Source organism: Loxodonta africana, chromosome 9 (genome assembly GCF_030014295.1).
Source record: "Loxodonta africana isolate mLoxAfr1 chromosome 9, mLoxAfr1.hap2, whole genome shotgun sequence".
NCBI classification, from domain to species: Eukaryota; Metazoa; Chordata; class Mammalia; order Proboscidea; family Elephantidae; genus Loxodonta; species Loxodonta africana.
Window position 1 is genome coordinate 120882375 of NC_087350.1, and position 107261 is coordinate 120989635.

The following is a 107261-nucleotide window of genomic DNA, read 5'->3' on the forward strand; positions in this document are numbered from 1 at the left end:
AGGGAGGGCTCCCTGCACACACTTCTCCTCACAGAGTGTCCAGAACTGTCTGAGGGAGGGCTCCCTGCACACACTTCTCCTCACAGTGTGTCCAGAACTGACTGAGGGAGGGCTCCCTGCACACACTTCTCCTCACGAAGTGTCCAGAACAGTCTGAGGGAGGGCTCCCCACACACACTTCTCCTCACAGTGTGTCCAGAACTGACTGAGGGCTCCCTGCACACACTTCTCCTCACAGTGTGCCCAGAACTGTCTGAGGGAGGGCTCCCTGCACACACTTCTCCTCACAGTGTGTCCAGAACTGACTGAGGGCTCCCTGCACACACTTCTCCTCACAGTGTGTCCAGAACTGTCTGAGGGAGGCCTCTCTACACATACTTCTCCTCACAGAGTGTCCAGAACTGACTGAGGGAGGGCTCCCTGCACACGCTTCTCCTCACAGTGTGTCCAGAACTGACTGAGGGAGGGCTCCCTGCACACACTTCTCCTCACAGTGTGTCCAGAACTGACTGAGGGAGGGCTCCCTGCACACACTTCTCCTCACAGTGTGTCCAGAACTGTCTGAGGGAGGCCTCCCTACACATACTTCTCCTCATAAGAGTGTCCAGAACTGTCTGAGGGAGAGCTCCCTGCACACACTTCTCCTCACAGTGTGTCCAGAACTGTCTGAGGGAGGGCTCCCTGCACACACTTCTCCTCACAGTGTGTCCAGAACTGTCTGAGGGAAGCCTCCCTACACATACTTCTCCTCATAAGAGTGTCCAGAACTGACTGAGGGAGGGCTCCCTGCACACACTTCTCACAGTGTGTCCAGAACTGTCTGAGGGAGGGCTCCCTGCACCTACTTCTCTTCACAGTGTGTCCTGAACTGAGGGAGGGCTCCCTGCACACGCTTCTCCCCACAGTGTGTCCAGAACTGACTGAGGGAGGGCTCCCTGCACACACTTCTCCTCACACAGTGTCCAGAACTGTCTGAGGGAGGCCTCCCTACACATACTTCTCCTCATAAGAGTGTCCAGAACTGTCTGAGGGAGAGCTCCCTGCACACACTTCTCCTCACAGTGTGTCCAGAACTGTCTGAGGGAGGGCTCCCTGCACACACTTCTCCTCACAGTGTGTCCAGAACTGTCTGAGGGAGGCCTCCCTACACATACTTCTCCTCATAAGAGTGTCCAGAACTGACTGAGGGAGGGCTCCCTGCACACACTTCTCACAGTGTGTCCAGAACTGTCTGAGGGAGGGCTCCCTGCACATACTTCTCCTCACAGTGTGTCCTGAACTGAGGGAGGGCTCCCTGCACACGCTTCTCCTCACAGTGTGTCCAGAACTGACTGAGGGAGGGCTCCCTGCACACACTTCTCCTCACACAGTGTCCAGAACTGACTGAGGGAGGGCTCCCTGCACACACTTCTCCTCACACAGTGTCCAGAACTGACTGAGGGAGGGCTCCCTGCACACACTTCTCCTCACACAGTGTCCAGAACTGACTGAGGGAGGGCTCCCTGCACACACTTCTCCTCACACAGTGTCCAGAACTGACTGAGGGAGGGCTCCCTGCACACACTTCTCCTCACACAGTGTCCAGAACTGACTGAGGGAGGGCTCCCTGCACACACTTCTCCTCACACAGTGTCCAGAACTGACTGAGGGAGGGCTCCCTGCACACACTTCTCCTCACACAGTGTCCAGAACTGACTGAGGGAGGGCTCCCTGCACACACTTCTCCTCACACTGTGTCCAGAACCTGACCTAAGGGCAGGTTCCTGTCCCAGAGGAGGTGTGGTTCTGATGTGTCTGATATCTGGTGGCCTTTGCTGGTTTTCCCTTTTCTTTGTACATTTTTTCTGCCTTTGAAGAGTCAGCCAGCCATCTCAGCCCAATCCAGCCCTCGGTGGTGTATTGAATAACCTCACATCCAGGTTCCACCTGGTCCTCCTGTGAGGTGATAAGATAAAATATCACACAATTGCCTGATAAGAATGAAGGGCCTCCATTCCATTTACTTTCTACAAAGAATCAGGGAGAGAAAACCACTTCCCTATCAAATCCCAAATTGAAAAATATCCTGCTTTTTGGGGAATAAATCTGAGGTGATGTGACCTCGATTTTGGTTTACCATGCACGCTGAGCCTTCCTGAATAATTGTCTCAAGAGGCTTTTTTTTTTTTTTTTTTGCATTTCCTTAAAATGTTATCTTATAAATAACCTTAGAATCAGGTTGTCCTCTTAAATTGTCAGTAATAAATTGGATAAAATGTATGTTAGCAAAACTATATAAAGCTAACACTGGAGAAATAAAACTGAATGAAGCATTAAAAGTCATTTCTGAGGTAAAAGATTTTAAAAATTGTTTTACAGAAATAGAATTTCCAAAGAATGACTCAAGTCAGTGGAAAAACTCCTTAGGCCCTGGTTAGAATGGGCTGTTGCCTCGTCTGCTAGCTTTGCCGGGCTTCTCACTACCCAGGATGAACAGCACCCAGGATGAACAGCTGCTAGCCTCCCATCTCCATGACAGGTCTCTCACCTACAGGGCTGGTGAGTATAGACAGGTCTCATTTGCATACATGAATATTCATGATTTTTATTTAAATATTATATACCAGTTAATATATGCATATATGAAAGCAACGCTCATGCTTTTAAAAATCCAAACAGTTTAACAAGAGTCAACATGAATAAGAAAATGCCCCGCTACCCCCTGCCTGCCTGCCCCCACCCGAAACCCCCCCGGGGGCGTCCACACTGCCACTGATTGCACTTCTAGGCAGGAAAACTGCGTGTACACATCCATCCAACAGGCACTTGGTCACCCTGCCACCATGTTCATCCACGTGTTAAAGTCACATCTGTAACAAGCTCTGCAGTGTTCTGTTCCTTGTTCTTTATTATACTCCCTTGACCTCTCTCCACAGTGGGGCCTGAGGGCACCTCATTCTTGCAAACAGAGGCTTAGAAGACCAGGGCACACCGTAAGGTGTTCACTTCCCCCTCTTAATAGCTCTTTAGGTTTATTGCTCTGATCAGCAAGGAGCAGTCTATCTGGCTCCATGTCTGTTAGTTACACACATCAGTATAACGTTGACAGATTCCTACTAGTAGGACCACCGGCTCAAACTCGTGTGCACAGTGCATTTAACATGGCACCCAAACAGTGCACCAATTAAAGGTCCCCATGGGGGATGGGGTGTCTGCATCCCCCACGTCCTCACGGCTATCAAACTTTTCATACCTCGGGGGATGGTGCCTTCTTTGATTTCAGTTTCTTTGATTACCAAAAAACCAAACCTGTTGCCATCAAATCGATTCCGACTCACAGCAACCGTACAGGACAGAGTAGAACTGCCCCATAGGGTTTCCAGGGCTGTAATCTTTACTGAATAAAACTGCCATATCTTTCTCCCTCGGAGTGGCTAGTGGGTTTGAACCGCTGACCCTTCAGTTAACAACCAAGCGCTTCACCATGCACCACCAGGGCTCCTCTTTAATTAGGAGACGTTAACTCTTCACAGGACCCTGGGTGGCACAGACTGTGCTTGACTACTAACCTAAAGGTTAGTGGTTCAGATACAACCAGCACTGCCTCAGAAGAAAGGCCATCTGTTTCCGTAAACATTGTTGTTGCTGTCAGGTGCCATCAAGTCGGCTCTGACTCATGGCAACCCTATGTACAATAGAAGGAAACACTGCCCAAGCCTGCACCAACCTCACGATCATTGCTATGCTTGACCCCGCTGTTGCTGCCACTATGTCAATCCATCCCGTCGAGGGTCTTCCTCTTTTTCACTGAATCCCTACCTTACCTAGCATGATGTCCTTCTCCAGGGACTGATCCCTCCTAATAACACATCCAGAGTATGTGAGAAGAAGTCTCACCATGCTCACTTCCAAGGAGCACTCTGGCTGTACTTCTTCCAGGACAGACTCGTTCGTTCTTCTGGCAGTCCGTGGGATATTCAAAGATCACAGCCAAGAAAACCCTATGGAGCTCACTTCTACTCTGTAACACATGGGGCTGCCATGGGTCAGAATCAACTTGATGGCAATGGGTTTGGTTTTTGGTTGTTAAGTCTTCACAGGAAAACAGAATCTGATAACAGGGTCCCTGGCTCCCTCACGAGGACTGACTCTGGTCTGTCCCCAGCCTTGGCTGTCTCGCTGGAGGTCTCCCTCCTCCACACACAGAGTGTTGGCAAGAGGTCCTGATGGATTCTCTGCTCTCTTTGCACAAGGGCAAACAGTGCCCCAGAGGGAGCAGTGACCCATACAGGGCCCAGGGCCTGCCCAGAGCCCCACTGCCCAATGCCCAGGCGATCACTGTAGTCCTTGCTCCCACCACCACGCAGCACCCCCAAGAGCGGAGAGCTCAGCCCTGGTCAGAGCGGAGAGATGCCAGGGGCGGAGGGAGGGGAGGATTCTTCCTTAGGTGTCACCTCCCCAGTGGCAGATGAGCCCACCAGGAGAAAAGAAGGAAAGTGGCCTTGGGGCCTGATTCAACTAGGAGCCTGATTAGAGGGAAAGCGGGAGTCCCCAATGCCAAAGCCAACACATCCTAGGACAGGGAAGCTTGGGCAAAAGCGAACACCTCTTCTCGTTTCTCAGATGAAGACCTTGCAAGGCAAAGTAGTTAAAATATATATGCACGTGTATACACACTGTTATGGATTGAACTGTGTCCCCCAAAAAATGTGTCAACTTGGTTAGGCCATGATTCCCAGTATTATGTGGTTGTCCTCCAGTTTGTGATTGTAATTTTATGTTGAGAGGATTAGGGTAGGATTGTAACACCACCCTTACTCAGGTCACATTCCTGATCCAAGGTAAAGGGAGTTTCCTTGGGGTATGGCCTGCACCACCTTTTATCTCTCAAGAGATAAAAGGGAAGCAAGCAGGGAGTGAGGGACCTCATGCCACCAACAAAGCAGCACCTGGAGCAGAGCGTGTCCTTTGGACACAGGGTCCCTGTAGCTGAGAAGCTCCTCGACCAAGGGAAGATTGAGGACAAGGGTCTTCCTCCAGAGCAGGCAGAGAGAGAAAGCTTTCCCCATGAGCCGATGCCCTGAATTTGGACTTGTAACCTACCAGACTGTGAGAAAATAAATTTCTCTTTGTTAAAGCCATCCACTTGTGGTATTTCTGTTATAGCAGTACTAGATGACCAAGACACACACACACACACACACGTATATATAAAGGGTGGTGACATCCAAGAGGACTAAAGAAACTGCTCTCCCTTTTGAGAAACTGTTCATTACCTGGAAAAAGCTCTGATTTCCATAGGAAGCCCTGGATCAGGCCTTTGTGTGTATTACATTATCCTCTTATTTTGAAATTTAGGCATTAAATTGGTGAATGTTCATGAAATCTTGGAGTAGTTAAGCTGTTCTAGGCCTTACCCCAAAGCCAGAAACCATAAGTGAAAATCTGATAGACTTAACCGCATGGAAATTTAAAAACTTGTGCACAGCAAACAAACAAAAAAATAGACCCAAAGTTGAAAGAAAAATGACACCAGGAAAAATAAATGCAATGTACGTGAGTATATAGTACAAATGTGCTAAAATCCTTAGTCTAAAAAAGCTCTTAAAATCTGTTTAAAAAAAAAAAGCAAAACAAAATTTCAAACTCATAGAGAACACATACACGCGATTTTCCAAACGGCCAATCGTAAAATGAAAAGATGTTCAGTGGCACCAGTAGTCGAAGGAATTAAAATCATAGTGATCAACGGCTCATCTTACCTACTGGACTGGCAGAGACAAGATGGGATATTCGGTGCAGGGCTGGCAAGAGAGTTGGAAGAGGGCATTTCTCACTCACCTTGTGGGTGGACAGCCAATTAGCCCGGCATTTCCAGAGGGCATTTTGGCAAAACGCATCTCGGTCTTTGGCCTAAGTCTGTATTCTAGAAACACTGTGGCCGCTTCCAAAGACATATTGTCAAAGATGTTCATCACAGCACTACTTTAAAAACTGTGAAGGAAGGTGCCAGAATATTCACAGTCCTTATCTCTGGGTGGTTAGCTGATTCCATAAATCCATTTCCCAAACCTTCTATAATGAACAAGTATTACTCTTTAAATAAAAAAAATGTTTATTAAAAAAAAAAAATGAAGGTGTTAAATCAATGTCAAGGTTTCCTGACACTTGGCCTGCAGGTCCAAAGAGGCCCCAGGCTGGTAAGGTAAAAATAGCCCCTTCTTGTCCCTTGTTGGAAAAAGTCTCTGGCTTTGATGCTACCAAACCTCTGGTACTTTCTAGACAGGAAACGATTCCAAAGCTCACAGCCCTGATTCATCGGGACTGGGGGCCAAAGAGGCCGACAGGGCCAATCTTTGTGTCTTGCTTGCCATCTGTCCTTCCCATGAGAGTAGTAGCTCCCAGACAGCAGAGACGATGGTCCCACCTGTCCCCTGCCTCCTGGCATCATGAGCAGCAGCTGGGGCACCACAGCTTTGGACAAAGATCTCTGGACTGTTGGAAAAACAAAAGAGAACTAGGAAGATGTCCAAGGTGGTGCAGTGAAGTGCAGAGGCTGTTGCTAAGAAGTGGTGCCTCCTTGGGTTCCCCAAACAGACCTGACCCAAGGATAGGTGGGACCGTCTCTTGAGCATCAGTCTCTCCAGGTTAGAAGCAGACTACAGGTCTGCATATGGGCCAATCTCCACCAGCCTCCACTCCATCCCCTGCAAAAAGGTGAGGCAGGGAGGGCCCAGGGTCCCTGCCCACATCCATAGGTGCTCAGTGACTGCATTCTGAATGGCTCCAGCGATGGCCTCTGGGGACCCTAGCTGCCCTGAAGTTCTGGGTTCCTATTAAGCGTCACTTCTCTCTAAATTTGGGGAAAGACTCAGTGAGTGCAGGTGGTCAGGCACAGCTGCAGTCAGTAAGACCAAAGCCGCTGGAGGCCTGAGCAAAGCCCTCCCGAGGAGATCCCGCCCTGTAGGAGGGAAGCGAGCAGAGGGGCCGAGCTGTCCCAGCGCTGGAGCCCCCGCTCCACCGTGAGCTCTGTGCACCGGGACCGGGACGGAGGTGCCGCGCACAGGGCCCGCATACCGCGTTCACGCGCGACGTGGAGCTTCCAGTAGCAATCCGACAGCAGTCGAGAACACACCCCAGCTAGGCGCGTCCCTGCGGCCCTGCAGCCCCTCGAGGCTCGGGACGACCCACCTGTGCGGTCGCGGAGAACGCCCGCGCGTCCTCGCTGCGCGCGCCCATGCCGTGCACAGCGCGGGCCCCGGGAAGCGGGCGGCGGACAGAGGAGGCCCGCGCGGAGCTCTGCCTGGGGGGCTGCCCCCGCCGCCAACGGCGCGGTGACTCCGCCGCGCGCACCCGGGCCTGGGGGCCTGCCCTCCGCCTCCCCGCCGAGGGACCAGCGCGCGCGGGGCGCGGGCGGCGCGCGGGGCGCGGGCGGCGCGCGGCGGCAGGTGGGCGCGCTCTCGCGGGCGGGGGTCCGGCCGGGCCGCGCACCGCCCCCGGAACTCGGCCGTGCCATTCCCATGATGCCCAGCCACCGGGCACGGCTTCCGGAGCGCGGCCGCCGCCGCCGGTAGGTAGCGGGGAGGGGGCGCCCGGGGGGGTCGCCCCGCCCCGCCGGCCCCGCCCCCGGCGCTTCCCACGGCGGCGGGTCTGGGGCGGGGCGCGGGGCGGGGCCACCAGCCGGGTCCCGGCCCCCGCCCCCACCGCCGCCCGAGGCCGCCGCCGCCCGGGGGACGCGAGCGCGGGGCGGGCGGGCGGCGAGGGCGCCGGGGCGGGCCGGCGGGCCGAGGTGAGCGGCTGCAGGGGGCGGTGGGCCGGGGCCGGGAGGGCGGGCGGCGGTGCAGGCCGCGGCGGGCGGGCCCGGCGGAGGCGCCGGGCTCCGGGGAGGGGGCCTCGGCGGCCGGACTGCGACCTACCCGGGCGGGGATCGCGGCGCCCCGCGGCGTCTCCCGCCTCCGCGCGCCCTGCGTTCCTCGAAAGCCGGCGCGGCCGGGCGGGCAGGGCGCCCGGCGGCCGCCCAGGTGAGGTGCAGGTGAGGCTCGTGGGGCGCGAGCTTCCGGCTGGGCCTGGGCTGTCGCTGCCCCGGGAAGGACTCAGGCCCTGGCCAGACCTCCGCGGTGTAGCGCGCTCTCTGCGCCTGGCAGAGCTTCCGGGAGGGTCACGGGGCTCCTTGTCCCAGGCCCCCGGTCCACGGGTCCCAGGCCCCCGGTCCACGGATCCCAGAAAATTCCCCGGTGGGTGTACCCTGCGTGGAGGCCTGCCCATCCCCGTCCCTGCGGGAGGTGTCCGCACTGGCCTGGCTGAGGACTAGGTGCTGCTTCAGGCGGCGGGACCCCCCTTCGGGCAGTGGGAGAGTCTGGGGGGAGCGCCCCCCCAAACAGAGCTGTCTGCCACGGTGGAGTGAAAGGTCAGGGCAGGGTCAGCCCGGAGGGCCCCGCCGTGCCCGGTTACACAGGAACGGGAATTTCGCTGCAGCTTTTGGCGGTGGAAACCTTGCTGTGATGTAAAACCTCAGCTTCTAGAAGGGATGGAAGACTTGGACGCAGCCCCCCCAGGTTGGCAGAGAGGGGCCCCCCTGCCACCTGGACCAGCTCCTACCGTGCATGGCTCCCCTAACCTGGAAGAAAAGCCCCCTCCCAGGAGGTTAGGCTTGGAGCTGAACCACAGAGCCCTTTGAAGCCTGCTCATGCAGGGTGCCTGATTGTTAAGATGGTAAAGTTTAAACTTGGTTTTATTGCAGCAAGGGGTCAGCGTCAGCCGAGATGACAGGTGCCTTGCATGCTGCCACCACACAGCTTTGGGGTGCACATGCTGGGTGTCCCTGATTCGGGGTGCTGGGGTACAGGTGGCAGTCTGGCAGAGCTGGACCACTTGCCATGTTTCCCAGTTTGCTCCAAGTACAGTCGAGGAGAGTTTTCCAGAATGATTCATCTGACGTAGCTGAAGGTTTTAAAGCCACAAGCTGTCCCCGGGAGACTCTCTCTGATTTTTTCTTTTTCATTCGTGAACTAGGTAACTTGACAACTTACAAGACTTCCCTAGGAGGCCATGCTGTATCTACAGACATTTAAAAGCATAGTAAACACGGTTAGTGGAGACACGAGTGTTTCCCTCCACAAAGCCCCCTCCCCAGCGTTGCTCCACCACCACTAGCCACCGTCGAGTCGATTCTGACCCATGGCAATCCCACTATGCTCCACAGGGTTTTCAGTGGCTGGTTTTCCGGAAGTAGGTCGCCAGGCCTTTCTTCCACAGTCCTTCAGGGTGGACTCCAACCTCCAACCTTTTGGTTTGCAGCTGATCGTGTTACCGTCTGCACCACCCAGGACCTCCTCCCAACTTTGCTATGTAGTAAAAGCCTCCGCAGCCCAGCACGTCTGTCCTGGGTCTCATTCCAAGGCAGTACTGGTGCTTAAGAGGCTAATATTCACAATTTAGACTCATGAGAACGTGGTTTGTAATTTCTTTAGTTCTGTGGAGGCAGTTTGAATAATGCCCACAACCAGGCAGGCAGACATGGCCCCTCGCCAGTGACAGCTCCTCTTCCACACTGTGCATCCCCCTGCTCTCCACAAAAGTGACTATGCAGCAGTCATGGGCTTTTAGTGGGGTGCCAGAATTCGCAAACAGGCGGAACACCCACCCTGCCCCCGTGTGACAGTGTCAGAGCTGGTGGCTCTTGTCAGGGATGAGTGCAAGCTGATTGTGATTGAATGTGTTTGTTCTCAGGGTAAGTTCTTCTAAAATTTCATTTTGGGCCCTTAAGTTAGTGATATTCTTTTCCCCCCCTAAAAATGTATTAACCATACTTTGAGCCTCTGGATTAGCTGTCTGTCACTTTAACTCTGTCAGTCAGAAATCTTTAAGAAAGCAGCCCCGGCGCGCCGTGTCTTGGCTGCCATGTACGATGTTAACTGCCTCGGCTGGTTTCTGGGATGCATCACACCAGTGTGCTTTTCTCTCCTCTCAGGACATGAAGCGGGCAGAAATGTAAAGGAACTGCCTATCCACGCGCCCTCCCGCCCGCTAGGATGTTCCTCATGAACGCCCCGCCTGTGGTTGCTCTCCAGTCAAAATGGGAGCCCTTCGGCCCGTCAGGGAGCTTTAGGTTTCCTGGGTGCTTCTCGGAGTCCACGGAGGGCGTGGCGAGGGCAGCAGTCAGCACCAAGGTGCAGATGGTTATCAACACGCTGCGGAGCGACGGGGCCACCTTGGGCATGAGCGATGAGCACGCCACACAGAGAAGCCACCGGGGGGAGCGATGCTGCCATGACAGGCTTGCCACCAACCTGGCCGTGCCCAAGGAGCAGCCCGTGTTCGCTGCCTGTGCGTTGGCTGCCGACTTCAACCCCGCAAAGGAGGAGGAGGCTGCGGACGTTGGCCCCCTGGTGCTGGATTCAGACAGCGATGACTCCGTGGACCGTGACATTGAGGAAGCAATCCAGGAATACCTGAAGGCCAAGAGCGGCAGCGCCCAGCCTGTGCCCAGCGGGTCCCCGCCTTCGGGGGCTGCAGATGGGGTAAGCAGAAGCAAACTAGAACCGTCCCAGAGCAGCAGCATGACCCCGCTGTGTCCTGCCAGACCTGAAGCAGGAGGTGTCCCCGGCAGCTGCACAGGGGCCAGTGACATTCGGGGCCCCACCTCCCCCGTGAGTGTCAGCAGCGATGACTCTTTTGAGCAGAGTATACGGGCCGAAATAGAACAGTTTCTGAATGAGAAAAAGCAACAGGAAATCCAAAAGTGTGACATTCCCGTGGATACAAAGCCAGACGCAGGTGAACTCTCCTCAAGGTTGTCACCTCGGTCCAGTAAAGAGCTGGCCCTGAGGGCACAACATCGCCAGGACCGGCCGGGCACTGGCAAGGAGTTTGTCTTCCGAAAACAGAAGATGACGGGTGTGCAGCCCCGAGGCCTCAAGGCAAAAGTCACTGCCAGGCCTGAGGCCTCAAGCAACGCCAGACCAGCAGCCCCCAAGCCGGCGACCGCTTGCCGCCCTCCGGATGCAACTCAGAACAAAGCGAGCATTAGAAGGAGCATGGGCGTTGGGCGGAGGGGGAAGAAGGCCAAGAGTGCGGCCCTGGTGCCCCCCACGTCAGACTCCAGTAGCGACGATGGTATTGAGGAGGCCATTCAGCTCTACCAGCTGGAGAAAACCCGGAAGGAGGCCGCCGGGGACGTGCTGCAGAGAGCCCAGCTCAGAGAGGAGAAGGGGCCTGACCTTTCTGCCAACAGCACGAGCACCTCCACAAACAGTGCCTTGCCCGAAACCCACCGGAAAACCCCCGGCAAGAAGAAGTCAGCAGCCACAAAGGCCCCAGAGGTCGGCCCGGGTACCCTTGACTCTGGCCATCCCTGCAGACCCCTGAAGGAAACCAAAGCTTCGCTGCTGCCAGGAAACGCAGCTGCCAAGAGTGAGCATGCAGACCGGGCCTCATGCCGGGCAGACACGCCCACTGAGCTGATGTGTGCCAAAGCCATCCTGGACATTTCCAAGACGATCCTGCCCGTGCCCACGGGCGCCAGTGGCCAGCCCCAGCACAGCAGCCCGCTCTTCTCCACCCCCAGCATGCCTTCCCGCTCCGATGGGGACAGCAGCTCCGTGGACAGTGATGACAGCATCGAGCAGGAAATCCGGACATTTCTGGCCCTGAAAGCACAGACAGGGAGCTTGCTGGCCCAAGCTGAGAGCAGCCCGCCGCCCGCATGGAGCCCACGGTCATCGCCCGGGCCCAACAGCCAGGCTGGTGGCCCCAAGGCTCTGCTCTCTAAGACACCGGACGTGCCGCTGAGCTGCAGAAGGAAACGTAGAGGCGGCAGCTCCGCAAAACCGTCAGCACCGAAGAAAAGTAAGGAGGCAGCCAAGGAGGGTGCCCGGGATGCTGGTCCCGGCCACGTGGGCGATCAGCCCAGCCCAGGGAAAGCCGGAGAGGCCGCAGCCAGGGAGGCCGAGGACAGGAGCCAGCCTCTCCCCTCCAAGACGGCCAGGCCTGGCGACGAGCCGGCGGCCCCAGACACAAGAGGCGGCGCATCGCACGACCACAGCCAGGTGGACGAGGCCAGAGGTGTGGCTGAGAAGAGGAGCTCCGATGACAAGAGCAGCTCACTGGACAGTGACGAAGACCTGGACGCCGCCATCAAGGACCTGCTCCGGTCCAGGCGCAAGCTGAAGAGGAGGTGCAGGGAGCCCAGAGCAGCTGTCTGCAAGAAGAGGGTCCGCTCCAGCGGCACCGAGACGCTGGGCCTGGAGACACTGGGCAGCCTCCAGGACGGCTGGAGGGACAGGACGGGCAGCCTCCAGGATGGCTGGAGGGACAGGATGGGCAGCCTCCAGGACGGCTGGAGGGACAGGGGCCCCTGTCTGCTGAAAGGCTGCCTCTCAAAGTCCCCCAGGGACGGCAGGGAGAACGCGGTACGGAAAACCGGGACCGGCTTCAGTGGCGTGGGGGAGAGAACACGGACAGACAGTGCTGGGGATGGGCATGGGCCCCTGGCTTTCCAGCTGAGGAAAAAAGCCCCAGAGGGAATTTTGTTCTCTGATGGAATGGAAATCCACAAAAACCTGTGTTCCGCTCCAAGCCCCGTCTCCCCGTCTGATGACAGCAGCTCGGTGGACAGCGATGACAGCATCGAGCTGGAGATTCGCAAGTTTCTGGCCGAGAAGGCCAAGGAGTCCGTGAACTGTGCAGCTGTTCATGGCAGCGGCCCCCTCGCTCTTGGGGCAGGTGGCCTTCCCAGGCCAGAGACACTGGGCAGGAAAGAGCCGGCACTGGCCCCTGCGCCTGGCGTGTGCACGCGGAGTCAGAGGGGCCGGGCGGCCTCCCAGCTGGCTGAGGGGCTGAAGAGCGCAGAGAGAGCCGCTGGGGTCCAGAGTGCAGCCAGGCTGTTCGGCCAGGGTGCCAAGGGCCTCCCAGCTGCCCCGGCCAAATGTGAGCTGGCCCCACCCAAGAGCATCAGTGGGACTTTCTCTGCCAAAGGGTCCCCTGCATGTAGGAGAAACGCCTACAGCAGCAAAGACCAGAATCAGAGAGGGGCTGAGCCCGCTGCTGCAGAGAGTGCCTTTGGGCAGCTGCCCAGTGGTGCCGACCCCAGCATGGAGGTGGAACGTGCCAGCACCTTCCAGGTGAGCCACCAGAGCTGTGGCTTGCTGACCCCGAGCCCCAGGACGGAGAGGGAGAGCCGCACGCTCCTCAGCGGCCGGCCCCAAGCTGACCTCGCCAGTCCATGGAGCAACTTCACCCAACAGAGCAGGCTCCAGAGCACCTGGGCGCTGCACCCAGACACAGCATGGAAGGGTGGCCTCAGGGCCGAGAGAGACAGCGGCACAGAGGGGCCAGCTAAGTGTCCCCCCAGCCTGGCGGTGGACCCCAAAAAGAGCCTTCCCTTCACGGGCTTTGCCCCGCTGCTGTCCACCCAGCTGTTCCATTTTGGGAAGAGTGTTTCCTGGGGGGGCAAGCAGGCAAGCCTCTTCAGCTCCCACCTGGGCGTGCCGCTGCAGGGGCCCTCCTTCTCGGCCTTCCGGGAGGCCCCGCTGGGCCCCAGCCCCATGTTGGGGAGCTCCCACCTGCTGATGAAGAAGGAAGGCGGGCATTGGCCAAGTAGGAAGTCCCCAGCGGGCCTCAGGCTACCCGACAGAAGGACCTTGAGGTCGGAAGAGAACATTCTAGACATGAGGTACAGACGCAGGCTTGTTGACAGAGACGACGAGGACCAGGAGGCCCTGGGCAGCGATGCCAGCGAGTTCAGTGACAGCTCCATGGAGGACGGTGGCGGGGCGGTGAAGGGCAAAGCCCTCCAGCTGTGAGTGTGCAGCCATGTTCACACATGTGTGTCTGTGTGTGTGAGTAGATCATGCCAGTGATTGCCGGGAGGACCCCGGGCCTGCTGTAAGAGCTTGTACATATGTACACTGACACAGAACAATGTTTTTATTTAACAGGTGTGTCCTGGCATACATGGGTTTTGTAGCTTTTTGTAAATTATTGGAAGTGCTGTAAAAAATATTTTTGGAAAACATCATCGTCCCGTTTTGTAGGGTGCTCCCCACTGCACAAGGCTCAGATCAGCCAGCACTGGTCCCCACCGTCACAGCCAGGTTTGCAGGCAGAGACCAGCGCTCTCTGGCCGCTGGCTGGCGGGAACGGCCGCTGGCGCCTGTGGCTCCAGCCTTTCGGATTCTCCCCTGAGAATCCCCAAAATATCCCCCCGAGGCCTCTGCTGGCTCCTTCACGGGACAGCACTTCTTACATAGAGATTCCCCGGTCCCAAGAGACCAAAGCAGGTCCTCAGATAATGGCAGCCAGACCTCGGATGGGAAAAGTATTTCAAAGCACAAAGGCTTCATGCAGACGATGGGGCTGCCCACCACCTCCAGCGCACAGAGAAACCCCTCCGTTTTCCCAGCACAGCCCCAGGTTGCTCTGCGGCTTGTGCTTCCAAAGCCTATGTGGTTTCATGTCTAATCTTGTCCAGTTCTAAATAGACTTTTTGTATGGGAGCAAAGTGTTCTTCGTTTTGATCATGGCTCTAAAAGGTAACGGAGAACATTTGTGTTTTAAATTTCCTTTTTCGACCTGTGCAACCAAATGAGCCTCGTTAGAATTGCTTCAGGAGTTCTAGCCCGGAGCACTTGAGCGCCAACGATGCTCTAAGCCCAGCACTCGGGACAACCCCCAGCACACCCCCCATGCCCTCTGTGACATGAAGTCCAGTCAGGGATGCACCCAAACAACAAAGCAAACACTGGTGGCTTTCTGGGGGTGGCCCGGCCTGCGGTGGAGCTGGACGGACCCTTCCTGTGCCGTGCCTTGGCTGCAGGCCTCGGGCTCTGGCTGGCTCCCGGGGCTTGAATCAGGCAGCCCGTGTCAAAGCAGAGCGGTGCTGCCTTGCAGAGCAGGAGAGAGTACTGGCGCCCTGTGCCTTCTGCTCTGAGGCCCCCCGGTGCCCATGGCTACCCTACAGAAAGAAGCTGTGTCACTCAGCGCTGGGCATCGTCCGTTACAGTGTTTACGTTGTGCTTGCCCCACAGACATCCACCGGTTGCCGGAGTCTGACAAGCCAGTGTTGTGGTTTCATGGGGGTGGGCTCTCTTTACCACTGAACCTGGTGGGTATATGGACGTACAATGAATTTCTGTATGTCATTCACCACGGGCTTTGGCAGTCACTCTGTGCCCGGCTGTGACTGTTTGGTGTTGTCCGTAGTTAGTGTTAGCTGTGTCGAAGCTGTGACAAGCGGGCTCTGTGGTTCATGTTACTGTCTGGTACCCGCCTGGTGTGTGTTTGGCATCTTCCTTGTCACATTTGCGTTCACTCAAGTGCTTCCAGTGAAAACAATTCCATGTAACCCATGGTTTAGATTTTATTTAATTTTTTAAAGAGTACTTTTAACACTGAAACACAAAAACCAACTTGTTTTGTATGTAGGAACTGTTTTTTTTTTATATATATATATATACTAATAAAGCAAGCACTGCTCATGGATCGGTTTGTGGAGTTTGTTCTCTCTGGGTCCACCGTGGACCTGCGGTGACCACCTGCGTGGTAGGGGAGACACAGAGGTGGCGCTTCCACGTGCACCCTGCTCCACCCCTTGTTCATTTTGCTCACAGCTCTCCTGCCCCTGCCCGGAGCCGCTGCCTGACAGGTCCCTGAATGGAAAGAGCAGTGAGGACAGGCAGGAGCACTGACAGCTGAGCGGCTTGCAGCCCCTTTCCTGACAACATGGCTGTGTGCCAGCGTGTTCCCAAGCTGTTGCAGAAGATGCGAGGTGTGCGCCCAGCTTGCAGAGGGTCAGGTGGAGTAGCCGGTGGGCTGCTACACCGAGCCCTTTGGAAGTCTGTGACATCTCTCACTCCAAGTGGGTGGGGAGTGGGTAGGGCCGCACACCTGGGCTAGGGGCTCAGGTGATTTCATGCAAAGGGGAGGGGGCAGGCCTGGCTGAAGGAGAGGTCTTGTGCTCCAAGGCAGACCGTCCTGGGCTCACGGTGTCTGTGCAGAAGGACACCTTTCCTGGAAGAATGAGTCTATTTCAGAAGTCCCAGGGGAATGGGGCTGGGTGAGGGAAGAGGAAAAAAGCCCAGTGATTGATGACGGGTGCCCCACCCTCATCCTAATAGAGCAAGGATCTTTGGACAGGCACAGGGACGGGTCCAACTTTATTGTCCATGCAGTCCTGAATTCGAACTGTCAGGTATCAGGGTTTCCTGAGATACGCTTGCATGAGAAAATCAGGCAGTAAAAATAGTAATAAATACAATTAAAATTTTATGAACAGAGAGGTACTGCCTCCTCCATCCCTCCCCGGTAGTTAAAGGGCCTCGAGAGGGAAAACAGCAGCACAAACCCCACAGGCCACACCTTCCCATCGCAACCAGGTTTCCCCAGGTGTGGCTGTTCTGGGGGCAGAGGGGGGCACATTACCTTGTAAAATCTTTTGAGGCTTCTAGCATTTTGTGTGCTGAGCACAGATTTTTTTTTTCCATGTCAATATATTTTACTATGTATTTGAAACTCTTTAATCTACTATAATTAAAAGATGAAAGGTCACAGGAATGTTAATGACAGTATACTTTTAGAGCAAGAAGTGGCTGGTTTGAGCCAGCTCAGCAGCTAACTTAAGGAATGAGTCAAGTGATAGGAAACTTTATTTTTCAAATTTCAATTTCAGAGTAGAATAAAAAGGCCCAATAAAGCAAAGACCTAGTCATGGCATGAAGAGGGAAGTTTTCAAACATTGCTGTGCCCTGTTCCTTTTATTTAGGAGCCCTGATGGCACAGTGGTTAAAGCGGTCGGCTGCTAACCAGAATGTCAGTAGTTTGAACCTACCAGGCGCTCCACAGGAGAAGGATACAGCAGTCTGCTTCTGTTAAGGTCACAGCCGTGGGAACCCTATGGGGCAGCTCTACTCTGTCCTACAGGGTCACCATGAGTCGGAATCGACTTGGCAGCAACAATTTTTTTTTTAATTCTGAAAGCTGGTTTTGTCGCCGGCTTAAGACACCTTTTCTGCAACAGTTCTGATTGAATTTGAGATTTTGAAAGAAAAGGACCATAAATGTCAAAAGAGTGACTTGATACCATTTTCAGCCTTTTTGGACTCAATAATCACAAATAGAAAATACATTCTTTTCATATTCAGTGCGATCGGTGAATCTAAACTTTTTTTTCCTCAACCCTTCAAGATTTCATTTTGGAAATAAAAAGCCAAGGTTCTTGAAATTTACAATCACTAGAGTTCCCATATGCCTTGTACAAACAAGCAGAAAGTTAGGGCCCCGCCTGCAGGGTCAGATGCTGAGGACCTGACACCCCCCGAGGACACCCCCAAGGCAGTTCAGCCTGGGAACCTCCTTTGGACCCCCATCGCCCGTAGAGGTAAGACCTGCCTCCCTCCGCTGTGAGGACCCCGTGAGGTGCCTGTACCCAAAGCCATTTGAGAACAGCCAGACAGCAGTCAAGCGGAGAGGCCCCCAGCCACCTGGGGCTCACGGCGGCCCAGGTACCAGAAGGCAGGACGTTGCTGAGTTTTCAAGATGGACGTGTATGTTATATCACAGGCATTTCTGTTTCCATCTTCTCCGACTAAACGTAGAGTCTAAATTTACATTAACTCCTTAGCAACTGTTACAGAAATAACATTTCAACGGAGATGATCAATTAAAGCATTTCTGTGCTTATGGCATCAGAATTAACTCCCTTTTTTTTGTCAAAGTCAGGTCTATTGATATTCCCAGTCAGAGTCTCAATATCACCCAGTTAGGACTGGGGGTCTGTCCAGGTTCCCGAGGGTTCTCTCAGGTGTCTGCCTAGCTTAGATACAACGCTGCAGCTGCCCAAAGTCCCAGGGTGGCAGAAAAGTTACCTTGGCTGGTAGTTTTATCATGCCCCGAGTTCTAATCCAGTTGAGGAAGGAATTTGTTCTTTTCAGTATGTTTAGAAACTTGGCTGATAAGACAGTCTTGTCTTTTTTTTTTTTTATTTCAATAGAGGCTAAAGGCAAAGGGGTTGTCAGCACGTAGTATTTTTAACGAAGGGCTCTACGAATTAGTTTTCAGTTTTCCAGCTGAGGAGAAAGACACTGTGTAAGTTCGGTCCCAGGTTCAGCTTTGTGTCGTTTTTTAATTAAATATATTGATTTTCCCTGGAAACTATTCCCATCCCATATTGGATATTAAGAATGTTGCCCAAATGTTTACTTTTGTTATTAATAATAAAAAGTTTACAAAGAAGAAATAACCATAGTGTCTAATTTCTTCATAAACTCCTAAGTGAATAGAACCCGTTTGGATGAAGATCTCTGTGAACAAGATATCGTCCGCGGTTTTTAAAAGACAATTTCTTCTCTGGAGTTCTCTGACTTGTCCAGATTTCCTATAACGAGCGTCTGCCGCTCTCTCAAAGTGAGGCAAACAATCTACGTCTGAAAGATAGATCCTGTCACAATTCTTTTTCTTACTGAGGACCCTCTAACTCAGAATTTCAGAGCGCGTATAGACAAAAAATCCAGTTAACACAGTGACCCTCGCCTCAGGAAAATACAAGTGATTCCCTGCTTTTAAAAAAAAAAACTTTTTATTGAGATTTTTAAATAAATCAAAAGTAGAGAACAGAACCTCCCCCCCGCACTCCCCCCCTCCCCCGCGCCCTGTCTGCATCAGGCCCCACCAGCATGAGGCATTTTGCAGCCTGCTTTCCTCTGTGGCCCTCCCCCATCCCATCTTTGTGTCTGGAGGGGGCTAACCTGTACGTCTACCTGCCTACACCTCTCACCGGCCAGGCTCAGTGCTGGCGCCTCCCTGCCTGCTTCAGCGTGGAGCTACCCTGGCAAGACGTCTGCCCATGGGCCCTACTCTCCTTGCCCAGCAGCGATGGGGGCAGACGCTGCTGCCCCATCTATGCCCACCCTCCCACCGTGTCCTTGCACTGTTTGTGCAGATTTCAGCCTGGGTGCTCTGTCACATGACACCTGCTCCATACCTTGTCATGCATATAAAATTGGCTCCCCAGGAAAGATGCGGTGGCATTATTCGTATGTTCCTGGTGCTCAGCCGGACTTGGACCCCAGGATGTCTACAGTCCTGCCCCTTGGTTACACATGTCAGAGGAGACCGGGAAATCTTATACGTGGCAATAGTTTTAATGGAAAGTCATACAAATAGCATCTTTTCCATGTACATCTTAGACATAAAATAAAGCAGGAAATGCAGGCCTGTTTGCCTGTTTTCACTATTGCAGAGAAGAAAGTTAGCTTCGGGACAAGCGGTGAAGGCCGAACCACTACAGCCGAGCAGGTGACCCAGGCCCAGGGGTGATGATTCTTCACCGGCCGGGTCTCTCAGTCGCAGATGGACGGCCTGTTGGTGTTGTAGCTGGGGTGGAAGTTGAGGCGGTCATAGGGGGTGATGTAGTTGTCCGGGCCGGTCACGAAGCTTCTCTCCATGAAGACGTTGAAGGTGTTGTTCTGGTACATCCCGAAGGCAGCAAGTTGTTGGGAAAATTTACTGGAATGAGGATAAAATACTTTCTGGAAGAAAAAAGGAAGACTAAGATGAATGATGCGTGATCACACACAAGCAGTCGTTTGGGAGTTTTGGAAGAAAAATAAAAACTTGTAAGAAATGTAGGTCATTCTTAGTAAAGGAAAGCCAGGTGACCAAACACCCAAGTTTGCTCTAGACCATCCGAGTCTGTGCCTGCGGTTTGGCACGGCTATTTGTGTTGTTGTCAGCTGCCGGTGAGCTGACCCTGTGGGGCCCCGTGCACCACGGAACGAACACTGCCCGGTCCTGTGTCATCCTCACGACGGGCTGCAGATCAGACCACTGCGGGGCCATAGGTTCAGAAGTAGATTGCCAGACTTTTCTTCCTGGTTCATCTCAGTCTGGATGCTCCTCTGAAAATGAAAACCCCAGCCGACACCCCCCCCCTTCCTTGTCTTGCTAACCAACCGCAAGCTTGTTTTCAGCCACATTTCTCAGGAAGTCACCGCAGGCAGTGGCTCCACCCGCTACACTGGCCCGAGCTAGACCCTGAAACACGCACAGATCGAGGAGATCACGTCCTTCACTCGACCCCAGACACGACTGTCACTGGAAAGAACAATATTTCCCAGCCCGTGATTTCACCCGATTCCATTCGAGAAGCAAGGAGTCCCACCCCACGGACATCCAATGGAAGATGATTTAACACCCAGACCTCCAAGTGGACGTGGGAAGGCTCAGGGCAGAGAGTTCCGGGTACGAAACCCAAGCCTGGAAACCACTGGACAAAAATCTCCCCAGCTTCCTCAGACCGTGAGCATAGACCCCACGTTGCTCCTTGTCTGCGCAGACAATAAACTTGCCACTATTTCCCTTGTAATCAGTGTCCGTCTTATTTCAATCGGCTAATAGGACAGGAGAAGAACCCTGGTGGCATTTGCTTACTGCGCGTGAGGTACATCAGCTGGGAATCGAACCTGGGTCTCTCACATGGAAGGCGGGGATTCTACCACTGAGCCACCGCTGCCTCACATGATTGCCTCCTCTCACTTTAAGAAGAAGAAATTCAGTGGCCACCTGGGTGTGGTTATGAGCATTATCTTGGGGGTCAGCCCTGAAGCGACCCTGGTTCTGCTTTTGCCACCTGTGTTACTCTAGGCAAGTCATTGGGCCTCTCTGAACTTGTTTTCTCTTCTGTGGAGTAGAAATAATATCTACATCGGTGTCTTTTCACCTGGCCTGAGTATTAGAATCATTTGTAAAGCTTAAAAAAAATTCCCCCTACAGCAATGTCATTATGTAAAAGAAGACAACATTGAAACAAGGAAGAGGGACTAAGAAATGTAGTCATAGATCTTTCATATGGAGAGCAAGACAAGGCAATATGAAGAAATAAAAGTTAGGTTTAAACCTAGAAAAATAGGGGTAAATATTAAGGTAACCACAAAGAAGACTAACAATCCTACTCATCAAAATAAAATACAAGAAAAAAATAGAGACTCACCAGAAACAAAATCAACAACAATGAATAAGAGGAAAAGACAATATGTAAACTACTCAGCGCAAAAAATTAAGTGGGAAAAAGTATCAACAACACACAAAAAAAGACATCAAAATGACAGCACTAAACTCATTAAAAAAAAAAATCTCATACCTATCCATTATTACACTGAATGTAAATGGACTAAATGCACCAATAAAGAGACAGAGAGTGGCAGAATGGATTAAAAAACACAATCTGTCTATATGCTGCCTATAAGAGACACACCTTAGACTTAAGAGTCACAAACAAACTAAAACTCAAACGGTGGAAAAAAATATATCAAGCAAAAAACAATCAAAAAAGAGCAGGAGTGGCAATATTAATTCCTGGCAAAACAGACTTTAAATCCACCACAAAGGATAAAGAAGGACACTATATAATGATTAAAGAGACAATATACCAGGAGGATATAACCATATTAAATATTTATGCAGCCAATGACAGGGCTGCAAGATATATAAAACAAACGCTACCAGCATTGAAAAGTGATATAGACAGCTCTACAATTACAGGAGACTTCAACACATGACTTTCAGTGAAGGACAGAACATCCAGAAAGCAGCTCAATAAAGACATGAAAGATCTAAATGCCACAATCAACCAACTTGACCTCATAGACATACGCAGAACATTCTACCCAACAGCAGCCAAGAATACTTTTTTTTCTTGTGCACCTGGAACATTCTCTAGAAGAGACCCGCATATTAGGTCATAAAGCCTTAGCAGAATCCAAAACATCGAAATATTACAGAGCATCTTCTCTGACCACAAGGCCATAAAAGTAGAAATCAATAACAGAAAAAGCAGAGAAAAGAAATCAAACACTTGGAAACTGAACAATACCCTGCTCAAAAACAACTGGGTTATGGAAGACATGAAGAAGGGAATAAAGAAATTCATAGAATTTCATAAACACTTCCTACCAGAACCTTTGAGACACAGCTAAAGCAGTGCTCAGAGGTCAATTTATATCAATAAATGCACACATCCAAAAAGAAGAAAGGGCCAAAATCAAAGAATTATCCCAAAACTTAAATAGAAAGAGAGCAACAAAAGAAACACTCAGGCACCAGAACAAAGCAAATAATGAAAACTAGAGCAGAATTAAATAGAGAACAGAAAAACTAATGAAAAAGTTAACAAGACCAAAAGCTACTTCTTTGAAAAAAACTAACAAAATTGATAAACCATTGGCCAAACTGACAAAAGAAAAAGAGGAGAGGAAGCAAATAACCCAAACAAGAAATGAGATGGGCAATACCACAACAGACCCAACTGAAATTAAAAGAATCATATCAGATTACTATAAAAATTATACTCTAACAAATTTGAAAACCTAGGAGAAATGAGTGAATTTCTAGAAAAACACTACCTACCTAAACTAACACAAACAGAGGTAGAAAAACTAAATAAACCCATAACATAAGAAGAGATGGAAAAAGTAAGTAAAAAACTCCCAACAAAAAAAAGCCCTGGCCTGGACGGCTTCACTGCAGAGTTCTACCAAACTTTCAGAGAAGAGTTAACATCGCTACTACTAAAGGTATTTCAAGAGATAGAAAAGGACGGAATACTCCCAAACTCATTCTATGAAGTCAGCATATCCCTGATACCAAAACCAGGTAAAGATGCCACAAAAAAAGAAAATTACAGCCCTATATCCCTCATGAACTTAGAGGCAAAATCCTCAACAAAATTCTAGCCAATAGAATTCAACAACATATCAAAAAAATAATTCGCCATGACCAAGTGGGATTCAAACCAGGTATGCAGGGATGGTTCAACATTAGAAAAACAATTAATGTAATCCACCACATAAAGAAAACAAAAGACAAGAATCACATGATTTGATCAATCGATACAGAAAAGGCATTTGACAAAGTTCAACACTCATTCATGATAAAAATTCCCAGCAAAATAGGAATAGAAGGAAAATTCCTCAACATAATAAAGGGCATTTATACAAAGCCAACAGCCAACATCATCCTAAATGGAGAGAGTCTGAAAGCATTCCCCTCGAGATTGGGAATCAGACAAGGATGCCCTTTAACACCACTTTTATTCAACATTGTGCTGGAGGTCTTAACCAGAGCAATTAGGCTAGACAAATAAAGCGCACCCAGATTGGTAAGGAAGAAGTTAAAGTATCTCTATTTGCAGATGACATGATCTTATACACAGAAAACCCTAAAGAATCCTCCAGAAAACTACTGAAACTAATGGCAGAGTTGGGCAGAGTTGAGCAGAGTATCTGGTTACCAGATAAACATACAAAAATCAGTTGGATTTCTCTACATCAACAAAAAGCACATTGGAGAGTAAATTACCAAATCAATACCATTTACAGTAGCCCCCAAGAAGATAAAATACTTAGGAATAAATCTTACCAGAGATGTAAAAGACCTATACAAAGAAAACGACAAGACACTACTGCAAGGAACCAAAAGAGACCTACATAAGTGGAAAAACATACCTTGACCACGGATAGGAAGACAACATTGTGAAAATGTCTATTCTATCGAAAGCGATCTATACATACAATGCAATTCCAATCCAAACTCCAATGACATTTTTTAATGAGATGGAGAAACAAATTACCAACTTCATATGGAAGGGAAAGAGACCCGGGATAAGTAAAGCATTACTGAAAAAGAAGAACAAAGTGGGAGGCCTCACACTACCTGATTTTAGAGCCTATTATACCGCAACAGTAGTCAAGACAGCCTGGTACTGGTACAACAACAGATACATGGACCAATGGAACAGAATTGAGAATCCAGACATAAAACCATCCACATATGAGCAGCTGATATTTGACAAAGGCCCAAAGCCAGTTAAATAGGGAAAAGACAATCTCTTTAACAAATGGTGCTGGCATAACTAGATATTCATCTGCAAAAAATGAAACAAGACCCATATCTCACACCATGCACAACAGTGAACTCAAAATGGATCAAAGACCTAAATATAAAATCTAAAACGATAAGGATCATGGAAGAAACAAAAGGGACAATGTTAGGTGCCCTAATACATGGCATAAACAGTATACAAAACATTACAACAATGCACAAACACCAGAAGAGAAACTAGATAACTGGGAGCTCCTAAAAATCAAACACTTATGCTCATCCAAAGACTTCACCAAACTAGTAGGAAGGTTACCTACAGACTGAGAAAAAGTTTTTGGCTACGACAAATCCGATCAGCGTCCAATCTATAAAATCTACCCGATACTGCAAAAACTCAAGAACAAAAAGACAACCCAATTAAAATATGGGCAAAGGATATGAACAGACACTTCACTAAAGAAGACGTTCAGGTAGCTAACAGACACATGAGAAAATGCTCTCGTTCATTAGCCATTAGAGAAATGAAAATCAAAACTACCATGAGATTCCATCTCACTCCAACAAGGCTGGCATTAATCCAAAAACACAAAATAATACATGTTGGAGAGGCTGTGGTGAGTCTGGAACACTTATACACTGCTGGTGGGAATGTAAAATGGTACAACCACTTTGGAAATCGATTTGGCACGTCCTTAAAAAGCAAGAAATAGAACTACCATACGATCCAACAATCCCACTCCTTGAAATATATTCTAGAGAAATAAGAGCCTTTATACGAACAGATATATGCACACCCATGTTTACTGCAGCCCTGTTTACAAGAGCAAAAACATGGAAGCAACCAAGGTGCCCATCAATGAATGAATGGATAAATAAATTATGGTATATTCACACGATGGAATACTACGCATCGATAAAGAACGGTGATTAATCTGTGAAACATTTCATAACATGGAGGAATCTGGAAGGCATTATGCTGAGTGAAATTAGTTGCAAAAGGACAAATATTGTATGAGACCACTATTGTAAGAGCTCAAGAAATACTTTAAACAGAGAAGAAAATATTCTTTGATGGTTATGAGAGTGGGGAGGGAGGGAGGGAGAGGGGTTTTCACTAATTAGACAGTAGATAAGAACTATTTTAGGTGCAGGGAAAGACAACACACAATACAGGAGAGGTCAGCACAACTGGACTAAACCAAAAGCAAAGAAGTTTCCTGAATAAACTGAACACTTCGAAGGCCAGTGTAGCAGGGGCAGGAGTTTGGAGACCATGGTTTCAGGGCACATCTAGGTCAATTGGCATAATAAAATCTATTAAGAAAACAATCTGCATCCCACTTTGGATGGTGGTGTCTGGGGTATTAAACATTAGCAAGCAGCCATCTAAGATGCATCAATTGGTCTCAACTCACCTGGAGCAAAGGAGAATGAAAAACACCAAAGACACAAGGTAATTATAAGCCCAAGACACAGGTAGGGCCACATAAACCAGAGACTACATCATCCTGAGACCAGAAGAACTAGATGGTGCCTGGCTACAACCCATGACTGCCCTGACAGGGAACACGACAGAGAATCCCCAAGGGAACAGGAGAGCAGTGGGATGCAGACCTCAAATTCTTGTGAAAAGACCAGACTTAATGGTCTGATTGAGTCTAGAAGGACCCTGGAGGTAATGGTCCCCAGACCTTCTGTTAGCCCAAGATAGGAACCATTCCCAAAGCCAACTCTTCACACAGGGATTGGACTGGACTATGGGATAGAAAATGATACTAATGAGGAGTGAGCTTCTTGGATCAAGTAGACACATGAGGCTATATGGGCAGCTCCTGTCTGGAGGGGAGATGGGAGGGCAGAGGACGTCAGAAGTTGGTCTAATGGACATGAAAATAGAGAGTGGAGAGAAGGACTGTGCTGTCTCATTAGGGCGAGAGCAACAAAGTGTATATAGCAAGGTGTATATAAACTTTTATATGAGATACTGATTTGATTTGTAAACTTTCACTTAAACCACAATAAAAATAAAAAAATAAAAAATCCCCCTATTTCAGACTTCTAGCCTCCTGAAGTGTGAGAAAATAAATTTATGATTGTTTAAACCAAAAAAAAAAAAAGTTCCTGATACCCACCCCCAGCAGAGACGTCTGGGGAGGGGCTGCCCTGTGGAGGCTGAGAAGCATCAGCATGTGCCAAGGGATATGGGGGAGCATGGCCATGGCCACTCATGTGTAAGCAGGCAGTGCTAGAAATGATGCTAGCACAATTAGGTGATTATCATGGATTGAATTGTGTCCCCAAAATATCTGTCAACTTGGCTGGCCATGATTCCCAATAGTGTCTGATTGTCCACCATTTTGTCATCTGATGTGATTTTCCTGTCTTATAAATCCTACCTCTATGATGTTACTGAGGCAGGATTAGCAGCAGCTATGTTAACGAGGCAGGGCTCAAACTACAAGATTAGGTTGTGTCTTAAACCAATCTCTTTTGAGATATAAAAGACAGAATTGAGCAGAGAGTCATGGGGACCTTATACCACCAAGAAACAACAGCCAGGAGAATAGCATGTCCTTTGGACCCAGGGTCCCTGTGCTGAAAAGCTCCTTGACTGGGAAGATTGCTGACAAGGACCTTCCCCCAGAGCCGACAGAGAAAAAGACAGCCTTTCCTTGGAGCTGGCACTCTGAATTTGGACTTCTAGCCTCCTAGACTGCGAGAGAACAAATTTTTGTTAAAGCCATCCACTTGTATTTTTGTTATAGCAGCATGTCATGAATTATGTCCCCAAAAATGTGTGTATCAATTTGGCTGGGCCATGATTCCCAGTACTGTGTGATTTTCCTATATGTTGTAAATCCTGCCTTTATGATGTTAATGAGGGAGGACAGGCGGTAGTTGTGTAGTGAGGCAGGACTCAATCTACAAGATTGGATTGTGTCTTGAGATATAAGAGACAGAAGCAAGCAGAGAGTTGGGGACCTCATACCACCAAGAAAGCAGCACCAGGAGCAGAGCTCGTCCTTTGGACCTGGGGTCCCTGCATCTGAGAAGCTCCTCAACCAGGGGAAGATTGATGACAAGGAATCTTCCTCCAGAGCTGACGGAGAGGGAAAGTCTTTGCCTAGAGCTGACAGCCTGAATTTGGACTTGTAGCCTACTAGACTGTGAGAGAATAAATTTCTCTTCGTTAAAGCCAACCACTTGTGGTATTTCTGTTACGGTAGCACTAGATCAGTGAGACAGAATTTGGTACCGAGAGTGGGGTGCTGCTCTAACAGATATCTAAAATGCACAAGCGGTTTTGAAACTGTGAATGGATAGAGTTGTGACAGCGGCAGAGGACCAGCGCAGCAGCCAGCCTGCATCGGCAGAACCAGGAGACCAGTGCAAGACGACTCACGGAGCGAGAGGAGCTAAGTGCCTGTGTGCAGGCTTCCTGATGGAGTGCGGTGCCTCCAGGCACTTACTGGCGGAGCTATATAGGCTTGCCAACCCACAGAGCCAGAGGGCTGAGTGCCTTTGTGTAGGAGGCTTCCTAGTGGAGTGGGGTGCCTCTGGGCACTTATCGGTGGAGCTACAGAGCTTTGGAACACTTGCCTCAGCAGGGCAGATGTGGGTGTGAGGGCCCAGAGCCCGGAGGCCAAGAAACCAGGAAGCAGAAGCTGAGGAGAGAAGGAACACAAGAAGCTGAGCTGCCTCTGTCTCAAAAGGTATGACCGTGACCTCAGGGGTTTCAAAGGGTGGAGCCATGGCCTGTGGTATTTCTAAGGATGGAGTCACCACTCAGAAGGACTAGGAGAATGGTGCACCTAAAGCCTAAAACCAAGGGAGCAGAGTTGCTGTCCCCGTGGGCCTGGAAGGTGGAGTTGAAGCCCAGGGCCGAGGGGGCTCCACTCAGAGTCTGGAGAGTGCGGCCAATACCTAGAGTCTGGAGGGCATGGCTATTGTGTAAATGGTCTCAGAGAAGAGAGGATTCTTTTCAAAGCTTTGAGGGCTAATGTGTTCTGCTGACTCCCTTGGTGCCTGTTATCCCTTCTTTTCCTCCAGCTTCTCCCATTTGTAATGGAAACGTCTAGCTTGTGCCTGTTCTGCCACTGTACCATTGGAAGCAAATAACTTGTATTCTAGATTTCACAGATGAAAAGATATGATGGAATGAATATGTTTTGCATGTTGCAAGAATGTGATTTTGGGGGGGCCAAAGGGTGGAATGTCATGGATTGAATTATGTCCCCCCCAAAATGTGTATATCAGTTTGGCTGGGCCATGATTCCCAGTATCCTGTGATTCAGGGAAACCCTGGTGGCACAGTGGTTAAGCACTACGGCTGCTAACCAAGAAGTCGGCAGTTCAAATCCGCCAGGCACTCCTTGGAAACTCTATGGGGCAGTTCTACTCTGTCCTATAGGGTCGCTATGAGTCCAGATTGACTCATAGCGGGTTTGGTTTGGTTTTTTGTGTGTGTGTGATTTTCCTATATGTTGTAAATCCTGCCTCTACGATTTAATGAGGGAGGATGAGCAGCAGTTGTGTTAGTGAGGCAGGACTCAGCCTGCAGGATTGGATTGTGTCTTGGGGCAATCTCTTGAGATACAAAAGCAAGCAGAGAGACAGGGGACCTCGTACCACCAAAAGAGCAGCACCCGGAGCAGAGCATGTCATTTGGACTCAGGGTTCCCGCACCTGAGAAGCTCCTTGACCAGGGGAAGATTGAGGACAAGAACCTTCCTCCAGAGCTAACAGAGAGAGAGAGACTTCCCCTGGAGCTGACTTTTAACCTATTTCACTGTGAGGAAATAAATTTCTCTTTGTTAAAGCTTTCTACTTGTGGTATATTTGTTATAGCAGCAGTAGATGACTAAGACACAGCACTAGATGACTAAGACAGTGACCTTGAGGTTTCTGATGTAAGCGGCCTGAACCTCTGTGGGATATCTGACCCCGGGGAAGTGATGTGTCCTTAGACCACAACTGCTCCAAGCAGATCATGTGATGTTTTGATTCCTTGGCAGGAAACAAGTGCAAAGAGGAATGGCAGCAGCCATTTCTTAAAAGGCAAAGCCCTTTTATTTCCCGTTTTTTTTTAGCAACCAGGACCCACACTTGCTCAAGACACAGGCCGCTGGACTCAAGACAAAGCAGGTAGCTAAGAAGCAGGATATTGCTTGACACTCAAAACAAGGCCAGGGGCCACCTGTGGAACAAACCATCAATTGTTCATATGCAAGTTCAAGGTGAAACTGAAGAAAATCACATCAAGTCCACGAGAGCCAAAATATGACCTTAAATATATTCCACCTGAATTTAGAGATCATCTGAAGAAAAGATTTGACACATTGAACACTAGTGACTGAAGACCAGACAAGCTGGGAAAGGACATCATACGTGAAGAAAGCAAGAGGTCACTGAAAAGACAAAAAAGAAAGAAAAGGCCAAGACAGGTGTCAGAGGAGACTCTGAAACTTGCTCTTGAACATTGAGCAGTTAAACCAAAAGGAAGAATTGATGAAGTAAAAGAACTGAAGATTTCAAAGGGCGGCTCAATAATACAAAGTAAAACATTATAATGACGTGTGCAAAGAGCTGGAGATGGAAAACCAAAAGGGAAGAACACGCTCAGCGTTTCTCAAACCAAAAGAACTGAAGAAAAAATTCAAGCCTCGAGTTGCAACAGTGAAGGATTCTGTGGGAAAAATATTAAATGATGTAGGACGCATCAAAAGAAGATAGAAGGAATATACAGAGTCATTATACCAAAAAGAATTAGTCAATGTTCAACCATTTCAAGAGGTGGCATATGATCAGGAACCGATGGTACTGAAGGAAGAAGTCAAAGCTGCTCTGAAGGCATTGGCGAAAAACAAGGCTCCAGGAATTGATGGAATATCAACTGAGATGTTTCAACAAACAGATGCAGTGCTGGAGGTGCTCACTCGTCTATACCAAGAAATATGGAAGACAGCTTCCTGGCCAACTGACTGGAAGAGATCCATATTTATGCCTACTCCCAAGAAAGGTGATCCAACCGAATGTGGAAATTATCACACAATATCATTAATATCACACGCAAGCAAAATTTTGCTGCAGATCATTCAAAAACGGCTGTAACAGTATATCGACAGGGAACTGCCAGAAATTCAGGCTGGTTTCAGAAGAGGACGTGGAACCAGGGATATCATTGCTGATGTCAGATGGGTCCTGGCTGAAAGCAGAGAATACCAGAAGGATGTCTACCTGTGTTTTATTGACTATGCAAAGGCATTCGACTGTGTGGACCATAACAAATTATGGATAATATTGCAAAGAATGGGAATTCCAGAACACTTAATTGTGCTCATGAGGAACCTTTACAGAGATCAAGAGGCAGTTGTTCGGTCAGGACAAGGGGATATTGATTGGTTTAAAGTCAGGCAAGGTGTGCATCAGGGTTGTATCCTTTCACCATACCTATTCAATCTGTATGCTGAGCAAATAATCCGAGAAGCCGGACTATACGAAGAAGAACCGGGCATAAGGATTGGAGGAAGACTCATTAACAACCTGTGTTATGCAGATGACACAACCCTGCTTGCTGAAAGTGAAAAGGACTTGAAGCACTTACTAGTGAAGATCAAAGACCACAGCCTTCAGTATGGATTGCACCTCAACATAAAGAAAACAAAATACCTCACAACCGGACCAATGAGCAACATCATTATAAACGGAGAAAAGATAGTTGTCAAGGATTTCATTTTAGTTGGATCCACAATCAACAGCCATGGAAGCAGAAGTCAAGAAATCAAAAGATGTATTGCATTGGGTAAATCTGCTGCAAAGGACCTCTTCAAAATGTTGAAGGGCAAAGATGTCACGTTGAAGACTAAGGTGCACCTGACCCAAGCCATGGTATTTTCAATCGCATCATATGCATGTGAAAGCTGGACAATGAACAAGGAAGACCGAAGAAAAATTGATGCCTTTGAATAGTGGTGTTGGTGAAGAATATTGAATATACCATGGGCTGCCAAAAGAATGAACAAATCTGTCTTGGAAGAAATGTGGCCAGAATGCTCCTTAGAAGCAAGGATGGTGAGACTTTTCTCACATACTTTGGACATGCTGTCAGGAGGGATCAGTCCCTGGAGAAGGACATCATGCTTGGCAGAGTACAGGGTCAGCGGAAAAGAGGAAGACCCTCAACAAGGTGGATTGACACAGTGGCTGCAACAATGAGGTCAAGCATAACAACAACTGTAAGGATGGCGCAGGACCAGGCAGTGTTTCGTTCTGTTGTGCACAGGGTCGCTATAAGTCGGAACCAACTCAAGGGCACCTAACAACAACAATAACAAGAAGCAGGGAACACCTACTCTGGACCCTGTCCCCGATCCCTGTGCCGTGGTGATGCTGTGGAAAACTCCCACAATGCTATGCTACTCAGCCAGTGAACGGAAAACTGCCACAATCCTGTGTTACTCAAGCAGCATGCAGGCCTTCTTCTCAGAAATGCCTGATCCCGAGGGAAAAGTCAGAATCACTGGATTGTGAGAGTGACTCTCGAGGACTGTAGAAATTTTTTAGACAAACAATCTCATCGTTCAGGAGCCCTGGTGGCACAACAGTTGAGCTCTTGGCTGCTGCTAACTGAAAAGCTGGCGGTCTGAACCCACCAGAGGCTCCATGGAGAACGACCTGGCGATCTGCTCCCACAAAGATCACAGCCTAGGAAACTCTATGGGGCAGTTCTACCCTGTCACACAGGGTCGCTACGAGTGGGAATCGACTCAATGACACCTAACAACAACAACATTCTCTTCACCACAAGGGCTCTGTTACCCACGCAAAGCAAATGAGCAGACAATTACCTGGAACTGTAAACGATGAGTACTTGGAAGAAAAAAAAAAACAGCATCCTCACCCCAAAAACGGGCGGCCCTACCATCCTGAGCATCCAGGGCATGGCCACAGTGATCCATCCGGCCACACACCCGGACCCAACAGGGGCATCCAGGGGGCTCTGGGGGGGCCACCCTGGTATGAGGCCAATCTCAAGGCAGCCCAGCTCTCCCAGACAGGCTCAGACCCCTGGGGCCCACCAACGTGCCCCACCCTTCTGCCCGCTGTGCTGTCTGTCAGGCTGCAGCGGAATGTGCGTCTTCAGACCCTAAGTTACTATCTCAGAGGATGGCTGGTAATTCCAGAAATAAAGTAGGTCTCCATTTCTTGGCCCCCAAGCTGACTGCCTACTTACAAGAGACGGTTTTGTGCCCATGTGCGTACATGTGAAGGGAAACAGGCCAGCCTCTCAGGGTGCTGTAGCAATACACCCCCCTTCCTCATCCGTTGAAATGATTTTATTATTACATTCACTCATTAAGTTACTTCTCCCCTGCCCTGATCCACAGGGTTTGAGGTGCCTCTTTCTGCCTTGGTGATTTGGCACCCCCGGGCCCATCCCAGGGAGCCCAGGTGGCACAGTGGTTAAAGCATTTGGCTGCTAACCAAACGGTCAGTGGTTCAAATCCACCAGCCACGGCACAGGAGAAAGATGTGACAGTCAGCTTCCGTAAAGATTACAGACTTGGAAACCCTATGGGACACTTCTATTCTGTCCTGGAGGATCACTATGAGCCAGAATTGACTGGACGGCAGTGGGCTTTGGGCCTCTGGGCCCATCCCCACCTCAGTCCTCCACCTCCCAATGTGCCACTTCTTTGAGTTCCAGGTTTCTGCCCCCCTGCCCCACACACCCTGCTGCCACCTTGCCCAGGACTCACCGGCATCTCGTGCACCGTGGGGGCTTGGCCTCCATATGCCTGATTGCTGGTCCTGTACATGGAGCCAGGCTCCTTGGTCCTGTCAGATGAGAAACACATGGATTTTCCATAGACTTTAACTCCACCCTAGTCACAGCCTTCAAGGGTTTGGTCGATGGAGCTTCATTTGATATACCCCAAGGAAAGAGTGATGTGCCCAGGCAGATGATGGCCCATGAATACGGTCCCAGTGTATGGGGTGGACTTGCCTGACAAGAGCAGGCCCCCAACTTCTGCTCCCCACTGCCCTGCTCTTTCCCATGGCAGCCAAAGCCCCAAAGGGCATTGTTATCCATTGAACTGTGTCCCCTTAAAAGATGTGCTGAAGTCCTAGCCCTGGTACCACTGAACACACCCTCTTTGGAAATAGGGTCTTTGCAGATGTGATCACTTAGGTTAACGTGAGCTCAGTGGGAGTGGTGGGTACTGATGCAACCTGAGTGATATCCTAATAAAAGAGAAGGGACACAGGGAGAAGACAATCACGTGAACACATGTCTACAAGACAAGGAACACCTGGTGCAACGCCTGGGGCTCCCAGAAGTCAGAAGAGATAGAACTATGAGACAAGAAGTGTCTGTTCATTAAAGGCACCCACAGTGTGGAATTTGTTTACAGCAGCCTCAAGGAAGGGTCCAACCCCCAGCACCAGCTGGCTGAGCCTCCACGAGCCCCCTCCTGGGGATCACGGGGCTCCGGCTGATGGGGCCTTGGCATTGCCAGCCTCCAGCCTGCCACCCGGGGGTCCTTGGGCTTGAGTCCCAGCTGGCGGAGGCCAGGCTTCCACCAGTGCAGATCAAGAAGAAGCCTGCCTGAAATGTGCAGTATCCACGGTCCCTGCCAGCAGAGCTGTTTACCTGCCAGACTCTGCATCCAGAGAGAGCGCAGCCGCATGCTAACTACAGGGTCTTGGACAAGTTAGTGCCTTTCTACATCTCAGAGACAATAGTAGACCTTGCTGTATAGGACTGTTGAGGGGATTAGGTGGTGGAGGGCAGCAAGGAGCTGAGCACAGGGCCCCACAGTAATAGATATCTGCTATCATTCATTGTCCCATTTTTCGCAATGTTATCCATAATTTGTTATGATCCACACAGTCGAATGCTTTTGCATAGTCAATAAAACACAGGTAAACATCCTTCTGGTATTCTCTGCTTTCAGCCAGGATCCAGCTGACATCAGCAACGATATCTCTGGATCCACAATCAACAGCCATGGAAGCAGCAGTCAAGAAACCAAAAGATCCGTTGCATTGGGTAAACCTGCTGCAAAGACCTCCTTAAAGTGTTGAAGAGCAAAGATGTCACGTTGAAGACTAAGGTGCGCCTGACCCAAGCCATGGTATTTTCAATCGCATCATATGCATATGAAAGCTGGACAATGAATAAGGAAGACCGAAGAAGAACTGACGCCTTTGAATTGTCATGTTGGTGAAAAATACTCAATATACCTGAACAGCCAAAAGAACGAACAAATCTGTCTTAGAAGAAGTACAACCAGAATGGTCCTTAGAAGCAAGGATGGCGAGACTGCGTCTTACATATTTTGGACATGTTGCCAGGAGGGGTCAGTCCCTGGAGAAGGACATCATGCTTGGCAGAGTACAGGGTCAGCGGAAAAGAGGAAGACCCTCAATGAGGTGGACTGATACAGTGGCTGCAACAATGAGCTGAAGCATAACAATGACTGTAAGGATGGCTCAGGACTGGGCAGTGTTTTGTTCTGTTGTGCACAGGGTCGCTATGAGTCGGAACCGACTCAACGGCACCTAACAACAACAACAACATTCGTTAGAGAGAAAAGGGCTAGCAATCTACTATAGAAAACCAGCCCATGAAAACCTATGAATCACACAGAACACGGTCCAACTCGCTGGCTTTGGACATGTCATCGGGGAGGTCAACTGCTAGAGCAGGACACTGCGTTTGCTGAAGGAGAGGGCCACCGGGGTAAGGGAGACCCTGGTGAGACAGACTGGCATAAAAGCTGCAGCAATGGGCTGCAACGTGCCAAGCTTGTGAGGATGATGCAGGACCAGGCAAGTTTTTGTTCTGTGGTACCGAGGCCGCCCTGAGTCCGGGGTGACTCCACAGCGGCCACCTATCACTCATCACGGCGTTCAGAGCACTTTAATAGCTTACGGGTGGTGGGTTCTGCCAACAGCCCCGGGATGGAGGTTTTGCAGAGGAGGCCTCGGAGGCTAGAGAGGAGGGGAGACTTGCCCCAGGGCACAGCGCGGTGGCATTGGGACCAGGCCTGGGCTTTCTGGTCTCCCCTGGGGCCCCTTCCACCCCACTGCCCTGGCCTGCACCCACCAAGCCCATGTGTAGGTTTGCAAATTTTAGGCAGCACGTTCACAGCCATTGGCAGTCCAGGACAGCACGAGCCATGCTGCTGGCCACGCTACTGCTCTTGCCTTCAGATGCCAGGAGAGGCTGGGGGGGCTGGAGGACCCCTGCATAGAGGACTATCTGAGCGCTGGGAGAAAGAGCAGCTGGTGGCGCCTTGCTCACCACCCCCCCCCATGTTGGACCCGGGGGCCTCTCCTTCCTGTGTCCGCCAGGTGGACCCTAGGGGAGATCCAGCTCCCCTCACCTCGCACCTTCTTCCTCACCTGTAGCCCCGAAACCACCCCGGGTTGTTGAACCTGGCCGGTAGGTCCTCGCTCACTCGGTAATAGTCGCTGGTTTTCTCCGGGGGAGACTTGGCCTTGTGCTCGGCGGGTTCTGCCCACTCTTTGGGGTCTTCCTGGGACATTGTCTCTGGCCACCGCAGCAACGAGAAGGGCGGAAGCACGCTCGGCAGCAAAGCCGCGACTGTCGGCGTGGCGTCCTGTTGCTTAGCGACGGCCTGGTCACCTGACCGGGGAGGGCCCGGTTCTTAAAGGCGCCGAGCCACGCAGGCCAGGGCTTCTGCTGGGACTTGGGATAAATGCGAGGTCTAGAACCTTCCTGCGAACAACAAAGGGCTTGAGCCTGTTCCTGCTGGGACTCGGGGCTGCGGAGCGTGTCACTATTAGTCATCAGGCGAAAAGGCGCGCGACCCAACCGAGGATTTTTCCAAAACGCAGTGGAAGGCGCGCAGGATATGGAGCCTTGGGGTCGGATTTGGGGGCAAATGAAACCCGAGGTCCTGGGGGCTTCATCAGCAAATTGAGGGGGTTACCGTTACCCCAAGGCCACGTGTCAATCAATGATTTGACGCTTACTGTATGCGCCGGGGTACATCTTGACCGGTAACTTCATGTGCCCAATACCCTGAGTCTAAATTTAAATTCGACATTTGGATAAATTTATGGAGTGCAGAGCGTTCAGACCTGATGGCCTAGTGGTTAAGTGCTGCGAGTGCTAATCAAAAGGTCAGCAGTTCAAATCCACCAGGCGATCCTTGGAAACTCTATGGGGCAGTTCTACCCTGTCCTATAGGGTCGCTATGAGTCGGAATTGACTCCACGGCAACGAATATATAAGTGTTCAGAAATAATAAATGGTCTCGGTGAGAAAGGTTATATTGGCCTTGGGGAAGAAATCTCCTGGCGGGAGGCTAGGAGGGTCCTCATCCCCCAGGGAGGTTCCCGCGAGTGACGGCTCTCAGTCTTCTGGGGTTTGCCTCGCACTTCTGCAGCGAGGGGGCCAGAGGCCGCTCCTGCCGCCCTTCCCGGGACAGTGGTGGGAGGACCCACTACCCCGGCGACCGGCGGCCCCATCCGGACCTTGCCTGCGCCCCCCGCCCTCTAACCCGCGCGCTCGGCCCTCCTCCCCGCGGTCCCCGCACCCCGGCCGGGGGTCCCCCCGCCCCGTCCGGGACCCTGACTCCGCCCGCCGTCCCCGCCCCCCGCCCTGTGCACCCCAACCGGCCCCGCCCGGGACCCTGACCCAAGCCCCGGGGTCCCCGCCCCGCGGTCCCGCCCCCTGACCTGTGTCCCTCCCGCCGCCCCGCCCCAGGATCTGACCCCGCCCCGCGGCCCCCGCCCCCCGACCTGTGCCCCCCGGCCCCGCCCGCGCCCTCCCTCCCTCCGGGCCGCGACGAGGCTCTGGGGCCCAGCACTGCGGCGGGTGCCGGGAACCAGGAGCCACGGCCGGAGAAGTCTTCAGAGCCCTGGGCCCGGGCGCGGGCGTGCAGTGCCACCTCCCGGCCTGCAGGGGGCGGTGCGGCCTGCGTGGCCGCGGCGGAAGAGGAAGCCGCCCGCCGGAAGTCCGGGACCACATGCCGGAAGTCCGGTCGTCCGGCCTGGCTCCGCGTCTGCCCGCGCCATGGCGCCCGTCCGGGCCGCCCTTCCTCGGCTGCTTGGCGCCGGTGAGCGTGCATGCCCGCCGCTCCAAGGGCCCGCGGGGAGGTGTTTGGGGCGGGGCGCAGGGTCCTGGGTGGGGGCGTGGGTCTTGGAGCCGCGGCGGGAACCGGCCCCGAGCGGGCGCTGAGATACCCGACGGCGCGCAGCCCTGGCCCGCGCGGGGCTCCGCTGCAGTGGCCCTGGGTCCAGCGCTGCGCTGGGGTCGGAGGGACCGCGCCCGCAGCGGACCAGGACCCAGGGCCTGCAGGGCGGCCCGCGTGCGTCAGGATGCGTCGGGCCGGAGGGCAGGCCGCGGGGGGAGGCGGCGAACTGTCGTCCGCCGGCTCTGCAAGGACGGACAGACTGCCGACAGCCCGCAGCTGGAGCGGAGCGCCTGACAGAGCCTCGGCCGCCCTTCTCAGCGTCTGGACTCTGCCTCCTCCCCCAGGTGCCTGGCCCAAGTCGCTGTGGCTGGATTTCCTCAGGAAGGCGACCCCAGAAGCGTCTCAGCTGAGCAACAGGACGTTTGGAAGCGCCCCGGCCCCTACTGTCAGCAAGCTCGAGGACCGTAGCGGTAACCCTGGGCTGCTTAGCAGATAGGGGGACATGCAGTGGGAAGTCAGTCAGGCCTTAGTTATCTGCCGCTTGGAGTCCTGTGTGCCTCTGGGTTTAGGTGTAAAGCCCTGGGGTTGCCTGGACCAAGGAGGGCTGGAGGAAAGGGCCGCCTGCCTGGTCAGTGCCTCAGTCTGTCATCATTTCCAGCTCTGACTGGCTGCTTTGTCCCCACTGCCCAAACCGAGCCCAGCAATTCCCGACAAACTACATGGTTAAAGCAGGGCCTTAGGGTCACCCAGCCTCAAGTCCCAATCCTGGCTCCACCACTCCTGAGCTGCAGCTGGGGTCCATCCGTAACTCACTGCAGCTCAGCTCCGCTCTGGTCACCTGGGCAAAGAGCTGACATAGCACCTCCTTTCCAGAGCGGGAAGGAGCCCTGGCGGTGTGACTGGTTAAGTGAAAGGTTGGCAGTTCAAACCTACTCTGCAGCGCCGCTGGAGAGAGACCTGGTGATCTGTGCCTCAGCCGACACCTCACCGAGCGCCCCAGTGCCCCCTCCTTACCAGATCCCCGGTCCTTCCCTGCTTGCAGGCCTTCTCAGCCTGTAAAGACTACAGCCGGGAAAACCGTATGGAGCAGTTTTATTGTGTCACGTTGGGTCATTATGAGTCAGAATCAACATGATAGTACCCACCAACAACAACCACCGAGACACAGAGCTCCGAGTCAGAACACCCGAGCCTCCTCAGGGTCCCCTCTCCTGGCGGGTCTGGTGACCATCAGGCTCCGGAAGGACTGAGTGCACTTTGTTAGACTCCCAATGGGCGTCAGCCCCGACTGCTGTCTTCTGGCACCTGAGATTGCATGCCTGAAGGTGCTAGAAGGACCTTAGAAACTGAGGGTTGGGCAGTGACAGATTTACCCAAGAGTGAAGTCGTGATCAGAACCCAGCTCCAGTTCCTAGTATCCTGAGATTACGAGGTTTGGAATTTTCAGCTGTAACAGAGGGCCTGAGCTTGTTGGGAGTAAAAATCTGCAGCTTCCAGATCGCCTGGCTTTGGGTGTTTTCAACTGATGGTTTCTCTCACCCACCCAGCCACGTCTCCTCTGTTCGCAGGCAGATGGGACCGGGTGGGCCAGTGCCACACTCTGCAACCTGCAGTAAGAGTCATTTTCCTTTCTCTCTTGTGCTTTGCTGTAGATTTCAATGACGAAATTATAAATGAGCCCCTCAAGCACTCCGACTTCTTCAATGTCAAGGAATTGTTTTCTGTTACAAGCCTTTTTAATGCCCGCGTGCACCTGGGACACAAAGCCGGCTGTCGCCACAGGTAGGGTAAAACCCCTAGCTGAGTGGGATGTCAGCTTAGGTGTGTGTATCAGCGGTTGGTCCCAGCAGGCCTTGTCCCTTCCTCCCTGGGGGTTCAGGGGCACATTTTGTACTGTCGTGAGTCATTCTGTTTAACTGAACGAAGGTTTCGGTGTCCACTCTGTCCTCACCACTGTTAGGTCCAGCCCCGCCATCCTCTCAGTGGGAACCGAGCTTCGGGTTGGGCACTGATTTATCATACGGCTTTGCTCATACTTCTGACCGCTCAGGGCCTTGGCCTGTGGCCCCCTGCCTGAAGCAGGGACAGAGCTGGCAGTAAACAAAAGGCCTGGCAGGATCAGAGACAGAAGGGCCAGGAGGCCTAGGCCGGGGAGGGGTTGGTGAGGTCAGATCAGGTCGGGCTTTCTAGGCTGTAGGAGGAGCAGTGGGAACATGCTGGGTCACGTGGAGGAGTGATAACCATCAGAGGTGTCTGTGTAGCTCTTCTGACTACCATGTCATCAGCGGAGTGGAGGGGCAGCTGGGAGACCTCGTGGGGAAGTCACGGCCTTGGGCCGTCCCAGGGAGATGTCAGGCAGGCCCATGGAGGGACAAGCCCCAGCCTGGGAGAGACGTGGGAGTGCAGTCCCTTGTGTAGAGGCAGGGCGCTGGGGGTCATCTAGAGAGGGAGGGCAGAATGGAGAGGAGGTCCCCCCAAGAATGAGCCCCGGGCCCTCTAAGGGCTGCGAAGAGGAGGAGGGGCAGCAGGTGAAACTGAGAAGGCACGGCAAGAGTATGAGGAGGGATGAGAACCGGGCGGGGGGAGGGACGTGGGGACTGCTTAGCGCTGCTGAGAAGGCCTGCAGGCAGGAAGGGACCAGGGATCTGGTAAGGAGGGTCATTGGGTGCTTGGTGAGTGGTGTCAGTTGAGAAAACAAAACCCAAGCAGGAGTGAGCTGAAGAGTGGACTGGAGGGGAGGCTACATGGACCACTGGTGTGGACGGCTCATTTGCCACACGCTGAGAAGTGGGGGCAGTGCAGTCCCTCTGCCCCACTGACCCTCTGCCCAGGGCAGCCAGTGGTTCTATGCCCTTGGGGTCCGCCACCCTGACTTGCCTGGTGCCTGCCCTGACCCTGCCATGCTTTCAGCCTGGAGCCCCTCCCCTGCTCTGTTGGTCCCTCAGTCCCAGAGGGATCTTGTCTGTAAAGCCTTGGAGACCATGATAACGACAAATGGCTGCTGTGTGACCAACACCGGGGAGGATACTTTATGACACTGTGTTTAGACATCCAGCAGTTGTTAGAATCCCCATGTCCTGGGAAAGAAGCAGAGGGTCAGAAGGCTTCAGCCACTGCTTGAGGCTCCTAAGTGGCCTGCAGCCCTTCAAGCCCAGCCCCCCACCTGCCCTGCAGTCACTCGCTGGATGGGGTGGTCGCTGCTGTCTGTGCTCATGGGGGTGGTGTGACCCCTGCTGAGGAGCCTTGGGCCTGCTGTGGAGGTCTGTCATGAGGGAGGGGCTGGTGGTCTTAGCCTCGGGAGCCCTGTTCGCCCTCACCTTGCTTGGGTCTCCTGGACAGGTTCATGGAGCCATACATCTTTGGGAACCGCCTGGGCCAGGACATCATTGATCTGGAGCAGACAGCCGCACACCTCCAGCTGGCCTTGAATTTCATGGCGCACGTGGCCTATCGCAAAGGGATCATCTTGTTTGTGAGCCGGAACCGGCAGTTCACCCACCTGATTGAGAACACGGCCCGCGACTGCGGCGAGTACGCCCACACGCGCTACTTCAAGGGCGGCCTGTTTACCAATGCCTCCTTGCTTTTTGGCCCCGGAGTCCGCCTGCCAGACCTCATCATCTTCCTTCACACACTCAACAACATCTTTGAGCCTCACGTGGCCGTGAGAGATGCAGCCAAGATGAACATCCCCACTGTGGGCGTCGTGGACACCAACTGCAACCCCTGCCTCATCACGTACCCCATCCCCGGCAACGACGACTCGCCCCCGTCCGTCCACCTCTTCTGCAGCCTCTTCCAGACGACAATCACCCGAGCCAAGGAGAAGAGGAGGCGGGTTGAGACCCTGTATCGACTGCAGGGCCTCCAGGCAGCCAAGAGGTGAGGACCCGTGGACCCTTCCTCCCCAAGAACACCGACTGGAGCGTCATTCCCGTGATGCCGCCACTCTCCGCCTCCAAATACAGCAGACAAGCCGGTTCCTCAGCTGGGAGTCACCTCCCCACCCATGTTCCCAGTGCCTCTAGGCATTTGGGCCACCGTTACTGTACTGATTGCTCCCCTGTGTTCCCAGAGTGCATCCGTCCAGGCTCCACCTCAGACCCAGGGCCATGTTTTCTCTGCAGACAGACTAAGTGGCTTGTGCAAAATGGTGGTGCCGAGCCAGATTTGGGATTTGAAGACTGCTCCCTGGATGGCTGGGCGGCGGGAGGCTCAGTGTATGCCACCCTGGTACTGCACTCAGTGTCGGGAGGCTCAGCGTATGCCACCCTGGTACTGCACTCAGTGTCGGGAGGCTCAGTGTATGCCACCCTGGTACTGCACTCAGTGTCGGGAGGCTCAGCGTATGCCACTCTGGTACCACACTCAGCATCCCTTCCCTGGGAGATCAGGAAGGCCCTCACTTCTACCTTGCCATGACTCCTTTGTCTGGCAGGAAGGTTCTTAGACCAGCTGGATTTTTATTCTGAAGTCTCCTCACGTTGGACTCCTTTCCTGGCTACCTGGTTCAGCAGATGTTTTGTGATGTGCCACTGCAGGGTGAGCCGCTAAGAAGCTCACTCTGGGCTGGAACAGAAATAAAACTGACATTTGGACGCATTTGTCGCGGAGCGTTGGGTTCCGCAGTGTGTGGTCTGCGTGGATTCACTTCAGGGGGGTGGCATCTATAAGCCCTGCTTTCCTCTGGGTGGCCACATCCTCCTGGCCTATCTGAACAGCAGCCCCATGTTAGGAGCCCAGGTGGCAGCAACCCCAATCCTTGAAACCTAGATAGTGGCCCCTTCTCTACAAGCAGGGGGGCGGGTGCTCCACCCTTTCAAACAGAGACGGCATCCCTGCCCCTGTGCTCCTTTCGCTACTTCTGCTGGTCTCTGCACTCTTCAGGTCTCCTAGAAACATGCCCAATGGCCCATAATGTAGATGGAAGAGGTGCCGTGGTGATGGACAAGGGGACCAGGGCCATCTCCAGGGCAACCTCAAGAGGATGGCCTGAGTCCTGTAGTCACCGCCCTGAGCCCCTGGAACTAGGATGAAACCTAGAGTAAAGGGGGCTGCTGGAGAGAAGGCCTCGATTCCCATTTCTATAAATGGAGAGTAAGGAAACCCAGAGGGCTCCAAGGCTCAGAGAAGTGTGCTGGCCTCGGTTCTCCTCAGTGGCCTGCTGTGCTCTAAGGTTCTTGGAAAATGCTTTCTACTCCCTGGAGGTACTTAGACTCACAGTAAGCTTGAGGGACTGGAGAGTTGGGATGGGGTGCTGCATGGCAGAGCCGTGGAGCACAAGGCCAGGTCCAGGGTCAGGGCCAGTACTTGGTAGAGCCTTGGGGTCTCCCTGAACAAGTGGGGCCTGAGTATTTGCCCTTAACGTGGGGAGGATTCTTCGTGAGTGAGCTGGACACCCCTGGGCCAGTGGAGGCAAAGAGGGAGCTAGGGAGCCTCCTGAGGTCCTTCACACCGCCTGTGGACCTGTAGGTCCTGCCCGTTCCACCCGGGGACCGAGGAGCTGCTGCCTCCAGGACACCTCAACACAGACGTGGGATAAGAGGTTTCTTCCCTGGGGCTGCAGTACTAGCTCAGGCCACCAGGGGGCAACAGACTGCCTTGCTGGTCCTGTCCTCTGGACTTTGCTGGAGCAGCTGGACTAGCAGACCCCAAGCTCGTTCTGGTTTGGGAGTTGCAACTCCTTATATTACTATCCATGTCTGCATTCGGAGCTGGTCAGACAGGAGGTGAATCAGATCCTGTCATTTATTCATTCAGCAGTGGTGCCCAAGCTCTCACCGTGGGCAGGTCTGTATTAGGTCCTGGGAGGGAACTGAAAATGACCCACGTGGTTCCTGCCCCAGGAGCTCACAGTGGAGGGGAGAGGGACAAGAGCATGAAGACAAATACACGGGAGAGAAAAGAGCGTATTCCATAGGGAAAATAAAGCAGGGTGTGGCCAGTGAGAGGGATGGGCCACTGAGTGGGGGTGCAAAGGGCTCACTGAGGTGACACTTAGGTGTGACCGGAATGACGGAATTGCACGAGTCTGGGGACAGTGTGCCAGGGAGAAGGCACAGCTGGTGCAGAGCCTGGGAGGCAGATGTGAGTTTGCCCAGAGAGGGGGTTGGAAAGCTGCCTGTGTGGCGGGAGGGAGCTGGGGAGAACAGAGGCGAGGGAGGAGGAAGGCAGGTCCAGGTCCCAGGACCCGGTGGGCTGGAGGAGCTGTGTCCTGCCCTGTGACAACATCACCCCAAAACTGATGACTCACAACAGGACACGCCGATGATCCCACAGTCTGTGGAGCAAGAATTCGCCACAGCTTAGCTGGTGACTCTGCCTCAAGTCCTCTCAGGAGCCTGGGGCTGTGGTCTCAACTGAGACTCGACTGGGGAGGATTCGCCCCCTGCTCGTTCCAGGTCATGGGAAGGGCTCCGTGAGTTGTTGGACTGGGGGCCTCGGTCCTTCTTTGTTGATCAGGGCCCAAACTGAGATCTTTGTTATGTGGGCCTCATAGGGCAGGTCATACAGCTGCTTCCGGGGGGATAGAGATGACAGAGAGAGCAAGGAAAGAGACAGCTGTCCTCTCTGATTCTTTAGAAGCAAGGCCCTGAGTCCAGTCTACACTCAGGAAAGGTGGTCACACAGGAAGTGGAGGCCGGAAGGCGGGATCGTTGACAGCCATCGTACAGGCTGCGCGCCCCCTAGTCTGAGATGAGACACTGGGTTGGCTTCTAAATATAACAGAAGTTATCGGAGGGTTTTATCCAGAGGGTAACGATACCTGATGTTCATTTAATCCCAACACCCTCCTGGTGCCAACTGAGAAACAAGGCCAAGAGGGGAAGTGACTTTCCCAAGCTCACAACCGCAACCCAGCCCTGTTTTGAGCTGTACTCCATGCTGCTTCCCCATGGGGCTGTCAGTTTGTCATGCCGTGGTGGCTCGCATGTTGCTGTGATACTGGAAGTTCTGCCATGTATTTCAAATGCCAGTGGGATCATCCATGGTAGACGGGTTTCGGTGGAGCTTCCAGACTAAGGCAGACTAGGAAGAACGGCCTGGCAGTCTACTTCAGAAAAATTCGCCAGTGAGAACCTTATAAAAACCACCAGCACAGTATGCGATACGGCGCCTCAGGCTGGAAGGCACTGAAAAGGAGAGTGAGCAAGAGCTGCCTTCTCAAAGTAGAGTCAACCTTCATGACTCTACGGGACGGAGCTAAGCTTCTGGGACCTTCATTTGCTGATGTGGCACAACTCGAAAAGAAAGAGCTGCAAACAGCCATTAATAATCAACATGAAAAGTGTGAAGTACGAGTGTAGGAAAACTGGAAATCGTTAAAAAAAGGAATGGAACACGTAAACATAGCCATCCTAGGCATTAGTGGGCCGAGGTGGACTGGTATTGGCCATTTTGAATAGGACAGTCCTATGGTCTACTACGCCAGGAATGGCGATGCATTGGAAACGCTGGTGGCGTAGTGGTTAAGTGCTATGGCTGCTAGCCAAAAGGCCGGCAGTTCCAATCCACCAGGTGCTGCTTGGAAACTTCTATGGGGCAGTCCTACTCTGTCCTATAGGGCTGCTATAAGTTGGAATCGACAGCAACAGGCTCAGGGGTTTTGTTTGGTTTTGTTTTGGGGGATGTATTCACCTTCTAAAAGAACACTTTAAGATTCATCCTGAAGTACAACGCTGTTGGTGATAGAAGGATATGCATACAGCTACAAGGACAATCAGTTAATACGACTATTGTGCACACTCCGCTGGAGGGGCCCGCAGGCCTGGGCAGGCTTGGGCAGGGGGTGGACTCGGTGTATCCTCAGCCTCATATATCCCTGGAGCACTGCGGCGTGCCAGGCTGTGATGTGAACTCTCAGACATACCCCTCCTTGCCCTCAGGCATTTACTGTTCAGTGGGGAAGGGGCCAGGGGACAGACAAGGACATAAGTCAGGCTCCCCAAGGAGGAAGAGTTGATCAGACAATTGATGGGGAGCTCCCTGGGACCGAGGCTCTGAGTTAGACCCCTGCTCAATGACCAAGCCTGCCACTGCCAGGACGGCCAGAGGGTGTGGTGCAGGGTAGAGCTGGCCTTTGGAAGGACAGGGACAGACAGAGGGACCCGGTGCCTTTCAGGGGTGCCCTGGGAGGGCAGTGTGGTGGGAAAGGCCAGGCCTCTGCCCTGCTGTTGATCATCCGTCCACAGCGCCATCTCTTTGATCCTGAACACCTGGGTGGATGAATACTCGTAGACTTCGACCAGCCCGTGCACTTCGCCTGGTGGATTACGTGCAGGTGAACATGCGGTCTCAGACCTGAAGCGCCGTACCCTTCTTCTCTGTGCCCAGCTGGACCACCTGGAGCCCACTAAGGCAGAGCCAGAGAGTGAGGAGGACTGGGCATGCCTGCATGTGAGCTTGTGAGGGGGACGTGGGGCTGCTCCCACAGGGAGGACCCACAGAGGCGGGGTTGGGCCAGAGCTCAGAGTGACCTCAGACCCTCCTCCGGTCGACCACAGTCTGGGAAGACTTCCTGGGGTGGAAAACTTGGGCTTGGGCTTCTTTTCAGAGCAGTGGGATGCTTTCCATCAACGGAAAGGTGTGAGAAAAGGCAGTCATATTTGTAAGTTTTTCTTCTTGCACCTCCAGCATCAGGGCTGGCACCAGGTCTAAAAGCAGCTTGGAATCTAGGGCTACCTCGTGAGGCAGGTCCTGCTTCAGCACCAACACTGGAGCTCAATAGAGTATCAGGGCCTCCATCGCCAGCACCAACACCAGATGGACAGCCTGCCAGAGGGCTATATTCTCTTCCTGGGTCACCTCCAGAACTGTCTCTTGTAGCACCTGGTGAGGTAGAGCCTGCTCCTGAACCATCACAGGAGCTAGGTAGAACACCAGATCATCCACCACCACCTCCGTCGACAGACGGAGAGGCTGCTGGAGGGCCAGGCTCTCTTCCTGGGTCACCTGCAGAACTGACCCCTCTACCCCCTGCAGATGTTGATCCTCTCCTGTATCAACACCGGAGCTCCACACAGCACCAGCTATGCCATCACCAGCTCCGGCACTGGCACCAGAAGGAAAGCCGCTGGAAGGGTGGATTCCTGTCCTGGGCCACCTCGGGAACCAGCTCCTGGACCCCCTGCAGATGTCAGTCCTGCTCCTGCACCAACCTCGGAGCGCCATGGAGCACCAGCTATGCCATCACCAGCTCCAGCACTGGCACTAAATGGGGAGCCCCATGGAAGGCTGGATTCTGATGCTGGGCCCCCTCCAAAACTGGCTCCCGGACCACCTGCACCAACCCTGGGACTCAGTGTCGCCCCAGGTCCTCCATCTCCATCTCTAGCTCTGGCCCAGGAACCAGATTAAGAGCCTGTTGAAAACCCAGATTCTAATCTTGGGCCTGCCTTGGAGGAAGTACACCAGAATGCTCCTTAGAAGCAAGGATGGTAAGGCTACATCTCACATACTTTGGACATGTTGTCAGGAGGGATCAATCCCTGGAGAAGGACATCATGCTTGGTAAAGCACAGGGTCAGCAAAAAAGAGGAAGACCCTCAAGGAGATGGATTGACACAGTGGCTGCAACAGTGGGCTTAAGCATAACAACCATTTTGAGGATGGCACAGAACTGGTCAGTGCTTCTGTCGTACATAGGGTCACTATGAGTTGGAACCAACGCGATTGCACCTAACAACGACGACAACAATCTCGGGCCACCTCCAAATCCAGATCCTGGACCTCCAGCCGATGTCAATCTTCCGCCTGCACCCACACCAGTGCTTAGGAGAACCCATCTCTGCCATCTCTAGCTCTGGCCCAGGAACCAGGCCAAGAGCCTGTTGGAAATCCAGGTGCTTATCCTGGGCCACCTAAAGGACTGGCTCCAGAGTAACCTGATCCCACACCAACGCCAAGGCTCAAAGTAGCCCAGTGTCCTCCGTCTCCAGCTCAGACCCGGTCTCCAGACAAAGAACCCGATGGGAAGTGGGATTCATATCCTGGACTACCTTCAGAACCGAATCCAGGACCACTGGCTGGTGTCGATCCTGTGCCTGCAGCAACTCTGGAGCTCTCTGTAGCCCCAGGTCCTCCATCTCTAGCCCTGGACCAGGCGCCAGAAAAGAGCCTGTTGGAAAGCTCAATTCTTATGCTGGGCCACCGCCAAAGAAGCTTCTGGACCATCAGCTGATATGGATCCTATTCCTTCAGAACCAGCAGGTGACAGTGTAGCTCTGTGTCCCCCATCTGCAGCTCTGGCCCAGGCACCAGACGGAGGGCCTGCTGGAAGCTCCATTGTTATCCTGGGCCTCCTCCAGGACAAGCTTCTGGACCACCAACTGATGTCGACCCTCTTCCTATAGCAACAGCAGACCTAGATATGGTCCCATGTCCTCCATCTCCAGCTCTGGCCCAGGCTCCAGATGAAGAGCCCGCTGGAAAGTCAGATTCTTATCCTGGGCCACCTCCAGAACTCGATCCTGGACCACAAGCTGATTGTGATCCTAAGCCGGCAGCAACACAGGGACTCAGTGTAGCCCCAGGTCCTCCATCTCCATCTCCATCTCTGGCCCAGACATGAGACAATGAGCTGACTGGAAAGCTCCATTGCTATCCTGGGCCACCTCCAGAACAAGCTTCCAGGCCACCAACTGACGTCGACCCTATTCCTATAGCAACAGCAGACCTAGATATGGTCCCATGTCCTCCATCTCCAGCTCTGGCTCAGACTCCAGACGAAGAGCCTGCTGAAAAGCTCCGTTGTTATCCTGGGCCACCCCCAGAACAAGCTTCCAGCCTGCTAGAAAGTCAGCCACCTGCAGTACTCAATCCTGGGCCACAAGCTTATTGTGATACTAAGCCTGGAGCAGTGTTGGAGCTCAGTGTATCCACAGCTCCTCCGCCTCCAGCCCTGGTCCAGGCACTAGACCAAAGAGCCTATTGGAAAGCCAGGTTCTAACCCTGAACCACCTCCAGAACTGGATTCCAGGCCACCAGGTGTTGTGAATCCTGCTCCTGCATCGACACCGGGGCTCAACACGGCCCCGATCCTCCATCGCCAGCTCTGGCCCGGGCACCAGGGTCCCAGCAAGTCGCCACACCTTCTCCACAACAGCTCCTCAGCCCCAGCCAGGGAGCATCGGCTTCAGAACGAGATCCGTTCTTACCTTCACCTGACTGGGCATTTGTGTGGCTTATTTGTGGTGTTTTTACAGCTCACTTTATACTTTATAGTTTTTACTATTTTAACTGGTAGATTTCTCATTAAATACAGTTCTGTTTTTCCAGTTTTAACAGGTGTGATAGAGTGGCTTTATGTACTTCACTAGCCTATCCAACCATCACCAGTACCGACTTCAGGGCATTGTCATCACCACAAACAGAAACCCTGGACCCATGAAGTAGTCTTCCCTGTGCCCCCTCCCTGTGCCCATGACAATCAGTGATTGGCTCTCCGTGCCTATGAATTTCCCTGCCCTCGATTTCTTATCTAAATAGAAACATGTGGCCTTTTGTATCTTACTTCTTAGCTTCACGCGTTCGAGGTCCATCCATGTTGTAGCATGTGTCAGTTTCTCAGTCTAAGGCTCGATGGTATTCCATTGTGTGGATGGACCACACTTTGTTCATCCAGTCATCTGTTGATGGACGTGTGGGTTGGTTCCACCTATTGACTGATGGGAGGAGTAGAGCTGCTGTGAGCATCCGTGGACAGGTTATTTGTGTGAGTGCCTGTCTATCCGATAAATCCCTGGGGTGGGGAAAGAGGAGGTGCGAAGGGTGAGGACACAGTCCAGGTGTGGGGAGTGAGAGTTGGGAGGGATCAAGAGGCATGAAGCTCTGGGAGGTGTGGAGCTGGAGGAGGCCCGGAGAACTCCCAGATGTGGGTAACAAGGAGTCAGGAGGGGCCCAGATCAGCCCTGGTGTGGTGAGTGAGAAGATGGGAGGGGTCAGACCCAGTATGGGAAGTGAGAGTGTGGGAGTGATAAAGTGGGAGGGGTCAGGAGGTAGCAACGTAATGGTAGGTGAGGAGTGTGTAGGAGTGATGAGGAGGAGGGATAGCCCACAAGAAGGCACAGGTGTGGAAATGATGAGGTGGGAGGGGTCAGTGAGTACACAGACATGTCAATGAGGAAGTCACCGAAGTGTCAGGAGTAAGGAGGGAAGTGAATCAGTAGAAGGCACAGGTGTAGGGAGTGAGTGAGAAGGTGGGTGGGGTCAGTTGAAGTCCAGGTGTGGTTACTGAGGGGGGATGTGTCAGGAGGCAGCAAAGTTCTGAAGAGGAAGGAGGTAGAAAGCGTAAGTAGAAGTCACAGGTGTGACCAGTGAGGAGGTGGGAAGGCCCATGAGGCAGCCCAGGTGTGTGGAGTGAGGACGTATAAGGGGCCAGGAGGCAGCCCAGGTGTGGGGACTGAAGAGGTGTGAGGGGCCAGGAGGCAGCCCAGGTGTGGGGACTGAGGAGGTGTGAGGGGCCAGGAGGCAGCCCAGGTGTGGGGACTGAGGAGGTGTGAGGGGCCAGGAGGCAGCCCAGGTGTGGGGACTGAGGAGGTGTGAGGGGCCAGGAGGCAGCCTAGGTGTGGGGACTGAGGAGGTTTGAGGGGCCAGGAGAGAGCCCAGGTGTGGGGAGCAAGGAGGAAGGAGGGAATCAGTAGAAGGCCCAGGTGCAGGGAGTAATGAGGTGGGACAGTGCATGTGGCTGCCCAGGTGAGGGTAATGAGGTGGAGGGAGAAATAAGGAGGAAGCCCAGGATGGGGAATGAGAAGATAAACATGTGGCCAGCCCCCAAAGGAGAATGATCAACTTCCCCGAGAGAAGGAAGATGCACAACTTTGGGGCTGTTTGAAGGCGTGAGGAGGAATCCGGACCTCCCCTGGGCAGGACCTCTCAGAATCCTGGGGAGAGTTGATGCCCAGAGAAGGGGAGAACAGCCTCACTGGAGGTGGGGATGTGAGTGGAATCCAGAACAACTCCCTGGAAGAGGGGCTGTTGGCCCCCAGCTCTGAGAGCAAGCAAGGGCCTAATGGGACTGGGGATAGGGGGTCCCACAGGAGCCCAGACCCAGCTCTTGGCCCTGCCCCACCAAGCCTTGGTTTCCTCCTCTGTACTTTCAGGTGCTTGGAGTGGGTGATCCCCAGGGTTCCCAGGCTCAGATAAGTATCGCTGGCCTTGGTTCTGTGTCCCTGACTCACAGTGCCCTGAGGTCCTAGGAAAATGCTTCTACTTCCAGGAATAGAATATTCCCACAGGAAGAGCATTGGAGTGTGGGGACTGGGAACTTTGGGTCACAAAGGGCAAGTCACAGCCATGGATCACAAGGCCAGGTCCAGGGTCAGGACTAGTCCTTGGTGGAGTATTGGGGTCCCCCTGAAGAAGTGAGGCCTTTGCCCTGAATGTGGGGAGGATGCCTCATGAGTGAGCTGGGCACCCAGGGCCTGTGGAGGGAAAGAAGGGGCACAGGAGTCTCCTGAGGTCCCCAACACCACCCGTGGACCTGCAGGTCATGCTCCTTCAACCCTGGGGCCCAGGAGAGCTGCTGATTTGAGGACACCTGAACACAGGTGTGGGATATGAGGTTTCTTGCCTGGAGCTGCAGCGCTAGCGCTGGCCACCAGAGGGCAGCAGACTCCCCTGTCAGTAGTGCCCTCTGGGCTTTGCTGGAGCAGCTGAACTAGGAGACAGTCACCCTAAGGTCATTCTGGCTGTCACCCTGTCTGGGAGTTGCAACTCCTAATATTACCATCCACTCACACAATCAGAGCTGGTCAGAGGCAGGAACTGAATCAGATCCTGTCATTTATTCTTTCATCAGTGGTGCCTGAGCCCTCACCTTAGGCAGGTCTGTGTTAGGTCCTGGGTGGGAGCTGAAAATCACCCATGTGGTTCCTGCCCCAGGAACTAACAGTGGAGGGGAGACGGACAAGAGCATGAAGACAAATATGTGAGAAAGAAAATAGCGTATTGCACAGGGAAAATAAAGTAGGATACAGCCAGTGAGAGAGGGCTGGGGCCACTGGGTCCAGAGGGCTCACTGAGGTGACATTTATGTGTGAGCAAAGTGACAGGAGGGGCCAGCCCTGCACAAGTTGGGGGACAGTGTGCCAGGGAGAAGGCACAGCTGGTGAAGAGACTGGGAGGCAGAAGTGAGTTTGCCCAGAGAGTGGATTGAAAAGGGACCAGTGTGGCTGGAGAGAGCTGGAGAGGAGAGGAGGGAAGGAGGAGGAGGGCAGGTCCAGGTCCGAGGACCTGGTGGGCTGGAGGAGCTGTCTCCTGCCCCGTGACAACATCACCCCAAAACCTACAACTCACAACGGAACATACTGATGATCTCATAGTCCTCATAGACAAGGAATGTGGGCACAGCTTAGCTGGTGACGCTTCCCCAAGTTCTCTGACGAGCCTAGGGCTGTGGTCTCAAGTGAGGCTCGACTGGGGAGGATCTACCCCCTGCTCACTCCGTGTTATGGACAGGACCTTGTGAGCTCTTGGACTGGGGGCCTCAGTCCTTCTCTGTCTGTTGATCAGGGGCCTAACTCAGATCTTCGTCGTGTTGACCTCATAGGGCAGGTCATATATCACAGCTGCTTCCAGGGGCATGGAGGTGACAGAGAGATCAAGGAAAGAGAGCAAGAAAACAGAGAGCTAATTGTCCTCTCCGGTTCTTTAGAAGCGAGTCCCTGAGTCCAGTCCACACTCTGGGAAGGGGTCACAGAGGATGTGGAGGCCAGGAGGCAGTATGGTTGGGGGCCACTATACAGGTGCGCACCTCCTAATCTGAGATGAGGCACTGGGCTGCCTTCTAAATATAATGGACGTTATTGGAGGGTTTTATGCAGAGGGTAGTGATATCTGATGTTCCTTTAATTCCACGGCCCTTCTGCTGCCAACTGAGAAACAAGGCCAAGAGGGGAAGTGACTTTCCCAAGCTCACAGCCACAACCCAGCTCTGTTTTGAGCTGCACTCCATGCTGCTTCCCCATGGGTCTGTCAGTTTGTCATACTGTGGTGGCTTGTGTGTTGCTGTGACACTGGAAGCTACGCCATATGCCAGCAGGATCATTCATGGTGGACAGGTTTCACTGGAGCTTCCAGACTAAGACAGACTAGGAAGAAAGACCTGACTGTCTACTTCTGAAAAACTGGCCCGTGATAACCTTATGAGTAGCAATGGAACGTTGTCTGATATAGTGCCTCAGGTTGGAAGGCACTCAGAAGAAGACTGAGTAAGAGCTCCCTCCTCAAAGTAGAGTTGACCTAAATGACATGGATGGAGTCAGACTTCCAGGACCATCGTTTGCTGATGTGGCATGTCTCAAAATGAGAAGAAACAGCTGCAAATATCTGTTAATAATCACAACATGGAATGTACGAAGTACGAATCTAGGAAAGCTGGAAATTGTAAAAAAAAAAAAAAGAAAGAAAAGAAATGGAATAGATACTCTAGGCATGGGTGAGCTAAGATGGACTGGTATTGGCCATTTTGAATGGGACAATCATACGGTCTACTATGACAAATTGAAGAGGAATGGTGATGCATTCATCCTAAACAAGAACATTTCAAGATCTATCCTGAAGTACCACGCTGTCAGTGATAGAATGATATCCATACGGCTACAAGGAAGATCAGTTAATACGACTCTTATTCAAATCTACTCACCAACCACCCAGTCCAAAGATGAAGAAATTGAAGATTTTTACCAAATTCTGCAATCTGAAATTGATCAAACATGCAATCGAGATGCATCGATAATTATTGGTGATTCAAATGCAAAAAATTGAAACAAAAAGGAAGGAACAATAATTGGAAAATGTGGCCTTGGTGATAGAAACAACGCTGGAGATCTCATGATAGAATTTTGAAAGACGAACGACTTCTTCATTGCAAATACCTTTTTTCAACAACATAAACAGCAATTATACACATGGACCTCGCCAGACAGGACACACAAGAATCACATCAACTACATATGTGGAAAGAGACGATGGAAAAGCTCAATATCATTGGTCAGAACAAGGCCAAGGGCCGATTGCAGAACAGACCATCAACTGCTTACATGCAAGTTCAAGTTGAAGTGAATGACAACTTCAATCTTTTCTCCATTTATCATGATGTTGCTCATTGGTCCAGTTGTGAGGAGTTTTGTTTTCTTTATGTTGAGGTGCAATCCATACCTGAAGGCTGTGGTCTTTGATCTTCATTAGTAAATGCTTCAAGTCCTCTTCACTTTCAGCAAGCAAGGTTGTGTCATCCGCATAACGCAGGTTGTTAATGAGTCTTCCTCCAATCCTGATGCCCCGTTCTTCCTCATATAGTCCAGCTTCTCGGATTATTTGCTCAGCATACAGATTAAATAGGTATGGTGAAAGAATACAACCCTGACGCACACCTTTCTTGACTTCAAACCAATCAGTATCCCCTTGTTCTGTCCGAACAACTGCTTCTTGATCTATGTAAAGGTTCCTCATGAGCACAATTAAGTGTTCTGGAATTCCATTCTTCACGGTGTTATCCATAGTTTGGTATGACCCACACAACTCATTGTATAGGAAACCAATTTAAGCTTTTGACGGCGTGGGTTATGACTATAATTTGTAGAAAAAGCAGAATCTACACTTTATTCACCATTTTGCACGGAGAGATTTTTTTCAAAAAATAAGCAGATTGCTTATGGTGCTGATGTATAATCCCTAGCTACAGGGAAAATAAAATTACGAAAGAGTCAATAATAGTACTTCCAAGCCTAAAAAAAGGTACTTGGCAACGGTATAGAAAGCAGCTTAGATACAGTTCATGCAGTTCTTCACGGTTCAGCAAGCGACAGCAAGCTGTGTGGTCTTTACACGTCCCGTCTGCTGATCGGTCCCTGGGCCACGGCTCCCCTGCCGTCTCACACACTCATCACTCTAGCGGAGTAGGACCCTGTGAGTGGTGGGCGGGGCCAAGTTCCTGTGGGGATTCTGGGGTGGAGACACTTCTCTCCCACACCGTCTGCTCAGGTGGTCACCATGTCCGCTTACTGGGGAGGAAGACAAAGAAAGAATGCAAAGGTGAGACTAGGCTTTGGCATCGACTTACAACTCCGCCGCGTAAGGGGAACATGAGCTCACGATTTCCCTCCATAACTGGTGTCTTGAGAAAGTACAGGTAGAAGTGGGGTTGATTAGGCTGAGGACTCTTCTGCAATGATTTGCAGGCAGGTCTAGTTACCAGTTGCCAGCAAGTCAATTCCAAGTCATGCAGACCCCATGTGCAGGGCAGAATGTGATCCTTAGGGTTTTCAACGCTGTGAACTTTCAGCTCGCCAGGCCTGTCTTCTGAGGTGCCTCTGGCTGGGTTTGAACCACCAACCTTTCGGTTAGTTGTCTTGATTTAACCATTCGCACCACCAGGGACTCCTATAACATGGACTCACGGCATGTGAATCACTGTGACGCCTATCAAGTCCCTCCTGCATCCCAGCACTGGGTTAGGACTTGGAGGGAAGCAACGCTGGCTAAGACACACTCACCCTCTCCACGTGCACAGGGGTCGGGGGTGTGCTCTGGGATACCAGGGCGGAAGCTGATCAGATCAACTTGAGCAAGGTCATTTCCAAATATCATATCCCCGTGGCTGGACTATAAAAATACATCCGGCAAGTACTTAACCTAAAATGGTGAACGTTTAAAGTCGGAGCCAGCTAACTCGACCTGTGACAATTCCATCAATATATGTGAGGAAGCAGTGCACAGCCCATACATGGTCAAAAACTTAAAATGACTTAGAACACACAGAGGAAAACAGCCAACCCAAAGCAGTCTGTTAATTAACCTTCCTGAGGCCTCAGGGCACTGCAGGGAGGCTGGATAACCCCCAGAAGGAGTCTAAACGGGGGCCCAACCAAGGTGGGCTTCCCAACCCAGAGACTCGGGGTCCCCTTTCCAGAGCCAGGGACCGGACCTCCAAATGTCAGAGGCTGCTTTTCTAACTTCTCCAACTCTAAGCTCGGGACGCCTCCAAATTTTTTTTCTACTGAGCAGAATATTAAGTTCATATGCTTTGTTTCTTGTTTTCATTTAACATTTTCAGCACAATCCAGAGACATTAATGACATTCACTGTGCTGTGCGACCGTCACCACTATCCATCCCCACATGTGTTTCGTCACCGCAAAGGGAACCCAGTGCCCCTTCGGCAACAACTCCTCATTTCTCCCTCCCGTCAGCCCCTGGCCACCACTGATACGTTCTGATCTCTATGCATTTGCCTAAGGAACCGTGGTGGTGCAGTGGTTAAGTGCTCTGCCGCTAACCAAAATGTCAGTGCAAACCCTCCAGCTGCTCCGGTGGAGAGAGGACCTGGTGACCTGCTCCCACAAAGATTACAGCCTAGAAAACCTGGGGCAGCTCTACTCTGTCACGTGGGCTCAGAAGGAGCTGGAATCGACTCGAAGGCAACTCACGACGACAACAATGCATTTGCCTCATTTAGACATTTCATCTAAGTGGGGTCAGACGCTGTTCGTCCTTCTGAGCCTGACTGACTTCACTCAGCGTGTGTTCAAGGTTCACCATGTTGCGGCGTGTGGTGGGACTCCGTTTCCCTTTATGGATAAGTAGTATTCCGTTAGAGGACAGACTGTGTTTGGTTTATCCACTCATTCGTTGGGGGACACATGGGTGGTTTCCACCGCGTGACTATTGTGAGTAACACCGCAATGAACATTCGGGTACAGGTATCTGTTTGAGGCCCCGATTTCAAGCCTTCTGGGTCTATACCCAGGAGTGGAACTGCTGGGTCATATGGGGACCAGCAAACCTGGTTGCTTTCTCAGAGATCCCTGAATTTCAAGCAAAAACACAGCCACCCTTTGGCTCTGGGAAGCTTTGAGCATTTTGTTTTTTTTAATTAAGGCTCTACATTTGCATTTTATTATACTTATAATCAAACGACGCACTGCATTGGGCATTGCGTGTATCTGCTGCAAAGGACCTCTTTAAAGGTTGAAAAGTAAAGACGTCACCTTGAAGACTGAGGTGCGCCTGCCCCGAGACATGGTATTTTCAGTTACATCATATGCACGTGAAAGCATACATAAGGAAGACCAAACAAGAAGTCACGCCTTTGAATTGTGGTGTTGGCGAAGAATATTGAATATACCATGGACTGCCAGAAGAATGAACAGATCTGTCTTGGAAGAAGTGCAGCCAGAATGCTCCTTGGAAGCAAGGATGGCACGACTGCGTCTTACATACTCTGGACATGTTGTCAGGAGGGGTCACTCCCTGAGGAAGGACATCATGCTTGGCAGAGTACAGGGAAAAGAGGAAGACTCTCAACGAGGTGGATTGACACAGTGGCTGTAACAACGAGCTTAAAAGCATAACGACGATTGTAAGGATGGCGCAGGACAAGGCAGTGTTTCCTTCTGTTGTGAGTAGGGTCACTACGAGTTGGAACTAACAACAACAACAGCATAACAACTGCATCTTGCGGGCTGTGGCGGTTGGGTGGTAGAATTCTCGCCTTCCATGTAGGAGACCCGGGATCGATTTTCAGCCAAGCCACCTCCTATGCAGCCAGCACTCATCTGCCACTGGAGGCTTGGCTGTTGCTATGATGCTGAACGGGTTTCAGCAGAGCTTCCAGACTAAGCCAGACTAGGAAGAAAGGCCTGGCGACCTCCTTCTGAAAACGGCCAATGAAAACCCTTTGGATCACAACAATCCAATCTGCGGCCGTTCTTGGGGTTGGTGCAGGATCAGGCAGCCTTTCGTTCCCGTGTCCATGGGATCGCCATTAGTGAGGGGCCGTCTCAGCAGCAGCTGACAGCAAACAACAACAACCCCATGTTGGGGGTTACTTCACAAGGCACAGGCACTTGGGGTTAGAATTAAAGAGAAAAACAAACAAAAAGCCCACACCTGTTGCCATGGACTCGATTCTGACTCAGGGCAACTCTATGTGTTACAGAGAAGAACTGTGCTGCATCTTGGTTGTCATCTTTATGGAAGTAGGTCTCCAGGCCTTTCTTCCGAGGTGCTGCTGGATGGGTCCAAACTGCCAGCCTTTAGGTTAGTAGTCAGTGCAAATCATTTGCGCCACCCAAGGACCAGAAGACAGCAGAGGGTGGGGGAGTTCTTGTCCAAAAGCAATGAGAGTCTACCAGCTCACCATTTCCTTTGAGACTGAAGCCAGTACCTCTGCTACCCGTACCCCATTGCTGCTGCGTCAACTCTGACTCAAAGCGACCCTATAGGACAGAGTAGAACTATCCCACAGGGTTTCCAAGAAGCAGCCTGTCACATACTTCTCCCGCGGAGAGGCTGGTGGGTTTGAACCTCTGACCTTTTGGCTAGCAGCCGAGTTCTTCAACCACTGCACCACCATGGGTTCCTTATAGCCTCTATGCTAGTTCTACAGAAATCAGGGTGGGACAGTCTGAATGGGGTATAATCACACAGATATGGGATTCACAGCTGGAAACAACCTTAGAGATTCTCGGGTCCAGATTTCCTACCCTTGCAATTAAACAAACGAAGAGAGGTGAAGTTACTCTCCCCCAAGGACCAGTGACTCTGTACTTTAGCAGAGAAAATCTGCTGCAGAAGGAGGAGCTGGAGCTGGTCCTTGGAGGCTGCCTACGATTCAGACGGGGACAACCATTTTGTCCCCGATCCGGTAGGATGTTATTAAATTTGGAGGCGTTGGCAGCGCGTGAAGAAGCAGGTCTCCCTGCCCTGACACCCAGACCCCAACCTCTATTCAAGTCCAGGTGTGCACTTGTGCTCTGCCCCCTGGTGGGACCCTGCGGTAGTGCAGCATGAGAGGAGTGGGGGCTGGTCATGGCCCAGGGGACCTTCTCTGAGGGACATGGAGTCCGCCCCTCAGAGAGAATGATGAAATTCCAGAAGAGAAGGAAGATGCCCAGCTTTGGTGCTGTTTGAGGGAGAAGGACGAGAAAGGGACCCCCTCCCGGGTCAGGGCCCTTCCTCTTAGAATCATGGGTTGGGCTGATGCACAGAGAGGGGCAGACCTGCCTCACCGGTGGTGGGGATGGGGCTGGATTCTAGGAGAACTTCCTGGAGGAAGGTCTGTTTGCTCCCAGCTCTGAGAGCAGGCAGGGCCTGAATAGGAGTCGGGGGAGGGTGTCCCATGGGAGCACAGACCTAGCTCCTGGATCCTGACTCACCCAGCCCCCCACCCGGGCTGTCAGCACCCTGCCCTCCCTGTGGCCCAGACCTAGCAGTGATCCTGAGACCCAGCTGCTCCAGTTGGCCTGTGACAAAGACAGCGTCGCCGCAGGAGCACTTTGGGGCCCATTTCAGGTCCAGGGAGGGGCTGAAGGGGACTGAGAGGTAGGGCCGGGGAGAAGGTGGGGAATAACAGGGGTGGGGCTCCTGATGCCGATCCAGAGAGCAGACCTGGGCGGTGGGGACACTCAGTGTCTCCCAAGTCTGCAGGCTCTCCATGTCCACCTGGCCAAGTTTCCTGTGGCCCCTCCTGGGCAGAGTGATCCCAGGACCCCAGGCCCCATGTGGGTGGAGGACACAGAGCTGGTGGAAGTTAGGGTGGTGCCGTGTGGGACCCCCCACGAACAGAGCATTTTGTGCCTGCAGGAAGGGGTCACTTATACACGCTACCCCAGGCCACAGGGCCCCATTAGCACTGGGCCTTGCACATCAGCCTGGCTGCCCCGGGCAGTGTCCACCCACATCCCTCACTCTAAGGAGGCTGTACGCTGTGCTCACCCCGAGCTGCCACCCACGTCCATGCCAGCTTGGAGCCCAGGCCCTGCGTCCGCCCTGAGTAAGCACTGAAGCAGTTCCCCATCCAAACCCCCAGTGCACAACTGGGAGACTGAGTCCAAGAAAAAGGCAGGGATGGCCCAGGACATGCAAGTGGGCAGAGTCCAGAGGATGAGGAAGGTTCTGGCCCCCTAGGTCAGGGCTCAACCCCTATCATGGGGTTTGCTTTGAGAATGAGAGCTACCAAGATGTAGGGAACCCCAGGTACTCCCTCCCATTGCGCACATAGGCGTGAGCATACACACACACACACACAGGCACACACTAACTTCAAAGGTGGGGCCATGCGGGTGGGGTCAAAAGAGAATACCAAGGAGGTGACCCCCTGGAAAGAAGAGAGAGGGTGGAGGCAGCTCTGTCTTCGCACAGTGACCTCCAGTCTCCCAGCCACATGCCCACAGCCCACAGCATGGAGGGGGGAGATGCAGAATGAAGGGATATGGACCCTCAGGTTCCCTGGGTCTGCCAGGGCCAGCCATTCCCATGGCAACACAAAGTGGACAAGGCCTGGTCCTGCAGTCACCGCTCTGGGTTCCCAGAGTAGAGGGGGCTACAGAACAGAAGGCCTCAGTTTCCTCCTCTGTAAATTGGGGTGCTTAGAGTGGGTGACCCCCCGGATTCCAAGGCTCAGAGAAGTGTCTGCTGGACCCACTGTGCTCTGAGGTCCTAGGAAAATGCTTTCTACTTCCTGGAATTGAATATCCCCCCAGCAAGAGCACTGAGGTGTGGAGACTGGGAACTTGGAGTCAGCAGGGCAGGGCAGAGCCGTTGACCATGAGGCCAGGTCCAGTCTTTGGTGGAGACTCGGGGTCCTCCTGAGGAAGTGGGCCCTTTGCCCTGAATGTGGAGAGGATGCCTTGTGAGTGAGATGGACACCCCAGGGCCTGTGGAGGCAAAGAGGGGGCTAGGGAGTCTCCTGAGCTACCCGACACTGTCTGTGGACCTGCAGGTCCTGATCCTTCACCCCTGGGACCCAGGAGAGCTGCTGCCTCCAGGACACCTGAACCCAGGTGTGTGTTTTGTGATGAGGTTACCAGCCTGGAGATACAGTGCTAGTGTCAGCCACCAGGGGGCGGCAGCCTCTCCTGCCAGTGGTGCCTTCTGGGGCCCAGGCAAGCTGCTGTCTCCAGGACACCTGAACACAGGTGTGGAATGTGAGGTTTCTTGCCTGGGGCTGCAGTGCTAGCGCACAGGGGTGGGGACAGGGACAACAGCATGAAGACAAATACATGGAAAAGAAAAGAGCATATTCTTTAAAGAGAAAATAAAGCAGGGTGCAGCCAGTGAGAGAGGGCTGGGGCCGCTGGGTGGGGGTCCAGAGGCCTCACTGAAGTGATATCTATGTGTGACCAGAATGCCAGGAAGGGCCAGCCCTGCACAAGTCAGGGGACAGTGTGCCAGGGAGAAGGTACAGCTGCTGCAGAGACTGGGAGGCAGATGTGAGTTTGCCCAGAGAGGGGATTGGAAAGGGCCCAGTGTAGCTGGAGGAGAGGAAGGAGGCAGGAGGACGGCAGGTCCAGGCCCCAGGACCTGGTGGGCTGGAGGACCTGTCGCCTCCTCTGTGACGACATCCCGCCAGAACTTAGCAGTTCACAAAATACACCTGATGATCTCACAGCCTCTGTGGACCAGGAACGTGGCACAGCTTAGCTGGTGACTCTGCCCCGAGTTCTTTCGGGAGGCTGGGGCTGTGGTCTCAACTGAGGCTCCACTGGGGAGGGTCCGCCCCGTGCTCACTGTGTGTTGTGGGCAGGACTCTTTCTTGTGAGCTGTTGGACTGGAGGCCTCAGTTCCTCTCTGTTGATCAGGGCACTTTGGGTCATTGTCACACGGGCATCATAGGGCAGGCCATACATGACAGCTGCTTTCCAGGGGAAAGGGTGGGACATGACAGAGAGTGAGAGAGAGAGATGGCAGGCAGAGAGAGAGAGAGCAGACGAGAAAGCCAGGAGGCTTTGCCCCTGATGGGGTCAGTAGGAGTTGGAACTGATTCCAAGGCACCTTACAGCCACAGCTACATTCTCGAGCAGCGAGTCCGTGAGTCCAGCCCACACTAGGGAAGGGGGTCACACAGGCGTTGAGACCCTGGGGGGGATCGTTGGGGCCATTGTGCAGGCTGCCCACCCGCTAGTCCGTGACGAGGTACTGGGTCAGATTCTAAATAATGGAAGTTGTCGGAGGCTTTTGTGCAGAGGGTAGCAATATCTGATGTTTGTCTAATTCCCACCCCTGCTGGGGCAGACAGGGAAACCAGGCCAAGAGGTGAAGGGACTTTCCCAGGCTCACACCACCAGAACCCAGCTCTGTTTTGAGGTGTCCTCCATGCTGCTTCCCTCCTCTGCTTAAAATTCTCCCATTTCTGAGTCTGTGCGTTAGCTACGTATGACACCAGCCCATGGGTTTATAGGCGGTATCTCACATACACCTGCTGACTTCCCTAGGAAGAAGATGCTAGAATGATCCCCATTGTGCGACGGGGAGACTGAGGGGGCTCTGAGAAGCACAAAGACTTGTCCAGGGTCACTGACTTTTTGAGAGGGGTGAGCTGTGTCTGAACCCTGCTCTGTCTGCTCACAGCTGGGACCCTGGCTGCACCCAGGCCTACCCTAGCTTCTGTGGGGGGCTGTGTTGGTGTCACTGTGTAGAGTTATGGAGATGGCGTAGAGAGAGGTGAGCATTCAGCATCCCAGAGGGAATTTTGGGAAGGTCATATCTGAGGTCGGGCCCAGGTCAGAGGACCCGGGATATGACCTCACTTTCTTGGTGATGGAGTACACAGAACTTGGAACCCTGGTAACCAGGCACCCACATTCCAGGGACCGCCCTGCCCTAGCTCACTTGAGTGGAGACACTCGAATGAGGAACATGTTTTCTTGTTGTTGCTCATGTTGCCTTGTATCGAACCTTGAGAAATCCAGGAGTTCGACCCTTTCACAAAGGCTGAGACATGGTCTCATCCCCCATCCTCGAAGGCTCTGGCCATTTACCAGAAAGAAACCAAAGGTAACACAGGGTGGCCCAGGGTGCCAATCCAGGCCAGGCCACCACTGTGATCCCACCTGGGCAGCCCTACACCCCTCCGGTGTAGGGTGTTGGGTGGGCCTAGTCCATCAGGTTGGGTGCCTTGGAGACTGGGGGCTGGGGTGACACAGGTGGAGAGCAGTTTCATGTTCCTGTCCAGCCTGATCGCATAGGGTGTTGGGATCTACCTGTCTACACAGCGGTCATAGTTCAGACCAGAGCTTTAGGAGGGATGGTCAGGGGGATCTTAGGCTGAATTGGCACACTCGCCTGGGCCTTCTCTGCACTCCAGCTCACCCTGTGTGGAGCAGTCACCCCACGGTCCTTCCTGCAGGCATTGACTGCCTCTTGCTGACCTTGTGCTGACCCAGCTCTTCCCAGATCCTAGTGCAATACTCAGAGGTCCATATCATCTCCCCTGCTCCTGAGCCCCCTCCTTCCCCTGCAATCTCTCCTCCTCCCTGGTAGGTGGGAGGTGGAGAGGGGCTGCAGAGCATGGAGCGGCCCTGGTCAGTGGACGTGGCCAGGGCTGCATGGTACAGCCTCTGGCTGAATTTTCCCATATGTGGTGTGGACGGGGAAGTAGGGGGTCCTCAAAGGTCCAGGAGGCACAAGTGCCTGAAGGGGCAGAGAGGGAAGGAGGAGGCTTGGAGCAGCCCTTAATGCCTCCTGGACCACTGCTGGGTACTGTCTCTGCAGAAGCCCCCACAGGAGATCCGCGAGGAGAAGGAGGATGACCTCATCTACTCCGTCCACCCCAAGAAAGGGGCCAGGAAGGGCTGGCACAGGCTCTGGGTGAGTGCGGGTCAGGGTTCCCACCCAGGGCCCTGAGATGGCCAGAGAGGACATGGGGACCAGACACCCCCTCGAGATATCTAGCTCTCTCCAAGGCCACAGTTCCTCCCAAAGGAATCCACTAAAACTCTTCCCTTATCGCCCCCACTGCCCTCCCCACCCTGGCCAGGTACAAAGTCACTCTTTCCATATTTGTAGGAATGTCAGAAAACAGTCTTTTGCACTGTCTTCACTGCACATCGGCCCAGGCATCTTTTTCCATGGTGTTCCTGTTTCAGTGTTGAACTCTCAGGCCCAGGGCCGGGCAGCAGTCGGCTGGACTGTCCTTCCCACCTTCTCCCAGCCTCTCACATCCTCACGCTTAGCAGGCTTCTTTTACCCAAAAGCACAGGGCTCAGGCTATGATACACATATTTCCGCAACCTGCAATCTCAGGGAACACATCAGCATGACCCCTCCACGTGAGGAGCCGTGTCCTGACTCGGCTGCAGAATGTTCCAGAATGGAGGACGGTCCCCACACTGACTGAGCCTCTCACTGCTGCTGGCCCTGGACTGATACCTTCTGCTGCCCCTTCAGCATGGCTACAGGAGCCTCACGTGTGTCCTCACACGCTGACCCAGAGCAGGTCTGCAGGAACCTCACGTGTGTCCTCATACACTGACCCACAGTAGGGCTACAGGAACCTCACGTGTGTCCTCACACACTGACCCACAGCAGGGCTGCAGGAACCTCCTGTGTGTCCTCACACACTGACCCACAGCAGGGCTGCAGGAACCTCACGGGTGTCCTCATACACTGACCACCCAGGACAGACACCCAGGGCGGCACGCTGGGACGAAGGATGTGCACATTCCAAGTTAGGGTCCCTAGAGCCAGACTCCTTCCCAAATCAGCTGTGGCAGTCACGTGGCCCAGCAGTCTCCGTCGCTGGCTGCGTCCCTGTGTCCAGCCTGTTCTGGGTGTTACGGATCTGTTCCATTTTTGCCAACCTGCTGTCACTTTGGCCAGTGGAAGCACAAGGTGGCTTTGAGGGGCTGTTGGCCCTGAGAAGCTGAGTCACCGCCCAGTCCTTTACTGGTCATTTGGATTTGAGCTCCCCCTTCCCAGTAGTCTGTTCAGATCCTCGGTCCTGTGGGGGTCTTTCTGGCACCCCAGGATCTCCAGCCATTCACCTGTGGCTGGACCTGGGGCCACCATAGCTTTAGCTTCTCCAAACCCCCTCTAATGTACAGAAAGGAAAATCTGTGTCTTGCTTTGCATTCAGAGGGGGTCTCAGGGGTGTGCCTGCTCTGTGCACTGTCTCCAGCTGCGGAGGGAGTGGGCTGGCACCAGACCTTCTCCTCCAAGTCAGGAGCAGAGCAGACCTCACACGGCACACAGGGAACATCACGGGGCCTTAGCGTCTGACGATTCTGGGCTCCTATCCCGTGACTTTGAACAGATACTGGACATCACTAAGCTGTGTTTTCTCACCTCTACAACAGAGTGTTTTATGAAGACTCACAAGGATACTGCTTTTGATACCAAACCACACCAAACTTGTTGCCATCGAGTCCATGCTGACTCGTAGGGACCCTATAGGACATACTAGAACTGCCCCATGGGGTTTCCAAGGAGTGGCCAGTGGAGTCAAACTGCTGATTTTTGGTTAGCAGCCAAGCTCTTAAGAGCCGCTCTGCCACCAGGTCTCTGCTCTTGCTAGAGGGAGGTAGTGTTAAAAACAAAATGACTTGAGGTTTCTAATAAGTATAATCATCCCCACTTCCCGTTTCCTGATGGGGACACTTGTGTCCCACCTCCTGCCACAGGTCACAGAGATCCTAGACCCCGACCCGCCTGGTGGTTCACAGGGTGCCTCTGACAGTTCGTCCCTCCTCTGTCTCACCCCAGTGTGCCTGTGGATCGGACCAGGACCTGGATCAGACCCGCGTGGTGAGAATCGTCAAGGCTGGCTCACTGGAGAAGCTGGGGGAGCACCTGGTACCCGCCTTCGTGGAGGGTGACTTGTCCTACATCAGCTTCTTTCTGGGAACATACAGAACCTTCGCCACCACCCAGCAGGTCCTGGATATGTTATTCCAAAGGTGAGCACCCCTCCCTCCACAGCCCAGTGGGAATTCAACCTCTATCAGCTATGAGTCTGGGGAAAGTCACTCACGTCTCTGTGCCTCAGTGTGCTCCTCTGAAAAGTGGGCTGGCAGAGGATCAGCCTGCTTGAACTTACTCTCAGTACCACATGGGACAAGCCATGGGAACTGTCTACCCAGCACCCCACCAAAACCAAACTTATTGCCACGGAGTCAATTCTGAGCGACCTTAGAAGACAGAGTAGATCTGCCCCACAGGGTTTCCAAGGGGCAGCTGGATTCGAACTACTGACCTTTTGGTTAGCAGCCAAGCTCTTTAGCCACTGTGCCACTAGAGTCCCAACACCTGGAGCCCATCTCTAGGGAGAAGACTGCTAGAGGGGCTGGGGTGTTCACATTTATTGTTTTTCTCTCCTTCAAGAAGAAGCTGTCTGCCTCACCCCTCACTGAGTGCAGGCCCTTCAGCAAACCTGTTCCCGTTTGAAAAGGGGGAGTTGAGATCTCATCTAGTGGTGCCTTGTCCTTGGTGTAGCCAGAACAAGAATCCTTGGTGGCTGACAGAAGGGCCACAGGACAATCAGATGTTGGGGAAAGTGCTGCTTAGGTTCATTCACTCAACAATTATCTGTGAAGCCCCTACTGTTGCAGACTCTGTTCTAGACACTCAGCGTCATTCAGTGAACAGAGCAGACAGGGAGCCCTGCCCTCCTGGGCCTCCATCCTAGTCAGGAGGCAGACAGGAACACTAGACATGGGAAGCAGGTAGTGTCCACAGTGTATTAGATGTGACGCCCTCATGCCTCCTCTAGGTATGAATACAACTGCCCCCATTCGGCCGGGGCCGGCGGACCCCAGGACCAGCAGAAAGAGTGAGTGGACATTGCATGGAGAAAGAGTGTCGCTTGTCTCCAGGAAAGACTGGGGGTTCTAGGGGGCCTGTGTCAGGACTGTGGCTGGGCATGCCCTGGGTCCCACACGTCTTGATCCCTACGGAAGAATGAGCTCAGGGCCATGGCCTGTAGGAGCAGAGCACTCACACAGAGCTGGGGGTGGAGCCCGGGCACACTGAGAAGCAGAGGGGAGGCAAGGGGCTCAGTGTGGCCCTTGAGGAGACCCTCCCCGCCGCCGCCATAATCCCCTTCCAGCTCTGGTTGTTTCCTCCCCATTTAGAGCCCGATCAGGACGTGGGGGAGAAACCGGCCCCCCAACGCTGCAACTCTGTCCTGGGGGCTCAGTTGCATGTGGGGTCCCTGTCCATGGGAGAACAGTAATCTTGGGCAAGGAGACCCTCATCTGAATGCAGAGGACCAGGGAGCACGCTGGTGCCCATGCTCCAGGTGGAGGGCCCTCAGGGCCTGGGCAGGCTGGGACAGGGGACAGACTCCGTGAACCCTCAGGCTCAAAGATGCCTTGAGCACTACTGTGTGCCAGGCTGTGAGGTGAACACGCAGACACACCCCTTCCTGCCCTCTGGGGTTTATTGTCCATTGGGGAGGGAGCCAGGGAACGGACAGGGACATAATTCAGGTTTCCAGAGGAGAGAGAGTTGGTCAGACCATCGATAGGGATGTCTTTGTGACCAAGGCTCTGCACTATCCCCCTGCTCAGTGACCAGACCTGACACTGCCAGGATAGCCAGAGGGCACGGTGCAGGCTGGGGCTAGCCTTTGGAAGGACAGGGACAGACAGAGGAACCCAGCCCCTTGCAGGGCTGCCATGGGACGACAGTGCAGTGGAAAAGGCCAGGCCTCTGACCCTGTTCTTCATCATCCATCCCCAGCGCCATCTCTTTCATCCTGAAAACCTGGATGGATGAATACCCGGAAGACTTTGACCAGCCGCCACACTTCTCCTGCCTGAAGCTTCTGGTGGAGTACGTGCAGGTGAACATGCAGGGCTCAGGCCTGGAGCGCCGTGCCCATCTTCTCTGTGCCCAGCTGGACCACCTGGGGCCCAGTGAGTCAGAGCCAGAGGGTGAGGAGGACTGGGCATGCCCGCATGTGAGCTTATAAGGGGACATGGGCTGGTTCCACAAGGAGGACCCATAGAGGCAGAGTTGGGCCTGTGTCCAGAGTGACCTCAGACCCTCCTGTACTGGACCTCAGTCTGGGAAGACTTCTTGGGGTGGAAATCTGGACCCTGGGCTTCTCTTCAAGGCTGTGGGATGTTTTCTGTCTTTGGAAAGGCAGGAGGAAAGGCAGACGTGTTGTTGAATGTTTCTCCTGTTGTACTTCTCATGTCAGGGCCGGCACTGGGTCTAAAAGCAGCTCAGAATCTAGGGCCACGTCCAGAAGCAACTCTAGGACGACCTCCTGCTCCAACACCAACACTGGAGCTCGACAGGACATCAGGTCCTCCATCACCAGATCCGTCAGCAGACAGAGAATCTGTTGGAAGCCTGGGCTGTTTTCCTGGGTCACCTCTGGGAGCCAGTCGAGAACCAGCTTCTGAGATAGATCCTACTCCTGAGCCATCGCAGGAGCTGCATAGAACACCAGCTCCTCCACCACCACCTCCCACAGCAGATGGAGAGCCTGCTGGAGGGCCACGTCATCTTCCTGGGTCACCTCCAGAAGCAGCTCCTGGACCCCCTGCAGATGTCGCTCCTGCTCCCGCACCCACACCGGAGCTCCCTAGAGCACCGTCTCTTCCATCAGCGGTTCCAGCACTGGCACTGATTGGGGACCACGGTGGAGGGCTGGATCCTGACCCTGGGCCCCCTCCAAAGCCGGCTCCCGGGCTACTGCATGATGTTGGTCCTGCTGCTGCACCAACACCGGGGCTCAGTGTGGCCGCAGGCCCACCGTCTCCAACGCTGGCCCAGGCACTAGACGATGGGCTTGTTGGAAAGCCGGGTACTCATCCTGGGCCACCGTCAGAGCCAGCACAAGGGTCACCTGATTCTGCACCAACACCGAGCCTCAGTGGAGCCACAGGTCCTCCATCTCCAGCTCTGACCCAGGCTCCAGGTGAAGAGCCTGCTGGAAAGTGGGGTTCTTATCCTGGGCCACCTTCAGAACCGGCTCCAGGACCACTGACTGATGTCAGTCCTGTGCCTGCAGCAACACCGGGGCTCAATAGAGCCACAGGTCCTCCGTCTCCAGCTCTGGCTCAGGCTCCAGGTGAAGAGCCTACTGGAAAGTGGGGTTCTTATCCTGGGCCACCTTCAGAGCCGACTCCAGGACCACTGACTGATGTTAGTCCTGTGCCTGCAGTGACACCGGGGCTCAGTGGAGCCACAGGTCCTCTGTCTCCAGTTCTGGCCCAGGCACCAGATGAAATGCCTCTTGGAAAGTCAGATGCTGATCCCGACCCACCTCCACAACTCGATCCCAGATCAGAAGTGAATGTGAGTCCTGGTCCAACCCTGGGGCTCGGTGTTGCCCCAGGTTCTCTGGTTACACATCTCTCACAGGCACCAGAAGGAGAGCCTATCGGAAAGCCAGATTGTCATGCTGGGCCGCTTCCAGAACCTGCTTCTGGACGAATTGCTGGCGTCAGTCCTGTTCAGGCAACAACAGGAGAGCTCCCTATGGCCCCAGGTCCTCCCTCCACAGCTCTGACCCAGGTTCCAGGTGAAGAGCCTGCTGGAAAGCTGGCTTCTTATCCTGAGCTACCTCCAGAATTGGATCCTGGACCACTGACTGATGTCAGTCCTGTGCCTGCAGCAACACCGGGGCTCGGCGTGTCTACAGATCCTCCATCTCCGCCTCTGGTCCAGGCACTAGGCACAGAGCCCATTGGAAAGTCAGATTCTATTCCTGAACCACCTCCAGAACCGGATCCTGGAACACCAAGTGTTGTGGTTCCCACTTCTGTATCAGCACCGGGGCTCCATGTATTGCCAGGTCCTCCATCCCCAGCTCTGGCTCAGGCACCAGATGAAGAGCCTATTGGAGAGCCAGCTGCTAATCCTGAACCACCTCCACAACTGGATCCCCAACCTCCAGGTTTTGGGGATCCTACTCCTTCATCACCACCGGGTCCGCATGTACTCCCAGCTCCTCCATATACAACCCCGTCCCAGGCACCAGTGGAAGAGCCTATTAGAAAGCTTGATTCTCATTGGAGGCCACCTAGAGAACGCCGTCCTGGAACACCAGCTGATGTCAATCCTATTCCTTCAGGAACAGCAGACCTCAATGAAGCCCCATGTCCTCCATCTTTAGCTCTGGCTGAGGCTCCAGGGGAAGAGTCTGCTGGAATCTCAGACTCTTATCCTGTGCCATCTCCGGAACCGGTGCCAGGAACACCTGCTGATACGGAGCCTGTTCATGCAGCAACGCCTGGGCTCCGTGTAGCCCCAGGTCCCCCATCTGCAGCTCTGGCCCAGGCACCAGATGAAGAGCCTGCTAGAAAGCTCCGTTGTTATCCTGGGTCACCTCCAGGACAAGCTTCCAGACCACCAACTGACGTCGTCAATCCTATTCCGACAGCAACAGCAGACCTAGGTGTGGTCCCGTGTCCTCCATCTCCAGCTCTGGCCCAGACTGTAGACAAAGAGCCTGCTGGAACGTCGGATCCTTATCCTGGGCCACCTCCAGAGCTCGAACCTGGGCCGCAAGCTGATTCTGATACTAAGCCTGCAGCGGTATTGGAGTTCTGTGCATCCACAGATCCTCCATCTCCGGCTCTGGTCCAAGCAGTAGACAAAGAGCTTATTGAAAAGCCAGGTTCTAACCCTGAACCACCTGTAGACCTCGATCCTGGACCACCAGGTGTTGTGGATCCTACTCCTACATCACCACCTGGGGCTCCGTGTACAGCTCTGTCCCAGGCACCAGAGGAAGAGCCTATTGGGAAGCTCGATTCTTATGCTGGGCCACCTCTGGAACTGAGTCCTGGACCACCAGCTGATGTTGATTCTCTTCCTTCAGAAACAGCAGACCCTGATATAGCCCCAGGTCCTCCATGTCTAGGTCTAGCTAAGGCTCCAGATGAAGAGTCTGCTGGAAAGTGGAATCCTTACCCTGCGCCACCCCCAGAACCAACTGCAGGACCAGCTGCACGTGTTGATCCTGCTCCGGCAGCCACACTGGAGCTCTGTGTAGCCCCATGTCTGCCACCTCCCGGTCTGGCCCAGGCACCAGAAGAAGAGTCTGATGGAAAGTCGAATACTCATCCTAAGCCACCTCCTGAGGCAGCTCCGAGACCACCAGCCAATGTTGATCCTGCTCCTGCATCGACACCGGGGCTCAACATGGGCCCCGATCCTCCATCGCCAGCTCTGGCCCGGGCACCAGGGTCCCAGCAAGTCGCCACACCTTCTCCACAACAGCTCCTCAGCCCCAGCCAGGGAGCATCGGCTTCAGAACGAGATCTGTTCTTACCTTCACCTGACTGGGCATTTGTGTGGCTTCTTTGTGGTATTTTTACAGCTCACTTTATACTTGATACTTTTCACTATTTTAACTGGTAGATTTCTCATTAAATAAAGTTCTGTTTTTCCAGTTTTAACAGGTGTGATAGAGTGGCTTTATGTACTTCACTAGCCTATCCAACCATCACCAGTACCGACTTCAGGGCATTGTCATCACCACAAACAGAAACCCTGGACCCATGAAGCAGTCCTCCCTGTTCCCCTCCCTGTGCCCATGGCAATCAGTGATTGGCTCTCAGCGCCTGTGGATTTCCGTGCCCTCGATTTCTTATCTAAATGGAAACATGTGGCCTTTTGTATCTTACTTCTTAGCTTCATGTGTTCGAGGTCCATCCACGTTGTAGCACATGTCAGTTTCTCATTCCTTCTAAGGCTCGATGGTATTCCATTGTGTGGATGGACCACACTTTGTTCGTCCAGTCATCTGTTGATGGACATATGGGTTGGTTCCACCTATTGACTGATGGGAGGAGTAGAGCTGCTGTGAGCATCCGTGGACAGGTTATTTGTGTGAGTGCCTGTCTATCCGATAAATTCCTGGGGTGGGGAAAGAGGAGGTGCGAAGGGTGAGGACACAGTCCAGGTGTGGGGAGTGAGAGTTGGGAGGGATTAAGAGGCATGGAACTCTGGGAGGTGTGGAGCTGGAGGAGGCCCGGAGAACTCCCAGATGTGGGTAACAAGGAGTCAGGAGGGGCCCAGATCAGCCCTGGTGTGGTGAGTGAGGAGGTGGGAGGGGTCAGACCCAGTATGGGAAGTGGGAGTGTGGGAGGGGCCTGCACATCACCACCAGGTGTGGAAATGATAAGGTAGGATCCTTATGTTAGAGAGAGGAGACTAGACGGGTCAGGTGAAGGCAGAGTCTTAGCGTGAATGAGGTAAGAGGGCTCAGGAGAAGGCTCAGGTGAGACCAAGAACAGATGGGAAGGGCCAGGAGGTAGCACAGGTATGGAGAGTGAGGGGGTCCAAGGCGTCAGGAGGCAGTCCAGGTGTGGGTACCACAGCAGTTGAAAGGGTAGAAGCAGCCCTTTGTGGGAAGTGAGGAGGGGCACCAGAGGAGAACCCCCAAAGTGGGTGATTAGGACATTAGAGGGGTTAGGAGCAGGGCTTCCACCTGGTTTGTTCTGGTTGGAACCCCTGCTGAGAATTTGCACTTCTGACAAGTTCCCAGGTGACGCTAATGCTGCTGGTTAGGGCCCAGTTCTGAGAAGCACTGGCAGAGCAGTGGTCTCACAATTTATTATACAGAGGAGTCACCTGGGGGTCTTGGTAAACTGTAGATTCTGATTCAGTATATCTGGGGTGGAAATGAAAATTCTCAGCAGGGGTTTGAACCGGAATAAACTGGTCTGAAGACCTGGTCAAGAGTCGGCCTAGCAGGAGGTGCTGGGACCCAAGCAAGCCCAGGGATGGAGTAAAACACGGAAGCGGCCAGGGGATGCCCAGGGGTGGATAGTGAAGAGGTGGGTAGGGTTCCCAGTCCCCGCCCTCCACCCCTCACCCAGGTGACCCATCACAATAGGGCTCTGCAAGGCCAGGGCAGGGACAACATGGAGGAGGTGACCTCAGAGGCTGGAAGTGACAGAGGGCCAGGCGATGTGTCAGGAGGCCATGGTGGGGGATGGACAGCACACTCCCAGCCCTGATGTGAGGCCCTCAGGCCCTGAACACATCCCCACAGATGGGGGAGGCCCTGTGCACCCCGACCTTCCCTGCAGCCGTGGAGGCCCCATCTCTCCACTGCCCCTCAGTGGCCACTGACCACCCACAGGTGCCCTCTTTGAGATGAACTTGGAGTGGGTGATGGGCTCAGAGGGAGCATCACTGAGGGGCCAAAAGGCAGAGCTTTTCTCCCGGGGCAAAATAACGGGGCCGGGGGGCTCATGCTAAGATGGGAACCATGTCCCTCTAGAAGACGGGATGCCGGCCCTGAGACCTCACACTCGTTAGGACCTGTGGGTCCAGAATTCCAGAACCAGAACATCTCCTGGATCCCATGGTGGCCCTAGTAGCCAACCCCACTGTATTCTGGAAACTGGGAGAGGGGACGAATCAAGAACAAGCACAGATTCAGCACCACGTTCCTTGAGGTCTCTGGGCTTGTCTTCTTACCCCCACCAAACCAAAAAAAAAACCCAAACTCACTGCCGTTGAGTCGATTCCGACTCATAGCGACCCTATAGGACAGGGTAGAACTCCCCCAAAGAGTTTTCAAGGAGCACCTGGTGAATTCGAACTGCCAACCCTTTATTTAGTAGCCGTAGCTCTTAACCACTGTGACACCAGGGTTTCCACACACATCAGTGGGTTAATCTGCACACGTGCACACACGCACATACACGTATACCAGGCACACACTCATCTAGGCGTGCGTGCTGTGTGTGCCATAAAGATGAACTACAAATATCATCACCACTGTCATTTCTCTTTGGTGAGCTGACCACACTCCCAGCCACTAGCCCAGACAGTCAGGAATGGCCCCAGGGCCTAGAAGCTGGTCTCTAAATCCTGTCTCATCTTCCTGCGCCATTTCCTGCATCGGGCAGGGCGGATGGCATCCACATCCTACAGAAAAGGGAAGACTGAGGCCCAGGAACTGAGCTTCAGAAACTAGAAAAAGAGGCACAGGATGAGCAGGGGCAGGCATCCCAGCCAAGCATGCATCTATAGCAGGCTGTGGGCCAGAGGGGACAGGTGCAGAGTGAGGACTGCTGGGTGCAGGGACCCGACGGCATGGGGGCCTCCCTGACACAGTGCTGGGGGCCCGAGGCTAGGCACCCTTGGCTGGGCATCAGGGCTCTGTCCTGAGTGTACAGGATGGGGAGATGGTCTAGCTCTGTGATTCGTCTGTGTAGGCGGCAGGGCAACAACAGCCTGACCCTCTGACAGCTAGGTCTGAGGTTGGGAACATAGGAGTCAGGGCCACTTTGCAAACGAGAGCTGCATGGTTTAATCAGGACTCCTGCAGAGTTGTTCCTTCGGGCAGGTGTCACATGGAGGGTCCTTGGTAGTCCTGGGGCGGGGCTGGGCTGGGCTCTCATGTCTCTGGCTCAGACCTGTCCTCAGAGGGGCTCAAGTGTCCTGTGGGACCCTAGTGAGCATAGCTGACCACCCCTGCCCCTCCCCCACCAGAGCTGACGATACCTAGGGACCCAAGGTGTCTATGCCCTGAACCCTTGCAAGGGATACAGGTCACACAGGGAGCCAACTGGACCCTCAAGGTGTTACCAATTGCCAATCTGACACAAAGCATCCTTGTCTTTTCCCGAATAAGAATACACACTAAAGACAAACTATCTTCAGCAAGCTTTATTTTGCTTGAGTCAAGCAAAAGGAGTCAGGGGGGATCTAAGCCTCTCCAAAAGACTGACTGGAAAAGGGAAGCAAGGCTAGGGCTTCTATGGGCTTGGTGGAGACAATAGAGTAATGAATATTTAGTGGGCTTCTTTCAAGGGGCAAGGGGCAGGTACTTCTCAGAATGGCTGTGTATGTTAATTAGGTTGCGAGGGCATCTGGAATTCAAGATGGAACCCGCTGATATTCAAGATGGGGTCCTCTTGGCAGCCCTTGGCATCACGTATTATGGGATATAGCACAAGCCCACTTGATCTTCGGCACTACATTGTCATCTTCAGAGGGCTAAGGAAGGTCAAACAGCAGTCACACTCTGCTTTGGACATACGGAGCCTGCAAAGGAGGAGGGGACTAGAAAGACACTAAGAAGGAGATAGTAATTCAGGGCTGCCCCAATCCTATCTCATGTTGACAGGGTGGGGTCCTGTTTACTAGGTGATAATCTTTTTAAAAGCTCTTTTGTTCAGCCACCAGCACAGTTAACCCTATCATTGTGGCTTCTTCTAAGACAGTTTAGGAGGCCAGAAGCCCTAATTCAGGGCACTAGCTCTAGGGGAAGGCTTTCTCTCTCTGTCAGCTATGGGGGAACATGCCTGTCTCTTCAGCTTCTGCTTCCTGGTTCCTTGAAGCTCTCCATGTGACTTGCCCTGTGTCTTCCGCATGGCTGCTTGCTTAATCCGCTCCTTTTATATCAGGACACTTTTGACTCAAGACATACACAACACCAATCCTGTCTCATTAACACAAAAAACACAACCCATTCCCAAATGGGATTATAACCACAGGCATAGAGGTAAGATTTATAACACATATCGTTTGGGGACACAATTCAATCCATACCTGGGGCCCGCCTGACACTCCTCTCCAGGACTAGAAGGATACTGTCTGCACCACCCAGGGACACCTTAGGCCCTCTGAGGATCTCTATTTCACACGAGAGAAAGGAAGTCACTTGCCGGGGCTACCATCACACCAGTGTGCAATACGCGGCTGAGGCGGGGAGCTCCTGCCTGGGCACCTGGGTGAGGCGACACACAGGTGAGGACTAGGCGGGGAGCTCCTGCCTGGGCACCTGGGTGAGGCGACACACAGGTGAGGACTAACTGGTGAGCCGAAGGCGGCCCTGCCGGGAGCGTCCGCTAGGGGCGCCGTGGCGGCTGCGATTGGGGCGGAGCGGGCGCCAGGCCGGCGCGGATTGGCCCTCGCGGGCCGCCGTGCGAGCTATAAAAGGGGCCGCGCGTCGGCGGCCGTCCTCTCTGGAGGGCGGAGGCGGCCGCCGTGGTGTCTGCGCGCGGCCCGAGCCGGCCCTCGGCGTGGCGGTCTCTGCCCCGGCGCCCCGGCCCGGCCCCGCCGCCGACCGGGCTCGCGGTGGCCGAGACGCCCCGCTCCCCGCGCCTCCTCCGTCCGGCGGCCTCTCGGGGCCCTGCCCGCCGCCCGCCCGCGCGGGGTTCGAGGAGACGCGGCCGCCGAGCCGGAGCGCCCGAAGGTGCTGCCTCCCCGCGGCGCCCTGGGCTTGAGGACCCCGCCCGCCTGCGCTCGGAAGCGGGCCGCGCGGCTTAGTCCGCTTCGGGCAGACCCGGGGCCGACGTGCCGCTGTCGGTCAGCGACCCCGGGGCTCCGGCCGGACGTGCCGCGGTGTGTCCCGCCCGTGCGGTCGCCCTGCCGCCCGGGACCCCCAGTCCTGCTGGGCGGGCGGGGAGGCGGTCGGGGAGGCGGCAGCTTGGCGTGTCAGGCCCCGGAGGAGCAGCCGCAGCCTGGGTAGGCGGGCGCCGGTTCGGGGCGGGGAGACGGAGGCCGGGAGGAGCTGTAGCTTCGCCGGGGGAGCCGGGCCTGTCCGCCGGCAGAGGAGCTCGCCCACCCGCTTTGTTACCTCCGCGTGCTCTTAGCTCTTCCAGCCGGGAAGCTTTACCACGGGGGCGGTAGCAGTAGTCTGGGGGGGTGAGTCCGGAAGTTAACAGAGCCCCCTCCCCGTTCGTCCGCACGGCTGGCTGCGGTGGGGGTCTCACCAGCTGCTGGGGACTCAGGAAGGTCCTGCCAGTTTCTGGGCATCTTGTGATTTCTCAAAAAACAAAAAGGCCTGATGGTCACTCTGCCCAGAATTGGCAGATGACTGCGTCAAGGTGGGTGTTGGCGATAGCCTCACTTGCTGGAAAGGGGTGGCCTCTTCCCCTTGGCGCAGCTCTGAGGGGGACGGGCCTTGTGAACGCTCCTGTAGGCTTGGTCCTTGGTCACCTGAGACATCTGAAGTGGATTACAGCTGTAACCTGTCATTCCTACACACAGACACCAGATTGAGCAGAGAATGGGGAGGGCAGGAGAGTAACTGGCTTGAGGCTTTCAGGAATGATCCTTGGAATCATGTTGGTGACCCGTCTTGGTCTGTTTCTCTAGAGACCAGATTAGGCAAGCACTGTCCTGTGGGCGATGCCCCTCTGTGGACACCGAGGCTTGTATAAAACGGGGGTTTCCATTTTTCTCTAGGTGGTTTGCTTGCCGAAAACGATGCAGCTGGACCGGGTGCTGGGGACTTGGGTGAGTTGACACATTGGTGCTGGAACAGTTTCACTCCTGGAGCCAAAAATAACCCATTCATGTGACATTCTCAGTGATGGCCAGCACTAGTTCCTCTTGGCAGCATCTGTATGGTCTGGGGCGGGGGGGGGGGGGGCGGGGGGGCACTTAAAACCTTGAACTTGATCTTCCATGTGCACTGCCCCTAGAGGCGTTGCAGGGGTGGCTGCCGTGCTGCTTCTGTGTCATTAGGTGGCAGAGAGAAGAGAGGCTATGTCTACGCTCAGTGTTCCAGCTGTGAACAACCTGAATGATTAATAGTCAGACACTAACAGTGCTCGTGCACCCCCCCCCGCGCTCACTGGCAACCCAGGCGGCTCCTGTAGCTTCCACGCTCTCTCAGCTGGTAGTCATTTGATGAGCTGAGGCGGAGGGGGCTAGTGGTGCGGTGAGGAGCGAAAAGGTGCACAGGTTCCCGCTACGTTGACTTGCAGAAAAGCAGGTCCAAACTAGAGTCTGTTGTTTTCGTGACATGTGGGTGGTTAGAGTTTGGCGTGATGATTTACACTTGAACACGCAGGGCTGCCAACCATGCACACAGGTCCTCTGCCCGCGGACGGCGCAGCTGTGCAGTCCTACGGCCAAGACTGGACACGGGCACATCTGTTGAGTGATGTCCATGGTCGTCTTTGGGATGGCCTTAGGTTATCTCGGATGTGCCCCCAATTCTTGACAATGGAAAGGTGCTGGGCAGACGCTAGCTCAGTGAGGGCGGGGCTCCATTCAGAAACATCAAGCAGCATGGAGTCCCACAGTGGAACACGTGGTTTCTGTTGTGGGACGCCATCGTGTGTGTTCCAGTGTCAGGGGGGTAGGTTTTCAGAGTCAGCTAGAACGGTTAGCTGGGGTGGCCCAGCTCCTCGCTGACAGGAACTGCAATCTCCCCCATTTGGTACTCTGACCCTGGGCCAAGCAGTGTTGTTGATATTTAATATAGGGCGGAAGACGATGACCAGTTCCTGAGAATGACGTGGACGCTGGCTGCAGTGACCGACTCCCACCATCTAGCCACCGACTGTGGTAGGACAGGAGGCAGCCTCCCATGTCCTGGTGTGCCTGTTGAGGAGGAGGGGGTATGAGTGCTGCCCTGGCAATGCTGCCCTGGACCTGTCAGCACCACAGGTGTGGCGGCTCTGCTGCGCCTGTGACATCAGGGGCAAAGAGGAAGTGGCTATTTCTACACTCAGTGTTCCGACCAGTGAACACTAAGAATGGTTTATAGCCTGACAGTCCCAGCAGATGCGCCGAGGCCCTTGTCTGGGTGCTTGGGGAATGTTCTCGGCCGGTCTGCTCCACTAGAGGCTGGTGTAGTGCGGAAAAGCGCTGTATTGGGGGTCGAACCTGGGTTCCTCTAAATGGCTGTGACCCTGTCAGCCAGACACTTAAACACTGTCTGTGAAGTGGGGACACGGCCACCTTGGGCCAACAGTCAGGGTACCGGCCTCATTGACTTTAAATCAGAAAACAGGTGTTTTGCGCTTTTTTTGGAGAGTAACAAGCTGTGATGGGCGGCTGTCAGCCAGAATGATTGCGTCCCTCCCCTCCCCTCCTCCCAGGACCTGCAGCATCTGAGGTGTTTTGTGTTGTCACAGAAATGACAGCAAGGTGCACCTGGGAAACCAGGCGGGGAGGGGCGCGTGCTGTGTGAGTGGGGGGCTCCTGAAGCCTGGGGTGCCAGGAAGGCACGGCACACAGCCTTCCAGCAGGGCAGCTGCACCCCTCACTCCCAGGAGCAGGGCTGGCACACGCACAGGAAAGGACCAGCGAGCACACGTGTTAGGCTTTATATGGGCCATTATTGCACATTCTTTTTCTTCAACCAACCTTTAAAATGTAAAAACAATCTTCAATATTTTTTAACAGCCATGTAAGATATAAGGTATAAAAATAGAGAAATCTGTGCCACCAGCATCCCACTGGGAGCACTCCATCCTGGTCCTAAGGCCACATGGAAACGGGCCATGGGCTGCTTTGCTGCCCGCCCGCCCCCCGCCCCCCGTTGGTGATGAGTGTGCCCTTCCTGCAGTCTCATTGCATTTTCCTAGGGCCAGGACTCTGTTGGGTCTTTGTTTTCACGAGGCTGGCTCTGTCCCAGCACTGCTGGCTGGCAAGTGGAGCTCTCCAGGACAGCGAACCTGACATCAGCGCAGCTGAGGAAGCCTCTCTAACCATGCCTCTGAACCCCAGAAACCTTTCCTGCTCCGCCCCCCTTGGTCTGCAGCTCAGGTAAGAGGCTTGTAGTCTGCTCCCCTTCCCTCCTGTCTCTGCGGGAAGCGCTGAGAGTCTGTGAAGTGACTGGTTTTCTGTCCACAGGTGGGGGCCCTGCCAGAAGCCTGCCCACCCCCAACCCAGGGTGAGTCCCGTCCCTGACACCAGCCACCGCTTTCCACTCAGAAGGCTGACTGGCTCCCCATCTGCCTTAGGGCCCTTTTGAAAGGGGCTCAGCTGTACTGGGATGCGTGCCCCCAGCATCCTGGGAACCACGTGTGTTTGCCTCCAGTGTGGTGTCCTGACGACGGGTCGAAGATGCAGATGACTGAGTGGGTGTGTCCCCTCGCTGGGCCCAGGACCCTGTCCACAGAGCAGCACCTGCCACGGGGAGAGGACCTGAGCAGGCTGAGCACCAGCCGACTCAGTTCCTTCCTAATGTACAGGATTCCTGAACTCGCGGCAACTGAACCTTGACGAGAGTCTGGAAGAAATGGTGGCCCCAGGATAGGTTTTCAGAACCCTCTTCTGATGGAGCAGGACATGTTGATGTAGACGTGGGCACTGAAGGGCACCCTCCGCTTCCTCGCCCGCCTGCACAAGGAATGTGGGCGGTGGGTTGAGACTGGTGAGGCTGAGGTGGCACACGTGACTGTTGATGGGAAGAGCTGAAGGATGCGAAGATGACAACCAGTCAGTGGAGAGGGCAGGGGAGCTGGGGGCCTTTGCTTCAGCTTTCAAGACAGTGGAGTTTGCGGGAAGGTCTTCCTCACAGTCCCACCCCAGGTTGTACGGGTGCAGCGGAGGACAAGCAGGCCGATGTCGGGGTGTCCCCTATGCCGCGTGTCCTCCAACCTCAGACACTGGTGCAGTGCACCAGCAGTGTGGCTGTCGGGTGGCCAGCACTGTGCTGCCCACATCTCCCGTGGTTAAGTGCCCGCAGAGGCAGGCACTGAGTCTAATCCTCACAAGGGTTAGAAGCACCCAGGCCCTGAGACCCTAAGCTAGATTTTTACAGTACCTGGATCGTCTTGTTTATTTTCCAGGAGGAAGCATTTGTTAATGGTGGAGGAATAATTTGGAAAGGATTAAAGTGAATTTAAGGGTTGGTTTGTGTGCTTTTTTTTCAGGAAAAGCATTTATTTCTGTGCTGGCAGAACTTTGAGAATAAATTAAGTCTTGAACTGAACGGACTAGGTTTCCTTCTTGCATTGTGTTTTCCACGGTCCACTGTGATTTGCTGAGGCCTGTCCATAGGGGTGCCACAGTGCTGCCTGTGGGGTTGCCCAGCCCATTTCCCTATAGGAAAGGGGCTCCACCTCCTGGTATTGGTGGGGAGACGGGGTTAAAAACATAGCACTCCATCACAGGGCTGCTCACATCTCATAGTTTTTAAAAGCAAATTCCTGGTCCTGGGTTGCAGCGTTTCTGCGGGAGCCTTCCAGGTGTGTGGATATGGAAGGCGAGGTTCCTGCTATTGTGTGCAAACTCGGGGTTCACCACTCATAAGAAGGCAGTGTCTGCTCCACCATGGGCTCTGTCCACCCACCATCCGCCCTGTGAACCAGGCCCATCCAGGCATGGGGCTTCTGCTTGTTGGTTTCTTTAGATTGTGCTTCCTGGATCTCATGACCCCCAGGGCTGGGGCTCCAGCTCCTGGGCCTGGGTCCTTGCAGGTCTCCCCCGAGCCAGGACACAGTCCTGTGGCAGACTGTTTTAAAACACTGGCAGAATAGTGTTTTCTGATAAAGTTGACCCTTGGTAACAAGTTTCCACGTCAATCAAGCTCTAATTCATATAGCAAGACATAGCTCCTGAAGGACCTCACGTCCAGGCTCAGAGAGTGGGCTGGTGCAGCTTCAGTTTTAGAAGGTCAGGGAAGTTACAGTGATGCTGTGGAGTGGGGGGTCATTACAACCAAGGGCCACGCCCCTGACCCCAGCTCAGCACAGGCATGGGGTGCCAGCTGCAAAGGAGACTGCACCTTCTCCACCGGGACTTGGGTGGGTGCAGAGCCACGGGAGCTGGGCTGCCAAGGACTGGAGGGCCCTGGAAGATGAGGGGACAACGCCAGCCCTCAACTACTACTCTCTGCCTTACTCAGGTTGGAGGTTGGCTGTTGGGCCTGGGCAGAGGGCACAGGCACCGGGAGGCAGGAATTTGTCTCCTCTCTCTGTTCCTATTAACTAGAGCAGAAAGTGCTTTGTGTACTAAGTCCAGAAGCCGTACCCCCCCAGACTTGGGACGGAATGCCCGACTTCGGGGTCCTTAAGTACCCCAACAGCTGGTGTGTAGCGTCAGAAGCTTGAAAACAGGTCAGGCAGGGCCTGGCCAGAACACCACGGGGGCATCTCTGCACCCATGGGCCTGTGAGGGATGTTTCCCTCCTGACCACCCTAGGCAGAGAGCCAACAGCAGAGGTGGGGGCCCACAGGAGCCTAGAGTGGGCTGAAGCGAGCCCTTTGTGCCGTATCAAGGAGTGCTCCAAAAGACCCGGGCATCACATAAAAGATTTATTTACATCGTGTTCTTCAAAATAACAGCCCATGCTGCCTGGGGGTCCCCTGGGTCTGATTCCTTTCTCCTTGCTGCCCTCCCCCCACTGGAGCTGGGACCCCCTTGTGGCCCATGGGTTGTTGGTGTCTGAGGCCCTCATGCTGGGGGGTGGCTGTGATGATGTTACCGGCAGCATCTCCAATGGCAGAAGGTGCCATCAGCCTAGGCTCCCGTAGAAACTATGTCTGCACCATGCTGCCTGGGGCTTTGGCTGGGATGGAGCCACAGGGGCACCCCTCACTCCTGTGAGCTGGCTTCTGTGACCCCCTCGATCCTGTGACCCCTCACCCCTGCTTCCCCCCTCGCCTGTGACCTCACCTGTGTGACCCCTCCTCACCCATGCTTCCCCCTCACCCGTGACCTCCCTCCTGTGATCCCCCTCCCTCCTGTGACTCCTCACCCGTGACCCCTCGCCTCTGTGATTCCCTCACTCCTGTGACCCCCTCACCCGTGTCCCCTCACCCCTGAGGCCCCCTCACTCATGACCCCCCTCACTCCTGTGAGTCCTCACCCCTGGCCCCCCTCACTCCTATGAGCCCTCACCTGTAACCCCTCTCACTCCTGTGACTCCCCTCCTGTGACCCCCCACCCACCCCTGGGACACCTCTCCTATAGCCCTGTGATTAGTTTGGTGGCAGGGGACCAGGAAGCTGCCGTGTGACAGGACTAGGGTGCAGAAGGGTGGTGGGTGCCAGGAGGGAGGCCCAGCAGCCGACGGCTGTGTAGGGTCCCCGGCCCCCACAGCCTGGACACTAGGAGTACTTGGTGTGGGAGATCTCCTTCCACAGCAGCGTCTTGAGGTGGCTCAGCACCAGCGCGTGGTGCGCCTCCACCTGGCTGGCCAGCCCGCTCAGCGTGGTGCAGGTGCGCAGCTGCCGGCCCAGCTCCGGGCGGAGGGCGGCGGGCGCGCCGGGCAGCAGGTAGCCCCGCAGCAGCTCGCACACCTTGGCCAGGTTGGGCTGGATGAGGTCGCCCTTGCACTGGCGCATGAGGCGGTCGCAGGGCGCCCGGCAGTCGCGCCCGTAGGTGCAGTCCTGGCTCTGCTCGCAGCGGCGGCCCTGCAGGAAGCGCCGCACCGCCGCCTCGGGCGCCACCTGCTGCAGGTCGGCCATCTTGAAGTCGTAGCTGGCCGTGTAGCCCACGTTGGCCAGCGTGGTCTCGCACATGTAGAAGGTCCCGTAGGCGCCATGAAAGAGCTCCTCCACGAACTCCAGGAGGCCGACGGCGACCTTGGCCCGCCAGGGCCACGCGGGGCCCACCCACTGCTGCAGGGCGCGGAGCAGGGCGGTGGGCAGCAGGGGCCGCAGCGGGGTGGGCAGCGCGGTGCCATGGGCAGAGCCGTGCGGGCGGCCCTCTGTGAGGTACAGGTCCCCGCAGTGGCCCAGCAGCCGTGCGGTGTGTTCCTTCCCCTGCAGGGCCAGCAGCAGCAGGACCTCGGTGCGCTGCAGCAGCGCCCATGCTGACTTGGCCTCGGCCAGCGACACCCGGCTATCCTGGTTGAAGTCAGCCATGGCAAGGACCTGCCCCACCAGCGCGGGCAGGGACGGTAGGTCTCCCAGGGTCGCCTGCATGGGGCCACAGAGAGGGAGACCCGTCATGCAGTGCCCACTGAGCCGGACCTTCAGCACACCCGTGGCCCTTCACACACCTAACCACCCACCAGGGACCTCGAGTCCTGAGTTGGCCTCAGTCCCAACCCTCACAGGTATCCTGGCCTGTCCGGCCGCACCACCTCCTGAGGGCCTTGCAGGGCCTACCCCCTGCCCCCTACACCTCCATGAGGGGCTCCTTGGAGCTTGGTGTCGCCTGGGGTAGGCACTCAGCACAGAGCAGCCCCATGCCCAGGTGGAGAGACTGGAATCTGCAGAGGGCAGTGGCGCTGCCCCTGGTGTGGCCGGGGGGTTGGGGGGAAGGGGCATCTCTTCATCCCTGCACCTCTGCTTCCACCTCCCACCCCTCCACACTCCTGGGCCCAGTCCTGAGGAGCTTTGGTGACAAGCTGGCCCCACAGGACACAAGCCCCCCTTGGGTGAGCAGGCTGACCTTGAGGAAGCCGAGGGTCATCTCCCGAAACTCCTTCATGGAGGTACCCCTGGAGGGCTTGTCAAATAGCACTAGCTCCCGCCGGGGAGCTGAGTCTGGCCGGGCCTTGGCACCCAGGGCCTCCTCAATACCACACTTGATGATCACCTCCTTGTCCTGCCAGAGCCCGCTGTACACCTGGACAGAGCAGGGGGACGGCTCTGGGCAGACCACCGCACTGCCCTCCCTCCCACAGGCTCCTCGGGGGTCTAGGCAGAATGGACCTGCGGTCTGGACCAGTGCAACCCCTCTCAAGGGAAGCCCTAGGTCCCCAACGTGGACGGGTGGCAGGGAGGGAGGGAGGGCGGGTCTTCCAGCCCCTCTCTGGGTGGGCTAAGGCCCCTGTGGAGGGCCTGAGGGCAGGGCACCCAGCCTGCCCCCCAGCCTGCTCACCTGCTGCCCGGGGGCCGAGGACAGGCAAGTCCTCCACTCCACCGCGTGCAGGTCACACAGGTCCCGGCAGACGGAGCCCGAGATGATGCCCTTGTGGTACTGGTCACACTGGGGAGACGCCAGGAGTGGCCGGGCTGGCAGGAGTTCAGGCGTCACACGCCCCACCCACCCCCACCGAGCTCCTCCCCCCAAAAGGCCCTCCCTGGGGTGCAGTCCACTGGCATCCACTCCTCCGGGGAGCCCCCCATGCCCTCCTACTCCTCCCAGGTGGCGGCTCACTCCAGTGACCCCACCCCTGGTGAGCAAGGCAAGCTGCTCCTGAGTGGCTGCTGAGGCAGAGGAGGAAGCTGCCTGAGAGTGAGCCTAGGCCCTGCCCCCACCCAGCTCCTCCAGCCCAAGGTCTCCGTCTGTCTTCACCACCAGTGCACCCTGGGTGATCACCGTGTGCCTGGCCCCGCCCAAGGTGGGGAGGCAGGTCCCCATCACCCCGCTTTATGATGACAGTGCCAGCACCATGCGGGTCCTCAGAGCCAGGCCAGCGGCTGCCCCCTTGCCCACGCTCATCCCGCAGGAAGCCACCCAGCCTGTCGCGGCCTGGCAGGGGACCCGCAGGCGGGGAGCAGTAGGGATCGTGGCGCTGTGTGGCCAGGCAGTGCAGTGGGCTCAGCCACATGTGAGTAGTTTCCAGGTTTCAGGTGAGTAGTTTCCAGGTTCCTGGATGGCTTGGAGCCACCCCCCAGACACGAGGGTGCAGGCAGACCTGCCAGGCCTGGGCAGTGCTGGGGAGGCCTGTCTCTCAGGGAGCCCTTCAGTGGGAGGGGCCTCGGGGAGCTGCTGGTCCTCAGCCAAGGAGTCGAGGCCAGGCCCATGCATGTCCTCCCCACCTGGAAGTGTGGCTATCCCATGCTCACCATCTGCCTGCCTCCCCACCTACGAGCTGGGCCCAGGAGCAGGTCACCCCACCTTCCCAGCTTTCCCTCTGCTGGCAGAAGAGAGGGACACTTGGATTGAGGTGTGCCCAGGTGAGGACCAGGTGCAGCAGCACTTAGCATGGTGGCTGCCACAGAAGGACAGTACCTTCCCAGGTCATGGCGGTCAGGTCAGCGAGGCCCTGCCTGGCCCCCTGGTTTGGGTCCCGTGTGGCCCTCCAAGCTGTGCTGGAGCCCTGCTATCTGTCCTCCTACGGGTATGTCCCAGAGCTGCTATTGGGTGTGGCAGGTGAGGCGCTCGGGCCAAGCTCCCCGCGACCCTGTTGTCAGTCCCTAGAAAAGCCCAGCACCGCCTGGTCAGTGCGGGCCTTCCACACACAGTCCTGCAGGTGAGACCCCAGCCTCAGAAGCAGCGCCCCAGAGTGGATGGGTCCCAAGCCCAAGCAGCCTCCCGAGCCCAGCCTTGGTCAGCTGCGGAGACTAAACCCCAGCTAATTTCTGAGCACCTCTTTGCACCGCCCCCTACTCTCAGCCCCTCATTTGTAGATGGGGGCCCCTCCGCCCGCAGTGATGCCTGGCCCCACCTCCCTGCCAGGCCTGTGCAGCCACCTGCCAGCCTGATGCCCAAAGGTCTGCTGCCCCCCACCTGGGGCCTCTCCACTCCGTACAGGACCCTGCAGCTCCTAGAATCCCCACGGCCTGGCACAGGAACCCCGACCCACGCAGGAAGCCGAGGAGCCGGAGGTTACCGAGCAAGTGGGGGTGAATTCCTGGATGTACATCACCGGTTACCATGGAGCCAGGCCCGGAGGAGGAAGGAGGGGGAAGGGAGGGCCCAGAGCATGGCACCCTCTGAGGTGGGGGGAAGAGACAAGGACAGCAGTGAGAGAGACAAGAACACAAGGGCCCCCACCTTGCGCCGTGCACTGAAGGCACTGTCCCATAGCAGCGTGAAATGCCGCCTCCCCCATCATCAAGACAAAAGAAAAACTACCACCACGCAATCGCACCCCCACAGGGTCTGCCCTGACACCCCCCAAAACCAGCACTGCAGTCACAGAACTTCTGCCTCCAAGCCCATGAAGACCGGTGGGGGGATGGGCATGTGGCCCTCGGGAGGCGAGGCTCACAGCTGGGTGAGCTCGTGATGGTGGTGGTGGTCCTCCCCTACAGCCTCACGGGGCTCCAGGGCCTCACCCACCGCCTCACGAGGCTCCAGGGCCTCACCCACTGCCTCACGGGGCTCCGGGGCCTGGGGCTACACAGCTGGGTGAGCTCACAGTGGTCGTCCCCCACCCTTCCAATGGTGCATCTGCCCAAGATCCTGCCTGCTCTCTACAACCCTCACCTGCTCTCTGTGGCCCTCCACCCATCATGGACCATCCAGCCCTGCCCTCCCCTGCCTTTGCCTGAAGCTCCCTGCTGCCCCGACAGGCCCCCTTCCTGGCACACAGCCCCCCGCTGGCACCCCTTGAGTGTCGTCAGCGCCCCTGGACGTGAGACCAGAGGTACGCCCCTGGCACCCAGCCCAGGCTTGGCCCCTGGAGGCTGCCAGTAGACACTTTTAGAACTTTGAGAACGAATGGGCTCCTGACCGTGGCTGTGCCTTCTGCCAGAGCTGGCCTATCCCCAGTCGGTGTGTCATCAACACAGGAGAACCTGCCCTGTGTCCTCCCCTCCTACCCCGGACAGGCCTCCTGAGGCGGAGGAGGCACCCCGAAAGTCCCATCACAGCGGTGCACCACCAGCAGTGTCTCTGCTCCCAACCCCCGCCCTCCCTCCCCACTGCCGCTTCAACTTCTCCAAAGACGGGCTGCAGACACAGCTTCCCGAGGCTGGCGTGCCCCAGGCTGGCCACCAAGCAGGTACCCATGTGTGACACCTGGCACCAGCCAGGCTCATGGCCGCAGGTGCCGCAGCCACCCCCAGGAGAGGGGCCGTGCTCCCCTGCCGCACCGAGGGGCAGCAGAGGCCGGGGAGGCCATGAACTAGCATGGAGCCAAGTGGACACAGGCCTCTGTGGCCCCAGAGCCTGAGTTCTCCCACATTGAGACCTGCTGCTGTGTGGGCGCTGGGTCAGAGGGGAGCCTCCCTGCTCACTCGCCTCCCAGGCCACTAAGGCCTCTGGGGGCGTGGAGGGGGGCGCCAGAGCCCTCGTCTCTGGCCTCCAAGGGCTTCTACCCACCCAAGTACCCCTTCTCAAAGGGTAAGGGGAGAAGAGGCTAGGCAGGACGGAGGCTCAGGCCCCCCCCCCCGCCACAATCACACCTGCAATCACCTATCTGTCCACCCACAGCCACCAGCCGGCCTGAGCCCACCCACTCTCTCCCAGCCACCTGCAGCAGCACCCCAGCACTCTCCCCACTTCCTACCATAACTTCCCAATCCTCCACACCCTGCCAGAGGCAGCTTTTCAAAGTGCAGACCGGATTCCATTCTAAAACCCAGCCATGCCATGCACCTGCCTCTTAGGACCAAGACCCAAATCTTCAAGTGGTTCATAGGCTGTGCGCCCAGCACCCCCAGGCCTGTCCCCAGCCACGCCCCAGCCCATTCTCAGTGTTAGGGATGGGACTGTGTCCCCCAAACAGCTAGGCTCTGTCCCAACACCCTCTCTGGTGAACAAGACCTGGTTTGGGGACACAGGGCTTTTCTTTGCAGACGGCATCAGTTAAACTGTCAAACCAGGTCCTACGGAGCAGGGTGGGTTTAATCCTAACCCTTTCTGGGTGCGTCTTATGAAAGGGGCGACCAGATGCAGAAAAAGCCCCACCCAGGGACATCTGTATGTGGAACACCCTCAGGTGAGGGTCCCTCTAGCCGAGGAACGCCCAGAAACATCTGAGCTCCAGAAGCTGGAGAGAAGAGGAAGTGTGACTGAGAGAGCTGGGAATTCAGCCTCCAGAGCTGGGAGAAAACACCGTATCTTCTCTTCAAAGCCGCCCACTGCGAGGTATTTTGTTACGTCAGCCTCAGGACACGACACTCAGCAACCCACCTCCTGGCAAGGAGGCTCCAGAGTCTGGCGAACGGGGGCAGTGCCCACACAGCCCCACCATGCCCCACCGGGTCCCCAGGAGGCCGCAGTCCCAAAGGCACACTTACGATCAGCAGCCGGCAGACGTGGCCACGGCAGAGCTCCGAGTAGGACGAATAGTGCAGGTACATCACCCAGCTGCCCGCCAAGATGCACAGCCAGACCAGGAAGACGTACCTGAGCCTGAAGCCCGGGAGCCGGCCCTAGGGGGAGACAGGTGGCACTGTGACAACACTGCCACGACAGGGAGGAGCCCCTCCCAGAGCACCACTGAGGCCAAGGCCCCACCCAGGAGCCTTCCCAACCTGCCCCTCCCTTCTCCCCTCTGGCCACCCAGGGCTCCCAGACCTGTGCACCTCACAGACAGGTAAGAGTAAATTTAAACATGCAAGGAATGTAGGACGACCTCGCCTTTATTCTGATGGATAAAGGTATTTTTTAAAACTCCTCCTTCAGCGCGCCCTCATTTCTGGTGACATTTTAACCTCCGCGCAAGCCTAGGCCGTCCACACACCCACGCTGTCCTTCTGTCCCCCGCTGTACTGCAGGATGGTGGCAAGTTCCCACTGGACCAGGGCCAGCTAGGGACGGACCACCCTGGGCCTTGAGAGAATCTGCCTCTGGCCCCACCAGCAGAGACCACCTTCGCTCGGATGCCTGGTGGGCCCGGTACGTTTATGGAGGGCTCCAGGTCCCTGTCATGTCCAACCTCTCTACCTTGGTTTTCCCAGCTGTCAAGTAACTATTCCAGTGTCTTTGGTGGCCTGGCCTGAGCTGGGGCCACTGTCTCCCATCCCAGCACCCAAAGCTGGGGACTGTAAGGGTGCCGGCCAGGAACACGCTGGGCACTCCCTGCCCTGGTAAACCCCAGCCTTGAGGAGCGGCCAGCAGAGGGTGCTGAGCTGCTGTGGAGGCACCTGGCCCCATGCAAAGACTTAGGAACCTTGACCTTAACAGCTGAGCCCCTGGGGTTCAATGCTGAGCCAGGGCAGGACGGCAGGGGGACTAGGGCTTCGTGGCCAGCTGCCCCCAGAGGAGGCCCCACTGCCATCAGCTGATGGCCTTCCATCGACAGGCTGCCAGGGAGGGCTGACAGCTGGAGCCCAGCCAGTATCCCCCAGGACCCCAGCCTCCCAACCACCTGCCGCTCCCAACCCATGGGGCCGAGCAGCAGTGTGGGCTCAGAGCCCAGGGTGCCATTAGCTGTGGGCTGAGCAGAGACTCCCGTTCCTCTGAGCAACCCGTCCAGCAGCTCCTTACCAAGGACAAGGGTGCCGGGCACCTCTCGGCCCAGCCCTGGGCAGCTGTGAGCACTTTTATGGCTTCTTGCAAAAGAGGCGGCATCCCCCCTCCTGCTTTCTGGGCACCAACACACACTGCTGGCCACTCTGGGGGAGGCTGCATCAGAAGGACCCTGTGGCCCAGATGACCACCCCTGATGCGTGGGTGCACTGGGGAGCAGCTGGGCCTGGGGCCAGCATGACAGGGACAGGTCTGTGGAGACCCCAAGAGCCCAGGTTGAGCCTCGCCTGCCCCCACCCCCAGGGGCCCACCTCTCTCTCTCTCTCTCTCTCTCTCTCCATCTCTCCGTCTCTCTCTCTTGCATTCAATCAACTTCCTCAGGTTTGTTGAGAAGGAAAAACAGGAAAGCAGAGAAACAGCTGGGGTTCTGGCAGGACATGGTCTTTGGACTTCCTCCAGGCATCTAACAATGGGTGGGAGGCCTTCGGGCTCGGGACCCGGGGGAATGCTGGGGGGCTGGGGAGGGTAGGTAGTGCGCAGTGCTTCCAGACAGGGGCTGGGCCCAGGAGCCAGCTGGCCTGGGTGGACAAGATGGTTCACATGCTCTTTGACCCAGCTGGCCCCAGGGCTCTGGGCCTCAGGTGGGCTGTCCTCTCCCTGAGACACCGTGCCCACCTGGCCCCCTCCGTGTCTCCTCCACCTTTATCTCTCCTGACACATCCCCCAGGGGTGGGTCAGGCCCCTCAGCAGCATCCCCCCACCCAGTCCTGACCCCTGTGAGGTCCTACGGGCCAGTGAGCTCCACGGAGAGATGGGATGACCCTGCTCCGGGAGGGTCCTGAGGAGTGCCCAGGTCCAGCGCAGGGTGCACCACCCTGTCACCACCCTGTGTGTTGGGTGCCTGGGGGAGGGGTGGCTGGCCAGGACCCTGGGCTGGGGCGCTGCCGAGGGCAGGAGGGAGCCAGCTCCTGTTGGAGGCCCTAGGGGCTGAAGGAGGCTCAGGCCATTCCTCCTGGGGACAGGGACAGTGCAAGGACCCGAGCTGGGAAGATGTGCCACAGACCTGTGTCCACACCACAGCGTCAACCATCACCACCAATCCTGGAGGGCATGGGGTGGGTGGGCTGAGGATCAGAGGGAGTCCCGACACCACCACAGAGGGTGGGCTGGGCTCACCCCGGCTCTCCCCGCACTGTCCCCTGGGAACATGCCCGAACCCCCTCCTGCTCTGGCCTGGTCGAGGCCCTTCCCTCTGGACCGGGGTGCTGCATACCCCACCTCAAGAAGGAGACAAGAGGCTGGGGCCAGCACAAGCCTGGGGCTCCGCCTGGGAGGGGGTCAGTCGAGCTGTCCCAGGACATGTCTGCTCCCCACCCTTTTCCAGGGGGGCTCGGAGGCCCAGGGCAGGACCCCAGGGCCCCTCCTGCCCTAACCCCTAGATGGTCCTGTGGGCATGGCGGTCATTGGGTGGGTACCAGCCAATCTGAAACTCCGAGATCGCTCTAATACAGGAGGGAAAAGCGGTCCGGACAGCTGAAGCCTGAGGGCACGGTGACTCATCCAAGGTCACCCATGGGTCAGGGGACATCCTTGCACCCAGCTGCCTAGCGGATGACCCAGAGGGAGGGTATTTGTTTCCATTTGTCCCAAGATTTCTATGGCAGAAAAACCAACCTTGCTTTTAAGAAAACAGGCAGGGAATCCGGGTCGGCGCTGGGGGGCCCAGGGGCAGGGATGCGCCACGCAGCACGGCGGCCTGGTCTTCTCCCAAGGCCTACACCCACCGCCCCGCGAGCCACACGGCCCGGTCCATTAACCCCTTCGGCCCTGGAACTCAGCGACCCATGCCCACCCCGCCGCCCCTCCACGCGCGCCCCGCCCACGGTGCCGGACCGTTTCCTTCCCCGCCGCTGCCGGGCACGAGCGCGGGCGCTGGGCCTGCGTCGCAGGGGTGGCACTGCCGGGCGGAGGGCGCCGGGGACGGACCCGGACCCTGACCCCGGCCGGGGCGCCGGCTCACCTGCAGGCCCTTGGAGAAGGGGCAGAAGAGCACCAGGTGCGCCAGGCGCCGCAGCCGCCGCATGGTGCGGGCGCGGGCCCGGCGGGGCGGCTCGCTGGCCTCAGCCGCGCGGCGCGCTCCCTCGGCGGCCGTGCGCGCCCCCGCCCGTGCCCGCGCCCCCGCCCGCGCCCCCCGCCGCCCGCGTTAAAGGCGAGGGCGCGCCTTTCTGACGGCCGATGGCGGCGCGGGGCGCGGGCGGGGGCGCGGGCTGCTGGGGCAGGGCGCGCGGGCGGGGGAGGGGAGAGGCGCTCCCGGCCCCATCCCCCATCCCACATCCCCTCATCCTCCCATCCCCCTACCCTATCCCCCATCCCCCTTCCCCCATCCCCCATCCCCCATCTCCCTATCCCCTCATCCTCCCATCCCCCATCCCCCATCCCCTCATGCCCCCACCCTTTCATCCCCCCACCCCCGTCCCCCACCACCAACTCCCCCATCCCCTCATCCCCCCACCCTTTCATCCCTCCACCCTTCCATCCCCCATCCCCCTACCCTCCCATCCCCATCCCCCACCCCCATTCCCCCACCCCACCCATCCCCTCATCCCCCACCCTTTCATCCCCCACCCTCCCATCCCCCACCCTCCCACCCCACCCCATCCCCCATCTCCCCGCCCCCCACCCCATCCACCCATCCCCCACCCCCACTCCCCCATTCTCCCATCCCCCACCCCCATCCCCCATCCCCACCACCATCCCCCACCCTCCCATCCCCATCCCCCACCCTCCCATCCCCATCCCCCACCCCATCTCCCCGCCCCCCACCCCATCCACCCATCCCCCACCCCATTCCCCCATCCCCCACCCCCATCCCCCATCCCCCACCCCCATCCCCATCCCCCCCGTCCCTCCCACGCGGCGGTGCGGACCAGGCGGGACGGAGGGGGAGCGGGCACACAGGACCACCCCCCACGCCTGCACTCACTGAGCCTCGCCACTGTCGTGGGCCACGTGCCACCCGCCGCCCCCGATGTCCTGCAGGGCCCGGCGGTCCCCAGCCAAGCGCGGGAGGGGGGCGGGCGGCCCACGCGGGGCGCGGAGACCCGGCTTGGGGGGCAGTGGGCGCCGGGCAGGGTTGGCGGTTTCTTCCATTTTTAAATCAAGGTGTACTTAGCATGCAGGAATGCGCCCTTTTTGGTGTGAAGTTCTGCGGTGTTTACAAATATGTGCAGTTGGGTAAAAGCCGCCAGCATCAGGAGCCAAGGCAATCGCCCGCCCCAAAAGACTCCCTGCCCCTAGACAGTCAAGCCTCCCAGTAACCCGGCCCCCGGCGAACACTGCTTCGTTTGGGGTCCCTATAATCTGGTCCCTAGAGTCTGTCTTATCAGTGCCGTAGAAACGAAATCAAACAGTATTAGCCTTTTGAGTCTGGCCTCTTTCACTCACATAATGCTCTTGAAATTCACCCATGTCGTTTAGTGTACTGGTGGTAGGTTCCTTTGTCTTGCTGAGCAGTGTTCCACGGTGTGGGTGCACCACAGCCGGCTAACCTTCACCCATGGAAGAACATTGGGGTTGTTTCCAGTTCACAGTAATTGGGAAGAGAGCTCCTCTAAGCTTTCAAATACAGGTGTTTGTATGAACACAGGTTTTATTTCACTTGAGTAAATACCTATGAGCAAAGTTGCTGAGTTGTACGTGTGTGTTTAATTTTACAAACAACTACCAAGTGTTCTTCCACAGCGGCTGTACTGTTTTGCATCCCACCAACAGTGTGTGAGTGTTCCAGTTGGTCCATGTACTCATCAACACTTGGTATTGTCAGTTTTAACATTTTTCACCATTCTAGTGAGTGTAAGGAGCCCTGGTGGCAGAGTGGTTAAGAGGTTGGCTGCAAACCAAAAGGCTGGTGGTTCGAATCCACTAGCCACTCCTTGGAAGCCCTATGGGGCAATTCTAGTCTGTCCTATAGGGTCCCTATGAGTCACAAGCGACTTGATGGCAACATTTTTTTTTTTTTTAGTGAGTGTAAGGATGGCGCAGGACGGGGCAATGTTTCGTTCTCTTGTACTTAGGGTCGCCATGGGGCAGAATCAACAACAGCGGGTACGTAAGGAGCCCTGGTGGTGCGACAGGTGAGCATTCAGCTGCTAACTGAAATCTTAGTGGTTTGAACCCACCCAGCAGCTCCAGTGGGGTCAATATGAGTCTGAATCGACTGAACAGCACCCAACAACAACAAGGGGTGTGTGTTGTTAGCTCATTCTGGTGTCATCTGCATTTCCCTAATGATTATCGATGGTGAGCGTTATTTCACGGGCTTATCTGCCACCCGTAGATCCTTTTTGGTGAAGTATCCATTCAATTTTTTTGCCCAATTTTCATTACGTTGTTTATTCCCTTATTAATGAGTTTTGATAGTTCTTTATACCTTCGGGATGTCATTGTTGTTGTGAGGTGGCATCAAGTTGGTTCTGACTCATAGCAACCCCATGCACAACAGAACGAAACACTGCCTGGTCCTGCGCCGTCCTCACAGTCGTTGCTATGCTTGAGCCCATCGTTGCAGCCACTGTGTCATTCCATCTCATTGAGGGTCTTCTTCTCTTTCTCTGACCCTCTGCTTTACTAAGCATGATGTCCTTCTCCAGGGACTGTTCCCTTCTGATAACATGTCCAAAGTACAAGAGACAACGTCTCGTCATCCTTGTTTCTAAGGAGCATTCTGGCTGTACTTCTTCCAGGGCAGATTTGTCCATTCTTCTGGCAGTCCGTGGGATATCCAGTATTCTTTCCCAATGCCATAATTCAAATGCATAATTCTTCAGTCTTCCTTATTCATTGCCCAACTTTTAAATGCATGTGACGTGACTGAAAATCTCAGTGCTTGGGTCAGGCGCACCTTAGTCATCAAAGTGACATCTTGGCTTTTCCACACCTTAGAAATGTCCTTTGCAGGAGATTTGCCCAATGCAGTAAGTCCTTTGATTTCCTGAGTGCTGCTTCCGTGGGCAGTGACTGTGGATCCAATGAAATCCCTGACAACTTCAATCTTTTCTCCCTTTATCATGACGTTGCTTATTGGTCCAGGTGTGAGGATTTTTGTTTTCTTTATGTTGAGGTGCAATCCATACTGAAGGCTGTGGTCTTTGATCTTCATCAGTAAGTGCTTCAAGTCCTCTTCACTTTCAGCAAGCAAGGTTGTGTCATCTGCATAACACAGGTTGTCGATGAGTCCTCCTCCAATCCTCACGCCACGTTCTTCTTCTTATAGTCCGGTTTCTCAGATTATTTGCTCAGTATACAGACTGAATAGGTGTGGTGAAAGGATACAGCCCTGACACACACTGTCTTAGTCACCTAGTGCTGCCATAACAGAAATACCACAAGGGGGTGGCTTTAACGAAGAGAAATTTATTCTCTCACAGTCTAGTAGGTTACAAGTCCAAATTCATGGCATCAGTTCCAGTGGAAGGCTTTCTCTCTCTGTTAGCTCTGGAGGAAGGTCCTTGTCATCAATCTTCCCCTGAACTAGGAGCTTCTCAGCACAGGGATCTCAGGTCCAAAGGACATGCTCTGCTCCTGGCACTACTTTCTTGGTGGTATGAGGTCCCCCTGTCTCTCTGCTGGCTTCTCTTTTATATCTCAAAAGAGATTGATTTAAGACACAATCTAATCTTGTAGATTGAGTTCTGCCTTATTAACATAACTGTCACCAGTCCCACTCATTAACATCATAGAGGTAGGATTTACAACACATAGGAAAATCCCATCAAAATCACAAAATGGTTGACAATCACACAATACAGAGAATCATGGCCTTGCCAAGTTGACACATATTTTTGGGGGACACGATTTAATACATAACACAAGTCCTCTTCTGAATCTGGCTGGAATTTCTGGCACTTCTGTGTGGATGTACTGCTGCAACTGCTTTTGAAAGTTCTTCAGCAAAATTTTACCTGCATACGATATTAATGATGTTGCTTGATAATTTCCGCATTCTGTTGGATCACCTTTCTTTGCAATGGGCACAAATAGGAATCTCTTCCAGTCGGTTGGCCCGGTAGCCATCTTCCAGATTTCTTGGCATAACCGAGTGAGCGCTTCCAGCGCTGCATCTGTTTGTTGAAACATCTCAATCTCCTGGATACAACTCCTTTATCAGGTATGTGATTTGCAGAGATTTTTCTCCCAGCCTGTGGCTTGTCTTTTCATTCTCTTAAGGGTGTCTTCCAAAAAGAGCAGAAGTTCTTAATTTTGATGAAGTCCAATTTATCAGCTTTTTTTTCTCTTATGGATTGTGTTTTTAGTGTGTGTATGCCTAAGAAATATTTGCCTAGCTCAAGGATAACTCACCTGGCTCAGGTAACTCAAGGCATCTTCACCTGCCCTCCTCCAATCATCAGCAATTTTAAGTCGGAATCGCCTCGATGGCAACAAGTTTGGTTTTCTGGTTGGAAGGCACAGGTCAGGAGGTGGGGGGCAGGGAGGTACAGAGCCCTGGCTTGTGGTCCAGCTCTGTGCTACCAGCTGATGCTGCATCCCTGGCCTTCTGGATCCTCATCTGACTGAGACCCACGGTCTTAGTCACCTAGTGCTGCTGTAACAGAAATACCACAAGGGGGTGGCTTTCAAGAACTGGAGTTTATTTTCTCACAGTGCTGGAGGCTAAAAGTCCACACCAAAGCCTCAGCCATGTAAATTCCTTCCTTGTCGGTAGCCCCAGGCATTCTTTGGTTCCTTGGCTTGTAGACAGTTGTTCCTTGCTGTCTGTCTTCCTCCATGTGTTTCCCTCTGTCTATTCTACTCTTTTTATAACTCGGAAGGGCTTAGGTTAGGACCCACCCTACACTGGTAACCTCATTAACACAGCAAATGAAAACCCTATCTCCAAACAGGATCACATCCACTAGTACAAGGGCTAGGACTTCAACACATATTTTGTGAGGACACCATTCAATCTATAACCCTTGCCTCAGACAGTTCCAGAGAGGATGGTAGGTGAGCTGGAGGACAACAACACAACTGAGGCAAATTGGTCAAAAACAAACACACTCAATAACTGGTTCACATCTCGATCCTTACGGCATAACTAGAGAACAGTTTGTCTTCTTGAATTTTTGTCATCTTCCAGGAATTTTTCAGGTATGTGTTTGTAAAGCTTACTTTGTTCATTTCATGTTTGGCTGGCTGTACCTGCTTCTGCTGCTTGTGAAGTAAAAAGTAGGGGCACCCCAGCTGCCAACAAATGCTCTGTGCTCCAGCCACACGGCAGAATTCTGCACAGCTGTTAAAAATGAGGGTGACCCCATCTGCGGCAATGGAGAGGGAGGAAAACTAGAGACTCAGGAGAAAGGTTAGTCCAAAGGCCTAACAGGCCACAAGTACCACAGCCTCCACCAGACTGAGTCCAGCACAACTAGATGGTGCCCGGCTACCACCACCGACTGCTCTGACAGGGATCACAGTACAGGGTCCCGGACAGAGCTGGAGAAAATGTAGAACAAAATTTAACTGATGCACACACAAAAAAGACCAGACTTACTGTTTTGACAGATACTGAAGAAACCCGAGAGTATGGCCCCCCAGACACCCTGATCGCTCCGTACTGAAGTCATTCCTGAGGTTCACACTTCAGCCAAAGATTAGACAGCCCATAAAACAAATGCGACTAAATGGGCACACCAGCCCAGGGGCAAGGACAAGAAGGCAGGAGGGAACAGGAAAGCTGGCAATGAGGAATGCACGGTCGAAAAGGGAGAGTGTTGACATGTCGTGGTTGGCAACCAATGTCACAAAACAATATGTGTATTCGTTGTTTAATGAGAAAGTAGCTTGCTTTATAAATCTTCATCTAAAATACAATTAAAAAAATGATGGTGACTGGGACAGATGCCCACAGTAAACTTGACAATAGCAGATTACAAAACAGTGTCTTGCTACAATCCCATTAAACCTTCTGTCCAGGCACCTGTGTCATGGGAAAAATCAGACAATGGTCTGAAAGAGCTTGGAGAGCCTGAGGCAGACGTGAGCAACTCCAACATGTGCCCATATAAGGCCAGTAATCGCTATTCCTTCTCTCCCAAATTCTGCCATATCGGGTAGGTTGAAGCACCTAAGGTGGTGGGGGTGGAGACAGAGAAGGGGGGCAGGAAGGAGAGGAGAGAATGGAATTGGGAAGAAAGAAAGAGGGGAGAGCAGTGCTCAGAACCAAGGGAGGAAATGGAGTGGAGTCTTGGAAGGATTCCTCAAAAACAGCCCCGCTCTCTGAGACTAGAAGAATCCCGGCGATCATGGTCCCCAAACCGTCTGTTGGCCCAGGACAGGAACCATTCCTGAAGACAACTCATCAGACATAGAAGGGACTGGACAATGGGTTGGAGAGAGATGCTGATGAAGAGTGAGCTACTTGTATCAGGTGGACACTTGAGTCTGTGTTGGCGTCTCCTGTCTGGAGGGGAGATGGGAGGGTAGAGAGGGTTAGAAACTGGCAAAACCGTCACGAAAGGAGAGACTGGAAGGAGGGAGCAGGCTGACTCATTAGGGGGAGAGTAAGTGGGAGTATGGAGTAAGGTGTATATAAGCTTATATGTGACAGGCGGACTTGATTTGTAAACTTTCACTTAAAGCACAATAAAAATTATTTTAAAAAAAACAGTGCCTCTTACCATTATTCATGTTCTTATTACAAAGGTCTTAAACACTCATTGGAGCCCTGGTGGCGCATTGGTTAAAGCACTCAACTGCTAACCGACAGGTGGGCTGTTCGAACCCACCAGCCACTCCACAATAGAAAGATGTGGCAGTCTGCTTCCATAAAGACTAAAAAACCAAAAAACCAAATCCGTTGCTGTCAAGTCGATTCCAACTTATAGCAACCCTATTGGTCAGAACAGAATTGCCCCATAGGGCTTCCAAGGAGTGGCTGGTGAATTCGAACTGCCAGCCTTTTTGTTAACACCCAAATGCCTAACCACTGTGCCACCAGGTCCCCATTTGGCAAAGATTACAGCCTTGGAAACCCTATGGGGTAGTTCTACTCTGTTCTATAGGGTTGCTACAGGTCAAAATTGACCAGACGGACTAAACCAAAAGCAAAGAAGTTTCCTGAATAAACTGAACACTTCGAAGGCCAGCATAGCAGGGGCGGGGGTTTGGGGACCATGGTTTCAGGGGACATCTAAGTCAATTGGCATAATAAAATCTATTAAGAAAACATCCGGCATCCCACTTTGGAGAGTGGCGTCTGGGGTCTTAAACGCTAGCAAGTGGCCATCTAAGATGCATCAGTTGGTCTGAACACACCTAGAGCAAAGGAAAATGAAGAACACCAAAGGTACAAGGTAATTACAAACTCAAGAGACAGAAAAGGCCACATAAACCAGAGATACATCAGCCTGAGACCAGAAGAACTAGATGGTGCCCGGCTACAACCGATGACTGCCTGACAGGAGCACAACAGAGAACCCCTGAGGGAGCAGGAGAGCAGAGGGATGCAGACCCCAAATTCTCATAAAAATGCCAGGCTTAATGGTCTGACTGAGACTAGAAGGACCCTGGTGGTCATGGTCCCTAGACCCTCTGTTAGCCCAGGACAGGAACCATTCCCAAAGCCAACTCTCCAGACAGGGTTTGGACTCGACAATGGGATAGAAAATGATAATGGTGAAGAGTGAGCTTCTCGGATCAAGTAGATACATGAGACTATGTGGGCATCTCCTGTCTGGGGGGAGATGAGAGGGCAGAGGGGGTCAGAAACTGGTGGAATAGACATGAAAAGAGAAAGTGGAGGGAAGGGCTGTGCTGTCTCATTAGGGGGAGAGTAATTAGGAGTAGATAGCAAGGTGTGTATAAATTTTTGTGTGAGAGACTGACTTGATTTGTAAACTTTCACTTAAAGCACAATTAAAAAAAAAAAAAAATTGACCAGACAGCAATGGGTTTTTTGGTTTATTGTTAGGAATACTGAGACAGCATTAAAATAGTAGGAGATGGTCTTATTGCCCTTGCAGCGATTAGAACCTAGATGGTAAGAGAGACAATAACAAAGGGCATTGGTATGTTTACTCTTTGCCAAGCACTCGATTAAGCACTTTAATAAAGTACCTCTAGTAAGTACAAATAAGGACACTGGTGGCACGACAGTTAAGCACTCAGCTACTAACCTAAAGGTTGGCAGTTCAAACTCACCAGGAGAAAGATCCGGAGGTCTCCCCCGAGGAGCTGACAGTATAGAAGCCCTTCGGGGTAGTTCTACTCTGTCCTATAGGTCGCTATGAGTCAAAATTTACTCAAAGGACACACACCAATAACAACGTGCTGTGGATAGAATCCCATTTGGGAATAAGGTTTCCTTTGTTATGAGGCCATAGCAGCATAGGGTGGATCTGAAACCTACTCACTTTTGAGATATAAAAAGAGCAGGTTTGGCCCAGGGACAAGTGAGCGGACATGAGGGAGACAGACACTATCTGGAGACTACAGAGGCCAACCCGTCTACAAGCCCAGGAATTCCAAGGATGGCCAGCTTCTGGAAGCTGAAATACACAAGAAAGGACCTCTCCCTACAGCCAGTGCCCTGGATTTGGACTTCTATCCTCTCAAACTGTGAGAAAATAAGTTTCTATTTCCTAAAACCACCTGCTTGTGGTATTTCTGTTACAGCAGCACTAAGAAACTAAGACACCTTTAATAAGGTTCAAGTTTGAGAAGCACAGGCCTACCGCTGGGTAACAGAAGAAATTAAAAATGAAATTAAAAAATTCCTAGAATCAAATGAAATGAAAACACAACATACCAAAACCTGTGGACACAGCAAAAGCAGGTGCTCAGAGGAGAATTCGGAGCAATAAATGTACACATCGAAAATAGGAGAAAAGGCCAAAATCAATACCCTAACCCTACGCCTCGAACACATAGAAAAAGAGCAGCAAAAGAGACTCACAGTCACCAGAAAAAAAGGAAATAACAAAGATTAGAGCAGAAATAAATGAAATAGAAAACAGAAAGAATAAACAAGACTAGAAGTTAGCTCTTTGACAGGATCAATAAAATAGACAAACCACTGGCCAAACTGACAAAGGAAAGGAACGAGAAGATGCAAATAACCAGAATAACAAATGAGATGGACGACATTACCACAGACCCAAAAGAGATAAAAAGGCTCATAGCAGAGTGCTATGAAAACTGTACTCCAACAAATTTGAAAACTCAGAAGAAACGGGCACATTTCTAGAAACTACCTACCTAAACTAACACAGACTGAAGTAGATAGTTTAAACAGACCCAAAGCAAAAGAAGAAATTGAAGAGATCACCAAAAAAAAAAAAAAAAAGTCCCAACAATAAAAAGCCCTGGTCCAAACTTCACTGGAGAGCTCTACCAAACGTTCAGAGAAGAGTTGACCACTAGTCCTACTCAAACTGTTTCAGGACATAAAAAAGGAAGGACTACTTCCTAATTCATTCTATAAAGCCAGCGTAGGAACCCCAATACCAAAGCCAGGCAAAGATACCCCTAAAAAAGAGAAGCTCAGGGCTGTCGCTTCTTTTTCAGGGCTGCACAATAGCATGTTACCTGAACAGACTCTGGCTTACCTAACAGTCACCTCTGGCTAGGCATGTAGGATGCTCCAGGCTTTCTCAACAACCATGTGGCTGAACTGGGCTCCATCCCTTAACTGTTAACTGAGGATTGATTCCCACAGGAAACTGTCCTGAGTCAAGAGCTTTTAACAACCGCTTTCCCTGTTCACACACTCTGCAGAGCCCCCATCCTTGGAGTACTCTCGAAAAAGAAACTGCCCACCTTCCCTCCCCAGCCATCCAGTCAGACCGCCGATGGGAGGGGGCCCAGGCCCTACTGCAGCCCTCACTGTGTGGGTTCCGGGGCTTGCAGTCTTGGGGGCTTTGTCTCCTGCTTCCCCTCTCCCAGCTTTACAGCCATGGATGACCAAGGACTGTCCCTTCTCTGTGACCTCTGCCCTCACCCCCATGCATCTCCCACCCTGTTCTTCCTTTAGTCCCTGGAAGGCACCCGGTTTCCTGCCTCAGAGCCTTTGCCCAGGTTGTCCCCTCTGCGAGGTATAGGAACCCCCAACTGCAGCATCTCCCTCTGGGCCACTCCCAGCTCAAACGACCCTCGACCCAGTCTAACAGATCACTCAGGGCCGCTATCCTGGCCTTCCCCACTGGACCCTGACCCCCTCAGTGTACCCCCAGTGCCAGGCTTCCCCACTGGGCCTGAGTCCCCAGTATGTGTGTCCATCTGTGTCTTAGTCCCCCATCACCACTGGGTCCCTCACCCAGCACAGGGCCTGGCTCATGTATGCTGGGCCTGCTCAGCGCAGGGTGACTGAGTAGACGAACTCTGGAAGGAAGGGAGCAGTTCAGATGGGACCAAGCTCTGTTTTGGATGCACAGAGCTTGGTGGGCAGGTGATGCAGCTAGGTATCCAGGCGCATGAGCCAGGAGTGCACCTGAGCTGCACCTGGAGATTTGTGGGTCATCCCTGCGGAGGATGAAGCAGAGACCAGGGCAGCAGGTGAGCGTAGAGCTTAGCACACCCTCAGCTGCAAACCCCAGAAACCCACCCAGCACCTGAAGCCAGAGGGGTGCCTGATGGGGGACCCTTTCTCTTTCCCTGTCTCTCACCTGGCCTGTCTCTGTTTGAATTCCTTCCCTCCCATTTCCAGGAGATTTGTCATGAGGTAGAAGAAGGAAGAGTTAAGACTGTCTCTGCTCCAGTTTATAAAGGTCCCAGGAAAGGCCTCTGATTGGCCCAGGATGGGTCACATGCCCACCCCTGCACCAATCTCTGTGGCCAGAGAGCATTTAAAAAACCAAACTTGTTGCCATCGAGTCAATTCTGACTCATAACAACCCTATAGGACAGGGTAGAATTGCCCCGTAGGGTTTTCAGGGAGCACCTGGTGGATTCAAGCTGCTGACCTTTTGGTTAGCAGCTGTAACCCTTAACCACTAGGCCACCAGGGTTTCCATTTAGGGGAGGCTAAACTGCTGTGACAGATGGACCCAACGTGGTATTTATCTCATGCTCATGTAACAGTATGGGGCGAGTGTCCAGGCTGACCAGATGGCTCCTCCACGTAGTCACTCAGGGGCCCAGCCTGCCTGCGGGCCCTGTGGTCCTCCATCCACGCACAGGAGGGCTCCCTCATCCACATGGTCACTTAGGCTGCATGCAGACCCTGTGGTCCCCCATCCATCCAAGCAGGGGAGTGTTCCCTCATCCAAGTAGTCACTCAGGGGCCCAGGCCGCCTGCAGGTCCTGTGGTCCTCCATCCATCCATGCAGGGAGGGAAGGTTCCCAGCTACACCTGGAAGAGATCCACATCACTTCCACCCACCTGCCATAGAGTGAACCCAGGTCACGCCCACACCTGCAAGAAGCCGGGAGGAAATGTAGTCTAGATGGTGCCCAAAGAAGGGGAAGGCGGATTTTTACGGCATCCCCAGCCCCCTTGGGGAACAGGAGGCTGTATTTGGCCAGGATCCTGTGCACACTCTGGGGGGGGCAAGTACTGAGCTGGCAGCCTCACTGGAGCCACACAGAGGGGGAGAAGGGCTGACCTGGGAAGTTGTGGTATCCCCCAAGTTGTGGCCCCCTGGCCAGATCCCTGGGGTCCCCTGGAGAGATCGCCCAGGGAGAAGAAACCTGTGGCAGCATCTGAGCAGGCCTATGGGGGAGGGCAGGACGTGGGAGGGGGAGGCCTGGGAGGTGGGGGCTGCCAGCTGTCCTGCGAGGGTCTCTCTCCGGGTCTTTCCATGACCCTGGGGCCCACAGGTTTAGGGCAGAGGGGGCCCAGGATTGTGGCCTGCTGGCCTGTCCACGTGTCCTGGGGACACAGGCTCCAGGCCCCTACGTCCAGCACCCACTGCCCATGGACCAGGCTGCCCACGTCCAGCACCTACTGCCCATGGTCCGGGCTGCCTGGGTCCAGCACCCACTGCCCATGGCCTGGGCTGCCCATGTCCAGCACCTACTGCCCATGGTCCGGGCTGCTCGCTGCCCTCCCAGCACAGGAAGAACGAAGAGCCAGGTGCTCGTGTCCCCCTCTCCCCGCAAACGAGGCTCCAGCACCTGGCCTGGCAGAGTCCTGGGGCCTGGCAGGGTGCTCAAAGCCTTAGTTGTACCTATTCCCACCGAGTGGGGAAGGGGGCCAGAGCACCCGAATGGCTGAGACCCCTATTCAGCTAGAGCAGGGGAGGGCCGGGTGCCTGCCAGCCTCCAGGAGCCGGGGCTGGAGGCTGCCAGCAGCAAACAGGAATTTCTCATTGCTCTTGGCTTTCAATGCAATTGCTAAGAAGCAGCTCTGATCCAAACCCAGAGGCATTTGAAGTAGGAAGGCATTAAACCCTGGGCCCTGCACGCAGGCTGCTACAGAGCAGAGGGGTCAGCCACACACAGCAGTTGGCTACATCATGTGTGGACTGGGGGTTACGACAGAGCCTCCTGTGGACAGGGAAGAAGGACACCCAGCAGGGAAGTCCAGGAGGGCTTCCTGGAGGAGGTGGCTCCAGCAGTGAGTCCTAGGGGCTATCTGAGAGAGCCACACGGGAAGGCATTCAGCCAGAAGGAGCAGAGGTAGCAGAGACCTGAGTCTCTCTTGGTCTCTCTGTCTCCCCTCACCCCCCTTTCTGTCTTTCTCTCACTCCCCACCTCCAGCTCCTCATCTCTCCCTCTCTGCTCCGTCCTGTCCCCCTTCCTGTTGCTCCTGCTCCTGCTAGTTCTCACTCCCACCCACCAGGCCTCTGCCCTTTCCATGCAGAGACAGCCAGCCCTGGCTGGAGGAGGAGAAGTGAGCGCACCCCCAGCGGTTCCCGGAGGCTCCTGGCTGCCAGAGTGTGACCGCAGTCCCTGGCCACCGTGTGGGCAGTCCTCTGTTAAAGGACAACATTCGAAAAAGGCGAAATCAGGTCTCACAGGCAGATATAAAAGATGTTATCGTGCGCACCATCACAGAGGTTACAACCCCTTCCAAGGAGCTGTGTGTTTTGGGGCAGATCCTGGGGGCAGTAACAGAACCGCCCCAGGGCGTGTGGGGAGGCCTCAGTGGGGTTCTCTTCAAAGTTCTCAGCACGGTAAGTGTCCCTCGCGGAGAGTTAGTGTGGCACAGGACCGGGCAATGTTTCGTTCTGTTGTGAATAGGGTCTCTGTGAGTCAGAATAGATGACAACTAACAACAACAACACCCCCTGGTTAGGGGAGGGGTCAGTAGGACCTTCAGCTCCCCAGTGCCTTGCTCTGCCCCACCCCCCTGCCCTCAGCCAGGACCTGCCCTCCACCCTCCCCTGTCCACTTGAGGACCAAGCATGCTGATACTTGAGGGGGTGGGAGTGGGGGTTTGCTCCAAGCCTCTGGGGATAGATAAAACGTAGGACACCTGGTTAGATTTCAATTTCGGATAAACAGCAAATTATTTTAGTATAAGTCTGTCCCAAATATTGCATGGGATATATCTACACAAAAAAAAAAGTTTGTTTTTATCTGAAAATCGGATAAAATTCAAATCTAATTGGATGTTGTGTTATTTTTTTAATTTTATTTTATTTTTGTTCTCGTTGAGAATACGCACAGCAAAACAACAGTAGGAACCGACAGTTCCTGCATATACAACTCAGTGACACTGACAACATACTTCCGGTTATGCAACCATTCTCACCCCCCTTTTCCGCCTTGTGCCTCCTCCATTGATGTAAACTCACTCTCCTGTAAATGTCTAATCTTTTGAGTTGCTATCGTCAATTTGATCCCATATCGATAGTTCCTAAAAGAGCACAGTGCTCAAGGCAGACATTCTTTCCCAGCTAAGCTAACCTATTGTTTGGTTTAAAGAAGACTTCAGGGGATATTTTTAGTTTAAGTTTTAAAGGTTATCTCAGGGCAGTAATCTCGGAGGTGGGGGTTTGTCCAGCTCCAATGGCTCCAGACATCTGGAGTCTGTGAGAATTTGAAATTCTGTTCTCCGTTTCCCCCTTTTGATCAGGATTCTTCCATGGAATCTTTGATCGAAGCATCCAGTGATGGTGGCCAGGCACCATCCAGGTCTTCTGGTCTCCTGGCAAAGCAAGCAATTGTTTATGGAGGCAGTTAGCTACAGATTCCATTTCCTTCTCCTGTCCCTCACTCTCCTTCTTCCCCTGTTGCTCCAGGCGAATAGAGACCAATTGTCGTAACTTGGTTGGCCACTTACAAGATTTTAAGACCCCAAGCACTATGCAATGAACTAGGAGGTAGAACAGAAACACTAAACAAGGTATTAGGCCAATTAACGGGGACCGGGTGTGTGTATTTTTATCTGCTGAGTCTGGCGCCCCTCCCTGGGCCAACTGCAGGGTGGTGATGTGGCTGTGCTAGGAGTCTGGGCAGGGCTCTGGGTCCTGTTCCCAGCTCAATGACTCCGGGGGCCTGTTGGGTCACCAGGAGGCCACACCTGCCCTCAGTGGTGACTCAGGTGCACCTTGGCCATGAGGCTTGCTGAAATCCAGGCAGAGATGGGGCGGGGCCGGCCAGGACGGGACCGAATTCATTGGAACTTGCCTCTAAAAAAAAAAAAAAATTTTTTTTTTTTTTTTTTTTGCCTCACAGTCTGACCACCCACCCAGGGGCAGGAGGGCCGGCCCATTCACCTCAGCTACACCCCAAGGCTCATGTGCTGAAGCCTTTGTGGGGTAAAGGGTGTGGAGAGGTTAGAGGCCAGAGAACCAGGTCTGCTGTGCTGTGGACGGGGTGCAGGGGTGCAGTTTCTGTGGTTGGTATCCCCTAGACTTGTGTATTACATAACCGACAACTGCACCCAGGAGTCCTGGCAGCTTCTCTGCTTCCCTCTTCATCCGGGAACTGCAAATGCAGCCCCAGGTTCTGCCACAGGCCCTGTCCCCCCTCTTGGGGGCCTGCCTTCACCAGGCTGCCTTGCCCACCACGGCCCTGTGCTGCTGCAGGGGTTTTCCTGGCCACATTTTCTCCGTGAGTCCATCTGAAATTAACTGGGTTTGTGATGTGAGATAAGGACAATGGCTTCTTTTCCACCCTCAGGGGCGCTGCTTGTTCCAAGGCTACCTGTCTAGCACCCTCTTGTTTGCATGAGTGTGTGTGTGTGTCTGCATACACAGGGGCAGAGCAAGAGCTCAGACCCCCTAACTCTGTGGAAAGACACTGGAGAGGGAAGGAACAGTCAGAAGCACTGCTGCCTGGGGCCTGTGTCCGAAGAGCTGTGCCCAGCATGGCCAGTGTGGGTGTGTGGTGCAGGCTGGGGCCTGGGAGGCAAAGCACACCTACCCTCTGCAGGCTGCTTCTTTCCATGGCCCTGACAGTCCCTGGGTCCTCTTCCAGGGCCCACTAGTGTCAGGCACGGTGCTCAGCTCAGCAGTCCTAGCCTTCCCACTGTCCCCCGACATTCTGTGGCTAGCAGGCACCTCTTTTGGACTTGTAAGGGAGGGTTTACTCCCTCATTCACTCCTTCATTCACTCACTCATTTACTCCTCACCAGCAACAATGTCTATCTTATAGTCCAGGCCAATCCCTGTCTGTAGCCTTGGTTTCGAGAATGGTTCCAATCTTGGGCTATCAAAGGGTCCAGGGATCATGACCATCAGGATCTCTCTGGTCTCAGTCAGACCATTAAGCTTGGTCTTTTTATGAAAATTTAAGGTCTGCATCCCACTGTTCTCCTGCGCCATCAGGGATCCTCTGTTGTGTTCCCTGTCAGGGCAGTGATCGGTGGTAGCCGGGCACCATCTTGTTCTTTGAGTCTCAGGCTGATGTAGTCTCTGGTTTATGTGGCCTTTTCCATGTCTTGGGCTCATATTTACCTGTGTCTTTGGTAGTCTTCATTCTCCTTTGCTCCAGGTGGGTTGAGACCAATTTATGCATCTTAGATGGCAGCTTGCTAGCATTTAAGACCCCAGACACCTGTCACCAAAGTGGAATGCAGACTGTTTTCTTAATACATTTTGTTATGCCAATTGACCTCGATGTCCCCTGAAACCATGGTCCCCAGACCCCCACCCCTGCTGCTCTGACCTTTGCAGGTTTGGTCGTATTCAGGAAACTTGCCTGCTTTTGGTTTAGCCCAGTTGTGCTGACTATCCCTGTGTTTTATGTTGCCCTTCCCTTCACTTAAAAAAACTTTTGTCTACTATCTAGTTGGTAAATATCCTTCTCCCTCCCTCCCCACTCTCATAACCATCAAAGAATATTTTCTTCTGTGTTTAAACTTTATCTAGAGCTCTTATAATAGAGGTCTCATACACTATTTGTCCTTTTGCAACTGACTAATTTCACTCAGCATAAGGACTTCCAGATTCCTCAGTGTTATGAAATGTTTCACAGAATCCTCAGTGTTCTTAGTCATTGCATAGTATTGTGAATGTACCATAATTTATTCATTCGTCTGTTGATGGACACCTTGGTTGCTTCCAGCTTTTTGCTATTGTAAACAGTGCTGCAAGTAACATGGGTATGCATGTATCTGTTCATGCGAAGGCTCTTATTTCTTTAGGATATATTCCAAGGAGTGGGATTGCTAGGTCATATGGTAGTTCTATTTCTAGCTTTCTAAGGAAGCGCCAAGTCGATTTCCTTTTTTTAGTACCATTTGACATTCCCATCAGCAGTGTATAAGTGTTCCAGTCTCTCCACAGCCTCTCCAACTTTTATTATTTTGTGTTTTTTGGGGAGCATAATGACAAATTTAACAGGTTGCAAATATCCATGGAGGGACAGCAAACAGAAATCCAAAAGATTAACAATAAAATTTCAAAATTAGACAGCTCAATAGAAAGT

The 107261-nt window shown here is 54.0% G+C and overlaps 5 protein-coding genes and 2 non-coding genes across 10 annotated transcripts; 5 read left to right on the forward strand and 2 right to left on the reverse strand.

Moving 5' to 3' along the window:
- Nucleotides 1-8698: 8698 nt before the first annotated feature.
- PPP1R26 (protein phosphatase 1 regulatory subunit 26) lies at nucleotides 8699-15677 on the forward strand. Its single transcript, XM_023541915.2, has one exon. The coding sequence runs from the start codon at nucleotides 10011-10013 to the stop codon at nucleotides 13779-13781; it is 3771 nt and encodes a 1256-aa protein (XP_023397683.2). The 5' UTR covers nucleotides 8699-10010; the 3' UTR covers nucleotides 13782-15677.
- A 3420-nt stretch (nucleotides 15678-19097) lies between these two features.
- PIERCE1 (piercer of microtubule wall 1) lies at nucleotides 19098-36339 on the reverse strand. The gene is made up of 3 exons (XM_003422730.4): nucleotides 35263-36339; nucleotides 32610-32688; nucleotides 19098-19502 (listed from the first exon to the last, which is right to left on the reverse strand). The coding sequence occupies exons 1-3, from the start codon at nucleotides 35403-35405 to the stop codon at nucleotides 19314-19316; spliced, it is 411 nt and encodes a 136-aa protein (XP_003422778.1). The 5' UTR covers nucleotides 35406-36339; the 3' UTR covers nucleotides 19098-19313.
- A 524-nt stretch (nucleotides 36340-36863) lies between these two features.
- On the forward strand, nucleotides 36864-41624 carry MRPS2 (mitochondrial ribosomal protein S2). Of its 4 annotated transcripts, XM_064290637.1 has the most exons (4): nucleotides 36864-36944; nucleotides 37367-37492; nucleotides 38675-38804; nucleotides 40362-41624. In XM_064290637.1, exons 1-4 carry the CDS (start codon nucleotides 36902-36904, stop codon nucleotides 40906-40908), a joined length of 846 nt encoding a protein of 281 aa, XP_064146707.1. In that variant the 5' UTR covers nucleotides 36864-36901; the 3' UTR covers nucleotides 40909-41624. The 4 variants fall into 4 exon arrangements, with proteins under 4 accessions (XP_064146707.1, XP_064146709.1, XP_010600308.2 ...); XM_064290639.1 differs by lacking the exon at nucleotides 37367-37492 and having other exon boundaries at nucleotides 36870-36944; XM_010602006.2 differs by lacking the exon at nucleotides 36864-36944 and having other exon boundaries at nucleotides 37192-37492.
- A 29075-nt stretch (nucleotides 41625-70699) lies between these two features.
- Nucleotides 70700-79400, forward strand: LOC135232351 (uncharacterized). The gene is made up of 7 exons (XM_064290865.1): nucleotides 70700-70795; nucleotides 74371-74470; nucleotides 74576-74918; nucleotides 75914-75964; nucleotides 76941-77023; nucleotides 78049-78229; nucleotides 78317-79400. Exons 1-7 carry the CDS (start codon nucleotides 70700-70702, stop codon nucleotides 78435-78437), a joined length of 975 nt encoding a protein of 324 aa, XP_064146935.1. The 3' UTR covers nucleotides 78438-79400.
- LOC111748923 (small nucleolar RNA SNORA17) lies at nucleotides 76142-76273 on the forward strand. The gene has a single exon (XR_002784378.2). It is a non-coding gene; the product is annotated as a small nucleolar RNA SNORA17 (small nucleolar RNA).
- Nucleotides 77099-77235, forward strand: LOC111748922 (small nucleolar RNA SNORA43). The gene has a single exon (XR_002784377.2). It is a non-coding gene; the product is annotated as a small nucleolar RNA SNORA43 (small nucleolar RNA).
- Nucleotides 79401-80079: 679 nt separating the features above from the next.
- DIPK1B (divergent protein kinase domain 1B) lies at nucleotides 80080-88552 on the reverse strand. Its single transcript, XM_064290866.1, has 6 exons — nucleotides 88469-88552; nucleotides 87727-87789; nucleotides 87277-87411; nucleotides 83243-83350; nucleotides 82811-82987; nucleotides 80080-82332 (listed from the first exon to the last, which is right to left on the reverse strand). Exons 1-6 carry the CDS (start codon nucleotides 88550-88552, stop codon nucleotides 81520-81522), a joined length of 1380 nt encoding a protein of 459 aa, XP_064146936.1. The 3' UTR covers nucleotides 80080-81519.
- Between the last annotated feature and the right edge of the window lie 18709 nt (nucleotides 88553-107261).

Bases quoted from the DNA above. Each gene is read 5' to 3' on its own strand.
- PPP1R26 (XM_023541915.2), top strand. From the start codon at position 10,011: ATGTTCCTCATGAACGCCCCGCCTGTGGTTGCTCTCCAGTCAAAATGG.
- DIPK1B (XM_064290866.1), bottom strand. From the start codon at position 88,552: ATGCCGCCTCTTTTGCAAGAAGCCATAAAAGTGCTCACAGCTGCCCAG. The intron at 87,412-87,726 runs GTGGGTGTGTGG...GTCTCCCCCTAG, and splicing joins GCGGGGGACAGAAGGACAGC to GGCCGGCTCCCGGGCTTCAG. The intron at 82,333-82,810 runs GTCAGCCTGCTC...GGCCCCATGCAG, and splicing joins TGACCCTCGGCTTCCTCAAG to GCGACCCTGGGAGACCTACC.
- LOC135232351 (XM_064290865.1), top strand. From the start codon at position 70,700: ATGGAACTCTGGGAGGTGTGGAGCTGGAGGAGGCCCGGAGAACTCCCA. The intron at 70,796-74,370 runs GTGAGTGAGGAG...ATTTCACACGAG, and splicing joins CCCAGATCAGCCCTGGTGTG to AGAAAGGAAGTCACTTGCCG. The intron at 74,919-75,913 runs GTGCTGCCTCCC...ATTTTTCTCTAG, and splicing joins CCGAGCCGGAGCGCCCGAAG to GTGGTTTGCTTGCCGAAAAC.
- MRPS2 (XM_010602006.2), top strand. From the start codon at position 37,207: ATGCGTCGGGCCGGAGGGCAGGCCGCGGGGGGAGGCGGCGAACTGTCG. The intron at 37,493-38,674 runs GTAACCCTGGGC...GCTTTGCTGTAG, and splicing joins CAAGCTCGAGGACCGTAGCG to ATTTCAATGACGAAATTATA. The intron at 38,805-40,361 runs GTAGGGTAAAAC...TCTCCTGGACAG, and splicing joins AAAGCCGGCTGTCGCCACAG to GTTCATGGAGCCATACATCT.
- PIERCE1 (XM_003422730.4), bottom strand. From the start codon at position 35,405: ATGTCCCAGGAAGACCCCAAAGAGTGGGCAGAACCCGCCGAGCACAAG. The intron at 32,689-35,262 runs GTGAGGAAGAAG...CTCATCTGACAG, and splicing joins GGGTGGTTTCGGGGCTACAG to GACCAAGGAGCCTGGCTCCA. The intron at 19,503-32,609 runs GTGAGTCCTGGG...TTTTTCTTCCAG, and splicing joins CCACGGTGCACGAGATGCCG to AAAGTATTTTATCCTCATTC.